Source organism: Oncorhynchus gorbuscha, linkage group LG25 (assembly GCF_021184085.1).
Source record: "Oncorhynchus gorbuscha isolate QuinsamMale2020 ecotype Even-year linkage group LG25, OgorEven_v1.0, whole genome shotgun sequence".
NCBI classification, from domain to species: Eukaryota; Metazoa; Chordata; class Actinopteri; order Salmoniformes; family Salmonidae; genus Oncorhynchus; species Oncorhynchus gorbuscha.
This window is the reverse complement of record NC_060197.1, coordinates 8,514,189-8,658,367: the sequence shown is the minus strand read 5'-3', so window position 1 is coordinate 8,658,367 and position 144,179 is coordinate 8,514,189. Positions and strand designations below refer to the sequence as shown.

General features: G+C 44.4%; 4 protein-coding genes across 9 annotated transcripts in view; 3 read left to right on the top strand and 1 right to left on the bottom strand.

Annotated features, from left to right (window-relative positions):
- Nucleotides 1–11,362, top strand: part of LOC124013738 (CUGBP Elav-like family member 2) — a 210,717-nt gene extending 199,355 nt beyond the window's left edge. Inside the window, exons 10-14 of the mRNA XM_046328201.1 lie at nucleotides 3,540–3,659; nucleotides 6,180–6,359; nucleotides 6,717–6,859; nucleotides 7,910–8,082; nucleotides 11,140–11,362. Of these exons, the coding sequence (XP_046184157.1) occupies nucleotides 3,540–3,659; nucleotides 6,180–6,359; nucleotides 6,717–6,859; nucleotides 7,910–8,038 (572 nt within the window). The 3' untranslated portion in view covers nucleotides 8,039–8,082; nucleotides 11,140–11,362. The remainder of the gene's footprint in view (nucleotides 1–3,539; nucleotides 3,660–6,179; nucleotides 6,360–6,716; nucleotides 6,860–7,909; nucleotides 8,083–11,139) is intronic.
- A 21,731-nt stretch (nucleotides 11,363–33,093) lies between these two features.
- Nucleotides 33,094–92,129, top strand: LOC124014549 (USP6 N-terminal-like protein). Of its 3 annotated transcripts, XM_046329679.1 has the most exons (15): nucleotides 33,094–33,358; nucleotides 40,896–40,996; nucleotides 71,717–71,790; nucleotides 74,168–74,250; nucleotides 75,842–75,881; nucleotides 76,306–76,386; nucleotides 82,474–82,581; nucleotides 82,970–83,079; nucleotides 83,805–83,853; nucleotides 84,232–84,352; nucleotides 84,891–84,985; nucleotides 85,404–85,469; nucleotides 86,228–86,327; nucleotides 86,502–86,654; nucleotides 89,117–92,129. In XM_046329679.1, the coding sequence occupies exons 2-15, from the start codon at nucleotides 40,993–40,995 to the stop codon at nucleotides 90,745–90,747; spliced, it is 2,715 nt and encodes a 904-aa protein (XP_046185635.1). In that variant the 5' UTR covers nucleotides 33,094–33,358; nucleotides 40,896–40,992; the 3' UTR covers nucleotides 90,748–92,129. The 3 variants fall into 3 exon arrangements, with proteins under 3 accessions (XP_046185635.1, XP_046185633.1, XP_046185634.1); XM_046329677.1 differs by lacking the exons at nucleotides 33,094–33,358; nucleotides 40,896–40,996 and adding an exon at nucleotides 56,229–57,802; XM_046329678.1 differs by lacking the exons at nucleotides 33,094–33,358; nucleotides 40,896–40,996 and adding an exon at nucleotides 66,412–66,808.
- Nucleotides 92,130–93,782: 1,653 nt separating this feature from the next.
- LOC124014038 (enoyl-CoA hydratase domain-containing protein 3, mitochondrial-like) lies at nucleotides 93,783–98,524 on the bottom strand. 3 transcript variants are annotated; one of them, XM_046328700.1, is made up of 6 exons: nucleotides 98,334–98,524; nucleotides 97,850–97,971; nucleotides 97,657–97,754; nucleotides 97,282–97,482; nucleotides 97,042–97,220; nucleotides 93,783–94,672 (listed from the first exon to the last, which is right to left on the bottom strand). In XM_046328700.1, the coding sequence occupies exons 1-6, from the start codon at nucleotides 98,468–98,470 to the stop codon at nucleotides 94,639–94,641; spliced, it is 771 nt and encodes a 256-aa protein (XP_046184656.1). In that variant the 5' UTR covers nucleotides 98,471–98,524; the 3' UTR covers nucleotides 93,783–94,638. The 3 variants fall into 3 exon arrangements, with proteins under 3 accessions (XP_046184656.1, XP_046184655.1, XP_046184657.1); XM_046328699.1 differs by having other exon boundaries at nucleotides 93,783–94,676; nucleotides 98,334–98,523; XM_046328701.1 differs by lacking the exon at nucleotides 98,334–98,524 and adding an exon at nucleotides 98,103–98,250 and having other exon boundaries at nucleotides 93,783–94,676.
- Nucleotides 98,525–98,864: 340 nt separating this feature from the next.
- On the top strand, nucleotides 98,865–135,656 carry LOC124014381 (solute carrier family 41 member 2-like). Of its 2 annotated transcripts, none has more exons than XM_046329288.1 (11): nucleotides 98,865–99,074; nucleotides 100,023–100,668; nucleotides 101,195–101,302; nucleotides 102,900–102,971; nucleotides 104,605–104,749; nucleotides 104,951–105,097; nucleotides 106,945–107,092; nucleotides 107,203–107,282; nucleotides 109,269–109,400; nucleotides 109,673–109,821; nucleotides 134,482–135,656. In XM_046329288.1, the coding sequence occupies exons 2-11, from the start codon at nucleotides 100,150–100,152 to the stop codon at nucleotides 134,665–134,667; spliced, it is 1,686 nt and encodes a 561-aa protein (XP_046185244.1). In that variant the 5' UTR covers nucleotides 98,865–99,074; nucleotides 100,023–100,149; the 3' UTR covers nucleotides 134,668–135,656. The 2 variants fall into 2 exon arrangements, with proteins under 2 accessions (XP_046185244.1, XP_046185245.1); XM_046329289.1 differs by lacking the exon at nucleotides 134,482–135,656 and adding an exon at nucleotides 112,467–113,575.
- The last annotated feature ends 8,523 nt before the right edge of the window (nucleotides 135,657–144,179 follow it).

Below are 144,179 nucleotides of genomic sequence, written 5' to 3'. Positions count from 1 at the left end.
TTATTCTGCTTTCCTCTTATTCTGCTCTCTCTCTCTCTCTCTCTCTTATTCTGCTTTCCTCTTATTCTGCTCTCTCTCTCTGCTTTCCTCTTATTCTGCTCTCTCTCTCTCTCTCTCTCTGCTCTCTTATTCTCTTCTGCTTTCTTATTCTGCTCTCTCTCTCTCTCTGCTTTCTCCTCTTATTCTGCTCTCTCTCTGCTTTCCTCTTATTCTGCTCTCTCTCTCTCTGCTTTCCTCTTATTCTGCTCTCTCTCTCTCTCTGCTTTTCTCTTATTCTGCTCTCTCTCTCTCTGCTTTTCTCTTATTCTGCTCTCTCTCTCTCTCTGCTTTTCTCTTATTCTGCTCTCTCTCTCTCTATTCTGCTCTCTCTCTTTCTCTTATTCTGCTCTCTCTCTCTCTTATTCTGCTTCTGCTTTCCTCTTATTCTGCTCTCTCTCTCTCTGCTTTCCTCTTATTCTGCTCTCTCTCTCTCTGCTTTCCTCTTATTCTGCTCTCTCTCTCTCTGCTTTCCTCTTATTCTGCTCTCTCTCTCTGCTTTCCTCTTATTCTGCTCTCTCTCTCTCTCTGCTTTTCTCTTATTCTGCTCTCTCTCTCTCTCTGCTTTTCTCTTATTCTGCTCTCTCTGCTCTCTTATTCTGCTTTGCTTTCTCTTATTCTGCTCTCTCTCTTTCTCTTATTCTGCTTTCCTCTTATTCTGCTTATTCTCTCTCTCTCTCTGCTTTCCTCTTATTCTGCTCTCTCTCTCTCTTTCTCTTATTCTGCTTTTCTCTTATTCTGCTCTCTCTCTCTCTCTCTCTCTCTTATTCTGCTTTTCTCTTATTCTGCTCTCTCTCTCTCTCTGCTTTCCTCTTATTCTGCTCTCTCTCTCTGCTTTCCTCTTATTCTGCTCTCTCTCTCTCTCTCTCTCTCTCTCTCTGCTTTTCTCTTATTCTGCTCTCTCTCTCTCTCTCTCTCTCTCTGCTTTTCTCTTATTCTGCTCTCTCTCTCTCTCTCTCTCTGCTTTTCTCTTATTCTGCTCTCTCTCTCTCTGCTTTTCTCTTATTCTGCTTTTCTCTTATTCTCTCTCTCTCTCTCTCTCTCTGCTTTTCTCTTATTCTGCTCTCTCTCTCTCTCTCTGCTTTTCTCTTATTCTGCTCTCTCTCTCTCTCTGCTTTTCTCTTATTCTGCTCTCTCTCTCTGCTTTCCTCTTATTCTGCTCTCTCTCTGCTTTCCTCTTATTCTGCTCTCTCTCTCTGCTTTTCTCTTATTCTGCTCTCTCTGCTTTTCTCTTATTCTGCTCTCTCTCTCTCTCTCTCTTTCTTTGCCCTCCTGTCTCTCTCTACTCATTTTACTCCATTCTCCATTTGTCCTCTCTCTCTCCCTCTTCACCATCTCTCTTGTCCTATCTGCCTTGCTCCTCCAGTTCCCTGGTTGCTGTCTTTACTGGAGTAGCCAAGTAACAGAGCGTGAATAAGAGCTTTGTTTAGTGTCTCTCTCTCATGAACCCATCACCCTTTGCCTGTCCTGCTCCCTCCTTTCACCCATCTGCTTAGCATAGGTTCAAATGTGAATTCTGCTCTCTCTCTCTCTCTCTCTCTCTCTCTCTCTCTCTCTCTCTCTCTCTCTCTCTCTCTCTCTCTCTCTCTCTCTCTCTCTCTCTCTCTCTCTCTCTCTCTCTCTCTCTCTCTCTCTCTCTCTCTCTCTCTCTCTCTCTCTCTCTCTCTCTCTCTCTCTCTCTCTCTCTCTCTCTCTCTCTCGATACTAGAGCTACATTATTAGTGCATGCTCAGACTCTGCTCAGTGCCAATGAAAGGCGACACTCTCCGTCAATGACATTTTGACTGAATATTAGTTTCAATTTGATAAAGACAGACAATTTACCATTGAGAGACTGTCTTGCTTTTCATTTGTACTAAGTCTATTTTAAGATATCCAATCTTTCTGATGCAGTGTAAGCGTGACTTAGAGGGGTGTGTGGACATTATGTCCACTGGAATTTGGAAACTTTCTGGACAATCAAATTAACGACTGTCTGTGAAGGACAATTGTTATTCACCCACATTGTACTTAGGGACGATTCAGCACTTAGGCATGATCTTGTCCCTCATGATCTCTTCTTTTATATGTGTGTGTCACAATCGTGTCTGTGTGTGTGTCACAATCATGTCTGTGTGTGTGTCACAATCATGTCTGTGTGTGTGTCACGATCGTGTCTGTGTGTATGTCACAATCATGTCTGTGTGTGTGTCACAATCATGTCTGTGTGTGTGTCACAATCGTGTCTGTGTGTGTGTCACAATCATGTCTGTGTGTGTGTCACAATCATGTCTGTGTGTGTGTCACAATCATGTCTGTGTGTGTGTCACGATCATGTCTGTGTGTGTGTCACAATCATGTCTGTGTGTGTGTCACAATCATGTCTGTGTGTGTGTCACAATCATGTCTGTGTGTGTGTCACAATCATGTCTGTGTGTGTGTCACGATCATGTCTGTGTGTGTGTCACAATCGTGTCTGTGTGTGTGTCACAATCATGTCTGTGTGTGTGTCACGATCGTGTCTGTGTGTATGTCACAATCATGTCTGTGTGTGTGTCACAATCATGTCTGTGTGTGTGTCACAATCATGTCTGTGTGTGTGTCACGATCGTGTCTGTATGTATGTCACAATCATGTCTGTGTGTGTGTCACGATCGTGTCTGTGTGTGTGTCACGATCGTGTCTGTGTGTATGTCACAATCATGTCTGTGTGTGTGTCACAATCATGTCTGTGTGTGTGTCACGATCGTGTCTGTGTGTATGTCACAATCATGTCTGTGTGTCACAATCATGTCTGTGTGTGTGTCACGATCGTGTCTGTGTGTATGTCACGATCGTGTCTGTGTGTATGTCACAATCATGTCTGTGTGTGTGTCACGATCGTGTCTGTGTGTGTGTCACGATCGCGTCTGTGTGTGTGTCACGATCGCGTCTGTGTGTGTGCCTGTGTCTCCGTTCTAGGGCTAAATTAATTTTAAAAAATATGTCAAATGTTTGCTGAGATATATCTCTGCCATACCGTGGGATCCTGAACAGGAGTCTAGTGGAGGGTCTAGTTTGAAGGGTCTAGTTGGTTGTCTGGCACTCTTGCTTGCGCTCTTGCCTGCCTGTCTGCCTGCTTTAGGTTTGGTCATTACACGACTGCCTCACGAAGAAACGACCGAGTCCCTCACCTTTTCATCGCTAAACACGCATCCACAACTACTGTGTCCATCGTGCTCTGCATTCACATGTGTGAGGGATCTTTATATGTACACTGTTACCTGGGAGATACTCTCATTTCTCTAGGACACTCAGTGTTGAATGAGGGCAGAGAGATTTACTTCCTGCCTGTCACTCTCTCAGCTCCAGTTTGTCTGAGCAGGGAGGATGTTGTTGCTTCTGTCACTAAAACGTCCAATTGGATGCCTCCGCTTCTCTAACGCGCGTGCTTGTCTTGCTCTTCCTTCCTCTTTCTCTCCCTCCCTCTCTTGCCCACTCCTTCCTCTCCTCCTCCTCCCCCTGGTATCCTCTCTTCCCGACAGCGGGCACCACAGCCAACTCCTCGGGCATGAACTCTCTGACCTCTCTGGGCACTCTGCAGGGCCTGGCTGGCGCCACCATGGGTCTGAACAACATTAATGCACTAGCAGGTAGCGTCAACAGTGAGTATTCACCGACCATCGGCCGCTCACCACTCATCTCACCACCACCGCCACCGCCATCACTCAGACACAGGGATACGCTGCTGTTGCAGAGGAACGTCATATCTAGAAACCACCTCCAGTCTGTGTTACAAACATGAATAATAATACTGGTAATGATCTAAAGACGTTACTCTAAACACTATCGAATTCCACCCAAGTCCCGGATCCAAACATCTGTCACTGTGACCCTCAAACTATGCCTGTGGTTGCCATGTGGCGTCCCTCTGTGTCCACTCCCTGAGAAATCACCTGTTCAGCCTGGCTTTATGCTCCAGGCTGCACACCCCCCTAACCCACCACATCCTCACAAAGACCACGGCTACCAATACATCCATCCATTTATTCATGAACCCATCCGCTTCCTGGTTGTGTCACACGGGGTGGTGCCTGTTGTAAGAGTGCTGCTGTTTATGCTGTCGCTTCACGTCTGCGCGGGGGTCGTGTACATGTCACTAGTGAATCTGCACACTCGTGTGTAAGTAGAGGTTCATTTGTATTCTGAAAATAACAAAGAATACGGAAGTGGCCTTAATCAGGTATATAAGTCTACATTTATGAGATGCAGGCCGTAGCAGTGAGTTTCTCTGGCCACACTGAGTGTCTGTCCTGTCATGTCCTGCTACACCTCTGGGGGAAAGTCAAAGTGTGTCGCCTTAATCAGGGTTGTTATGACAGCAGAGATCCTGTAAAACCAGCCCATTCTCCACATATTCTCCCCTGACCTTTTCCTGCTTCTTCTACAGTTGCCATATCCGCTTTATAAATCCCCCCCTCCGCTCAAACACGATGAGAATGCCAGTTTCACATTGATCTTCCCCTCCTTCTTTCATTGAAGCACATCTAGGCTTTAATTGAATCGTAAAGGTCAACGGTGCAATTATTCCTGAATAAATGAGTGACCTATAATTTCCAGCGCCGTGGTCATCGTTTACCTCTCTGTCAGATGGTGGCGGGCGGCGGGTCATTTGGGAATATCGATCCCCTCAGACTGTTGCCCTGCTAGGCAGTGAAGCCACACTAACAAGTGTAGCTGTTCTTCTTTACTTTGCTGCTCGTCGTTACCTTCTAAATGGCCAAATAAGGACGGGGGCATGCCAGGGACGTGCTGTTTGATTGGTGTTTGGCACTGTTGGTCTGGGGTCTGATTGGCCTAACAGTAGTGAGGTGACTTCTCCTCCGTGTGGGTGGCGAAAACGTCAGAGAGCGATAGATTGAGCGACACCATTGAGGAGATTGAGATATTGGATCTTGAGTACACTAGCGGGTTCTGAAGTGTGGATGTTAAACTCGTACATTAGGCCTTGAGTGTCTTGTGTGTGTGTGTGTGTGTGTGTGGGGGGGGGGGCTAGGAATGTTGTCATGGTGATATTTCAGTGACTGGCTGCTTGTTTCTGCTGTGGTGTTCCAGTTTGCATGGGTCAGGCCAGGCTCTCCATTCACCTCTGTGTTATGTGTTTTAATGTATATTACGTGTAGGACAAGTGTATTATGCATGTGTGTGAGTGTGTGTGAGGGTGTGTGAAATAAATATTTTGTGCATATAGCTACATATCCTGTACAAAATGTTTTGAAATGTGTTTTATGTATGTTGAGTGAATGAGTGTGTATGTATGTTGAGTGAATGAGTGTGTATGTATGTTGAGTGAATGAGTGTGTATGTATGTTGAGTGAATGAGTGTGTATGTATGTTGAGTGAATGAGTGTGTATGTATGTTGAGTGAATGAGTGTGTATGTATGTTGAGTGAATGACAACTGAGCAAGAGGACAAGTACATTAGAGTGTCTAGTTTGAGAACCAGACGCCTCAAATCCTCAACTGGCAGCTTCATTAAATAACACTTGCAATACTTATGTCATGCAGTAAAATGCAAATGAATTACTTAGAAATCATACAATGTGATTTTCTGGATTTTTGTTTTAGATTCAGTCTCTCACAGTTGAAGTGTACCTATGATAAAAATTACAGACCTCTACATGCTTTGTAAATAGGAAAACCTGCAAAATCGGCAGTGTATCAAATACTTGTTCTCCCCACTGTATGTGGATATTCCATAAAAAAACCAGCCGTTTCGAGCTACGATAGTCATTTACAACATTAATGTTATTTTAATGGACGAAAAATGTGCTTTTCTTTCAAAAACAAGGACATTTCTAAGTGATCCCAAATGTTTGAACGGTAGTGTGTGTGTGTGTGTGTGTGTGTGTGTGTGTGTGTGTGTGTGTGTGTGTGTGTGTGTGTGTGTGTGTGTGTGTGTGTGTGTGTGTGTGTGTGTGTGTGTGTGTGTGTGTGTGTGTGTGTGTGTGTGTGTGTGTGTGTGTGTGTTGAGTGATTCTGTGTCTGTGTCTGTGTCTGTGTGTGCTGTATGTATAATGAGTGTGTGTGTGATTAAACACAACCTGCAGTGGAGCTCTAATGAGTAAGTGCACTCTTCTTTTTGTACTGTTGGGTTTTATGTAAAGTTGCACAAATGCTCTCAGGTATGGCGGCCCTGAACGGAGGCCTGGGCGGCGCGGGGCTGACCAACGGCACGGCGGGCACCATGGACGCGCTCACACAGGCCTACTCAGGGATCCAGCAGTATGCAGCCGCAGCCCTGCCCACCCTCTACAGCCAGTCCCTGCTGCAGCAGCAAGGTGCCGCCGGCAGCCAGAAAGAGGGTCAGTGGGCGTGGGGTGGAGCCAGGGGGCGGAGGGAAGGGACAGGGGGAGGGAAGAGACAGGAGGGTGGAGGGGGAAGTGAAGGAATCAAGAGGTGGAGTGTTGGGAGAGAGGTATGCACTCCCAATACAGCCAGAACCGACTGCAATAGTCGAACTGGCACAAGAAGCTTTCTAGTGAGATTACTAATGCAACAACAATACTAACCACGGGTAGCCAGAAACAGGTTGGGCACTGAGGGTAGAGGGGAGAGCATAGTGGGATAAAGACGTATGCATTAACTCTCTATAATCTCTTCACTCTGTATGTCTCTGGGTTTAACCCTTACCCGCTACTGTCCCATGTCTCTCCTGTTAGGGCCTGAAGGTGCCAACCTGTTCATCTACCACCTGCCCCAGGAGTTTGGGGACCAGGACATCCTGCAGATGTTCATGCCTTTTGGAAACGTGGTCTCTGCCAAAGTCTTCATTGACAAACAGACCAACCTGAGCAAGTGCTTCGCACAAACACACCAACACACACAACCTGTGTATGAATGACATGTATTCCTGTTACATCAGCACAAACACACCAACACACACAACACCTGTGTATGAATGACATGTTGTATTCCTGTTAGTCCGCCAGCACAAACACACTGAAAACACACAACACCTGTGTATGAATGACATGTATTCCTGTTAGTCCGCCAGCACAAACACACCAACACACACAACACCTGTGTATGAATGACATGTTGTATTCCTGTTAGTCCGCCAGCACAAACACACTGAAAACACACAACACCTGTGTATGAATGACATGTTGTATTCCTGTTAGTCCGCCAGCACAAACACACTGAAAACACACACCTGTGTATGAATGACATGTTGTATTCCTGTTAGTCCGCCAGCACAAACACACTGAAAACACCTGTGTATGAATGACATGTATTCCTGTTAGTCCGCCAGCACAAACACACCAACACACACATATCTCAAACTCCGCAGCACAAACACACTGAAAACACACAACACCTCATGTATTCCTCTATACCTGTGTATGAATGACATGTTGTATTCCTGTTAGTCCGCCAGCACAAACACACTGAAAACACACAACACCTGTGTATGAATGACATGTATTCCTGTTAGTCCGCCAGCACAAACACACCAACACACACATATACCTGTGTATGAATGACATGTTGTATTCCTGTTAGTCCGCCAGCACAAACACACTGAAAACACACAACACCTGTGTATGAATGACATGTTGTATTCCTGTTAGTACACCCTCTCTCTCTCTCTCTCCCTCTCTCTAACTCGCTCTCCCTCTCTCTCTCTCTCTCTCTCTCTCTCTCTCTCTCTCTCTCTAACTCGCTCTCCCTCTCTCTCTCTCTAACTCGCTCTCCCTCTCTCTCTCTCTAACTCGCTCTCCCTCTCTCTCTCTCTAACTCGCTCTCCCTCTCTCTCTCTCTAACTCGCTCTCTCTCTCTAACTCGCTCTCCCTCTAACTCGCTCTCCCTCTCTCTTCTCTTGTACCCGGTCCATTTCCGTCTCTGCCTCCCAGGCTTCGTCAGTTATGACAATCCCGTGTCGGCGCAGGCAGCCATCCAGGCCATGAATGGCTTCCAGATCGGCATGAAGAGGCTGAAGGTGCAGCTCAAGCGCTCCAAGAACGACAGCAAACCATACTGATCTTAGCACTAGGGCCTATCTGCTCCCATGTTACCACTGCTAGGGTAAGTCCCCATACGAGCCACGACCTCTACACAGGGACTGGGGGAGGGAAGAGGAGGGAGGGGGGAGACAACATTTGACCACCAGAGGGAGACACTACTTTCTCCTTGAGTTTTATTTGTTTGTTTTTTTAGCTTTTGTGTTCAGCAGTATTATTTATTATTACTATTATGATTTTTTTTGTATTATCTTTCACATGAATGCTTCCATTACCACCTTTATTTTGTACCACTTAAAAAAAAAGTAGCTATCATCGGTAGCTTTTTCAGTTGTAAAACATATTTAATTTTCTATGTGATTATTTATATACTGTTATGAGAAGAATTTCGTTACTCGAAAAACAGAGTAAGAAAAAAAACCAGAACCTATATGATTTTGTTTTTTCTCTTTGTGAACCTGAGGCCTGATAAAATGCTGAGATAAAGGGTTAATTTCTGACACACCAAGCACCGATATGCACATGACCCTTGACCTCCTGGTGTTGGTTTCCGGGCCAACCACCGCTGCTTCTCTGACCCCTGATGCCTGCTGACAGACACCATGGAACAAAGGGTTCAAATAACAAAACTTAGTGGCCTCTCACCTGTTAGTCAGTCAACGACAGCATCCCATATACTCCTCTATTTCATTATTATCAGGACTCCAGTCATTTTCATTTCTTAATGTGGAGAATGTTTATTTCACACTAAAACAATGTTAGCAAACTATGATTTTCTGGGTCAGATCACATTGGTCTTTGTTGAAAGGGATATTGTGTAGAACATTTTCAAAGTAACATCCAGAATCTGATGAAGGCTATAAGATTAAAAAAAAATGTATGGGTGGGAAGTTAACTGAAAATACTTGATGTTTCTTGAGTGATAAAGAAAGAAATTCAAAGTAGCGAAAGCCACAGGCCTGTACATTTTATTTGTAAAAAAAGCAGTTCTATTTTTATACAAAATTTTTACTGCCTCAGAAAAAAAATGATTTTATTTATTGCCTATCGTTAAGTTATTGGACTCCTACAAAGAACAGAATCCGTTAGAATAGAACCTTGTTGAGTAGTCTTCTGAAATTCGGAACTGTAGAATTCTCTAGAACAGAGCCAGGTTCACACCTCTCTCTGTCTGTGCTCCCTTCACTGTCACACACCTCCCTTCACTCCCTTCACTGTCACACACCTCTCTCTGTCTGTGCTCCCTTCACTGTCACACACCTCCCTTCACTGTCACACACCTCTCTCTGTCTGTGCTCCCTTCACTGTCACACACCTCCCTTCACTGTCACACACCTCTCTCTGTCTGTGCTCCCTTCACTGTCACACACCTCCCTTCACTGTCACACACCTCTCTCTGTCTGTGCTCCCTTCACTGTCACACACCTCCCTTCACTGTCACACACCTCTCTCTGTCTGTGCTCCCTTCACTGTCACACACCTCCTTCACTGTCACACACCTCTCTCTGTCTGTGCTGTCACACACCTCTCTCTGTCTGTGCTCCCTTCACTGTCACACACCTCCCTTCACTGTCACACACCTCTCTCTGTCTGTGCTCCCTTCACTGTCACACACCTCCCTTCACTGTCACACACCTCTCTCTGTCTGTGCTCCCTTCACTGTCACACACCTCCCTTCACTGTCACACACCTCTCTCTGTCTGTGCTCCCTTCACTGTCACACATCTCTCTCTGTCTGTGCTCCCTTCACTGTCAGACACATCTCTCTGTCTGTGCTCCCTTCACTGTCACACACCTCCCTTCACTGTCACACACCTCTCTCTGTCTGTGCTTCCTTCACTGTCACACATCTCTCTCTGTCTGTGCTCCCTTCACTGTCACTCACCTCCCTTCACTGTCACACACCTCTCCCTGTCTGTGCTCCATTCACTGTCACTCACCTCTCTCTGTCTGTGCTCCCTTCACTGTCACTCACCTCCCTTCACTGTCACACACCTCTCTCTGTCTGTGCTCCCTTCACTGTCACTCACCCCTCTCTGTCTGTGCTCCCTTCACTGTCACACACCTCTCTCTGGCTGTGCTCCCTTCACTGTCACACACCTCTCTCTGTCTGTGCTCCCTTCACTGTCACACACCTCTCTCTGTCTGTGCTCCCTTCACTGTCACACACCTCTCTCTGTCTGTGCTCCCTTCACTGTCACACACCTCCCTTCACTGTCACACACCTCTGTCTGTGCTCCCTTCACTGTCACACATCTCTCTCTGTCTGTGCTCCCTTCACTGTCAGACACATCTCTCTGTCTGTGCTCCCTTCACTGTCTCTCTGTCTGTGCTCCCTTCACTGTCACACATCTCTCTCTGTCTGTGCTCCCTTCACTGTCACTCACCTCCCTTCACTGTCTCTCTGTCTGTGCTCCCTTCACTGTCACTCACCTCTCTGTCTGTGCTCCCTTCACTGTCACACACCCCTCTCTCTCTGTCTGTGCTCCCTTCACTGTCACACATCTCTCTCTGTCTGTGCTCCCTCACTGTCTCTCTGTCTGTGCTCCCTTCATCTCTCTGTCTGTGCTCCCTCCACTGTCTGTGCTCCCTTCACTGTCACACATCTCTCTCTGTCTGTGCTCCCTTCACTGTCACACACCCTCTCTCTCTCTCTCTCTCTCTCTCTTTCACACCTGTCAAATTTCAACCTTTCCTTGCGTTTCGTTTTTTTGTTCATGTGTATGTTTCGTTCGTTTGTACTGTACAAAAACTTTTAAACAGTTTCTCCCAAATGACAATCCATCCTCCCTGCTCTCTAGAAGCATGTGGTACCGATGGATATAACTTTGGGTGCTCTGTGTATGAGTGTGTGATAGTGTGTTTGTACTGTAAATGTGTGTCTGTTAGTATTAATCCAAATTGTAAATCATTTTTGTACAAAAAAAATGAAATAATGATAGATAAAAATAAAATGGCCAATTGTGTAGTGAGTGGTGATGCCATTATGACCTGGTGGTTTGCATTGTTGTTTTGTTGTGTGTTGTGTGTTGTTCCCCTGATTTTAATGCTGTAGTAATGTGGTGCCCTGGCTCTCTGTCCTGTGTGTAACTCTCTCCTCTCCCCTGTTTTCTTCCTATAGAACCCATCTCCATGCCTGTTAGCTCATCGTTTGCCTAGCATGTCTCTGTGGCGTGGCGTCCAAAAACCAAAAAAAATACAAAAAAGTCTCATCGTCCCGTCATTGTTTTCTGATGTCTTTTCTGAGCTGATCATAACCTGGTCTCCGCCTACTGACCTTTTGAACTTAGCTTGACCTTTTTTGGACTTTTTTTTGCATGTGACCTCATGTTCTATTTTGGGGAGGTGGGGTGGATGGGGTACATTGTGGATGAAGGAGGGCGGGAGGGAGGAGGGGGGGGGCGAATCAATGTGAAGAAGTATAGCATTATTCATACAAACAGATTGAACTCTTACAGACAAAAACAAAAGGTTTCTTTTTAAAAACAGAACAACCCGTGGCAAAATGATTTCTATTAGGTTTATTTGGTTGTTTAGTTTCCTTCTTTTATGTTGGGTTTCATTTTTTGCTCCTTTTTTCAGTTAAAAGTAAACTTGAAAGTTCAGCACAGGGATTGGCACGCTGTCTTGTTTCTGGCTCCACTAGCAATATGAGGCCAGAAGCAGACACTGTCGGTGTCCATGAAAAATAGACTACTTCCAAAACCGTTCTGAATAAAAACTGTCTGATCAATATTAGACTCTCAGAGCTCTGTAATTGTTTTTACATTTTTCAGGCAGTGTAAAGTTTTTTGATAAGGCCATTTTAAGTGGCTCTGTTTCTCATTAAAGTATATATAGAACCACTTTTTTCTAGAGTAGTTTAAGGTATTACAAAAATGTCAACAAAAAAAGACTTGCCCTGTTTGGGGGGACAAATGCTACCTACGTGTCACCTTTTGCTGAACTGACTCACAGATAGACAATCCGTGGTTTAAATGCACATGATAAAGAAATGACCTATATTTTCTACTGTTTAAATTATAGAGCGAGATAAAAAAAGAAGAACATGCCTGTAACCCGCGTTAACGTTGGTGCTTCTTGTGAGTTTAGTTTTGGTTTCATTACAAGTCTAACGGTCTTAAGTGTCTCATGTTTTAAAAGAGAAGACAAAAAACAAATCTGTTTACTTGAACAATAGACAAAGCCTTTCATATGAATACTATTATAATTGTTTTGTCTTTTTTTTTAAGCAGTCCCGGTTTGCTAAATTTCTTGTTGGGTAATTAGCTATATAAAATTCCTAAAAAATATATATATGAATATATAAATATATATATATATAACATGTCGGCTTGTGAAGCATCAATGTTAATATAATTTTATTTCTATCGTGGGAAACAATATTTAGATGTGTTTTGTTGTTCATTATAATGTGATTTTCTTTTCTTATAAAGAAAAAAAGACAAGATCGGTGGAGTTTAGTGCCAAAACCTGAAGGTACATCCTGTCTATAGCGCGTCAGTGTATTTCTTGTGAAATGATTTGATAACATGGGTATTTTATTAAGTGTTTTGTATGGATCCCTCATACGTAAAAATATAGATTTAAAAAAGAGTTTGTTAACTTGCTATTCTGTGGTCTTGTTGCCTGAAACTGTTCATGTTTTGCTTTTCTTTGTAAAGATGTAAAAAGTGCCCATGTGTCACACATATACATACACACACACACACACACACACACACACACACACACACACACACACACACACACACACACACACACACACACACACACACACACACACACACACACACACACACACACACACACACACACACACACACACGCAGACCTCACAGTTGACTTTACTTTGTTGTTGTGTATGAGAGCCCCTGAGTGTGCACGCCTCTACAGTCCAGTTTCCATGTTCCTGCCCACCAGTCTTTACATTACTGTTCACACGCTCTCTCTCACTTACGTCACTCACACACACAGTTCTCACAATGAGCCATTATACAGAGAATTCTGCAAAGCCTTATCACAAGCCCTTACATGAACACTCACACACACATACTCGCCAAACACTCTCGCTTCATCCTTTGGCTTTGACAAATGTCAAGCCTTATTTTAAGCTTCGTCTCTCTCATTATAACCGAAATCAAGGACAAGTGTTTAGTTGAAGTTGCTACAGACCGGGAAGGGGCACCGTTATTGGCTGGTCATGTATGTGTCACCTCAAACAACATGAATGTGTTGCTTACATGAGGTAAGTGAAGGGCAAGACTTTCCCACACAAGCCTCAAACCCTCCCCAGACCCAGACAAAACAGCGTTGGTTTAGTACAGAATGATTTATCTGTTTGGTTTTGTTGTTTCTTCAGTTGACAGTTTCTTATGGACATGTACCAGTATTGGTAATCACACCATTACTACAGACATATGTTTGCCCTGTTGTAAATGTGGTGTAATGTAGTGTAACTGGCCAAAACAGTGTTGAGATGCCAACGTATTACGTCACGATTCTCATAGTCAATCCGCTTACATGACACAGTGCTGTCTGTCTGTCCGTCTCAGTATTCTGTAAAACTGCCCCGATTCCCTTCCCTGGAAACCTAGTTTACGGTCTGCAAAACGCAGCACTATTTTATACAAAAACTCACCAGTCGCCTTAACCAGGGAGTGTTGTATCGAAAGACGTGTCTAATCGGATCTAAAATCTGTATGTAAGTAGGTGGTGTTTGCCAAGTCTAAGTGTACTGTATTGTACTGTACCTCCAGCTTCTCCAACTCTGGGTAAGCGTGTCACCATTTTGTCCCACAACGCAGAGTAGAGGCAAAATGGCCACCTTCTTCTTTAGTGTGGCTCTCAAATTGACAACCAAGGGAAAATAAATGTGTTTATTGTTATCCGTTTCATCGTCTTTTTACAGAATAACAAGGTTTATTTGAAATACTGAGCCAAATGGAGGAGGGTTCGTAAAGTGCAGACAGGGGAAATAAAACGAGACAGCAAAACACCAGTCTCAGCCAAGAGGCAGAGCCCTTACCAATGCCAAACTACAGTTGAGTCCATAGCATATCAAATTGACATTTCCTAAAGCAGTAATGAGTCATTTTTTATTTATTTGACCTTTATTTAACAAGGGAAGTCAATTAAGAACTAATTCTTATTTTCAATGACGGCCTAGGAACAGTGGGTTAACTGCCTTGTTCAGGGGCAGAACGACAGATTTGTACCTTGTCAGCTTGGGGATTCAAACTTGCAACCTTTTGGTTACTAGTCCAACGCTCTAACCACTACCCTGCCGCCCAATGCCATAAAAACAACTCTAACTACCTGCACAAAAGTAATCAGGATTGCCAATATGTCATACGACACATATATCAGTGTTAATAGATCATTTTGTCATTAACGTGAGCTGATCGTAGTCTCCTTATAAGACAGCTGCCCTATTAGGCCTCAGACCCTTCAGGAATCCTCTCTGTGAGGAACATCTTTGCACTCTAAATACATTAGGTAACATTAACAGACAACAGAGTTACATCAACTCACGGTGCAGCATAATGGGTTGCAGGCGTAGAGGCTTGGCTTTTTCTGCTTGTTTTCAGGTTCATCCCTTAGCCAACTACTTATACTTTGGGAGATGGTAATGTATGGACATGTGTGTGTTTTTACAAAACTTAAGCATCCCCCATTCCCAAATCTCTCACTCACACACACACACACAGCGCGGGTTGGCACAGTGTAGTCTGATTGAAGCTGCAGTCTGAAAAAGCACAAGTGTCCTCCGCAGACAGACCGTTAGACAGGAATGTCTGTTGAGTGCCTCACATCTCGGGGGCTGTCATCACCGATGCTTGTTGTAATCTTTCAATCTTGTCACTGTTCCGTTCTCTGTTCTCTTTCTTTCTTAATTATCTAAAGTGCTATTTATCAAACAATTACATTTTAAAGGAAAAAAAAACAACTTGTAGTTTCTTTGCATTTTGGCTTATTCTGTCTAGTTTTGGGGGAAAATGTTTGTTTTCTCTCTCTTTCTGTGCCGTAAAGAGCTTGTTGTCTGTAGATTAATATCATTTTGTTTGATTCTAAAGGATTTCAATAGTTTTAAGTATTGTCTTGAGAGAAGCCAAAGTCAGTGCATTTCAGTGGATTCTGTAAGCGTATTGTATGTTTGTTTGACAACACTTCGAAATCTGTCATTGGATGGGATTGGAAAAAGTACAAAAAATGCAGGCTTTCCTATTTCTACAAATGATTGTACTTATGCATTTTGTACCAGTGAAACTTTTTATACTGGAGATTAAAGGAAACAAAAAAAAACTATTAGAAAAACAAACCTGTCTGGCCTCATGATGTGGCCTGACCTTTGTTGACTGGTTCCCGAGTATGATTTATAGCTGGCATCAAGAACGTTGTCTTTTAATATACGATTTTCTAGAAGAACTTTGGCTTGGTTTCTTTAATGAATTAACTTCTTCATTTTCCTTAGTTCAGTGTTGTTATTTTTGCAAAGAGGGGTTAGGTGAGTGTTGGTTTCTTTTTGGCTTATAAATAGTTATAGCCGTTTGTCTATACTAAAAAAAAAACGGTAAGTTTCATTTAACTTCTGTATTGTGACGTCTACCTGATAAAACAATTAGGAATATAAATATTTAGTCACCTTCAGTGGATTAATGTATTAGTTTAATAAAAAGATCAACTAATTAGAGGTTTTTGCTTTGAACTGTTTAGATTTTTCTGGTTTCTCTGTCCCCTGTGAACTAACTGTGTAGCTGAAGCAGTCAGAATTATTTTTGTAAACGTATGTTCTTGTGTGATGCAGTTATTTGCTTCTGTCTCCGATATTAAACCATTTTTCCTAACACTCGTCTCTGTGTGTGTTGTTGTTGTTGTCGTTGTCGTGTTCCCGTGGCTGTCTGATGTCGTAATGTTTCACACAACCCCACGTTTCACGTCTCTATCTCTCCTTTTCTCTCTCGATCTCTCTTTTCCTCTCTGGTGTTTGGTACTTGTTTTACACATAGTACAGTTGATTTCATCCCCAAGTGACAACTCACTATGGTGTCCTCAGTAAACATGGTAAATATACATCAAGGTGTGTCTATGTATATTACTTTGTAGCCCAAGATGATGTGACAGTTCATCACCTTTCGGGAAAAAATTCATTTGTCAATCAAATTTGTACAACAAAATTCTATGGTGCTCGGGGGCCATGATAATGAAAAACATTTCAACAAGAAATAGCATGACAGGATTTTGTGAGTTGTATGAGTTGTAGGAACACAAAACTGTTATCTGACCTCATCTCTCTCACAACAATTGAATTATCATAAATCGAGCTCTGTGCTTACCGGCCTTGCGTTATCCTCCAATGTGTCTCTGCCTGACTACCTAATTGGCCGGAAGGTTTCAAAAGAGGGCAGGTCTTTCTGCTGTCCCTGATTAGGAAACGGCTGCTATTGGCCAATGTGAGGGTTCCCTCATCAGGGATTGGCCTGTGCTGTACACTGTTCTGGGCATGGTCTGTCTACTATGTCTGTGCCCAACTCCACTTCTGTACCGTGTCACTACTGCATCCCCTAATATGTAGAGAAATAGGAAAGGAAAGAGTCAAAGCTACACCCTTTCAAATTGATAGGGAATCTATGTTTACCAATGACAATGTATCCAATTACAGAATGGTGTGTGTACTTTTATAGAAGGATCTCACACCATGTGTGTCCTGCTACATTTACAGGACCCTTCATTTCTACGCCTCACAACAATTTTGATCTACAAAAATGAGGTCTGGCTGGTGCTGGAGGCAAACAACTGCAACGATTCAGTTTTTTTGTTCTTTTTTGCGTCAAGGGATATATTTTTTTCTTTCATCAGTGCAATACTCAACCAAGCCTATTATGAAATATTGTTTAGTTTTTAGGGAGGACCTACAATACAACTCATATAGCGTGAGGATCATAACCGTATGTAGATGACTATATTCATCATCTCACCTAGAATTTCAGGAAGAGGATCTGTTTTTTCTCTCTCTCTCATGTGGTTTTGTCCATTTTCCGTTCAACAATCCAAAGCCAAAGGAGGTGGGGAAAAGGTATTTTAAAAGAAAAACACGTTTAATGTTTTATCTGTCTGACAGAAAAAGGGCACGCAAGGAAAATTCCTCCAATTCTGCCATGTCAGGTTGACGACATTATGAAAGGGCGTAATTGTGGGGTTGTTATTTCCCAATGTACACACGCTCAACCTGGTAAATATCCAATCCTTCACTGAGTAGACAAAACATTAAGAACACTTGCTCTTTCCATGACACTGACCAGGTGAATCCAGTGTTTCCACGCTCAACCGTTTCATGTGTGTATCATGAAGCATTGGAGTCAACATTGGCAAGCATCCTTGTGGAACACTTTTGACACTTTGCAGAGTCCATTTCCTGACAAATAGGGGGAGACGGGTGAAACTCAATAGAACTGTGTTTTCACCGGATTTGAGTTCCACAACCAGGACTGTTGAAGCAACTCTACCATCGCATCACCTGCTTATCAAAAAAGGCCAGTCAGGTAGGTGCACACTCACTATGACCTCTGACCTCACCTGGAGAATACAGCCACATGTCAGGTAAGATCCTCCAACACATGACATCTAAGTAACATGGAAAAGTACTACGTCTAACCAGGTAATCCGCATCACCAAAACTCAAATCAGTCAATCAAACATCAGACTATGCTAATTTCTTCATGACACATGCCGTCAGGGTCCCTTGTTTAAAAAAACCGTGTATTCAGGCAAGGTACTGTCAAGATAGCAGTAGACACTAGCAAGACGGTCTGAAGGGGTTTTCATAGACTAATAGTAGTGAAATAGAAGGGCATTGGGAGTTACAAATGATATGCAAGTAATAAACTGCACTATGTTTATACAATAGAATAGTCTGAGAGAGAACTGTCAGACACAGCAGTGTTTACATCGCCGCTACACAGAACCTCTCCATAATTCAAATGTTCAGACACCCTACAGGGATACCGGCACAGCACAAAAGAGACCAAACAGGAGAAGGGAAAGGGAGAGGGAGAGAGAACATGAGATTGGGAAAGGGAGAGGGAGAGAGAACATGAGATTGGGAAAGGGAGAGGGAGAGAGAACATGAGATTGGGAAAGGGAGAGGGAGAGAGAACATGAGATTGGGAAAGGGAGAGGGAGAGAGAACATGAGATTGGGAAAGGGAGAGGGAGAGAGAACATGAGATTGGGAAAGGGAGAGGGAGAGAGAACATGAGATTGGGAAAGTGAGGGAGAGAGAGAACATGAGATTGGGAAAGTGAGAGGGAGAGAGAGAACATGAGATTGGGAAAGGGAGAGGGAGAGAGAACATGAGATTGGGAAAGGGAGAGGGAGAGAGAGAACATGAGATTGGGAAAGGGAGAGGGAGAGAGAACATGAGATTGGGAAAGTGAGAGGGAGAGAGAGAACATGAGATTGGGAAAGTGAGAGGGAGAGACAGAACATGAGATTGGGAAAGGGAGAGGGAGAGAGAACATGAGATTGGGAAAGGGAGAGGGAACATGAGATTGGGAAAGGGAGAGGGAACATGAGATTGGGAAAGGGAGAGGGAACATGAGATTGGGAAAGGGAGAGGGAGAGAGAACATGAGATTGGGAGAGGGAGAGAGAACATGAGATTGGGAAAGGGAGAGGGAACATGAGATTGGGAAAGTGAGAGGGAGAGAGAACATGAGATTGGGAAAGGGAGAGGGAGAGAGAACATGAGATTGGGAAAGGGAGAGGGAACATGAGATTGGGAAAGGGAGAGGGAACATCATTTTATATACACTGAACAAAAATATAAACGCAACATGTAACAATTTCAAAGATTTTACTGAGTTACAGTTCATAGGAAATCAGCCAGATGGAATAATTCATTATGCCCTAATATATGGATTTCACATGACTGGCAGTTAACCCACTGTTCCTAGGCCATCATTGAAAATAAGAATTTGTTCTAAACTGACTTGCCTTTTAAATAAAGGTAAAATTAAAATAAAAAAATGTTAGAGAAATTAACATTCAATTATCTGTCAACAGCTCTGGTGGACATTATTGCAGTCAGCATGACAATTGCATGCTACCTCAAAACTTGAGACATCTGTGGCATCGTGTTGTTTGACAAAACTGCATATTTTAGAGTGGCCTTTTATTGTCGCCAGCACAAGGTGCACCTGTGTAATGATCATTATGTTTAATCAGCTTCTGAAAATGCCACACCTGTCAGGTGGATGGATTATCTTGGCAAAAGAGAAATTCCCATTAAAAGGGATGTAAACAAATTTGTGCACAAATTGAAAGAAATAAGCTTTTTGTGCTAATGGCAACTATCAGGAATCGTTTATTTTAGCTCATAAAACATGGGACCAACACTTTACATGGTGCGTTTATATTTTTGTTCAGTGTAGCTATGTCAAATCGAATCAAATCAAATTGTATTTGACACGTGCAGAATACAACAGGTGTAAACCTTACCTTTTAACCAACAATGCAGTTCAAGAAATAGAGTTGAGAAAAGTTCAATAAGTAACATAAGAATATTACATAATAATAACAAGGGTATATACTGGCATGCATAGATATACATACTATGCATGCCAGTCTTTCTTGGCTAAGAGTTCAGGAGAGGCTGACTGCATCACTTCTTCGTTGTATAAGAAACATTAATGTGTTGAAAATCCCAAATTGTTTGCATAGTCAACTTCCACACAGCTCTGACACACACACTTATCCCACCAGACATGCCACCAGGGGTCTTTTCATAGTCCCCAAATCCAGAACAAATTCAAGAAAGCGTACAGTATTATATAGAGCCCTTATTGCATGGAACTTCCTTCCATCTCATATTGCTCCAATAGACAGCAAACCTGGTTTCAAAAAACAGATAAAGCAACACCTCGCGGCACAACGCCTCTCCCCTATTTGACCCAGATAGTTTGTGTGTATGCATTGATATGTAGGCTACGTGTGCCTTTAAAAAATGTACTGTATGTAGTTCTGTCCTTGAGCTGTTCTTGTCTAATGATGTTCTGTATTATGTTTCATGTTTTGTGTGGACCTCAGGAAGAGTAGCTGCTGCTTTTGCAACAGCTAATGGGGATCCTAATAAAATACCAAAAATACCTAAATATACAGGGGATTGGTTAGATTGTAGCCATCCAAAATGGCAGCCCATTTCAAGCTTATCTTTCTAAAAACAAACTATGTATTTCAGAGAATTCAGGCAAGTTAGCTGGCTAACTCCTTGATCTTGCGTTGTAGCAGGTTCGCAACATTCACTGGGGACACACATTCTGAAAATGCATTTTTGTACCCCCCAGTTTTATCATTGGAATGTGATACAAAACAACATAACGGTGTGGTTTAGGACCATGCGGATGCCTCTGGGCGGTCGGGTAGGCTGTTAGGAGTGTGGACATGTTTTGTAGCCTTTGTTTTGTCACGTTTCAGGAATAAATTAACTTGGCAAGCTTTCCCCAGTTGATGTCCCGTTAGAGAAAGAGCTGGCCAACAGTTGGTTTACATTACAGTGGCGACCCGTCATTCAGGGCAGGTGGGGCACCATTCTAGAAAAATAATAATATATATATAATGACGGGTCGCCACTGTAATGTAAACCAACTGTATATATATATATATATATATACATACAGTGCCAGTCAAAAGTTTGGACACACCTACTCATTCAAGGGTTTTTCTTTATTTTTACTATTTTACAAGGCAAAGGGTGGCTACTTTGAAGAATCTCAAATATAAAATATATTTTGATTTGTTTAACACTTTTTTGATTATTACATGATTCCATATGTGTTATTTCATAGTTGTGATGTCTTCACTATTATTCTACAATGTAGAAGATAGTAAAAATAAAGACAATGTCTCGTTCGTCGTAAAGGGGAGACCAAAGTGCAGCGTTATTCTAATAAATTCTGCTTTTATTGAAGGAAGAACACGAAGGACAGTTAAACAAAAACAACTTGACTCTATAACCAACGAGTGCAGACACAGGCAACTTCACATAGAAAATAACCCACGAAATACCCAAAGAATATGGCTGCCTAAATATGGTTCCTAATCAGAGACAAAGATAAACACCTGCCTCTAATTGAGAACCAATCTAGGCAACCATAGACATACATAAATACCTAGATGGAAACAACCCCATAAATCTACAAAACCCCTAGACAGTACAAAACCCCTAGATGAGACAGAAACACACATACCACCCTCGTCACACCCTGACCTAACCAAAATATATTTAAAAAAAACAAAGAATACTCCGGTCAGGGCGTGACAGATAACCCTTTGAATGAGTAGGTGTGTCCAAACATTTGACTGGTACTGTATATTTACCCAAAAATATATGGGAGATTGGAAATTATGCAGACAATTACATTGGAAGCCATAATCTATCTGCAATATTAAATCTGATCTACCCATAACATTTTTTAAATAATATGATATTATTATTTATTTATTAATATCTCCCCCCCACTTCTAAAACCAAAGTTTCGCCCCTACGTTGTAGTGTACCCCTTAGGAGATGGGAAAGTGAGAGAACAGGCAATAGGAAAGTGAGGGAGAGTGAGTACAGGAGATATGAAAGTGAGGGAGAGTGAGTACAGGAGATATGAAAGTGAGGGAGAGTGAGTACAGGAGATGAGAGAGTGAGTACAGGAGATATGAAAGTGAGGGAGAGTGAGTACAGGAGATGAGAGAGTGAGTACAGGAGATATGAAAGTGAGGGAGAGTGAGTACAGGAGATGAGAGAGTGAGTACAGGAGATATGAAAGTGAGGGAGAGTGAGTACAGGAGATGAGAGAGTGAATACAGGAGATAGGAAAGCAGTGGTGTAAAGTACTTAAGTAAAAAATACTTTAAAGTACTACTTAAGCAGTTTTGGGGGGTATTTATATGTTTGACTACTTTTACTTTACTACATTCCTTAAGAAAATATTGTGCTTTTTACTCCATACATTTTCCATGTCACCCATAAGTACTCGTTACATTTTGAATGCTTAGCAGGACATGAAAATAATCAAATTCACGCACTTATCAACTTAACATCTATGGTCATCCCTACTGCCTCTGATCTGGCGGACTCACTAAACACATGCTTCGTTTGTAAATGGTGTCTGAATGTTGGAGTGTGCCCATTGCTTTCCTCAAATAAAATAAAAACAAGAAAATGGTGCCGTCTGGTTTGCTTAATATAAGGAATTTTAAATTATTTATACTTTTACTTTTGATACTGTATATTTTAAACAAAATAATTTTATACTTTTATTCAAGTAGAATTTTACTGGGTGACTTTTACTTGAGTCAATTTCTATTAAGGTATCTTTACATTTACTCAAGTATGATAGTTGGGTACTTTTTCAACCACTGTGGGGAAGTGGGGGAGAGTAACTACAGGAGATGGGAAAGTGTGGGAGATTGAGAACAGGAGATGGGCAAGTGGGAGAGAGCGGGTGAGAACAGGAGATGGGCAAGTGGGAGAGAGCGGGTGAGAACAGGAGATGGGAAAGTGGGAGAGAGTGAGAGAGCGGGTGAGAACAGGAGATGGGCAAGTGGGAGAGAGCGGGTGAGAACAGGAGATGGGAAAGTGGGAGAGAGTGAGAGAGCGGGTGAGAACAGGAGATGGGCAAGTGGGAGAGAGCGGGTGAGAACAGGAGATGGGCAAGTGGGAGAGAGCGGGTGAGAACAGGAGATGGGCAAGTGGGAGAGAGTGAGAGAGTGGGTGAGAACAGGAGATGGGCAAGTGGGAGAGAGTGAGAGAGTGGGTGAGAACAGGAGATGGGAAAGTGGGAGAGAGTGAGAGAGCGGGTGAGAACAGGAGATGGGAAAGTGTGAGAGAGTTTTATTTTTTATTTTTTTTATTTCACCTTTATTTAACCAGGTAGGCAAGTTGAGAACAAGTTCTCATTTACAATTGCGACCTGGCCAAGATAAAGCAAAGCAGTTTGACAGATACAACGACACAGAGTTACACATGGAGTAAAAAGTACAGAGTACAGGAGATGGGAAAGTGTGAGAGAGAACAAGAGATGGGAAAGTGTGTGAGAGAACAAGAGATGGGAAAGTGTGAGAGAGAGTACAGGAGATGGGAAAGTGTGAGAGAGAACAAGAGATGGGAAAGTGTGTGAGAGAACAAGAGATGGGAAAGTGTGAGAGAGTACAGGAGATGGGAAAGTGTGAGAGAGAACAGGAGATGGGAAAGTGTGAGAGAGAACAAGAGATGGGAAAGTGTGAGAGAGAACAAGAGATGGGAAAGTGTGTGAGAGAGTACAGGAGATATGAAAGTGTGAGAGAGAACAAGAGATGGGAAAGTGTGAGAGAGAACAGGAGATGTGATTGTGAGAGAGAACAGGAGATGGGAAAGTGTGAGAGAGAACAGGAGATGGGAAAGTGTGAGAGAGAACAAGAGATGGGAAAGTGTAAGAGAGGGTACAGGAGATAGGAAAGTGTGCGAGAGAACAAGAGATGGGAAAGTGTGAGAGAGAACAAGAGATGGGAAAGTGTGAGAGAGAACAAGAGATGGGAAAGTGTGTGAGAGAACAAGAGATGAGAAAGTGTGAGAGAGAACAAGAGATGGGAAAGTGTGAGAGAGAACAAGAGATGGGAAAGTGTGAGAGAGAACAAGAGATGGGAAAGTGTGAGAGAGAACAAGAGATGGGAAAGTGTGAGAGAGAACAGGAGATGGGAAAGTGTGAGAGAGAACAAGAGATGGGAAAGTGTGAGAGAGAACAAGAGATGGGAAAGTGTGAGAGAGAACAGGAGATGGGAAAGTGTGAGAGAGAACAAGAGATGGGAAAGTGTGTGAGAGAACAAGAGATGGGAAAGTGTGAGAGAGAACAGGAGATGGGAAAGTGTGAGAGAGAACAGGAGATGGGAACGTGTGAGAGATGGGAAAGTGTGAGAGAGAACAAGAGATGGGAAAGTGTGAGAGAGAACAAGAGATGGGAAAGTGTGTGAGAGAGTACAGGAGATATGAAAGTGTGAGAGAGAACAAGAGATGGGAAAGTGTGAGAGAGAACAAGAGATGGGAAAGTGTGAGAGAGAGTACAGGAGATGGGAAAGTGTGTGAGAGAGTACAGGAGATGGGAAAGTGTGAGAGAGAACAAAAGATGGGAAAGTGTGTGAGAGAGTACATGAGATAGGAAAGTGTGAGAGAGAACAAGAGATGGGAAAGTGTGTGAGAGAGTACAGGAGATGGGAAAGTGTGAGAGAGTACATGAGATGGGAAGTGTGTGAGAGAGTACAGGAGATAGGAAAGTGTGAGAGAGTACATGAGATGGGAAAGTGTGTGAGAGAGTACATGAGATGGGAAAGTGTGTGAGAGTACATGAGATGGGAAAGTGTGTGAGAGAGTACAGGAGATAGGAAAGTGTGAGAGAGTACAGGAGATGGGAAAGTGTGAGAGAGAACAGGAGATGGGAAGAGGATTGTTTGATGAGTCTAATGAAGATTAATCACCCAGAGAGGCAGCTGTTGCCCCCCACCTCCTAGCAGAGATACAGGAAACTCATCTAATCTATCAAAGTGCTCATATTACAGCTGAGGTTTGTCGACAGGCGGTACGCAGACACTCCAAACAGATTGAGGTTGGTGCTGCAAACAGACAGAGACATCCCAGTCCCACTGGCTGTAAAGGGAGGTGACACTTTAAAAGTGGCCAATATGCTGCTCTAATTATCCTTATATAAATGATTGACACTAATGTCTAAGGCCATTGCAACAGACACGGGTGCATCTACATCATGGGAGCCAAAGGCAGAGCCCAGAAGACCACAGTAAGATCTACAAGGGATCTAATACTGGTAGGTTAATCTCCCCAACTCACAATGTCAGTGGCTCTGGGGTTGAGACCTTGTCTTGCAACCTAGAGGTCATAGGTTCAAATCTTATATCTGGCACTTCTGTTGAAAATTCTCCATGTCAAATATACAAAGAGAAGAGGCAAAAGTGTGATGAGTCAGTGGCTCTGGGGATAAATATCTACTTCGAAGCTAAGGGTTTGGGGTTCAAGTCTCATCACCTGTGCTTTTGATTAAGTTTATGCACCTATCAATGCCACAGAGTAAGGATCTTGCCACCTAAGCACGGGGTTGTAGGTTTGAAACCTAGGTGCCAGCTCCTGAGCATGGTTGCCTACTGAGGACTCTGCTGGTCAGTGAGTCAGAGCCACTTTGGGAGCTGCTGCCACACAAAGTGGCGTTGGCTGTAAAGGCAGAGGGGGGGGATTCCTGGGGTTCCCCCCTGCGTTTCCAGACAATAGGTTACTTTTTCTCCATAACGACTGCACTTTGAGGGGACCACAGGTATTCATCCTCATGAATTCTGATAGCCTTCCAACTATCCCAGAGCGTCAACACAACCAGGTGATGAGCCAGGGATCAAACCTGCAACCCTGCGCTTCAGAGGCGAGAACCTTTAACACAGAGCCACCGGCTCTTTCACACTCTGAATGTGAAGAGATACACACAAGCTAAGGACTGAACCCACAGCCACAGATTCCTCCACATATCTGTATATTTCAGATGGAAAGGCACCGCTGCAGAATTACATAACAGAAACCATATTCCAGGTCTGCATAGTAGATACAACTTCAATATAAGACAGTTACACACTAGCTGCCACTGCCATTACAGGAGACAAGTTGAGAAAGTAGTGTACTCATGACCTCTGGTGGACACGGTGGGAGTCATTCCAGAGAGCTCCACTAGTTCTGACTGAACTCTCCCCCTCTTCACCTTCCACAACACCTAAAGCCACGGAACAATAACGTAGGCCTCTATTCAATCAGGTGGGGCATTAACCCGCACTGGCTGACGTCCACATGGAGGATGTTTGGAGGTGTAACTGTGGTAGGAGATGACAGATCTTGTGCGTCACCAACCATTCCCTTCCTTATTATCCCAACTGCATTAGCAGTTCAAAACGGCGCTAGAAATTGTAGGCTCTATCGATGCTAGAAATAATTACAGGAAGTCAAGTGTTTCCCCTATACGTGTCTATGGGAACAGCTATACCAGACTAATCGAGGTGTAGACAATAGAACATCGCGCATTGACATGTTTGAACTTGTAACGCGGCTGCATGAACTTCTAACGCGGCTGCATGGGATTTGTCCGATATAAAGTTGGGTGTGGTTTCATTGCATCCAATGGCAGTGTCCGCGATAAAGTAACACAAGGAGCCACTTGTGGATCTCTAATGCGGTTCCACCTCCGGCACCGTCAAAATGACCGCTATGTGGATGTCGGCTAGCGCGGATCTTTTAGAATCTAGCCCAAGGTTTGAATCGAGCCAGGGCAGCAGTTTCAAATAAAAATAGTTCCCTGATCATTGACTTAACCATGGTATGGTTGATTGAAATCCTATGTCCAACTCTAAAGTCAAACCTCAGAAACTCCCCATCATTATAAGGAAGAGGGCAGGATGACCACACAGAGAGGGTTTGAAGGAGGGGTGTCCTCTGCATCACCAGATTTAGGTTGCAGGTTCAAGAGCATCCAATGAAAGTATGAGTAAAAACAGAATTCCTTATCTAGAATACAATCTCCACTTTGGTTTAGCAAACAAAAGCTTGAGGTTTAATTCTATATGTGGGCATCACCGCCGCTGCTCTAGTCTGGTGGAAGTGTCGCCGCCGTGTCGACTCTCCACAGTCGACTGGGCGGTGATCTGCAGGGTTCAGTCCCCGAAGTCTCCCCCTTTCCTTCAGAGCTGAGCTGTTCTCGACCCAACCAAACAGCCATGGCGATACGTCACTCGCTGTGGAATTGGAAGAAAGCATACTATGGCAACGGGAGATGTTGAGCCTGAACCTGACACAGACCAGAAACAACTTTGCCACACCTGGATCCAGAGGTTCCGGTGCCTTCTTCCTTGGGGGCTTCCCATTCAAGATCGGATCTGGAGGTACCCGTGTCTTCGTCCTCTGTTCTGTCTCGCTCTCCAGTGGCTTCTACCTCGGGTTCAGATCCTCGGAGCTCCCACCTTCATCAGGCCGTGAAGCTGCCTGAGAGACCGGCCCATTCAACATCACCAGCTGTCATCATAGGCAGCTCTATGGTGAGAAACATCTCGGGACCCAAGGCAAAAACCCTGTGCTACCCAGGAGCACGAGTACAGGACATAACAAGGCTGTTTCAGACTGTTCTACCCAGGAGCACGAGTACAGGACATAACAAGGCTGTTTCAGACTGTTCTACCCAGGAGCACGAGTACAGGACATAACAAGGCTGCTTCTGACTGTTCTACCACAGATGCCGGGAGCTGACACTGTCGTTGTCCATGTTGGGGTCAAACAACATCAGGAGGGCTAGCTCGGAACATCTGAAAATGGATTGTAAAAGAACTGATTTTAGCATTAAAACACTCCAAAAAACGGCCAATCATTTCAAGTCCAATACCATCATTTGGCCGCGGGTGTGAAAGATTCAGCAGACTGCTGGCATTACATGTCTAGCTAAAAGTTCACTGTAGCTCTGCTGGAGTCATTTTTATAGAAAACTTTGACAACTTCTGGAAACAGAAGATACTCTACAGGAGTAACGGGAGTCCACCCAAATCATCTTGGCTTCTGGACTCTTCTGTCCACGCATTTGAAGGCTGCGTTGAAACAATGATGTATCAATGACCCGAGACCAGCTCAGTTAATCCCTACCATTGTGACAATGAGTCATCATAATGCTGCATCAAATGTACATTATCCCAGGGGCGTTGGCAGACACAAAGTAAGTCACTTCATGTATGTCCCCCTAACTGCCCTGAATACCTCTGTTGATCCTACAACTATTGTATGCAGTAATCATGAGCCTATGAACCATATTTACACTGTTAGCACTGAAGCAGTGTGCCCTAGTAGGAAGACCACTTTGTGCAGCTCACCCTGCACTATCAGCTTCAATATTTATAGTATTGTTTATAAATAACATGAGCAAGTCTACTTCTGATAAGCTTTGCAGTAAAGCAATAAAAACAATCACGCAACCCAGCAAAGAGCTAAAATAAATAGTCCATATTAACATATGGAGCCTGAGAAACAAGGTCCGTGAAGTTAATAACTTGCTTGTAACAGATGACATTCATATTCTGACTCTCTCTGAAAGGCACTTAGATAACACCTTTGATGATACAGTGGTAGCAATGCATGGTTATAACATCTACCGAAAAGACAGAAATGCCAACGGAGGCGGTGTCTATATTCAGAACCACATTCCTGTAAAGCTTAGAGACGATCTAATGTTAAATACTGTTGAAGTAATATGGCTACAGGTTCATCTGCCTCACCTAAAGACCATTCTTGTGGGAAGCTGCTATACACCACCAACTGCTAACAGACTGTATCTGGATAATATGTGTGAAATGCTTGATAATGTATGTGATATCAACAGAGAAGACTATTTTCTGGGTGATTTAAATATTGACTGGCTCTCATCAAGCTGCCCACTCAAGAAAAAGCTTCAAACTGTAACCAGTGCCTGCCACCTGGTTCAGGTTATCAGTCAACCTACCAGGGTCGTTACAAACAGCACAGGAATGAAATCATCAACATGTATTGATCACATCTTTAGTAATGCTGTAGAAATGTGCTTGAAAGCAGTATCCAAATCCATAGGATGTAGTGATCACAATATAATAGCCATATCTAGGAAAACCAAAGTTCCAAAGGCTGGTCCTAATATAGTGTATAAGAGGTCAAACAATAGGTTTTGTAGTGGTTCATATGTTGAGGATGTAAAGAATATTTGCTGGCCTGTGGTGTGTAATGAGGAGCAACCAGACGCTGCACTTGACACATTTATGAAATTGCTTATTCCAGTCACTAATAAACACACACCCATTAAGAAAATTACTGTAAAAACTTCAATCCCTGTGGATTGATGAGGAATTGAAAAATTGGTTGAGATGAACGAGGCAAAAGGTATGGCAAATAAATCCGGCAGCACAACTGATTGGCAAACGTAGGACAAATTAAGAAATCATGTGACTAAACTAAATAAAAATAAAAACAAACTATAATATGAAACAAAGATAAATGATATAAAGAATGATAGTAAAAAGCTTTGGAGCACTTAAATTATATTTTGGGGAAAAAAGCCAACTCGGCTCCATCATTCATTAAATCAGATGGCTCATTCATCACAAAACCCACTGATATTGCCAACTACTTTAATGACTTTTTCATTGGCAAGATAAGCAAACTTAGGGATGACCTGCCAGCAACAAACTCTGAAACTACACATCCAAGTATATCTGGCCAAATTATGAAAGACAAGAATTGTACTTTTGAATTCCGTTAAGTCCGTGTGGAAGAGGTGAAACGTTTTGTTGTTGTCTATCAACAATGACAAGCCACCGGGGTCTGACAATCTGGATGGAAAATTACTGAGGATAATAGCGGACAATATTGCCACTCTTATTTGCCACATCTTCAATTTAAGCCTACTAGTGAGCGTGTGCCCTCAGTCCTGGAGGGAAGCAAAAGTCATTATGCTATCTAAGAATAGTAAAGCCTCCTTTACTTGCTCAAAGAGCCGACCAATCAGCCTGTTACCAACCCTTAGTAAACTTCTGGAAAAAATGGTGTTTGATACAATGCTATTTGACAGTAAACAAATTGACAACAGACTTTCAGCACGCTTATAGGGAAGGACACTCAACAAGCACAGCACTTACACAAATGACTGATTATTGGCTGAGAGAAATTGATGATAAAATGATTGTGGGTGTCACGTCCTGATCTGTTTCACCTGTTCCTGTGATTGTCTCCAAAAGTGTAAAAATACACCTTATGGAACAATGGGGACTGTGAAGAGACACACACAAAGGTACAGACATGCATACGGACACATTGTGATGTTGTTGTATGGTGGTATTGAACATTTTGTGTTGTGGATATGTGGTGGCGTAGGGATGTTATATGTTTTATCTTTAGCTCATTCAGTACAATCATAGTTCACTGTTTCATCTGTTTTATGTGTTATGTGGGTGCTTTGGTGTGTTTGGACCCCATGAAGAGAAGCTCCTGCTTTGGCAGCAGCTAATGTGGATCCCTAATAAATGCAAATACAAAATACAAAGGAAGGCCTTACTTTTGTTTTCTCATAGTACTTTAAACAAACTTTGTAATAACCAAATAGACACTGGATGTTTTGGGGCAAAATATTTATTCAATATATGTAGAGTTAATATACAAAACTTACATTTTCAGAAATGCTCCCAAAATGACTTACTGTTGGATTTATACAGTACTCTGCTGCCATCTGGTGACTATGAAGAAACATGCAGCTGGAACATGTTTTTATTCCCATTAGTCTGATCTGAACAGTCTCATAAAAACATTGAATGCTGTTAAACTTTATGCACCACTAAATAAGTATTTTCCTTCAAATAACAAAAGGCCACACTAAGTGCTACCTATCGCTTGTGCATGAATTGTAAAAGGTAAACCATTAAGGTTATGAGGTGGCTAGAGCCCATAAATGTGATCCACCATTACATGATTTCTATTGAAGCTTGGGTGTGTTGTTTGTTTACCTCTCCTGCTTGTTCCTATGCAGGCTCTCCAGTATGGGAAGCATCCTGGGCTCCTGGTGGGTGTTTGATTCCTGGTCCACACCCAGAGAACCCCTGTGTATCTGTGGGTCCACAGTCACCAACATGAAGGAGGATCATTAGGATGGAGACATCTGCCTCCACTTCTCCCCTGCTGGGATAGACAATACTATTCTTATTTTCTGAGGGCTGTACTTAAATGTCCCCCAGGAGTGTAATAAAATGATTAAATAATTTCTGCAAATAAAAACTGTACACAAAGTGAAAACAATCTACTAGTATCCCTCTGTGCATCAGTCAGGCAGCATACTGTGCTGTTTATTTGAGTAGTTACTCTTGTTGGGGCAGACTTGGTTTGCAGACACCGCTGCCACAATCACAGGCCTAATAGGCCATTAAATTAACACACACAGCGGGTGAACTGTGGGAGTGTCACACTCTCCCCAATGCCTTAACCTCGTTAGGCGTGACATTAATATAAGTGATGGGACATAAAGTGTGACACTAACACGGTGAGCGAGACAAGAGTTTCTAACTGGGAGAGATAGATAACGAGAGATTGCACTGATTACCACCTGTGACTCAGACTCCTAGACTAGCTAACTGTTCCCAAAAGAACACGGTGGTCTCGATCTCTTCTGTAAAGGGTTATTGACCCCTGACGCTGGTGAAATCGTTTCATTTGTTTGTTTGTGACTTCTCTACAGCACTCCTAGTTTGCTTTGTAATTGAACGAGGCTGCGGTTCATTGTCTGCCATAATGTGTGTTCAACAACATGTGACAAACACATAAATGCATACATTGCTTGACTAAATTGTTGTGACTGTTTCGGTATAGAATCTAGATGTTTGAAACCCATTAAAAGGTAATAAACATCAAAACCCTGCTACAGTATACCCTGTGTATTGTGTCTAGTCGCTTTATATAGTAACCTCAAAACAAACACGTCAAGGTGTAGACATTGCTAGTGACGTGTAGTGAAATCTCAGAACGATTTATTCTCATTTGAAGTCAGCCAAGGAGGCCACAGGCCCCCAGTTAGCATAACCTTTCAGCAGTCTCTATGTTCTTCCAATAACACTCTCAAAGGTAAACACTCTACCGCACTGCGCTGCACACATTATACACCATCTTTGTTTCTCAACGCCTCTGTTAGAAGAGGGCCACATCACTAGGAATCACAAGTAACAGAGTTAAGAACGTACCGTAAACTCCCTCCACAGCTAGCTAGAAATGTCGCCGATGGAGAATTCGAATGAGATATTTTTGGATAGCAGAAAGGGTTGGTACGTTGTCAAAGAGGGCAGTCGTGTGTTTGCGAGCATAGAATCACTGGTTCAAGCCTGGTATGGGGACAGGGACAGTGGAGGAAAGCAAAAATGTTAGCAGCGCACTGATGTCCGTTTCATACACACACAACAGAGCCAAACAGATTTGTATACTAAGACTACGACCCACACCGGGGCTGGTATAATATTAGACATCCAGTCCAGTATCTAGATGTGTCATAGAAAGAGAGTATCTGATATCATGCCTGTTTTAAAAAGTGGGTACTGTAGATAATGTACCTGGAAACTGGCAGGCATAAAATGATTAACGGGTTCTGTACAATACAATATGTGCCCATCCCCACTATCTGTGTATAAAAGCTTATCACTGTTCTGCAAACACAACTGCTCTGTTTGTTCTCAAGGGCCTTAGTCATGGGCTATTGGTACTGTGCAGTTTTGCAAAAACTTCAGATCATATGGATAGGTTCAGGCCATGTTATAACATTGTTTTAACATTCTATTTGTACCTTGTTATAAATTGATAATGTATCGATCAGATAATAAGTGCCTATTCAGGCTGACTTGGTTGTGCATTACAAGCAGTTTCCTCTCCCTCAGTGGGATCACTGGTATGTAAACACTATACAGTATAGATAGAGAACATCCTATCTCAGTGGACTGACTGAGTTTTGTGTGAAACAGTCCAGCCAAGCATAGTACAGTGGATACTTCACACTAAGAATAAATAGAGGTTGGTTTGTCTTGTTGATGGCCCGCTAAGATAAGAAGAGCGGTATTACTTTGCAGAATATACACTTTAGTAGTAATAACAGTGATCTTCAGCATTCAATAACAAATACAAGGGTTACGGCTATGAGTTGCTGGTTACAAATAATAACATAATAGCAGAATACATTTTGTGTAATATTTATATATATTTTTTTTAAAGTAGCCTATTCTAAATAACCTATAAAATATATAATACTTTCAGGCCACCTGATGCTTTCACTTGAAATGTATGATATGAGAACGCTGAGAAATAGTTATTTTAATATTTAATATCAATATCATGAATTTATACTATGCCAGGTTTATTAACAGGCTATTAGCAGGGCTCGTGCGCAGTACTTTTCATTATGCCTATGAAGACTACTTTTCCTTTGTTGGTAAGTGTTTGTCTGTCAATTAAAAAGGTGCAAGTGACAACTAGTGGTATTTTACTATTCGCCACCTATGTGCCGCAACCTCGTTTCGGATCCAACATGGCGGGTGAGATAAGCCTGTCGTGCGGCGCATTGCTACCTGGAGTGGGATCGATTGCACAGCGCCCTGCAGGGGTTCCATAGTGAGTTTGAGAAGTGTTCTGTTCTGGAAGAGCGCTGACTTCCTGGTACGGGACAATGGACATGTTTTACTCTAGTTTGGCTGGGAAAACACACGCAGCGATGTGATCAAGACGGACACGTCGAGTTAGAACAAGGTAAACCTGTCCTTCCGATTTTCGAAATGTTCTGGGAAATATAATTGATCAACTTCCCCGATATGGATACCAGTGTACTACTGTTGGCTAAACGCTAGCAAGCGGACTGCGGCTTTGATAGTGGCATACGTGATGGGAACCAGGGGCACGCGTTTGTGCAGTGTTCGCATTGAACGACTCGGTTTGCGGGATTATTCCAGTGTTTTGTTTACAATCGGGAATATGGTTTAATAGCTCCAAACTTTGTTCTTGTGTATATTCATCGAGGCCTACCTAGCCAAACCCCCGGACGGCCTCCTGCAGCAGAGTCGATGTTGGTAGACTGCAGAAACACTAATCAAGCTCTCCCATTGGTCACAGACTTGCATTCCGCGGCTCTGGTTGGCTTGGCTTTCCTTTCACTCATTTGACGTTTGTGGAGATTTCAACGATTCTCTTGTAGCCTAATTGATTTAAGGGGATCAATTGTAGAATTAAACGATTTGAATAAGAGTTATTGAATTGTATTTTGCACGTGTGGCTGTGTTGAGTAAATAAGGCGACCCATGTTTCTTTACCACGTCTGGGACTATTGGGTACTGTAGTAGCGATGAGCTGCATGGGAGAATGGGTATAGTAACGTATAGTACCTTTTGTAGCAGTGCCTCAATCCTATCCCGTTTCGGGATAATGCGGCTTAACACATTCTTGGCTTTACTGCTCGCCCGAAAAAAACTGCGTTGGGGATAGTTTGTAGCTATGTGCCACAAAGAGCGAACATGGAACTCGCAAACCGATATATTGTATTACAAATGCCACCCACGAATGAAAGTTTCCTGCCTGGCTTCCACCCAGAAGCACGAGAGCAGATCACACAAACAAATCATGTTTACAGTATCATACAGCAAGGCAATCAGCTATAGCCTACTGGCCTGTTTATGACAGGTAGTGGACGTTATGATATCTGGGAGAGAATATATTCGCGTTATCAGCTATTGTGCTCCATTGTACCACTGTGCGGAACTGGCAGCGTTGTTGCTGAGTATCGCATTTCTCGTGCAGTGGCTCACGAGCCCTCCCCATCGTGTCTCTTGCCGCCGAATGGCCTGGACGATGAGGAATGGATTTGTTTACCTGTCACAGCCTCCTGCATCAAAGAAAGATACGCCATTTGCTGACAGATGCATCGTTTAAAGCCTTTTTTATATATTTTTATTAGCAATGAGTTATGTCGTGCTGCGGTTTCACATGCCACCCATAGGTAGGCTATGCCAATTACCATAGTGAGTATACAAATTCTACGCGTTGGAATTAGCCTGGAATTATCTGCATTAACAAACGCAACCTGGACTCAGGGGTAGACGTAACATAGTTCATGTGAATCTCCCTCCATTTAGTATATGTTATGTTTCGTTTGGTATTAGATGTGACGAATGGGGAAACCATTCACGTTTAAACAGCTGTTTTCTTTCTCGGTTTTCCATTCAAATTATACTAAATTCATTAAAATCCACGTGAATTCACATTGCAGATGGTCTACATCGGGCTTACTGCGGTGAGAGAAAATTGTATAATTTATGCTGCTGGTGCCCTTACTTTTTTCATGAGTGCCGCATGTATCTTGTCGTCATCCAATCACAAGTCATCAAACTGGTACTAGGCTACAGTCACAGAGCTAGACCCTCCCTATGGCAAGTTATTAGGATATACACTGCATGGCCAAAAGTATGTGGACACCTGCTTGCTGAACATCTCATTCCAAAATCATGGGCATTAATATGGAGTTCCAATTCATATTCAGGGCTCTGTTCAGGCCAGTCAAGTTCTTCCACACCGATCTAGATTAACCACTTCTGTATGGACATTGCTTTATGTACGGGGACATCGTTATGCTGAAACAGGAAAGGGCCTTCCCCAAACTGTTACCACAAAGTTAATATAATAAATAATAATATATGCCATTTAGCAGACGCTTTTATCCAAAGCGACTTACAGTCATGTGTGCATACATTCTACGTATGGGTGGTCCCGGGGATCGAACCCACTACCCTGGCGTTACAAGCGCCATGCTCTACCAACTGAGCTACAGAAGGACCAGAAGTTGGAAGCACAGAATTGTCTAGAATGTCATAGTATGCTTTAGCGTTAAGATTTACCTTCACTGGAACTAAGGGGCTTAGCCCGAACCATTAAAAACATCCCCAGACCATTATTCCTCCTCCACCAAACTTGACAGTTTGCACTATGCATTCGGGCAGGTAGCGTTCTCCTGGCATCCCCCAAAACCAGATTAGTCTGTCTGTCTGCTAGAATGTGAAGTGTCATTCATCACTCTAGAGAATGGGTTTCCACTGCTCCGGAGTCCTATGGCGGCAAGCTTTACACCACTCCAGCCAATGCTTGGCATTGTGCATGGTGATCTTAGGCTTGTGTGCGGCTGCTCAGCCATGGAAACCCTTTTCATGAAGCTCCCGACGAACAGTTCTTGTGCTGACGTTGCTTCGAGAGGCAGTTTGGAACTTGGTAGTGAGTGTTGCATCCAAGGACAGACCATTTATACGTGCTTCAGCACTCGGCTGTCCTGTTCTGAACTTGTGTGGCCTACCACTTACAGGTGACTGTATTGTTGGAAAGGTGCCAATGCTTGTCTATGGAGAGTGCATGGATTTGTGCTCAATCTTATACACCTGTCGACAATGGGTGTGACTGAAATAGCCGAATCCACTAAGTTGAACTGGTGTCCACATACTTTTGCCCATGCTGTTGAAATATAGGCTAATCGATGTAAGATGGAATTAAAATGACACAACTAAAATTTAAATGATAAGGACCATCTACACCAAGAGCCAACAGGTAAGCTATAATGAATCATCTGAATGGAGCTGTTATTTACTGTCGGTTTCGGAAGGTGAGTTATGTAGTCTCAATTAGCCTAGCTAACGTTAGCTAGCTTAACCAACGTCTCTGTTTGATGCAGTCAAAACAGGTACTATGTAATCAAATGAGATTATAAATAACTAGCAATAAGTGAGTCTACCAGCGCGAGTCAATCTGGTTGCTATCTTTCTTCTCTCTTCCTGCTCCCCTAGTCACAAACATTTGAGCTGCTGCTCTGCTTCGAGCCTCTCGCTCTTCCTCATGTGCTACAGCTCCTGTTAATAAAGTAGCAAACATTTATTTTTCTCCCAACATTACAGTGTTGTTGCATTATGTATTTGTTAAATTAAATTATTTTCCCTTTATGATGATGATCGGGACCTGTTAGTGGTAATTGTGATAACTGCACTGTGATTTTAATTTTGTGAAGAAAAACATGTTTTTCAGTAAGGGATTTTTTTCTGAAAGTTAGGATCCCAATTTGGTTTACATTTTTAATGTTTAAATGTTCACACCCCTAAATGGTATGTATTAATTTGTGGATGTCCATCATCCATTTCGTACGCTATGTTATGAATTGCAATTTGTACGCTATGTTACGAATTTGCCATATGTTATTATGTTACAAATCTCAATTTGTTGTGGCTAACGTTGGCTAGATGGGCTAACGCTATCTCTAGCTAGGTTACTGCTTACCTTTTACTGCCCTTCATAAAATGAATACCCAAGTGTCCACACAGATAGCTGTGAATAGGCATGCTGATGAAGGGCATTCAATGTTAAGCAGTGGGAGTTGGAGCTATGGTAAGTATTGTTTGTTGGTGCAGACAATTCCAAGCATTGATGAAGTTGTGGCTCATGGTGAGTTGTTTATTATCGATGCAACTCTGTGCTGGAGTCCATTAATATTGATGGGCAAAGCATCCAGATGTAGCCATTTAGCGAGCTTAATTATCCTAGCTACCTGTAAAGCAAATGCAAATTGGACTCTAAAAGTGTATTTCCCCCTATTTATACCTACATTTCTCACCTCCCAAATGAATCTAGGTAGTAGCCACTTCACACACAGTTAGACCTATAGACAGAATATTGAGTAGTTACACAAGAAAGAAAGAGCTCATACCTGCCCTGCACCACCTGTAGAGCTCGGTTTATTTGTTGCAACAGGTGATTTGGACCGGATAGGAAAGTAGGCCTATACGGATATAACTTTTCTATCTCAACCGTCACCCCCCCTTTCCAATATTAGAATCGTCCTGATAAAAAAAAAAGTAAGTGAATGAATGAATCATCACCAGTGTTGCATCCTATTTATGTCCATTCATTAATGTGGTACTACTGAGCCTATTATCTACTACTGCATAGAATACCATAGTTTACGGAATCAAAAAACAACAACTTTTTGTTGATCAAGTTCTATTTAAAATAACCCTAGTGCCATTTCAAACATGTTTTCTTATTTCACAGTTCTTGGACAATGCTAAGGATCTCTGTCTTTCTGCCCTGATACCAGGACAGTGAGGAAACAAAGCAGCGTGCAGTAGTCAGGCAAGAGTTAGCAGCCACAAATAATCTCATCTGCCCCTCTCTGTTTTATACACACACACACACACACTTTTCCACGTGGGCTCTGTACACAGTTGGCACAAAGAGCAGTCGTGCCTCTTGTAATGCCTCTCCACAGAGTGTAGAGAACTAGTGTGTAGATGTCTGTTTGTAATGAAAGAGCAGTCTGTTTGTCCGTCTGGGCAGTGTCTTGTGTGAGTTGGAGGGGTTTCTTTGACTGCCTGAAAAGCTGGTCCCGGCTGAGCTTCCGTAGCATAGCAACCAGGCCTTTGCTATGGCTTCTCTGTAATAAAAAACACAGTCTGAAAAATGGTGCTGTGGGCACTGAGTGGGTGGAGGATTCGGTTTCTCCACTTCCCCACACAGAAAACATTGCCAGAGAAAAAATGCCCTTTATATGTGACCTTAACTGTGCGTGTGTGTGATCAAACGGGTCAGCCCACACTGATAATAGTTAAATAGATTACAATAATTTACACACACACACACACACACACATCCTGCCTCTCAAACACACACACCACATGTTTGAGAGGGTATGGTGTTATTACATTCCCCTTCTCCTCTCCAGGCGCTGGCAGAGCTCCACGTGCCAGTCTCTGGTGGGTGCTTATGCCCGCTGGCACATTGGTCTGCTTTATATCTGCCTGGCCTTGGAGTGGCCGGCCCACACACAGCACACCAGATGTTGGTGCAACCTCAAGCCAAGCTCTGTGCGAGTGTGTGTGTGTGTGTGTGTGCGTGTGCAAGTGTTTGGCAGCCTCCATTGCTTGTACGCATGGATGCTCATTTGGCAGTACCTGACGCTCTCCTTTCTGCCAGGGTACCCCTCAGTCCTTGGAGAAGGAAGAGAGGTCCATCCACTGATCACTACACCCCACCCCTGCCCCTAGCCCATATCTCTCACTCTGCCTTGGGCCAATGTTCCTTTATGCCTGACCTTCTCAGCTTTGGAGAGTGATACTACTAACTCCATAATAATACAGAGTTGTGCCTATTTTAACAGGGCTTTGAGGTCCCTCTGCCCCCTCAATCTTCCTGTAACATTACTGTTGATTGGCTGTTCAGTAATGCTGCGGTTGATTGGCTGGCTGTAGACCTGGGTCAGGGCAGAGGTGAACATATTGTCTGGTTTCCCTTATCCCAGTTCACTGCCTTAAAGCTAAGACTCTCAGCCCACACACTCAGGCCTGAGTCCAACCTATTAACCCGTTGTTTTCCTTAGCTAGGTCTTTGCTGACTGAATCACAGCAGGTGTACGCAACATGTCTGGCTGACTAGATTAGAGTTCGACCGATTATGATTTTTCAACACCGACATCGATACCGATCTATTGGAGGACCAAAATAAAAAACCGCAAACTTGGACTCGTCAAACCAAAAGACAGATTTCCACTTGTCTAATGTCCATTAAGACATTAAGAAGTCTCTTCTTCTTATTGGTGTCCTTTAGTGTGGTTTCTTTGCAGCAATTTGACCATGAAGGCCTGAAGAACTTTGAAGAAACGTTCAAAGTTCTTGAAATTTTCCGCATTGACTGACCTTCATGTCTTAAAGTAATGATGGACTGTCATTTCTCTTTGTTTATTAGAGCTGTTCTTGCCATAATATGGACTTGGTCTTCTACCAAATAGGGATATCTTCTGTATACCACCCCTACCTTGTCACAACACAACTGATTGCCTCAAACGCATTAAGAAGGAAAGAAATTCCACAAATTAACTGTTTAACAAGGCACACTGTTAATTGAAATGCATTCCAGGTGACTACCTCATGAAACTGGTTTAGAGAATGCAAAGCTGTCATCAAGGAATTATCAGTACATTATCACTTATCACAATTATATGCACAAAGCAAAATGTCATTGTATAGTTAGATGCGCAAAGCAAATCTCATTCATATACATTGTGTACAAAACATTATGAACACCTGCTCTTTCCATGACATAGACCAGGGATGGGCAACTTTTGATGAGACCAGTTCTACTCAATTTGACAGCTTTCGAGCCCATATTAGGAAGGTGTTCTTATTTTTTTGTACACTGTGTATACCCCTAATATTTACAACTTGGATTCATGAACACAGTTGTAATTATTGGCATTTTTGGATTGACACATGAAACTATGTCAGCGCTTGTTTGTCTTCTGTTAATTAAAGCTGGAATCCTTAATTGGTGAAACTGCCACGTCTGTTTGGGGAAATTGCAACAATGGGGAAATTACTGCAAACAACAAACATTTTTTTTCTCCCTTCCTCAGACAGCATTGCACACACATTAGGACAGCACAATATGCACTGCAATTTATTTCATCACGCTACTGAATTCCCCTCTACTCCATTTTCATCAACAAAGAGATAACAAAGGCGCTGGGGGCGAACAGTGGAGTTGTTTCCCCCGATGGCGATTCCATCTTAAGAGTTTTTTTGACCTGTGCTCGACCAACAACGGAGGTCTCTAGGAAGAATCGGATCCTCTGTGGCTTCTGCCCTGTTGTGTCATGGCAAAATGAGCCAGATAATTGACCCCTCCCTCCCCCTGCTTGGCTTGCATCTGCAGCACTATCCAATCACCTGTTATTACCCCACCACAGAGGAACACCACTGTCACCAGATTATGGTTATTTAGTTTGGTGGGCCGGTGGCTGGGGCTTATGGGTACACACACACACACACACGCACGCACGCACGCACGCACGCACGCACGCACGCACGCACACACACACACACACAGGCCTGGTCACTCTCACCGCACCCTGTCTTACTAGTTTAACTATGACACTAATGACCATGCCAACTGTCATCTCTGATCCTCTTCATCGGGGTGTGTGTGTGCCCTGCACGTACTGTGTTTGTGTCATGGAGCACGTCACTCCAGGCGTGTATGGCAGTGAGGTGGACAGGACATAGGATAGATTGTACCCATCATGGAGTCAGTGACGCAGGCCTAATGTGATTCCTCATATTAAAGACCTAATGATATTTCTGAACGTTATAATGATTTGTCTTCTTGACAGTGTGTCGCCACTTAAAAAAATGTGACCCATTTGTCTCTGAAATATCAAATGTGTTTGAGCACCTATTTAGTTTCGCTCATTTGAATGACTCCTTCTCTGCAGGTCATGAGTGCCTCTAGGAGGGCACCTGTGGAGAACGACCGCACCTGTCCAAAACCCCACCTGGGCCCTGCCCTGTTCCCCAACCCCGGCCTCCACTATGAGTAAGTACCTATAACCCCTCACCATGCCCCTCAACAACACAGCCAGGGCTATCATAGGTCACTACCCTTCTCACACCATCTAGCCGGCCTGAACTGTACTGTGCCGGCCTGCACAGTTTCGCACTGTTCGGTTCAGCTCACTAGTGGGAAAAGTCCTTTTTATCGTTGGTAGCTATTTGATGTACTCGTCTGGGTAGAAGCTGGAGAAAAGAGAAGTAGCTCGTTGCTATGCTTCTGTGATCCACAGCGCTCCACTACATGTGGCCTATGGATGCTTCATGTGGAGAGGTGTTAAATGGGCTCAGTCTGTCTGCACCTCCTGCTCCCTGTGGCTGAACCATATGGCAGAGAGGAGAGAGTGCTGCGTCCTTGACTCGCCACGGCAATCACCCATCAATCAGCCCCGCAATGCATGATGGGTAGGGGCATGGGGTGTAGCAGGTGTGTGTGTGTGTGTGTGTGTGTGTGTGTGTGTGTGTGTGTGTGTGTGTGTGTGTGTGTGTGTGTGTGTGTGTGTGTGTGTGTGTGTGTGTGTGTGTGTGTGTGTGTGTGTGTGTGTGTGAGTGAGTACAGCTGTGCCTGGGCCATCTTTGTCCATGGTGTTGAAACTGACAGTGTCTAATGGGACATGCTGCATTCTATGGAAAAGTGAGCTGTGAATCACACCATGTCTGAGCTTCTGCTCAGTTCTATGTTAAGATATTGCACTTGGAATGTGTCTTGGCTCAGAATACATGGGCAATAATTAAGAGCTTTGTGTGTGTGTGTGTGTGTGTGTGTGTGTGTGTGTGTGTGTGTGTGTGTGTGTGTGTGTGTGTGTGTGTGTGTGTGTGTGTGTGTGTGTGTGTGTGTGTGTGTGTGGTGTGTTTTGCTGAGTGTGAATTAAGTTAGCGGTATCAAGGGAATGAAAAGGTGTGTCCACACTCATAACTAAAACATTGGACAAACAAAGTTATCTGGCTGTTTTCTGGATATCTTCTTTCAAAGGGGACTTTTCCCACGGCTCTTTATCAACTCGAATTCCAGATTCAACAAAGCAAAAAATATTTAAGAGCATTTCAGATAGAATGTATTGCATAGAGCTGGCCTGATTGTCCTGTATGTCCACATCTATTATAGTAGAACATGTCCGTTCCATACAGTTGCATTTCTATCTGCAGTGCTCTGAGTAGGCTAGGTCTCTGGCTGGTGCCGAAGGGTTGCTAGTAGGTTACCGGGGCAACCGTGTGCATGTGAGGTGTCCACTGTAAGGTGATTGGATTAGCCAGATGCTGTGGAGGGGAGTGCTGAGAGAGTAAACTCGACTACTGCCTTTTCCTCTGCGCGCTCCAACGCTCATAAACATGCAGGGCAAGCATGGGACCGTGCGCGCATGTTTGTGATCTGTGCTTATGGTCCACAAGGTGTCTGATTTTGAGTGATGGATGAACATGTAATTGATAGTAACAGACGAGAGATACCTGCCAGGAACTTGGTGCTAAGCAGGTATTTATAGCTTACGTCCGCTGCTCTGTGCTCTCACACTGCAAACTGGGCTATTAGGGTTAGGAGAGAATTGGGCGGGAAACCACTCACGGAACACACTTGGTGATTTCTCACTAAAGTAGTCCCCCCAAAAAGACCATGATTTTTATGAAATTTCAACCATTGAAGCTTTTTTTTGAGGGAGGATTGTAGACATATATTTGACATTAGTATATTAAAGCATAATATATGAATAATGAATATAAATTGGACATTTTGCCCTATACACTGCCTCCTTTTAAGACTCCATCGTGTTTAATCTGTGGGTGCTACAAAGTAAAAGTTGGTGTCATATGAAGCTTTACCACTTGCTCTGTGATATGAGTAGTATTTTGAATTCAATAACAAATGTTTCTTTATATTGTTTTACAAAATATACTCTACAGGCATTTCAAAGTTCCAGAGTGTGTATCAGAAAAGTGTAGTGTGTGTGTCTGTTTTGTGCTCAGGCCCTGCGTCGCCTATTACCAAGGCCCCACTTTTCCTGCTCTGATAAATGCTGAAAGGCCTTTCCAGCTTTGATCCCTTACTTCAGTGAGAACACAAATAGCACAGCTACAGAGTCAGTCAGGCTGCACCAAAACAACAACCACTAACAACCCAAACCACTAACATAACACCCTGTTGTAACCCCATGGGAGAAGCTGATAGTACGGTCACGTATTGTACCCCAATGTGCTTTCCCGGCACACAATGTGCTTTGGGATAAAATGGCTTTGGTAAATTCACTCGCTGATTGTGCCCTCTCGGCGTTGTTGATATCCCTAGTTAATTACCCTAATTAGCCTCCACCCGCCCGTTAGCCTGTAGGATGGGGAGATGAGGGGGGTTTGCTCTCCCTAACGAGTCTGTTAATGAGCGACGGTCGATGGGTGATGACTGACTCATTCTGGATGGAGTCATTTCCTGTGCATTTGGAAAGGAGGAGAGGACAGGAGTTGTCTTTGCATCACACAAAGTTTTGACAGATACAAGATGTTGGCTTTTGTGAAGCACTTGGAGCAATAGGTTAAAAAAACACTACATAAATGAATTGAATTATTACTATTTTAATATCAGAACCAGTATCCAATTGTTTTCTGAGGTAAATGAAAAAAGCACAGAGTTCCCATTGTGTTTTCACCAACAACAAAAAACCTGTTTACTGTTTTAATGTGAAACATGCGTTCTCACAGTGAAGAGAAGTTCTGTCTTCGCCTTGAAATGGCTGGACTGTGAATGCTTATACACAGGCCCCTAGGTTAGTGCAGAGGTCTTTCAGTAGTGTAGATATCAGTCACCAGAGTGCTCTCTCCATCCCCCCTCTCCCTACTGACCAGCCATGTTTGATAAACAATCCAGACTTCACATGTCTGTGTTATGGAGGTGGAGATGAAAGGGGGAGTGATGTATGTTACCAGATGTCTAGCTATCACCTGTCTCCCCTGCCCCTCTCTCTGTCTCTGCCCCCACTCTCTCTGTTTCTGCCCCCACTCTCTCTGTCTCTGCTCCCACTCTCTCTGTCTCTGCCCCCACTCTCTCTGTCTCTGCCCCCACTCTCTCTGTCTCTGCCCCCACTCTCTCTGTCTCTGCCCCCACTCTCTCTGTCTCTGCCCCCACTCTCTCTGTCTCTGCCCCCACTCTCTCTGTCTCTGCCCCCACTCTCTCTGTCTCTGCCCCCACTCTCTCTGTCTCTGCCCCCTCTCTCTCTGTCTCTGCCCCCACTCTCTCTGTCTCTGCCCCCACTCTCTCTGTCTCTGCCCCCACTCTGTCTTTCATGCGGCCGCTTCCTCTTTTTCTCCTTGTCAGAGGAGAACTGATCTGATGTCATTCGGTAGCTAGCGTGCTGTTGGGTCCACAGTGGCTAGGCGTGGTGCAGACTAGGGTAATTATCTCCTCTAAAGCCTCATCTGGTCTCCATCTGCTGGGCACTGAGACAGCACCGCTAGCCTAGTATGCTGGCTACCACTGCTCACTGACAGCCTGATAACACTAGCCCTGTTGTCATGGGGAACATGCTAACAGACTACTGGAACACACCAATATAGGATTTCACTTTGACAGAACAATAATGTTCCGAATGCAAATCCAGGCCCCCAAAACACTAACCGGCTAATCCTGGGACCTGTTCATGCTGAGCAGGGCAGAGTGGCTATCTGCTAAAATGCTAACACTTGGCCCTGGTTAAAAGCAGTTGGCCTCCAATCCATTAACATGCTAACTTGGCACAGTCTAGGGCTATACAATCTCTAAACCGCTAACATGGGAAGTCTCAGCACTGATTAAGCAGAAGTCTCCAACCGCCTGGTCCTCTGTCTCTTGGTGTAGGGCCAGGCCTGCTAACATCCCTCTGTCTCCGGACAGCTCTGCTTAGCACAGCAAGACTCCAGCATTCCCTCAGACTGACACTGTCACAGGGATAATTACTAGAGAGAGGTATTTGTTTGAGGGACAAAGCCCAATTTGTGTTGTACAGGTTAGACTAGTTCATCTATCCCACTTGGGCTGTGTGCTGAAGAAGTAGAGAAGTTTGTGTATGGGAGAGTGCACGTAGGTGTTAGGTAGGTCGATATTTTTTGTACAAAATGTAAATGATTTATCTTCCATTGAAGGTGTCACCTCTAACAGGCAGTTTGTTGTTGTAGCTATAGATGGGTTAGCTGACAACGTCATGACAACGATGTGCACACTTCAATGGGGCAGAAGTCAGTGTGTTGTTGTGGTTCTGGATGGCCAGATGACTAGCAACAATACGAAGCTGCCATGTGGCGAATCGTAGGTGGTGCGTTTCAGTGAGTTTTATCTTGTTCTTGATACATAGTTTCGTTTTTGAGGTGTTTTGACTGATGTCCGTGCTAAATATGTCAAAATTCCGCATTCTAGCTAACCAACAACTGTAGCGATGTATTCGAGAGACAAGTAATCATCGTGCAAATGTATTTTTTCCAATAAACATTGGAGACAAAATATAGTTTGCATGTTGTCGACATTCTAAGCCAATCCCGTCTGTTTTGACTTGGTTTTGTTGCGAAACATTCAACCCGTCTATAACTGGAGCAACTGGCTGCAATGGGTTGTAGCTGCTGCTGTATAGAGGTAGTAGCATTGCTGCATTGCAGTGTTCAACTAGTGTTATGTTTTGGGCTTTAGTACGGTAGTGTTTATGTCCTCTCCCATATCCTCTGATCTCAGTTCCTCCTGTGGAGCCGTAGTCTCAGTTCTGTGTTCACAATGGAACCAAGTCTCCCACTCCACTGACCTGGCTTCCTGTTGCTCTCTCTCTTTCTCTGTCTCTCTGCTTTTCTCTGTGGACCACAGCATGTAGCTGATGACATGTTGTGATGGGGGGGGGGGGGTGTGTCTCGCAGGTATGTTACGGTTGGAAACCTTCCGGTAAATTTTCCATGGGAAGTTAAGCCTGGGAATTTTTCTTAAATTCATCAAAATATAACAGTGAACCTTTTTTTGTGGGATACACATAAGGCAATTCTAGGTATTGTGGCATATGTTGGTTAAACTGTTCCCAATTCAATGGAATTGCAACCCCCATTCTTCCATCACATGTACAGCTGATTCTCAAGATCTTGCACACTAATGAGATGCTATTGAGCCCACACTACTACACCGTCTGAGCCAAGGACTACATACTTTCTGGTAGGTTTTGATTACCATACTGCGTGGGGTGAATATATTTTATGACATGCATGATTTTTTGTTAACTAGTAAATAGTAGCCTACAGCAAAGTGTGTTTAAATCATTTCTAACTTGCTAACAATTTCTGCTAGTTAGTTTTTTGCTACCATGTGTGTTTTAGCTTGATTGAGTGTTAATTCACCTGTTTCCATACATTTTACATTTTAAAACATTTATCTTACAAAGGAGTTGTTTAATCTTACTGCTTAACTATTTATCTGTACATGGAATTGCATTTGCATATTTTTTACACATTTCTTTCCTAAGCTTTACAGGAAAATGCCACAGGCACTATCTGATGTGTGGATACATTTCACTGCAGCTAATATAGAAGGGAAAGCTGTACATTTGCTAATACTGGGCCAAATCATATGTGAAGAATGCAACAAAGATGCAGAATCATCTGGCCAAGTGCATGAAGTTCATTCACAACAATCAACCTCTGACAAAAGTCCCTCTACTTCTATTCGAGGTGAAAATTATGAATCAGACACCTTATCGATATCAACAGCTCATGGTCCTCCTCGAATCAGAGTTTTTTTTTTGACTCAATGGAGGAACGTTGTAGAGAAATGCGGATGAATGTCTTGCTCGAGCTGTGTATGCAAGTGGTTCACCTCTGATGCTCACAGGCAATGTGTATTGGAAGAGATTTCTGAATGCTCTTTGCCCAGCATACACCCCTCCAACCAGACCTGCTTTTTTTACTCATTTGCTGGATGCAGAGTTTCAACAGAGTTCAAGTGAAGGTCAAGCAAATCATAGAGAAAGCAGACTGTATTGCAATCAACTCTGATAAGTGGTCAAATGTCCGTGGGCAAAGAATAATTAACTACATCTCCACCCTTCAACCAGTATTCTACAAGAGCACAGACACAAGGGACAATAGACACACCGATCGTTACATTGCAGATGAGCTTGAAGGCAGTCATCAAGTTATAGCAGCAATCTACCTCACCAAATAAAGTGAGAAGAATAAGAGCACCACATTGCAGCTGCCTAGCAACACTCGTTGGGATGGTGATATCATCATGTTTGACAGTCTCCTGGAGGGGAAGGAGTCTCCAAGAAATGGCCGAATCAGTCTGCCAATATGGACTGCCCCATCAAGAGAAGCCTCCTGGATGATTTGTTTTGGGAGAGAGTGGTAAGCAGTCAAACCTATAGTAGTAGCCATTGCACAGATTGAGGGAGACAATGCCATCATGTCTGACGTTCAGACTCTGCTTGCAGATGTAAGAGAAGAAATCAGTACTGCCCACGTCACTGTTGCTCCAAGCAGAGGGAAAAAATAAAATGTCAAAGAGCGTGAAGACTTCTGCCTGAAGCCCATCCACGCTGCAGCAAGAGCATCCTGTCTGGTGCAGAGATCAACAAGGCATATGGTGTCATCACTACCGTGTCTCGCCACCTTGGCCTGGATGAGGGCAAGGCTCTTGGCAGTCTGGCAAAGTTCACTTCTAAGCAAGGGCTTTGGGATGGAGATGCAGTATGGGAGCCGTGCCAACATATCTCATCAGCCACCTGGTGGAAGGGACTTTGTGGATCTGAGGCTCTTTCCCCTGTTGCCTCCATCATCCTCCAAATCGCACAAACATCAGCCGCCTCAGAGCGCAACTGGTCCTTGTTTGGGAACGCACACACCAAAGCACGCAACATGCTGACCAATACAAGGGTTGATGAATTGGTGGCCATCAGGGCAAATTTGAGGCTTTTTGAGCCTGACAACGAGCAGTCCTGAACAAGGTTGGAAAGTGACAGTGAAGATGAGGCCTCAGTCTGATGTTCAAGAGGTGGCCATTTGAGGAGGTCCAGGGAGAAGACATGGAAGCCTGAGAGGAAGATAACCAAAGTTTTAGAAAATGTTTTTGGGAGATGCGATGGATCATTGGGGTTCATACATTTTTCCCTTTTCTTTTGTTGTTCAGTGAAATCATCCCAAAGGAAGAGTCATCTCATTTAATTAAAAGTTCAATTCGTAACTAAATATTTTTTTGTTTCTATTGGAAGGATTTAATCATTTGCAATTATGTCTACTTATGATAAGGTCAAATGTTTTTGTTTCTGTCTCCAAATGATATGGTAAATATATCCAATGCAAAAACCATTTATATTTAAATGGTATTAATATTAATTTGCATATATTTCTGTTAATTGCCATATATTCCCATTAATTCCCACGGAAAGTTTCCACCTCTGAATATTCCCCAAAATGTGCAACCCTAGTCGGGATGTGTGTCGTTCGGGGGAACAGGAAGGAAGCCTCACAGGAATATGATTACATCTAGCAGTAAACACAGCAGGAGGAGGAAATGGATCCACTGAGCTATCCTTAGGGCATCTCACCAGTGGAGGAGGGACAGGGGAAACATACTGGGCCACACACACACACACACACACACACACACACACACACACACACACCCTCACTCGTTCACATGCATACAGTACACACTTACTGACCGACACACATACATATAGTACACAGTTACTGACTGACACACGGAATCCCAATCTCTCACGCTAAACTACTTGCACGTGCAGACACTCAGCTATACGTGTGAGGACTTTTTGTGGACCAACAATTCATTCCCATTCAAAGTCCTATTTTCCCTAAACCTGACCCCTAAGCCTAAAATAGCCTTTTTACAAGTGAGAATCGGCAAAATGTCCTTCTCTGAATTTTTGTTGGTTTAAGTTTCTTGTGAGAACTTCTGGTACACACAAGTATAGTAAAACATTTACACACACACACACACACACACACACACACACACACACACACACACACACACACACACACACACACACACACACACACACACACACACACACACACACACACACACACACACACACACACACACACACACACACACACACACACACACACACACACACACACACACACTCATTCACTTGCTGACACACACAAAAAATAAATAAATATATATATATATATATATATATACAGTAATTGTGGTGACTTTTCTACTGCCATAAGGCTTGTTGTTGGCCTGTCATGGGCTGTCTAGTCTGCATGTTGCCATGGTGACGTCTACTCCCAGCTCTACCCTGGCACCCCGCTGCTCCTCACAAAGTTGAACCTATCAATACTTAATGTGTGGCGTTGAGTTCAGACGGATTGGGTCATGCACTATGTATAGAACCCTGATTAAGGATTTAAGGAGCTGTGCTTGTCTTTGGGGACAGGCTGAGCCTTTATTTCACATCATGTTTACTCACTCCGTTACTCCACTCTCTCAGGACGCATCCCAAAAGGCACCGTATTCCCTATATAGCCCACTACAAATGTATCTAGTTCAAACTGACGGCTTACTTGCCTCGTGTTTGCTTTCTGTTTCGCTGTGAAAGCCTCGTATAAACGACATGGCTGTTCGACTGAAAGCGGTGTGGTGGTATATCTTGACTGAATTGCTCCTGTATACCCGCTGTTTATGAACAGGACTCGTAGCTCTGTACTGCAGGACATGCAGCCACACACTCACACACATTTGTGGTGTACATTTGTGTAATTGTGATGAGGCGAATGCATGAGACAGGCAAGCTGTAAAACCCACATTGCCGACACTGCAGAATACACAGGCACGCTCAGAAATAGCTGGTGCTGAGACAATCGTTCCCGTTTCTAGTGGCGAGGACACGACACACCTTAACCAATGACAAACCATAAACTCTACTACACTCTATGACAAATGGCCAAACCATTCACACCTTATGAGCAATACCAGCCCCCACCTCCACTGACTAATAGCAACCTGATCTCACCCCTATGACCAATAACAAACAACACACCCACCCCACTGAGCATCGAGTAACCGCACACACCCTCTGACAACTGAGAAATGGCGCGCAACCCGTCAAACGGATCGTATCGACCAATGTCAAACGGGATAGACCCTGTCGACCAGAAGACGCATGAACGTCTGGCTGACCGCGAGCGTGCCTGAGCAGAGTATCTTGGGTATCGTTTATAAACTCCCACGCTCGTGGTACTGCAGTTTGGGGGGGGGGGGGTTGTCATTCATCCTCTTGCCCCTACAGCACAACTACACATCATTGTCACCTCCACCTCGAGTGCTCCACTGTTTTAGCAGCTGCTGATTTTACTGTTGGCTTGTAAACAACTCCACCCCTCCTCCTAACACACACACACACACACATCTGTTTGCTCAGCTCTCCCCATAGAGAGCCTTTATGGCTCTCTGAATATCTCACCATCCTGTAAAAGGCCACAGCAGAAGATCTGTGCATGCTGTGGGTAGGGTGAAGGACAGACTGGGCTTGCAGGAGGCCGGACGGAAAGTATGAGGATGGGGGGAGGGACACATATAGGCAGGAGGGTTGAGGCCAGGTTTTGGATGATGAGTAGACTTTGGTGAGGCAGAGGCCTGATTTGGGTGAGGGGAGGTCTGGCTTGGATGTGGGAGTGGTCTTTGAGAGTGTAAAAGTGAGGTGTGAGACGTTCAAAGTGTCCAGAACTGGTTTGGGTGAAGACTGAGACTGAAAAGTGTTGGACCGAGTTCATAGATAAGGAAGGGTCAGATGTCATTGTAGAGTTTGGAGACTCGACGTGAAGTGGGCATGCAGAAGGACAGTACAGTCAGTGCAAGTACTAGCAGTACTTTGATTGGTTTGTTAAACCCAGAGAGCAGGAAGTGACACGGGGCAAACAGGAAGTGTGAGGGAGCCCGGTGATGTTTTTCCAGTCTGCGCCCCCACTGTGTTCCATTCCCTCGCTCCCTGTGGCACCGAGCCAGAACAGAGGAAGGAAAGGGAGAGAGGAGGAATGGGAAAGGGACAGACGACTGGGACAGACCCAAGAGGAGTCAGAAAAGTCCAACTGTTTTGAAAAACATTTCAACTCTGATTTACGCTGACTCAACAACTCCCTGCACAACATCCATGAAAACAGTAGTGGAACAGCTGCATGCTGACACCCATAGTTTGTGTCTCTATACTCTAACGTTGGTTCCTTTCCTTGTGGCCTTTCCATCATAGCCACTGATATGTGAATGGGGTGGATATGATTTATCATGTTGCTTTGACCTGTCATACCCTGCCAGATCAGTGTTCGTGGAAGAAAGGAGAAGAGTAATGGAAGTTGGTTCAGATCAGAATACAACAAACTGTTAGTGTAACATTCCTGTACTTCTTATTGGCCTTCTACAGTGTGTTCCTACCAGTCCAAGCTAACAGCAAGTGGGTGTTTTCAGTGATGTGTTTGTGCATTAGCCCCTTTGTCAGCTAGCTTGACCTGGAGAGAGAGATGCATGTAGGGAGCGAGGGGCAGAGAGGGAGTGTTTGGGGAAATTGGAGTTACTGCTGTAGCAGCATAGGCAGCAATCAAAGCGCTCTATTCATGTCAAATTAGACTGCTCTTGACTGACTTCAGTGAGTGGAAATGTGGCTGTGTAAACCTCTACCTTTGACTCTCTCTTTGACTCTCCTTTTCTCTCTCTCTCTGTCTATTGCCATCTTTCTCCCCATTTTCTCATCCTTAATTTTCTCCCTCTCATCCCTCCCTCGTCTCTGGAGACACTTTCTGGTACTTTGACCTCTGGAGTGTGTTCCATCTCGAGGGTCCTCAATCTAATACCCAACATTGACAGTTCCTTCTAGCCTTTGCAGATGCACAGATTGAAGACTGTTGACAGGCTTAGATTGGAGAGGTGATGTTCCCTGAGCTAAGAAGGACTTATCTGTCATTTTCCAATCAGGCAGGCGTTAATAGAGCTACGTGGAGGGGCCATTGATTTGATGTGTGTATGACTGGCCCTCTCATGACCAGGGTTGAGGGGCTGTCGGAGAGAGGGGAGACTGTCGATATACGCCTTTGTATGTCTCCTCCATCGACAGGAGATCAATCCATACTCCGCCGGGTCTTCCTCTCTTCACCTCTCTTGCTTTGCACGCCTTTGGTCAGTACAAATGTGTACACACACACACACACACACACACCACACACACACACACACACACACACACACACACACACACACACACACACACACACACACACACACACACACACACACACACACACACACACACACACACACAGCTTTATCTCCCTTGATTTTCTTCCTTTCTTCATGTCAGAAAGGTTCATGTTGATCATATTAAGACCGCAGTATGGCACAGGAACTGTAGAAGATGGGGACCAGCAAGACTAGTTAATAAACGCTGAAGTCCACTACACTGTGCTGTGTGTGTGTTTGTCCAGGGGACTCAGAGCTGGTGCTCCATCTCTATAATGGCCCCCACACTCCTAGTATGTCAGGGTCATAGCCAGCTAGCAGTGGCAGCATAGTGTTGGGGCGTAGCAACAGGGCAGCATAGTGTTGGGGCGTAGCAACAGGGCAGCATAGTGTTGGGGCGTAGCAACAGGGCAGCATAGTGTTGGGGCGTAGCAACAGGGCAGCATAGTGTTGGGGCGTAGCAACAGGGCAGCATAGTGTTGGGGCGTAGCAACAAGGCAGCATAGTGTTGGGGCGTAGCAACAGGGCAGCATAGTGTTGGGGCGTAGCAACAGTGTAGCCAGTGTATCATGGCATTCTGTAATTGGGCCCAATAACTCAATGCCTTAGGAGGGCTGCACACACTTTCATTGTCTCAAGCGGTGCAGACACACACTGTGTGTGTGTGTGTGTGTGTGTGTGTGTGTGTGTGTGTGTGTGTGTGTGTGTGTGTGTGTGTGTGTGTGTGTGTGTGTGTGTGTGTGTGTGTGTGTGTGTGTGTGTGTGTGTGTGTGTGTGTGTGTGTGTGTGTGCGCAGAGCAGGTGCAGAGTGTGTCTTTTCCTCTCTGGGGAAATGTCATTAGGATAAAGAATGAAACTGTGGCTGCCCCATTACAGCTTGCAATGCAGACTGCACCCTGTCCTTGTGTTGAAACACAGGGGGGGGCTGCAGGGTGTGTGTGCCTGCGTGCCTCCCACCCTGTATGTCTGTGTACATGTGTGTTTGCGTGCAGGTTCCCACCTTTGTGTGTGTATGAGTCATCTCTTCGCAAGGTCAATGAAATGAAAAAGTGTATGATCTTCTGTAAATGAATGGCATCACGTTATATTGCCATGGTTTTCTCATGCAGAGGGTGAAAAGCATTCATACTTCTGACAATACCATATGGACAATACATAACAGGAAGTAAAAGAGGGAGGAAAGATTCATTAAACAACATTGATTAATGAAGTAAGCCTTATGCGACATCATTATATGTTTGTTTGTCTGAATTGGCAGGTTTTACACACCAGCCAAGCTTCTGGGAGAGCACCATGGTTCTGTTTTGATGAACAATTTAGTGGAGGTAGAAGGAGGGGAAGATATGGAGAGAGGGAGCCAAAGGAAAGGCAGAGGCAGAGAGGGAGCCAAAGGAAAGGCAGAGGGGGAGAGGGAGCCAAAGGAAAGGCAGAGGGAGAGAGGGAGCCAAAGGAAAGGCAGAGGCAGAGAGGGAGCCAAAGGAAAGGCAGAGGCAGAGAGGGAGCCAAAGGAAAGGCAGAGGGGGAGAGGGAGCCAAAGGAAAGGCAGAGGGGGAGAGGGAGCCAAAGGAAAGGCAGAGGCAGAGAGGGAGCCAAAGGAAAGGCAGAGGCGGAGAGGGAGCCAAAGGAAAGGCAGAGGGGGAGAGGGAGCCAAAGGAAAGGCAGAGGCAGAGAGGGAGCCAAAGGAAAGGCAGAGGCAGAGAGGGAGCCAAAGGAAAGGCAGAGGCAGAGAGGGAGCCAAAGGAAAGGCAGAGGGAGAGAGGGAGCCAAAGGAAGGGCAGAGGGAGAGAGGGAGCCAAAGGAAAGGCAGAGGGAGAGAGGGAGCCAAAGGAAGGGCAGAGGCAGAGAGGGAGCCAAAGGAAAGGCAGAGGCAGAGAGGGAGCCAAAGGAAAGGCGGAGGCAGAGAGGGAGCCAAAGGAAAGGCGGAGGGAGAGAGGGAGCCAAAGGAAAGGCGGAGGGAGAGAGGGAGCCAAAGGAAAGGCAGAGGGAGAGAGGGAGCCAAAGGAAAGGCAGAGGGAGAGAGGGAGCCAAAGGAAAGGCAGAGGCAGAGAGGGAGCCAAAGGAAAGGCAGAGGCAGAGAGGGAGCCAAAGGAAAGGCAGAGGGAGAGAGGGAGACTGATTGAACATGTAAAAGGGCATAAGATGCTAGTGGGCACAAATTATCACTGTCTACGACACGAACATACAGTTGAAGTCAGAGTCATTAATGTTAGTTTTGGCAAGTCGGTTAGGACATCTACTTTGTGCATGACACAAGTAATTTTTACAACATTTGTTTACAGACAGATTATTTCACTTATAATTCACTGTATCACAATTCCAGGGGGGTCAGAAGTTTACATACACTAAGTTGACTGTGCCTTTAAACAGATTGGAAAATTCCAGAAAATGTAAAAGTTTTAGAAGCTTCTGATAGGCTAATTGACATAATTGGAGTCAATTAGAGGTGTACCTGTGGATGTATTTCAAGGCCTATCTTCAAACTCAGTGCTTCTTTGCTTGACATCATGGGAAAATCTAAAGAAATCAGCCAAGACCTCAGGAAAAATTGGAGACCTTCGCAAGTCTGGTTCATCATTGGGAGCAATTTCCAAATGCCTGAAGGTACCACGTTCATCTGTACAAACAATAGTATGCAAGTATAAACACCATGGGACCACGCAGCCGTCATACCACTCAGGAAGGAGACGCTTTCTGTCTCCTAGAGATGAACGTACTTTGGTACGAAAAGTGCAAATCAATCCCAGAACAGCAAAGGACCTTGTGAAGATGCTGGAGGAAACAGGTACAAAAGTTTCCTTATCCACAGTAAAACGAGTCCTATGTCGACATAACCTGAAAGGCCTCTCAGCAAGGAAGAAGCCCCTGCTCCAAAACTGCCATAAAAAAGCCAGACTACGGTTTGCAACTCTACATGATGACAAAGATTGTACTTTTTTGGAGAAATGTCTTCTGGTCTGATTAAACAAAAATAGAACTGTTTGGCCATAATGACCATCGTTATGTTTGGAGGAAAAAGGGGGAGGCTTGCAAGCCAAAGAACACCATCCCAACCATGAAGCACGGGGTGGCAGTATCATGTTGTGGGGGTGCTTTGTTGCAGGAGGGACTGGTGCACTTCACAAAATAGATGGCGTCATGAGGGAGGAAAAGGATGTGGATATATTGAAGCAACATCTCAAGACATCAGGCAGAAAGTTAAAGCTTGCTCGCAAATGGGTCTTCCAAATGGACAATGACCCCAAGCATACCTCCAAAGTTGTGGCAAAATGGCTTAAGGACGACAAAGTCAAGGTATTGGAGTGGCCATCACAAAGCCCTGACCTCAATCCCATAGAAAATTTGTGGGCAGAACTGAAAATGTGTGTCTGAGCAAGGAGGCCTACAAACCTGACTCAGTTACACCTGCTCTGTCAGGAGGAATGGGCCAAAATTCACCCAAATTATTGTGGGAAGCTTGTGGAAGACTACCAGAAACGTTTGACCCAAGTTAAAAAAGTTTAAAGGCAATGCTACCAAATACTAATTGATTATATGTAAACTTCTGATCCACTGGGAATGTGATTAAAGAAATAAAAGCTGAAATAAATAATTCTCTACTATTATTCTGACATTTGACATTCTTAAAATAAAGTGGTGATCCTAACTGACCTAAGACAGGGCATTTTCACTAGGATTAAATGTCAGGAATTGTGAAAAACTGAGTTTAAATGTATTTGGCTAAAGTGTATGTAAACTTCCAACTTCAACTGTATATACACACACACACACACACACACACACACACACACACACACACACACACACACACACACACACACACACATAGAGACAAATAATGATTATCACACACAGCTGTTTTTTTTACTCCCCCTATATTTGATGTACATGTACTAACCAGGCTTCAGAGTGATGGTGGAGCAGGGGGTTGTCACTAAGCGGGGGTGACAAAGAGAGGGGGAGAGAGAAACTGAAAGAGCGGGAGGGATGTGAATTTGGAAGGGGGGAACGAGAGAGGAGCAGAGCACGGGGAGAGAGGGAGAAGTGAGAGAGGATTCAACGGGGCGAGAGACCAATGAGTTGGCTGGACTGACTGCCGTACCCCAGTGAGCTAGCTAGCTGTGGATGTGAGCAGAGTGGCGTGTCTTTGGAGCAGGGATACTGCTGCTATTGATCCAAACCACCTTCATCTGTTCTGCCTGCCAGGTGTACTGCTACAGCACAGCTCTCTGAACAGAGAGGGAGAGCAACAGAGAGAGATCTTACCAGTCTCCTCCCTGTGTTCCTGGGTGCGTGTGTTCACCTCTACTGCCTCTGCCGAACAAGATAAGTGTGTGTGTGTGGGAGCTCCGACGGAAAACAACCACACACTCTCTCCGCTGAGCCTGAGAGTCTCAGAAGAGCAGCTAACAAACCAACGACCTCCAGCTCCCAGCCGTCGGTTTGAGATGACATTGTGTGTGATTTGAGCTTCACTTGAGCGTGATCTGCTTTACCTGGACTTGTGAGAGCGGTGGTCTGGTATTTCTGGACATGTGAGAGCGGTGGTCTGGTATTTCTGGACATGTGAGAGCGGTGGTCTGGGTATTAATGGACATGTGAGGGCGGTGGTCTGGGTATTAATGGACATGTGAGGGCGGTGGTCTGGGTATTAATGGACATGTGAGGGCGGTGGTCTGGGTATTAATGGATATGTGAGAGCGGTGGTCTGGGTATTAATGGACATGTGAGAGCGGTGGTCTGGTATTTATGGACATGTGAGAGCGGTGGTCTGGGTATTAATGGATATGTGAGAGCGGTGGTCTGGGTATTAATGGACATGTGAGAGCGGTGGTCTGGTATTTCTGGACCTGTGAGAGCGGTGGTCTGGGTATTTCTGGACCTGTGAGAGCAGTGGTCTGGTATTCCTGGACCTGTGAGAGCAGTGGTCTGGTATTCCTGGACCTGTGAGAGCCGTAGGAGGATGGGAGGAAATCAGCTACCTGGACAGAACAACTGCTGACCCCTGGAGAGAGAGGAGAGGAAGAGCAGTGATGCAGACAGCCTTCAGTGTCTTAGAACAGACTGCCTCTCTAGGTCGACCTAAATGTGACTGCCTTAGATATTCACATGTAGCAGGGTAGGAGAGAAAGTGTGTGTGAGTGCATGTGTGATCGCGTAAGGGAGTGTTGAGGGCTTGCTGCTGGTGCTGAGAGCGACTGAGGAGAGAGGGAGGTTGGATCGGAGCAGAGAGGAAAAAGGCTTAGGGATGACTGTGTGGAACTGGAGGCTATAGCTAACCTTGGAATCATCCTTGGAAGCTTGAGGGGCTTCCGCCACTACTCCACCCCAAAAAGAGGAACTAGGACTGGTGAAAGATCCGGGCTCTGTGGACCCTAAACCTGGTGCCTAGGGATAAGATGGGATCCAAGATTTGAGATCTGAACTTTTTAAGACATTGGGATGATTTCAGAGGACCCTGTGAGGGATGAGGTTGTCGGGGGTGCGAGAGTGGGCTCCCCACGCCCGGTGAACATGGTTGGCCCCTCCCCACTATGAGCATGCAGGTCCTTCATATGGTCAGGGAGCTGGTGTCTCCCTCCCGACGCAGAGCAGCCACCAGATACGGAGGTGTGTGTTTTTCAAGTTTTATTGTTTCGTGGACAAGTAGAGTGAAATGCCTTTCTTTCTTTTGTGTGTGTGTGGGTCTGTCACTGTGTGGGTCTGTCACTGTGTGGGTCTGTCACTGTGTGGGTCTGTCATTGTGCGTGTCTGTCACTGTGCGTGTCTGTCACTGTGCGTGTCTGTCACTGTGCGTGTCTGTCACTGTGCGTGTCTGTCTGTCTGTCACTGTGTGCGTGTCTGTCTGTCTGTCACTGTGTGTGTCTGTCACTGTGTCTGTCTGTCTGTCACTGTGTCTGTCTGTCTGTCACTGTGTCTGTCACTGTGTCTGTCTGTCTGTCACTGTGTCTGTCTGTCTGTCACTGTGTCTGTCTGTCTGTCTGTCACTGTGTCTGTCTGTCTGTCACTGTGTCTGTCTGTCTGTCACTGTGTGTGTGTGTTTGTCTGTCACTGTGTGTGTGTGTCTGTCACTGTGCGTGTCTGTCACTGTGCGTGTCTGTCACTGTGCGTGTCTGTCACTGTGCGTGTCTGTCTGTCTGTCACTGTGCGTGCGTGTCTGTCTGTCTGTCACTGTGTGTGTCTGTCACTGTGTCTGTCTGTCTGTCTGTCACTGTGTGTGTCTGTCACTGTGTGTGTCTGTCACTGTGTCTGTCTGTCTGTCACTGTGTGTGTCTGTCACTGTGTGTGTCTGTCACTGTGTGTGTCTGTCACTGTGTCTGTCTGTCACTGTGTGTGTGTGTTTGTCTGTCACTGTGTGTGTGTGTGTGTCTGTCTGTCACTGTGCGTGTCTGTCACTGTGCGTGTCTGTCACTGTGCGTGTCTGTCACTGTGCGTGTCTGTCACTGTGCGTGTCTGTCACTGTGTGTGTCTGTCACTGTGTGTGTCTGTCTGTCTGTCTGTCACTGTGTGTGTCTGTCTGTCTGTCTGTCACTGTGTGTCTGTCTGTCTGTCTGTGCGTGTCTGTCACTGTGTGTGTCTGTCTGTCACTGTGTGTGTCTGTCACTGCGTGTGTCTGTCTGTCACTGTGTGTGTGTGTGTGTGTGTGTGTGTGTGTGTGTGTGTGTGTGTGTGTGTGTGTGTGTGTGTGTGTGTGTGTGTGTGTGTGTGTGTGTGTGTGTGTGTGTGTGTGTGTGTGTGTGTGTGTGTGTGTGTGTGTGTGTGTGTGTGTGTGTGTGTGTGTGTCCGGTGAGTGCTAAAGAATGAAGGAAGGTGCCCTGGGGTAATGGGACACTTGGTGAACCCCGACCTCTAGTCCTGTCTGCTGATTGGACCAGCTCTGTGGGGTCAGTGATGGGCTGTGGGCACTAATGATTGGCTTTTCACTGCCAAAGGCTCAGTCTCCACTCTGAGGAGAATCACCTGGGCTCTGGGTGGGGCCGTAACACTCTTCATCCCCATTCAGGCTACTGGCTAGTGATTACTTGGGTTGTGAGTGGTTTATTTTTAAACATCAACAGCCTATTTAAAGACATCGAGGCCTCAAGCATCTCCTTAACAAAGGCTCCCTGTATTATCTTAGCCCTGTGTATCTAAGCTCTATTCTCTTAGCCCTGTGTATCTAAGCTCTATTCTCTTAGCCCTGTGTATCTAAGCTCTGTTCTCTTAGCCCTGTGTATCTAAGCTCTGTTCTCTTAGCCCTGTGTATCTAAGCTCTATTCTCTTAGCCCTGTGTATCTAAGCTCTATTTTCTTAGCCCTGTGTATCTAAGCTCTATTTTCTTAGGCCTGTGTATCTAAGCTCTATTCTCTTAGCCCTATGTATCTAAGCTCTATTCTCTTGCCCTGTGCATCTAAGCTCTGTTCTCTTAGCCCTGTGTATCTAAGCTCTATTCTCATTGCCCTGTGTATCTAAGCTCTATTCTCTTAGCCCTGTGTATCTAAGCTCTATTCACTTAGCCCTGTGTATCTAAGCTCTATTCTCATTGCCCTGTGCATCTAAGCTCTATTCTCTTAGCCCTGTGTATCGAAGTTCTATTCTCTGTGCCCTGTGTATCTAAGCTCTATTCTCTTAGCCCTGTGTATCTAAGTTCTGTTCTCTTAGCCCTGTGTATCTAAGTTCTATTCTCTTAGCCCTGTGTATCTAAGCTCTGTTCTCTTAGCCCTGTGTATCTAAGCTCTATTCTCTTAGCCCTGTGTATCTAAGCTCTGTTCTCTTAGCCCTGTGTATCTAAGCTCTGTTCTCTTAGCCCTGTGTATCTAAGCTCTGTTCTCTTAGCCCTGTGTATCTAAGCTCTGTTCTCTTAGCCCTGTGTATCTAAGCTCTGTTCTCTTAGCCCTGTGTATCTAAGCTCTGTTCTCTTAGCCCTGTGTATCTAAGCTCTGTTCTCTTAGCCCTATGTATCTAAGCTCTGTTCTCTTAGCCCTGTGTATCTAAGCTCTGTTCTCTTAGCCTGTGTATCTAAGCTTTTTTACATGCCAGGGGGATGGGAAACCGATTACACACTTCTCACCTCACTGCTTGTTAATGATGAAATCTGTGTGTGTGTGCACATGCATGTACGTTTGTGACGTGTATGAAAAAATAAATAAAATGTTAACCTTTATTTGACTAGGCAACTCCGTGAAGAACAAAGACTGCCTACCCCTATGGGTCTCCCAATCACGGCCGGTTGTGATACAGCCTGGAATCGAACCAGGGTCTGTAGTGACTCTTCTAGCACTGAGATGCAGTGGCTTAGACTGCTGCGCCACTCAGGATTCCACAGAGATTTTCTTTGTGATATTTGCAGGCAAAAATGCTTGATTTTGCTGTGGCAATTCTGACATTTTGGATGGCGGCGATTTTGTCCAATTTGTCACGAAATTGCCCTGACTAGCGATAAAGTTGAAGTGTGGCTCGATTTAACCATATTTGTGCGCTGATTTGTTGAAATTGTGAGCCCTCTTTTTCTACTGCGGTGATGGGTCAGTGTTCCGCGATTTAATATTGCGAGGATTTGACTGTTTTTATGCGAAAATAGCAACAAAACAAAAAAATGCAACCAGGTTCAAGGAATCCTGAAAGAAACTCTGGTTTGTGTGTTTCTCAACATATTGAGCCTGATATTAACAAGCAACAAATCCAATTCCCTGTGTAGAAGCATGTAATCACTGTGCTGGAGGCAGGAGCAGTGGAACAGAGCTGGTGTTGTGGAGAGTTGAGCTTCTCATGGATCTGTGATGCCCACTACAAAGGAAACATTGAGTTTAGGGCCCTCCGCCTTCCAGCTCTCTGCCATTTTAGTCTCTGGCCATCGACCCTGCGGAGAATTTCTCAACACACACAAACCTACACAGGTGCACACAAATACTGATATGTGCACACTTTGCTTTAGACACACACACACACACCACAGAGCTGCTGAGACAGTCAGGTGCTGTCTGTCAGTGGGTTATCTCCTCCCCCAGACAGTAGCAGAAGCCTTGGTTGCTACTATAGGTAGTGTTATGTGGTACAGGTTCTGTCTGTCACTGGGTTATCTGCTGAGGTGTGGGGTTAGTGAGCGAGGGATGGAGAGCGAGGGGGCGCGGTGAGATGATGCCATTTTCAGTCTGTCACTTCAGACTGCTGGAACACAGTATGTGTAATGTGTAATGTGTAATGTGTCCTTTGACGTATCAGCAGGGTCTTAATCAGTGGTGTAAAAATACTTTGAAGTACACTTAAGTAGGTTATCTTTACTATTTTATATTTTTGACAACTTTTACTTCACTACATTCCGAAAGAAAATGCTGTACTTTTTACTCCATACATTTTCCCTGACACCCAAAAGTACTCGTTACATTTTGACAGGAAAATGGTCCAGTTCACACACGTATCAAGAGAACATCCCTGGTCATCTCTACTGCATCTGATCTGGCAGACTCACTAAACATGTGCTTCGTTTGTAAATTAATATCAGAGTAGTTGTAGTGTACCCCTGGCTATCTGTAAATTAATTGTGCTGTCTGGTTTGCATAATATAAGGAATTTGAAATTATTCATACTTTTACTTTTGACACTGAAGTATATTTAAAACCAAATACTTTGACTTTTACTCCAGTAGTATTTTACTGGTTGACTTTCACTTTTGCTTGAGTCATTTTCTATTAACGTATCTAGTTTTACTCAAGTATGGCTTTTGAGTACCACCACTGGTCTTTATCTCTCAGGGTGTAGAATGTATATTATCTCTCAGGGTGTAGAATGTACATGTCTGTATATGTAAAGTATCAGCAGGGTCTTTATCCCTCAGGATGTAGAATGTATATTATCTCTCAGGATGTAGAATGTACATGTCTGAATATGTAAAGCATCAGCAGGGTCTTTATCTCTCAGGGTGTAGAATGTATATTATCTCTCAGGGTGTAGAATGTACATGTCTGTATATGTAAAGCATCAGCAGGGTCTTTATCCCTCAGGATGTAGAATGTATATTATCTCTCAGGATGTAGAATGTATATTATCCCTCAGGATGTAGAATGTATATTATCTCTCAGGATGTAGAATGTACATGTCTGAATATGTAAAGCATCAGCAGGGTCTTTAACTCTCTCTGGATGTAGAATGTATATTATCTCTCAGGGTGTAGAATGTATATTATCTCTCAGGGTGTAGAATGTATATTATCTCTCAGGATGTAGAATGTATATTATCTCTCTGGATGTAGAATGTATATTATCTCTCAGGGTGTAGAATGTATATTATCTCTCAGGATGTAGAATGTATATTATCTCTCAGGATGTAGAATGTATATTATCTCTCAGGGTGTAGAATGTATATTATCTCTCAGGATGTAGAATGTATATTATCTCTCTGGATGTAGAATGTACATGTCTGTATATGTATGTGCAGAATCAGTAAGGACTTCTGAGCGTTTGTGAACGAAAATGTCCCTATATTTGAACCGACATCTTGGGATAGTACTAAACTCTCTCCTTTTGTTGGGTCTGGCATTCTGCTGGCCAGGCAGGTGGCAGGAGGAGCTAGGAGCTGTACTACAGTCCAGCATGCCAGCCCATGCTCACTAGGGTCGTGTTCAGTAGCGAGCAAGTTACGTTCTGATCTTGTCGAATAAGAACACCGATATTTGGTTGTCCTTTGCAAAACGTTTTGCTACACGGTGTCCCTCCGAACACCACCCAGCCTGCCTCGGCAGGTAGCCTGGCAGGTAGGAGCATTGGGCCAGTAACCGAAAGGTTGCTGGATCGAATCCCTGAGCTGACAAGGTACAAACCTGTCATTCTGCCCCTGAGCAAGGCGGTTAACCCACTGTTACCCTGAGCAAGGCAGTTAACTCACTGTTCCCCTGAGCAAGGCAGTTAACCCACTGTTCCCCTGAGCAAGGCAGTTAACCCACTGTTCCCCGGGCACCGACGACGTGGATGTCGATTGAGGCAGCCCCTCACACCTCTCTGATCCACAGGGGTTGGGTTAAATGCAGAAGACACATTTCATTTGTACAACTGACTAGGTTTCCCCCTTTCCCATACTGCTGTACTGTGCTGGAACTGAGATGGGTCCATAGAGATTTATAACCAGTCTAAAGCAGCCTGCTGCTCCAGTGCCAAGCTGCAGTCTTCTTCCCTCTCAGCCACTCTGCTCTGGTCAGCAGCGCTGGCATCTTACTATCTCTGTAATGAATTCTGCATGAAGGACATTTCTCTCCTCCCTCTCGATCTCTCTTTCTCCCTCCCATCTTAAAACGCTCATATTTCTAACTGCTAGGAGAGAGAGGCTCTCTCAATTATTCAAATGACGTGCCAGCAGCTTGAAGAAAAGTGTGATTTGTTTTTTCTGTAGTGGAACACATCAAGTTGGCAACTATTGGCGCTGTGTGTGTGTGTGTGTGTGTGTGTGTGTGTGTGTGTGTGTGTGTGTGTGTGTGTGTGTGTGTGTGTGTGTGTGTGTGTGTGTGTGTGTGTGTGTGTGTGTGTGTGTGTGTGTGTGTGTGTGTGTGTGTGTGTGTGTGTGTGTGTGTGTGTGTGTGTGTGTGTGTGTGAGAGCGCGGCTTCAAACATTGCATGCTGGGTTGTCAGAGGGATAGAGGTAGAGTTCAGACCCCCCTCTTGTTAAACCGCAGGTAGCCGGTTAGCATCTACCCACCGATATCAAAGCCATTTTAGCATCTAGTCTAACTGTTTGCCGTATAAGCACCCAGAGGGGAAAAGCTAGGCTACATATTGTTCTTGGCCTCACAGGAGAATGTGGTGGACGGAGCTGTATCTGTTAGAGCAACATATTAGATAAGATGGCAAATGGCACTCAACACTGCTTCTGTTTGTCTCTTCTGTCTCAGGGCTCCTTTAAAAAACAATATAAACCAGTATTCAATTATTTTCTGGGGTAAATGAAAACGGCACAGAGATCCCATCTAGTTTCTTTTTACACCCCAAAAAACCTGTTTACTGTTTTAATGTGAAACATGCGTTCTCACAGTGAAGAGAAGTTCTGTCTTCGCCTTGAAATGGCTGGACTGTGAATGCTTATACACAGGCCCCTAGGTTAGTGCAGAGGTCTTTCAGTAGTGTAGATATCAGTCACCAGAGTGCTCTCTCCATCCCCCCTCTCCCTCTCCCTACTGACCAGCCGTGTTTGATAAACAATCCAGACTTCACATGTCTGTGTTATGGAGGTGGAGATGAAAGGGGGAGTGATGTATGTTACCAGATGTCTATCCCTCTCTCTCTCTCTCTCTCTCTCTCTCTCTCTCTCTCTCTCTCTCTCTCTCTCTCTCTCTCTCTCTCTCTCTCTCTCTCTCTCGATAGATGTGTTGTGACAGTCCTATCCTATATACAGTGGGGCAAAAAAGTATTTAGTCAGCCACCAATTGTGCAAGTTCTCCCACTTAAAAAGATGAGAGAGGCCTGTAATTTTCATCATAGGTACACTTCAACTATGACAGACAAAATGAGGGGGGGGGGGAATCCAGAAAATGACATTGTAGGATTTTTTATGAATTTATTTGCAAATTATGGTGGAAAATAAGTATTTGGTCACCTACAAACAAGCAAGATTTCTGGCTCTCAGACCTGTTAAATTTCTTCTTTAAGAGGCTTCTCTGTCCTCCACTCGTTACCTGTATTAATGGCACCTGTTTGAACTTGTTATCAGTGTAAAAGACACTGAGTGATAATCAGAATAGGTGGGTGGATAAAGACTGTACAGGCTCTTTAATTGCTCATAAAGTTGTTCTGCTTGAATCAATATAAAGCCCTTCTTACATCAGCTGATATCTCAAAAGTGCTATACAGAAACCCAGCCTAAGGTGTAGAAGCACGGTCCCTAGGAAAAACACCCTAGAAATGACAGCCTAGCTGTGAAGTGATGCTTTAGTCCCTCTATGCCTGGTGTCAGATTTCACGTGCAAAGCTTAGACTACAGTTTTACAGTAGCATATGGAAAGCAACAGTAGTTCAGGGAAAGTGATTTTGTTTTCCTAAACATGTTTAATTCAACACTCCAGCAAAGATGTGTATGGTGTGCATAGGGCACTTCTGTTATTTGACACCTTCAACTGTGAACCTCACGCACTGTACGCAACACACACACACATACACACACCTAACAGAACAAAAACAGCTTGGATCCCCTTGTCACTGGAGTACAGAACAGATTTAAATCACTTGTTTTATATTCACATTACAGTTCAGTACGGGGGAGTTTGACACTCTGTTTTCATCTTGCTATGTGGTGCCAGAGATCGCCCACACAAACAGTTTCTAAAGTGCTTGGTAGATTTCTTTTTTTGAGAGAGAGAGAGAGAGAGAGAGAGAGAGAGAGAGAGAGAGAGAGAGAGAGAGAGAGAGAGAGAGAGAGAGAGAGAGAGAGAGAGAGAGAGAGAGAGAGAGAGAGAGAGAGAGAGAGAGAGAGAGAGAGAGAGAGAGAGAGAGAGAGAGAGAGAGAGAGAGAGAGAGAGAGAGAGAGAGAGAGAGAGAGAGAGAGAGAGAGAGAGAGAGAGAGAGAGAGAGAGAGAGAGAGAGAGAGAGAGAGATTTACAATGTCCCTTTTTTTTTTTGAGGATTCACTGGTATGTGAATATGTGCTCTAGCTCTCGAGTCCATGTTACTGACAGTGTGGTGGCAGTGTATGTGTCCATTCTCAGAAAGTATCCAGTGTGTGAGAACATTCCCAGAAAGGACACCAGAACCCTCCAAGCCTGCCAGGATGACCTCGACGCTTTAGCAGTGATAACGGCATTTCAGCCATCCCCTTACTGGCCCTGGGCGTAGGTCGCTTTGTGTGCGCCAGAGTAGATATGTACTGTAGCGATGGCGGGAGATAGAAACCATTATCTTTCTTCCCCTCTTTTTCTCCCTCCCTTCCTTTTCTCTCCCGGCTGTCCTGCGATATGCCTGCTCTACATGATCGTTCTGGGTATACGACTCACCACAGGAGTTGAACATGAGTCTCCTTAATGAAAGCTGTTTTATCAAAACGCTGTCTAAACTCTTCTCTGCCTCTCTTGGCTCTCCCTTGATTTCTGATCTCCCTCTCCCTGGGCTTCACCCACTGTCTTCCTCATCTCTCTCTCTGTCCCTCTTTCCCTCCCTCCCTTCTTATTTGCTCCTTCTCTCTCCCTCCCTCTCGTCTCTGATGTGTTGAATAGGGGCTGTTGTGTGTTTGTGTTTGGGTGTGGAATGTCGTGAGTGGGGATAGCAGTGACTTGATGCTGAAGTCAGTGTCCCTCTTTCTCTCCCTCTTGCTCGCTTTCTCATTCTCTCTCTTATTCTCTCTCGTTCTCTCTCTTGTTCCCTAATCTCTTTGTAAAGTAAACAAACGGCTGCATTGTGACAGTGGCCCTCAAACTCAACCACTCTGATCTCCCGTCTGCTGCTCAGAGGAGTGTTATCAACACAAGCCACCATTTGTCTGTCTCTCTGGTTCCTCTCATTGGTACGGGGACTGTTGCCGTGCGACGTAGTTGCCGTGGCAATGTCGGTGGTTCTGGGATGGGTTAGGGCTTTCTGTGAGTAGTGTTTGTCTAGCCCGGGCTGTCACTAATGCGGACTGAATCTCTCAGTAGACTGGAGGATCCAACAGAGAGTGTGAAGAGAGGTAAGACACCATGTCACTGAGGCTTTGGTTTTTTGCCACCTTACTAGGGCAAACTGCTGGTGTTCAAGAACAGCTATTGCTTCTGTCGGATCGAATTGTGTTCAAATGTAGAAACATGTTTGTTTTTACATCTAGTTTGTGTAAATGAGTATAGTTTTGAAGCAATGCTAATGGCATGCCCAGTGTTATGCCGCGTGTGGTTACCCTACAGTTTTAATGTTTTTGGGGGGGTTTCTTGCTGACAACTGGGTGACATCAGTCTAGTGTGTTTGTATATGTGGATACAAGATGGCGCGTCTATGACAGCACACACACAGGCTCCATTTAGAACTCGCCAATGTTTTATTTCACTTTCTGCCTTTATTCAGTAGGTATTTATTTTTGTTCACTTTTTACATTCTATTCATTTCAAGGCATGAATTGACATGGCCTTGGTGCCCTTTGCGATTGCCTTCTAGATCCCTTTTTCCCCCCAATCATAACTATGTATGTAATGCAGTAAGGTGATAAGAGGCCGCACTCTCAGCCTGGTCGCCACCAGGTTTGGACTTGGGACGTGTTGATTGGCTGTACACAGGCAGGCTGAGAGGCGGATGAATTAAGTGGTGTGAAGCTCTGTGAGTTCAAAACAAAGGACAGGAAATGACTTCTCCTCCAACCAGGCTTTCCATTAGAACCGTGCAGCTTCAGTACCTTTGCAGATACTGTGCCTTGCAAAAGTATTCGTTCCTCCTTGCCGTTTTTCCTATTGTGTTGCATTAAAACCTGTCATTTAAATTAATATTTATATGGATTTCATGTAATGGACATGCACAAAATAATCCAAATTGGTGAAGTGAAATGAAAAAAAGAATTTGTAAAACAAAATGGTAAAGTGATGCATGCATATGTATTCACCCCCTTTGCTATGAAGCCCCTGAATCAGATCTGGTGCAACCAATTACCTTCAGAATTCCCATAATTAGTTAGATTGCACACTGGTCACATGATCTGTCACATGATCTCAGTGTGTCTATATACACCTGTTCTGAAAGGCCCCAGAGTCTGCAACACCTCTAAGCAAGGGGCACCACCAAGCAAGCGGCACCATGAAGACCAAGGAGCTCGCCAAACAGGTCAGGGACAAAGTTGTGGAGAAGTACAGATCAGGGTTGGGTTATATAAAAAATAAAAAAACTTTGAACATCCCACAGAGCACCATTTTAAATCCATTATTTTAAAAAATTGAAAGAATTTGGCACCACAAGAAACCTGCCAAGAGAGGGCCACCCACCAAAACTCTGACCAGGCAAGGAGGGCAACAATCAGAGAGGCAACAAAGAGACAAAGATAACCCTGAAGGATCTGCAACACTCCACAGCGGAGATTGGAGTATCTGTCCATAGGACCACTTTAAACCGTACACTCCACAGAGCTGGGCTTTACGGAAGAGTGGCCAGAAAAAAGCCATTGCTTAAATAAATGAAAAAAATCAAACACATTTGGTGTTTGCCAAAAGGAATGTGGGAGACTCCCCAAACGTATGGAAGAAGGTACTCTGGTCAGGTGAGACTAAAATGTAGCTTTTTGATAGAGGTCGACCGACTAATTAGGGCCGATTTATCAAGTGTTCATAACAATTGGTAATTAGCATTTTTGGATGCCAATTTACATTTCATTCCACGAGGATTGCGTGGCAGGCTGACCACCTGTTACGCGAGTGCAGCAAGGAACCAAGGTAAGTTGCTAGCATTAAACTTATCTGATTTTAAAAAAACAATCTTCACATAATCACTAGTTAACTACACATGGTTGGTGATATTACTAGGTTAACTAGCTTGTCCTGCATTGCATATAATCAATGCGGTACCTGTTAGTTTATCATTGAATCACAGCCAGATACTTTACAGATAGACGACACAGGAAGACACCGTTCTGTTAACTGCCTGGGCGGCAGGTAGCCTCGTGGTTTAGAGCGTTGGACTTGTAACCGAAAGGTTGCGAGATCGAATCACAGAGCTGACAAGGTAAAACTGTGTCGTTCTGCCCCTGAACAAGGCTGTTATTGTAAATAAGAATTTGTTCTTAACAGACTTGCCAAGTTAAATAAAGATAACATAAAAACAACTAGAGGGATGTGATCATAAAGTTTGTTGTTTTTGACGATGCTGTTGTCCAGAAGACAGGCTCTGAGTCTGATTGGATGAAAGCATGATCCTTGGTTCATTCTTTTATAGACTTGATCAACACTTGAATCGTCGTGGACAGATGGGTTATATACAGATTGACAGCATGTCAATGTGAGACCGGTTCCCTCCTTGGTTCTTTCAGTGACATTTTCCAGTGTTTTTCAGAAGCCTACTGTGTGATTAATACGTTTTCAGCAGGGAAAATTACATCTTTCTATTCTGACACTGTTATGACCTCTGTGAGGGATGGATGGAGAGAAAGAGAGGGACACAGCAGTTTGACGGGTATTAGAGAGCAGGAGTGAAAGGGAAAGCGGAGAACTGGGTAATTTCCACTCGGGCAAAGCGCTAGACCGGTGAGGACATTTTAATCGCAACGGGAGAGCGAAATTACCTGCCGTTCTGCGCAGCCGTCGCCACAGGGCACTGCCATGTGAAGAGGAAGCGGTTGAGACTGGCAGAGTAGGATGAGGGAGGGGTGAAAGTTCAAGGAGGTATGGTGTCTAACCGGGAAAAAAGAGGAGTAGGAGTGGACAGGGGGAGGAGGATGGGGGACTCGCTGGAAGTGCAAAGGTTCAGGGATGTATGTTTTCCTCAAGCAGCCCTGTAGCCTTAAGGAAGGGGCTTGTCCAGGAGTGTTCTGTAGGCACGAGGAGTCACAGCAGTCCAAGCAACACAACAAACACAATCATTCTGAACGAGCCTCCAACCCCTTACAAACACGGAGTCACGGATGTCTGTGCCATTCCCCGAGCATGAAAGAGTCTAATTGTGTTTAGCTTAAGCGCTGCCCCTGTTGAATACTAATATGGCCGCTGGGGGGTTCAGTGTGTGTTACTGCTGCCAACACTGTGTTTTACTATGGGAAGACTCAATCCCATTTACCCAGAATTCCATTCCACTGAACCCTGGAATTTTTTTTTTTTTTTTTCCCAGACAAGTGTTCCCTGCTGTCCCTTCTCCCACTCTGTTTGCCATTGCCAGCCCATGGCGACATGCCTTTCACTGTGACAGACCGTTAAACACCACCCTGTCATAAGAATTCCGGCAGGCTCGATAAGAGCGGTGTTTGTTCGGGACATATTGTAATTCCGGACGAGCCCAGGGAGGAAGTGGGGAAGAATCAAAGTGGAATACTTCCTGTCGGAATGCTGACTGAAAAAGTGAAAGAAAAGAGAAAGGAAAAATAAAATGATTAAAACTAAAACCACCCTTCTCTTGGGACCTTGTACTTCTTGAGTGGAGGCAAAGTAGCACATCTCATTGGTGGAGAGGGTTGAAAAGCTGTATGGTGGTGAATGGAGAGAATTACGTCATGTCTCACACCAGCTCAGTAAACATAGTAGCACACAGAGTGTATCGACAATAGCCTCTCAGTAAGAACACCGTATTGTGTTCTTTCTTTGTGCTCTGTGTGGAGCAATGTATTTATTCTCACAATAACTTGGTCGGCAAGCTGCCTCAATCTGTGTACAAATAGGTTTACAGAACACTATCTCAGTGTGTTGTTTATTCTCAATCTCAGCGTGAGTCCAATGTGTCTGACACACACACACACACACACACACACACACACACACACACACACACACACACACACACACACACACACACACACACACACACACACACACACACACACACACACACACACACACACACACACACACACAAAACTTGTTTTTCTTATGTGTATTTGGCTGTTGGCTCAGTGCAGGTACATCAAAGCAGATGAAATGCCAATTTGTCCGTCGCCTGAAAGATTCATTCTCTTTCCATCAGGACTTGACCAGATCCAAGTGTGCCAGAATATTTTCACATCAGGAGGGATGCTTTAGTACCAGCCTTTTGCTATTAGAAAACCTCAGATACACAGTCTCTATCCTGGCTGACCACATTCCATCGCCAGAACTACCCGTTGTTGGTGAACTCCTAGAACCAATGGGGCTCTTCCAATGAATCTGACCTCGACCTTTTAGTTTTCCACTATTACCACAGTGCTTCAAACCAAGAACACACAAACACACGTATATTCTGTGTCAGCTTTGTTAATGTGTTTTCCTGTATTTTGAGCTTCCCATTGGCTGCTGAATCAGGAAGTGGCAGTGTGTGTGTGTGGAGTGACTGTTTGTCGGACCTTAACATTCGACCGGTCAGATCATACAATCATAATCTGATGAGGAAACAAATGGTTGTAAATGGAGGAAACTCACTTGGTTGAGTGGTACAACTGAGGTAAAGGAGGTGTGTGTTCGGCGCGCTCAGCATCCTGGTCACGCGTGACAGTTTGGCATTAATCGTCCGTCTGGGGCATAATAGCTGACGTGCGCACGCACCGCTTCTGTCACCGTGACGACCCTCTGACACTGGTCTCCATTTTGACATTTTGAGCTCAGTGGCTCAACTCAACGGCTCACACACACACACACACACACACACAGCTTCTTAGTTGTGTATGATACACCCCACCCCTGGTGAGTCCTGCTAGTTCCACCAGTGTGGGCTACAGTAGGCCAGGCTTTAACCTTTGAACCCTGGCTCATTGTGGGGCCAGATAACTGAACCACTTAGTGTTTGATAGTAGTGAAAAGGTACAGCACGACCATTTCCAGTCTGTATTGGTCTTCACTGAGCCTACTGGGACCACGATACAAAGGTTGACATGTTGACATTTTGAACTCTTGTCCTTTTTCTTCCTTCGACCTTTTCTCTCTCCTCCCCCCTCTGTTTTCTCTGGCAGCGTCTGGTACAGAGCAGGATGCTGTGCTGAGGCTTGAGCAGGAGAGGGCTGAGATCGTCTCCAAATATGACAAGGTAAGAACCCCTCCGCTAATGAAGGACAGTATGTCCCCTGCAGCATTGAATGTTTGTCTGTCACTACCAGACAGAAGCTGGGATAACAATATTTACAGCAGGTTTCCAGAGATGTGTGCTTTGCTTTCTTGTCCTTTGTCAGTCTGACGGTGAAAAGTGTCCGTCCATCCACACCATTGTGCGTGTTTGTGGCACCTCTTTCCATTGCCTGTGGCATCATCACTATAGCCAGCCGCTGGGACTGGTTTCTAAATGAGCCTTTTTAATTTAGTCCAGCGAGCAGGATAATCAAGCCCACTCATTAAGAGCGGAGCAATGAGGGAGGGATGGAGTGGAGGAGAGAGGTGGGCACTCTGACACAGAGTTTAATTATGTTTTGATGTTTGACCCTGATCACAAGAGGAGTCCATTTTCTCTCGTTGGCGAGGCGGAACGAGTCCAATCAAACCCAATTCAGTTTCATAATGACAGTATCGGGGGGGGGGGGGGGGGGGGGGGGTTTATCAAGACAAAGATGGAGTTCATGCTCTCACTACAGACCTCAACGTTTTCTATCAATGGAGTTTCATTCAAGGGTGATGGAGTGTGATGGATGGAGTACGGCCTATCCCTCCGGTTTCCTTTGACAGGAGGATACTGGAAGAAACCTTCTATACTCCAACTGGGACAGAGTCAATCATAGACACCAGCAACATGGAAAGCTTGACAAAGTCAAACACGGAGCAGAATCATGGTCCAATTCTGCCATGACATTGATTTTACACAGCTGTCTTGTGCGTGCGCCCCTGTGTCTATACGCAGATACCACATGACACGGGCTTTAGACACAGTCTGTGTCTCCACTGACATCTCATCCAGGCTCTGTGTTCGGCCTGATGTCGGATGTAAGAACAATTTATCCGTCCCAGATGTCTTTTTGGTGTATTTATATTCATTTCTCCCCTGTTTCTGCTGTGCGAGGGAGCTGGGTTAAGTTAGGACAGGACTTCCAGTAAATAGAGGGAAGGAGAACGGGAGGGAGAGGTGTATTTATATTCATTTCTCCCCTGTTTCTGCTGTGCGAGGGAGCTGGGTTAAGTTAGGACAGGACTTCCAGTAAATAGAGGGAAGGAGAACGGGAGGGAGAGATGTATTGAGACATCCAGCTTGTCTTCAGGCCTTGCAGACCTCAGCCAATGCTGGACATTGTTTATCTTTTGCCCTCTTTTAAAAAAACGAGGCAAGTCCGTTAAGAACACGTTCTTATTTACAATGACGGCCTACCGGGGAACAGTGGGTTAACTGGGTTAACTGCCTTGTTATTTTTACCTTGTCAACTCAGGGGTTCGATCCAGCAACCTTTCGGTTACTGGCCCAACTCTCTAACCACTAGGCTACCTGCCGCCCCTCTATTTCACCTGCCGCCCCTCTCTAGTCTTTCCCTTGTATTTGTTTCTCTATACAATCCTTCCATCTCCCCCTCCGTCTTCACAATTTATTTTCATTTTCTCATGATTTTCCCCTTTGCTGTCATGCATTCTCCACTCCCATTGTCTCATGATTTTCCCCTGTTAGAAAGAAAGCTATTGTCTGAATTCAACAGCCTCTCCTCTGCCTTGAGTCAGGCTGTGACTCAGGGTGCGTCTGCCTAGCTCTTCATTTCACACCTGTTAGCTGCAGGGCTAGGCACTCTAGCACAGCCAAGCCTAGCATGTACACACACACACACACACACACACACACACACACACACACACACACACACACACACACACACACACACACACACACACACACACACACACACACACACACACACACACACACACACACACACACACACACACACACACACACACACACACACACACACACACACACACACTGTAGGGGAGTGGGGAGGACTGGAGTTGCCCATCCCTGCTCCAGACTGTGTGTAATGTTAATGCTGTTTAGTCAACTTCTTGATATGCCACACCTGTCAGGTGGATGGATTATCTTTTGCAAAGGAGAAATGCTCACTAACAGGGATGTAGATACATTTGTGCACAACATTTGAGAGAAATAAGCTTTCTGTACATATGGAAAATGTATGGGATCATTTATTTCAGCTCATGAAACATGGGACCAACACTTTACATGTTGCGTTTTATATTTCTGTTTGGTATAGAATAACACGGATGTTTCTATCTCTATTGTAATAGTGTCGATGTTTACAACATGTGTAGCCATTCAGTTCTATATAGGCATCTATATAGGCAAGTAATGAATCTCAATTGTGCTGCAAGTTTTTAAAAAAATTAAAAGATGTTCCCAAGGATGTTCTTTTTTAATAGCACAAATACATTTCAAACTACTTGTTATTCATTGCTTTACCCATAAGGCTCTTTGGTTGCAGGGAAAAGAGGGCGCCACTGTGGAACCCTGGGAGGATGCAAGCTTCCACCTGTACAAAGTTATTGACCGCTTCGGCTTCGTACAGTAAGCGCGCACACACACACACACACACACACACACACACACACACACACACACACACACACACAGACCCTTAAGTGATCAATTCATTACACAAGGCATATCAACTTTTTTGAAATGTGAATCAGTCACATGCACACCACAATCTTCCCCCTTATTTGTGTTCTGATATTTCACTTCAGCTTCAAAGAACACTAGTTTAAAACAGTACCATTGTCTTGAAGTTGGAGAAAGTGACTCTCTATAGCCTGGTGTGTTGTGGCGTTGGCATGGCCAGCAGTGGGGTTGCATGGCTCTTAAACAACACTGTTCTTAGGCAGTTATATCAGTTATATATAGGCTGGCACATGTGGGCTGGTCTAGGCAGGAAGCTGCAGGGTTAGCCACAATCACAGGGCATCTGTGTGGGAGCTCAGGCCGAGAGTATAGGGGAGAGAGGGATGACGTGCTGGGGCCCAGGGCCAGTCACAGTCTGGAGAGAGGGAAGGATGGAGAGGTTGAGTGCCTGAGTGAAGGCTATGGTCTGGGAGAGAGGGATGGAAAGAGAGCAGATGGGGGCTCGGCTGAAGGTTATGGTTCTGGCCTAATGCCAGGACTTTGGACTGGTTAGGACACAGAGCTGGGGCCCATGGTTAAGACAGTAGAGATGAGGCCTCATGCTCCATGAAATAGCCTATGAAGGAGAGCCCTGTCTAGGTCATACTAACTAGGTGTGATGACAACAATGAGTGAGAAAAGAAGGGAATGCCCCATTTACAGGCAGACACTGACAAACTGACTGCAAACTCTCTGTGCTTCCTGTATGAGTTAAAGGTCAGGTTCAGGGGTCAGGGCAGTCCCGGGAAAGAGACACAGGAAGTGGGGGATGGGACACGGGCTCTGTTCCCTTCCTTCCATGAAGTCATTACAGATCTGACCTGATCATAGGTCTGACCAATGTTGGATTGGTTAAAGCAATGGAGAGGAAACCTTACTTTCACTTGCCCAGTCATGGACAGATTAGTTAATATCACTAAAAGAAGGAAGGATGCATTTTGAGAGTATTGGAACAGGCCCCCACCATGGGGAAATCCCGTTCTTTAATGATCTAAGCCAGTGGGCTGAGTGGCACAGAGAGCTGTGCTGCTCTGAAGTGTTAGTTTCATAGTGTAACTGCTGGATAGCCATAGAGGCATTGAAACTGGGACAGGACAGTAGCCAGAATGGAGGAATGTTTTAATGTGTTATTTCCTGTTTGCTTGGCTGCTGACGTGTAATGTTCCCTCCCTTTGATGAGTGTTGGGGAAGGTGAAACGAGCTCTGGCAGTAACAGCGTTCATTTCTTTAATGACTCCACTTCCTCTGGAAAGAATCTTTGAGTGGTCCGTATTCACGTTGAGACATATCAACTTGGGGCTCCATCTTGTCCCTCTTCACCGCGTATGAGTGAGTCGAGTCGGACAGAGAGACAGCCTACTAACATTCCACCCCACCACCAAACGTGTAATGTTCTTAGAGGCCCAGACCAGCGAAACCTTAGATACCAACAATGTGTCTGAAACAAATCAACCAAAGCTGTGTGATACGAACGCTTGTTTTGTTTTCTCCTCTCCAGTGAGAACGAACTTCCGTCCCACGACTCGGTGGAAGAGAAGGTGAGACGACCATGTCTCAGGCCCTCGGAGCTAACTACAGCTCTCCCGTCCCACGTGTCTATGCCGCTGTAAAATGACCTTCACCGATGAGAAGGAACACGGCGTCTTTCCCACACATAACGCTTACCGTCACTGCTATGAATAGAACTCTGGTTGCTGAGAATTGATTAGTTCTTTCCTTTATCAGAATCCTACCATTTTGTATTCTTCTACTGTCGCTTTCAACGAGTTACATAATGTTCTGAGCTGGATGTTTAGATTGCATTCTAATGTCACTGTAACCTTTGCCTCATCCTGGCATCATAAAATGTTCTTTGTTTTATGAAGCAAAATGTATGACACTGCATATTTGTCTGCATAAACAGTTCCTCCAGAGATTTGGTAATGAGGAAGTGTTAACATGCCACTTCCTGTGTCCCCTCAGCAAAAGCACTTAGAGGTAGAAAGGACCTCAAAATGGCTGAAGATGATGAAGAGCTGGGACAAGTATAAGAACAGTGAGAAGGTACGATCTCTCTCTTCCTCCCTCACCATCTCTCCCCCTTCTTGCAGTCTCTTAAAATATCTCATTCCCACATTCCTGTTGTCAAATATTACATTCCACATGCTTCTCCTCGTGCCTCGCTCACATCTCTCCCTTCTCTTTGGTGAACAAATATTAGTGAGTCTCCCTGAAGAGCATTTATAGAGGTCTGGTCTCTGTAATAGCTGTCTTTGTTAGTGCCTGAGTTTGGGGTCTTCTTTATGCTAGGTGTTGGGCCCTCGGGCATTCAGTTCTGACGTCCTTCAGTTGTACTCTGTGGTCCCAGCGGGAATTGGAGATTGTCTTTAAATTAACCTTGGCTAGGGGAATGTTTTAGCCTTGTTCTCTCTTTCTCCGGTTTCAAGGATTGCGTGACAAGCAACAACCAAGGACTTGTTGTTTCCTCCCTCTGTCAGTCAGTGCGCTGCTCGTTTCCCCCCTCTGTCCGTCAGTGCTCTGCTCGTTCCCCCCCTCTGTCAGTCAGTGCTCCGCTCGTTTCCCCCCGTCAGTCAGTGCTCCGCTCGTTTCCCCCCGTCAGTCAGTGCTCCGCTCGTTCCCCCCTGTCAGTCAGTGCTCCGCTCGTTTCCCCCTGTCAGTCAGTGCTCCGCTCGTTTCCCCCTCTGTCAGTCAGTGCCCGTTTCCCCCTCTGTCAGTCAGTGCTCCGCTCGTTTCTCCCCTCTGTCAGTCAGTGCTCCGCTCGTTTCCCCCTCTGTCAGTCAGTGCTCGTTTCTCCCCTCTGTCAGTCAGTGCTTTCGTTTCCCCCTCTGTCAGTCAGTGCTCCGCTCGTTTCCCCCCTCCGTCAGTGTCAGTTCCCCCTCTGTCAGTCCGTTGCTCGTTTCCCCCCGTCAGTCAGTCTCGTTTCCGCCCCCTCTGTCAGTCAGTGCTCCGCTCGTTTCCCCCCTGTCAGTCAGTGCTCCGCTCGTTTCCCCCCTGTCAGTCAGTGCTCCGCTCGTTTCCCCCTCTCAGTCAGTCAGTGCTCCGCTCGTTTCCCCCCCCCTGTCAGTCAGTGCTCCGCTCGTTTCCCCCCTCTGTCAGTCAGTGCTGCCGCTCGTTTCCCCCTCTGTCAGTCAGTGCTCCGCTCGTTTCTCCCCTCTGTCAGTCAGTGCTCCTCCGTTTCCCCCTCTGTCAGTCAGTGCTCCGCTCGTTTCCCCCTCTGTCAGTCAGTGCTCCGCTCGTTTCCCCCTCTGTCAGTCAGTGCTCCGCTCGTTTCCCCCTCTGTCAGTCAGTGCTCCGTTTCCCCCTCTGTCAGTCAGTTCCCGTTTCCCCCTCTGTCAGTCAGTGCTCCGCTCGTTTCTCCCCTCTGTCAGTCAGTGCTCCGTTTCCCCCTCTGTCAGTCAGTGCTCCTCCCCTCTGTCAGTCAGTGCTCCGCTCGTTTCTCCCCTCTGTCAGTCAGTGCTCCTCTCGTTTCTCCCCTCTGTCAGTCAGTGCTCCGCTCGTTTACCCCCTGTCAGTCAGTGCTCCGCCGTTTCCCCCTCTGTCAGTCAGTGCTCCGCCCGTTTCCGTTTCCCCCTCTGTCAGTCAGTGCTCCGCTCGTTTCCCCCTCTGTCAGTCAGTGCTCCGCTCGTTTCCCCCCTGTCAGTCAGTGCTCCGCTCGTTTCCCCCTCTGTCAGTCAGTGCGTTTCCCCCTCTGTCAGTCAGTGCTCCGCTCGTTTCCCCCCTGTCAGTCAGTGCTCCGCTGTCAGTTTCCCCCCTCTGTCAGTCAGTGCTCCGCTCGTTTCCCCCTGTCAGTCTGTCAGTCAGTGCTCCGCTCGTTTCCCCCTCTGTCAGTCAGTGCTCCGCTCGTTTCCCCCTCTGTCAGTCAGTGCTCCGCTCGTTTCCCCCCCTCTGTCAGTCAGTGCTCCGCTCGTTTCTCCCCTCTGTCAGTCAGTGCTCCGCTCGTTTCCCCCCTGTCAGTCAGTGCTCCGCTCGTTTCTCCCCTCTGTCAGTCAGTGCTCCGCTCGTTTCCCCCTCTGTCAGTCAGTGCTCCGCTCGTTTCCCCCTCTGTCAGTCAGTGCTCCGCTCGTTTCCCCCTCTGTCAGTCAGTGCTCCGCTCGTTTCCCCCTCTGTCAGTCAGTGCTCCGCTCGTTTCCCCCTCTGTCAGTCAGTTCCGCTCGTTTCCCCCTCTGTCAGTCAGTGCTCCGCTCGTTTCCCCCTCTGTCAGTCAGTGCTCCGCTCGTTTCCCCCTCTGTCAGTCAGTGCTCCGGTTGATGGCTCAGTCAGTCAGTTTGTTTCCTGTGCTGCTGTTTCTCCCGGCTGGCATACTAATTGAGTGGCTCTTTTTGTTTCCTGTGCTGCTGAAAACAATGGCATACTAATGCAGTCATAAGGTTCCTAGCATCTGTAAGGCAGGTTCCTAGCATCTGTAAGGCAGGTTCCTAGCATCTGTAAGGCAGGTTCCTAGCATCTGTAAGGCAGGTTCCTAGCATCTGTAAGGCAAGTGTAATCTTTAGATCTACTAAAAATCTGCTGTAGGGCAGAGCCTGGGTCCTGGCATAGGTGTTGATGTGACAATGAATTTATGGTACAAATAGAGGACTGAGGAGTGCAGCGAGTAGGAGAGACTTCTACACTGAAGAGCCATTTAGATCTCGCACACACACACACCAACCAAAAGGAAACCACATGCACAATTGCGCACACACACCAATGGTGATTAGTGGAACATGTGCACTCATTGACTTCATCAGAGCCCTAATTACTGGGCTGTCGCTGTCGCTGTCAAGCCCCAAGTGGGTCTATCTGGCACACACATACACTGTACACACACACACACAGTACACACAGTACAAACACACACCTCCACACATACTCACTCACACACACACACATAGAGCATACAACCTAAACTGATTCGTTAACCTTTAATTATCACCCATCACTGGCCATCCGATGCCTCCTTTCAAATCAATGTTTCTCTCTCTTCTCCCACCTCTCTGTGTTCTGCCTGCTGAATAATGAAGATTGTGTTTGTGTGTGTGTATATAATATATGTGTGTATATAATATATGTGTGTGTATATAATATATGTGTGTGTATATAATATATGTGTGTGTATAAAATGTATATGTGTGTGTGTGTGTGTGTATATGACACGCTACAAAAGTATGTGGTAACCTCTTAAAATTAGGCTATTTCAGCCACCGTTGCTTGACAGCTGTATAAAATCGAGCGCACAGCCATGCAATCTCTATAGACAAACATTGGCAGTAAAATGGCCTGACCGAAGAGGTCAGTGACTTTCAACGTGGCACCACCATAGAATACCACCTTTCCAACAAGTCAGTCAGTTAAATTTCTGCCCTGCTAGAGCTGCCCCGGTCCATTGTAAGTGCTGTTATTGTGAAGTGGAAACGTCTAGGAGCAACAACGGCTGAGCCGCGAAGTGGTAGGTCACACAAGCTCACAGAACGGGACCGCAGAGTGAAAATCGTCTGGCCTCGGTTGCAGCCAATGTTTCCTCTAAGATGTGCACAGCTCCCCGGGACTACCGTGCAGAATTATCAGCCCACCGAGAGAAGCATGAGATTGATCTCCACTCTACTTTGTAGAGCAGTGTTCACCGACTGGTTGATCTCCAAGGCATTCCTAGTCGATCGACAAACATTTCTATTTAAAAAAAAAACAACGATAAAGCCTTGTGATCCTATTTTGTTTTGTTGGTCTCGGGCTGTTTGGCGGTAGGTGCACCTGATTCAGCTGCCTTGCGCGTCGGGTAGGTGAACTGTTGCCATTTTGAACCAATTCATGTGTCTGGCAGGCCCAGAGAACAAATCAAGTGCACTATATGCCTACTGCTGGCCAATCGGTTTGCTCAAATTAAAGGTGTCTGCAGTAACATAGCAGGCATAAAAGAAAGCTACAGCAAAGTTGATACTATGATATTTCAAAATGTTTAAAATCATAACTAGAGCGAGACTGTCAACGAATACAGCAAAGAGCTGCTGTTTTTATGAGTGAGTTCATGTTTAAGTTCTTTCTCAGCTCTGTCAACACTTTTATTAGCCATAAAATGTGCTTTCTTCCCATTTCCACTCAGCGCTACAACAAGCACTGCAGCAGTAATGAATGAGTAGGAAAGTGTATCTATAGGTTTGCATTGTTATTATTGTTAGCGGTTTGGGTCTTTTTTAATATCCAGGAATATTTCACTTTCTCTGTTCATAGGAGTAACAACATGAATGTGTCATGTGGCAGAAATAATGCGGTGCGACTGGAGTTTCCCCAGCCTTTTTGGTCAGAGTCAGTGTCGGAAAGGGAGAGCAGAGGGTTGTTGAGGCGGGACCCCTGGACCGTGTTTACAGCATGAGCGGTCATGAGTAAATGTGCTTGTTTTGAGATCAAAGCGAGAGCTCCATGTAGCCACGTGTGTACATTTTGTTCATGTCCTTTGCTAGTTAGTGAGTTATTAGCCCAGTTATAGATCATTTGTAGTCAGCAATGTGGGAGTGATTGCTTCTTGCAAGAGCACAAACTGTGTACATTTCCAGGCATCTTTGAAAAGCTGTTACTGTAGGCTGAATGATAGAACAGCTATTTCCATGTTAAAATGTTTCTTCATAGTTTTTTATGGTAGGCCACTCTATTAGGCCTACATTATGATCAAGTAGCCTACTTGGCCACTGTTATAACTAACTTAAAGCGGGTACAGCCTCAGTGTTCACTGTAAACGTGCTGGATATTGCACAGAATTTTACCAATGTTAAAGTTTACACACACACACACACACACACACACACACACACACACACACACACACACACACACACACACACACACACACACACACACACACACATACACACACTGAGCATGACCAGATTCCTTGGCCAGATGGGTAGGTCTCCCCACACACATCACCTATAGCCTCTTTTCCAATCACCCAGAATCAGCTGATATAAGAAGGGCTTTATAAATACATTTGATTTAGATTTGAATAATAGTTGTATATAGTTTGTCCTTCACGCGCATACTAGTCCTTCACACGCATACTAGTCCTTCACGCGCATACGTGTTCTTCACGCGCACACGTGTTCTTCACGCGCACACGTGTTCTTCACGCGCACACGTGTTCTTCACGCGCATACGTGTTCTTCACGCGCATACGTGTTCTTCACGCGCATACTAGTCCTTCACGCGCATACTAGTCCTTCACGCGCATACTAGTCCTTCACGCGCATACTAGTCCTTCACGCGCATACTAGTCCTTCACGCGCATACTAGTCCTTCACGCGCATACTAGTCCTTCACGCGCATACGTGTTCTTCACGCGCATACTAGTCCTTCACGCGCATACTAGTCCTTCACGCGCATACTAGTCCTTCACGCGCATACTAGTCCTTCACGCGCATACTAGTCCTTCACGCGCATACTAGTCCTTCACGTGCATACGTGTTCTTCACGCGCATACGTGTTCTTCACGCGCATACTAGTCCTTCACGCGCATACTAGTCCTTCACGCGCATACGTGTTCTTCACGCGCATACTAGTCCTTCACGCGCATACTAGTCCTTCACGCGCATACTAGTCCTTCACGCGCATACGTGTTCTTCACGCGCATACGTGTTCTTCACGCGCATACTAGTCCTTCACGCGCATACTAGTCCTTCACGCGCATACTAGTCCTTCACGCGCATACGTGTTCTTCACGCGCATACGTGTCCTTCACGCGCATACGTGTCCTTCGCGCGCATAAGTGTCCTTCGCGCGCATAAGTGTCCTTCGCGCCCATGTGTCCTTCGCGCGCATAAGTGTCCTTCGCGCGCATAAGTGTCCTTCGCGCGCATACTTGTCCTTCACGCGCATACCTGTCCTTCACGCATACCTGTCCTCTCATACTATCCACTTAATTAACATTTGATTGATGTTTTCTTGATGATTGATTGTACCCCCTTAATGTTGAATGTGAGTCAGATTATTCATACTATCAATTCATCATGAAAACTGTTCGGTTGTGTAGCTCGAATTTGATTGGGCACAAAGGCATTTTGAACTTGAGCGTTAGGGCTAGGGGGTGTGGTTGGAAGGTGAAGCATGGTCTCTTTGATGTTACACTAAGAATGTCCTTTTCCCCGTATCCATGTCTCCCTCCAGCTGGTGAGGCGGATCTATAAGGGAATTCCTCTACAGCTCCGAGGAGAGGTGTGGTGTCTGCTCCTCGACGTTCCCAAAATAAAGGAGGAGAAGAAAGACTTCTACGAGGTACGTTATGGAGACACGAGCCAGAAGCTCACAGCAGAGTTATAGTGCTCTCTAGGACTAACATCCTTCCTCCCTGGGAAAAGTCATGGAGGAACTATACACATTCACACTGTAGTTGACTCTCCTATTGTCTCTCTCCACTCAGCCAGCTTCATTATAGCCCAGGCCTCATTAACATTCATAACCAGGCCGGTTATTAGATTTCAGAGCCATTATTATGGGGGGAGGTGTGTGTGTGTGTGTCTGTCTGTCAGCACTGGAATACTGAGTTTCTAGTCACAACTGAGCTTTATTATAACTCAATAAATATTTGCGGGATGGATGAGTAGTTTTATTCCTCACACACACTCCCTCAGTGACTCTGTGTTGTTGTGTTTCCTGTGTGTAGAAGCTGAAGCTCAGGGCTCGAGGTCTGTCTCCTGACGTCCGTCAGATTGACCTGGATGTGAACAGAACCTACAGGGACCACGTCATGTTCATGACCCGCTACGACGTCAAGTCAGTTTCTCATACTCCAGTACAACATCTACACTTAGTCACTACAGAATAGTACCCTTAATTAGGGCCGGGAGTTTTTCTTGACCATGTGTCCTGACTAGGAAAAAAACCCTGGTCGTAGCCTGGGCCATGATGCACATCTATCTGGCCATACCTCTTTCTGTCATAATGGTGGCTGACATGGACATTTCCCTATAAGGAAGGGAGAGGACACACGTCCCTTTTCTGTGTTTTTACTTCTGCTTGATGACGTCATGGAGAGAGCCAGAACCAGGGGCCCCTGGGAAATAAACACTGGCTTGCAAGAGTCCGAGAGCACCACGGACCTGGCAGGCACAGCCTCACAGGAACTAAACACATTACCTCGATACTGACCATGACACAATACAACTACCTCAAACACAGCTATACCATGAAAGCATAAAATGTACAACTACCTCAAACACAAAGGTTGCCATTACTGGCCAAATATAGGAAGTAAAAATGTGTTCATCTCATTTAGAAGACAATACGACTATTAGAGCATTTGAATGATGAGAGAAGACCAGATCTCTCTTGAAAAATGTATCTCAATGAGACTAACCTGGTTAAATAAAAACAAAGCAACCTGAACTCCCCTTTTGTGATCAATTGGGAAGCTCCTGAGGTGTTCCTGTTAGTTAACCTGCACGTCCGTCAGATGATGTCTAGTCATTAGTAGGTTGACTGTTTGTTGTTGTTTTCAGGCAGCAGGCTCTGTTCCACGTCCTAACAGCCTACTCCGTGTACAACACGGTGAGTCACACTACACACATTCCAGAATGAATCCCCCGTCACCTCAACGCCTCTCTTTACCCTACCTCTCCTTTCCCCAATCAACTGTTTTCTACAGCCTCGTCCTTCTCTCCCTCGTCCTTCTTTTATCCCCTCATCCAGCTCCTCCTGATCATCCTCCCCTGTTCTCTCCATCCACCGACCTCCTCTGTTCCTGTGTAGATATAAAGAAGTGAGTTGGTGTGCAGTTTTGCATGCGTGTTTGTCTATACATTACAAACCTGTGTGTGTGTGTGTGTGTGTGTGTGTGTGTGTGTGTGTGTGTGTGTGTGTGTGTGTGTGTGTGTGTGTGTGTGTGTGTGTGTGTGTGTGTGTGTGTGTGTGTGTGTGTGTGTGTAGGAGGTGGGTTACTGCCAGGGCATGAGTCAGATCACTGCTCTGTTGCTCATCTATATGAATGAAGAGGATGCCTTCTGGGCTCTGGTCAAACTGCTGTCTGGACAGAAACACGCCATGCATGGTAAACACACCAGAACACACACACACTACACACTGTGTAACATCCCATAGAAGTGTTAGGCCGTCATTCAATAGCCCACGCAAAACCCACGCCTAAGCCATGCCATACATATGCACCATATAGGACACAAGTCAATTCAGGGGTAGCATACTAGACCAGACACACTAAGTAGGCATGAACAGCCATGCCCTAGACCACATAGGATAGTAGGCTCTGGTCTTTTACTCCAAACATTCCTTAAGTCCAACATGACCCCACTGACACAGGAACCTGCCCTACGGAGAGAATATAAACACGCACTCACACACTGAATACACACACACTCTCACATACCTTTCAAGGACTTAGGCTGTCTCTTCTGGGCCCCATAAAATGTGAGGAAACACATTTCTAGAGAACCCTCCCTGACCACTTCTTACCAGATATCTATAGAGCTCACCCAATCTCCCGTCCCTTCCATTCAGACCCACACACAGCGAGAACCACCAGAGTCATTTCCTACATTTGATCAAATGCTCTGTGATCTCCGCCCCTCTAGGGTTTTTTATCCCCGGCTTCCCCAAGCTGATGCGCTTCCAGGAGCACCATGACCGCATCCTCAAGAAGATGATGCCCAAACTGAAGTCACACCTGGTGAGGCCCGCAGAGCACACACACACACAGTCTGGGGGAAGGGGTAGTGGTATATAAACGACAGCCCTAAGCCTGCTGGTATGGGGGACTGAGTTGAGTGCCACAGCAGCAGCCTTTGATGTGTTGAGATTAAAGGGTGGTGGAGTGAGAGAGAAATGCCATGTCTACAAACACAACCATACACACACAGATATGGCTTTTATTCTGCCTTTAATATGGGGCCTTGGGCACGTTGGCGGATTCACCACTGCTGTTAAACCAAGGCCACTGTTTAAATACACACACACACACACACACACACACACACACACACACACACACACACACACACACACACACACACACACACACACACACACACACACACACACACACACACACACACGGAGTGGTAATGGCTCATTGACCTCTGTTTCAGGACACACAGGAGGTGTTCACCAGCCTGTACACTATGAAGTGGTTCTTCCAGTGTTTCCTGGACAGGGTGAGTGTCTGAATCACATCCCCTTCCCTCTGTATCAGAATGTTAGTCAGGGTGAGTGTCTGAATCACATCCCCTTCCCTCTGTATCAGAATGTTAGACAGGGTGAGTGTCTGAATCACATCTCTTCCCTCTGTATCAGAATGTTAGACAGGGTGAGTGTCTGAATCACATCCCCTTCCCTCTGTATCAGAATGTTAGTCAGGGTGAGTGTCTGAATCACATCCCCTTCCCTCTGTATCAGAATGTTAGTCAGGGTGAGTGTCTGAATCACATCCTCTTCCCTCTGTATCAGAATGTTAGACAGGGTGAGTGTCTGAATCACATCCCCTTTCCTCTGTATCAGAATGTTAGACAGGGTGAGTGTCTGAATCACATCCCCTTCCCTCTGTATCAGAATGTTAGACAGGGTGAGTGTCTGAATCACATCCCCTTCCCTCTGTATCAGAATGTTAGACAGGGTGAGTGTCTGAATCACATCCCCTTCCCTCTGTATCAGAATGTTAGACAGGGTGAGTGTCTGAATCACATCCCCTTCCCTCTGTATCAGAATGCTAGACAGGGTGAGTGTCTGAATCACATCCCCTTCCCTCTGTATCCTTTAGGCCTGCAGCTTTTCTAAATGTGTCTTTGTAAAGCATCAGTCATTATAACACCATGCCTACTGCAGGTGTCTTCTCTTTTCTGGCTGTATCATTCACTCTCCCTATCTCTTTCTCTCTCCTTCATTATCTTTCTTCCTCTCTGTCTCTCTCCCTCAGACCCCCTTCACCCTGACCCTGCGGATCTGGGACATCTATATCCTGGAGGGAGAGAGAGTTCTGACTGCCATGTCCTACACGGTCCTCAAACTGCACAAGAGTAAGACCAGAACAGTAGGATTGTGCTATTGTGACCACGTGGTTGTCTGTGCGCCACCAGGCGAAGTTGCTTCACTGAACCACCTCCGCTAACCTCTAAGATCTGTGACTGTCCTCAAACTGCACAGGAGAAAGTGTTCTCACAGTGTGTGTGTGTGTGTGTGTGTGTTTGCAGAGCACCTGTTGAAGCTGTCTATGGAGGATCTGGTTGAGTTTCTGCAGGTGACTCTGGCCAAGGACTTCTTCTTTGAGGATGACTTTGTGATTGAGCAGCTGCAGAACAACATGGTGGAGCTAAGGAGGTCCAAACTGGAGCTGGCCGCACCAGGTAGCCTTCTGCCCCCAACACATCTCATACACACTGATTACAGTAGGCTATACATTTGTCACACACACGCAGATTAGACAACTGCCACACACAACCTCAAAATATCAACACACACACACACACACACACACACGGATGTATCACCCTGCATATGTTACTTCACTTACATTCACCCTCAACCACACAGTTCCAGTTCTCACACATACACGCACACACACACAGCTCTCCTGCTGGCTGCTGTGTAATAGTATTACCAGTGGTAGTAGTAATTAGTGATAGCAGTCTGTGTCTCATCTTGCTTTCTGTCTCTTGCTTAATCTGCCTCTTCTCCCTCTTCTCCCAATGGTTCGGCCCAGCCTACAAAAGTGTGGGTGGGAGTGGGGGCCACATCCCCTCCTACGACAGTAACCGGTGGGCTATCCTGACTGGTGTTCCCCTGTTTCATCATCTGTCCATCCCTCCCTCCCTCTGTCAGTTCCTCCGTTTTCCGTCTGTCTGTCTTTCGCCTGTCTGTCCAGCGGCCCTGGGCTCCTCTTACAGAACATTCTCCCAATGGTACCGCAATCTTGTGCAGTAGCTACTGCAACTCAGGCCAGGCTACTATTGGTAAAGCTACCTTGGAGTCTTGTAGTGGAGGGATTATCCTCCTCTATTACTACCACGCTCGTTGTCTCCGACTGCTTTTAGCGAGGCACTGCAGATGGTCATTATCAGTAGAGTAGTAACCATTTAAGCTCCCACTTTAGATAATACGATACGTTGTGTCACTACTTTCAGTTAGTAAGATGCATCTGGCCTAAAGCTTTGACTGGTCACCGCTCAACATTGTAGGCTACATAATGGCTTAACCTCCGAATGTCCTAATGTACTGTGGCATCCTACCACCCTGGTTGTGTGGGTACACACACACACACACACACACACACACACACACACACACACACACACACACACACACACACACACACACACACACACACACACAACACAACACACACACACACACACACAGTGAGAGAGCCATTTTCTCTTCCTGGTGACATGATAATAAGTATCATCCAACAGCAGAGGCTTTATGCTCGACTGCGGCACTCGGAGCTCGTCTTCAACCCATCTGCTACTAGTGAACCAGCCACATGTCATGTTGAGAAATGGAGATTCAGAAGCCAAAACTCTTCCAACTTTGACGGTTAAATTGTTGGATGAGGTTTTTAATGAGAGGCTAAAGAAAGGTTTGAATAGGTTGTTGTCTGTGTTTTACGTTTGATTGTGGGGTGGAGACTGCATCCTACACTTAACTTGGAAGCCCTAAAGCACCTGTGTCGGTGAACACATTTCCTGGGTGAATCCTCAATACTCTCAAGTGGCTTCCTCTCCCGAGTCCAAACTGAGAAGACTGGATGGGTGAGAGCAATAAAGCACTGATCTCGGCTGTGTCCCAATACATTTGAATGGCTTCCGCTTCTCGTCTCCTTTCCTTTATCCCGAACCAAAGCGCCATTATTTCCCTTGTCCAGGCTTTTCAGATCAGTGGTTCTAAGGGATGGTAGAGAAGGACAGGAAGCTGTGTAGGAGTGATGGATGCTGTGACTTACAGGCAGAGTGTCTCCATATTGTTTTCACCCATTCAGTCTAAGGACAGGGAAATGGGACACTTTCTTACACAACGGAGAGCCACTTTAGTTTGTGGATTCAATACCGGTCAGTGATAGCACTTCCTGGTTCAAACTCACCACACTTCCCGGTCCTGTCACATCACTTCCTCTTCTCTAGCTCGTGTCTCCTGGTTTCTATGGTGATTGTGGACACACTGTTCCTACCAGAGTCCAACACATCCAGTGTCCCACCTTCACTGTCTGTTTCTCTGTATATCTGTGTCACCTGTACTGCACTTTATTTTCCTGGCACTGGTAGATACGATTATGTAGTAGTAGTAGTTGTAATAATATACTCCAGTAATAGAGTTTAAAACTGCATGGAGTTGATATATTTATGGTTTTAGTCCTTAAGTGCTAACTCGGCCATGTTTCCTACTTTACTTCTTACAAGTCTTTAAGGACCGTCTGTTAGCTCATTTCAGTCTGACCTATTGAGGTCGGCCTGCTGCTGCAGCTAAGTACATTTTAATGAAACTGAGTGAAAACGTATATTATTTCAGTCTACACTTTTGAATGGCACTTCCTAATTGGACGCCTCTGGCTCGCACTCTGGGTATTGAATATCAGATATATATTTCAGATGTTGTGTTTTGTTATGTCCTTGGTTGGTTTCTCGCCTGTGGAGACGTGATTATTCAGTGTTGTGGTGAATGTAATTCTCTCTTTATTTTCTCCCCTCGTCGGCAGTGATGTTGCATGAATCCATATTGCCCTTTTTTTAATATTCATCGTTTGAAAACATGCCTTTTCCATTTTGTGTTCCCCTCCAGGTGCTCTAACCTTCTGTCTGTTGTATCTGTGCAGGTAAAGAGGACGAGTATCCCAAGAAGCTTCTTGGGCAGCTTCCCCCAGAGCCAGCTGTGAACCAGAACCACGTGGCGAATGGTCAGAGCCACGCCCAGCCGGCCGAGCCCCCAAAAGCGCCTAGCCCCTCCCCCGAGCGCCAGCGGGACAGCCGACCCCCCAGCCGGGCGCGCAGGGACTCCTTGGAGAAGCTGGTCCGGCAGCACAAGGCTGAGAAGAGGGAGGCCAGATCACGGGGGTCTGGAGAGAACTCCGTCCACCTAGACCCCCACTGCAAACAGCCCTCCGCCCCCACCTTTGCTACCCCAGAGAGAGGGTTCACACCTACACCGTCCCCGGCGCCCTCTCCCTCGCCACACCCCAACCCTCCTACAAAAGTGGTGGACAGAGGGAAGCCTCAGAACCACGCCACGGCCAACCACAACTCCAATGCCGCCTCCAGCAGCTCCCGTAAAGACATCGCCCCGCGCTGGGTCAAGCCCTCCGAGACCAAGCTGGAGGCAGCCAAGGCAGCGGCGGCCAGGGAGATCCAGCCCTCCTCCAGCCCTGATGACACCCTGCTGCTCAACCCCCGGCCCCGCTCCAGGGGCTTGATCGCAGGCTCCAACCGTGGCTCCAACGCCTCTCAGTACGACAACGTTCCCGGGGGGGCAGAGCAGGACTTTGTGGAGGTCCTGGAGCTAGACAGGCCACCGTCGCAGATGAGGCGCAGCGAGACACCGTCCTTACCCCCCACCCACACCCCCAGCCTGCAAGGGAGCATGGTCTCCATAGGACCAGTGGGTAGGCAGGCCAAACACCCCATCCCCACTGCCCTGTCCCTCAACAGCCCTGCGGGGGGTAAACCCTATGTCCACCCCAACGGCCAGAGCCAGTACCACACACCCCCCCAGCAGTACTCCCCCGGCCGGCCTGCTATGGTGCCACTCCACTACCCTCCGTACAGTGTGAGCCTTGAGCAGAGGGGACTGGGAGAGGACAGGCACTACGGCCCCCCGCCCTCCCGAGGCACCCCACCTATGGGTCTGATGTATGGGGAGAGGGCGTACGTCACCACCCAGCGGCCCAGCCACTCTCCGGAGAAGGCCCTCATGAACAACTCCTATGGCACCACCCACAGGCAGCCTCCCAGCTCAGCCCAGCCGCCCCGGACCCTTGTAGCCCCGCAGGTCCCCCGCACCATACAGCAGCTGGACAGCCCTGGTAGTAACGCCTCAACATACCTGCACCAGCCCACACGGCTCACCTCCACTGCAGCCGCCTATCCGGTGTACCCTCCTGTTGACTATAACAGGTACGAGGGGCGCAGGAGAGGGGAGCAGACCTCTCCCTACCTGCCCGAGGGGCCAGGCCGGGGAGGGGCAGCGGAGGTGCAGCCGTGGAGGCAGCAGGAAGGTGGTGACATGTCACGTGCCCCTGGAGGTGTACCCCGCTCCCCCAGCTTCCAGAGGGCCCAGATGTCCCCCGTGCAGGAGTTCACCTTCCCTGACGGCCTGGCTCACTACAGGACACAGTTCCACGAGCAGCAGCAACAGCCCACCATGAGGCAGCAGCTCCCCCCGCTGTTCGGAGGACCACACTACAGGCACGCACCAGAGGCGTTCACCATGCAGGAGTCTATGTTACTGTGAGAGGAGGAGAGTGGGATGGAAAGACACTGAGGTGTAGTCACTGACACTGTGGCAGCAGAGACCAGCGGTAGTCCTACTAGAGTTAAGGAGTTTTAGTTTGGTCTGTTTGTGCTTTATATGTGACGTTCTGGCCCATAAAGTCATACTGCATCGTGAATGCTGCAGTATACCAGCTTCTAATGTTTTTATGGATCCCTTTTAAAAACCCACTGAAGATTGATTATTTTATTTTTTCGGATGTTAAATGACATTAATTAATTAATTAATGACAGGAGTTTTAAAGTATATATGTATATCTATCTTTTAGAGTTGAAAAATGTACAGTAAATGATGTTTTGTTTATATGCTGAGTTATTGAAAAGTTATGAGTAGCAGGGGACACTTCTCCTGGCGAGACAAACTCAGTGATTTGATTTTTTCTTTTTTATGAGTTACTTCCAAAATATCTACTTTAGAGGTCAATTTACTCGATATGCTTGTGAATATCTTATTTTTCAGAGAGAAGAAACAAAGCTACGTCAAATAATAGAATTACGGAACAGTGACAATTAAAATCCTTGTCGAAAATATATAATTTCAATTTTGAAGCACCTCCACTGTATAACGACGGTTTTTAAAACTTTATTTTTTCATTGAGATTATTCTGTCGTCGCTCAGTTTAGCGACCACTGTCATTTCTAGTCATTGCAAAGCATTTCTGTAACCCAAATAGTGTGTACAGTATGTTTGTGTATCGAGGCCAGTGTCTGCTTTATACCCAATATTGAGACTGTAAAATCTATCAACAGTGAACTGTTTTGTCGTCCGTAGAAAAAGCACCCCCTTTCTCCCCTGAAGTAATGTACGATTTACTTCCCTCTGAATAGTTGACATGAACATTAATTGCATATTAACAGTACAGTATTTTCATCACCACACGGTAGGTGTCAGCTAGCTGCAATAGGTTTCTATAGAGGGGGAATGTGTACTGGTATTGAAGTACTTATTACTAAGCCGCAATATGCTTTCATTGCCAACTCATGTCTTGTATTTTCAGCAGTCACATTCACTGCTGTTCAGTTACCAGCACTTACATATTAAATCATTCCATATACACACATCAACACTTACTGACTATATACATACTACTTTGTGGTGTGACGTCACACATTTGAATACATATTCAACCACCTCCCCTTTTATTGCTGATTCTCAACTCTGTACTTTTTGATACAATGCTTATCGTTCTCAAAACGGTTATAATTATACTGTTATTATTTGAACGTGCAAATAAGTCATTCCTTTTTTTGCTGTTGTAAATAATTAATTGCAAAACAGTTTCAGGTCATTCTTCAGAGACTTTTCTTTACTTAATAAAAACAAATTGGGGTGTGCATTTCTGATCATGTGTCTGTAGATTTATTTCTGTAAGAATTGTTATTGCTATTCCCTTCATACATCAGTGAAGTGTTTTCGTACATATTCTACATGCATGGACCACGAAGCTCACTCCGGATACTGGCTAGTGATTTATATCCCTGGAAAAGGGGATAACATGTGCCAACATTATTCATCTGCTGATATTTAAGGAAATACTACCCTCTAGTGGAGAAACTAATTGCACCCTCTTCTAAAACAAAAAAACAAAAAGCCATGAGGTTCGAAGGAATTGTCTGTAGAGACAGGATTGTGTCGAGGCACAGTTCTGGGGAAGGGTACCAAAAGATGTCTGCAGCGTTGAAGGTCCCCGAGAACACAGTGGGCTCCCGAATGATGAACTACCAAGAAGCCTAGGAAGCTAAACAGCAATCGGGGGAGAAGGGCCTTGGTCAGGGAGGTGGCCAAGAACTCGATGGTCATTCTGACAGAGCTCCAGAGTTCTTCTGTGGAGATGGGACAACCATCTCTGCACCACTCCACCAATCAGGCCTTTATGGTAGAGTGGCCAGACGGAAGCCACTCCTCAGTAAAAGGCACATGACAGTCCACTTGGAGTTTGCCAATAGGCACCTAAAGAACTTTGACCATGAGAAACAGGTTTCTCTGGTCTGATGAAACCAAGATTTAACTCTTTGGCTTGAAGTCCAAGCATCACGTCTGGAGGAATACTGGCACCATCCCTACGGTGCAGCATCAATGTGTGGGGATGTTTTTCAGTGGCAGGGACTGGGAGACTAGTCAGGATTGAGGGAGAGCTGAACAGAGCAAAGTAGTGAGATCCTTGATGAAAACCTGCTCCAGAGAAACACCCCAAATACAAGTGTGCTAATGTAACAGGGTTGGTTATGTTTCCACTAATCTCTAAAGAAATGTGTGTTTAATGTTCCAGCATTCTTATTGGTTAGTTCAACTCTGATGACAATAAGGTGGGTTGTGATTGGCCCCGCTTGCAGATAGGGGGAGATCGCGAATGTCAGGTCTTCCCAGTATGAAAATGGTCACGATCTGAATACTGTTTTCTATTTTACAATGTGTACACGTTTGCTGTACGTTACTGATTTATACATGTGTGGGTATATGGTACCTGTTAGGGATTGAGGGGCTTTCTGGGATGTGCTTTGGCATATGATTGCTGTATATAAGTGTGTTAGCGAGCATACACCGATGTAATGGTCACATAAGCCCACTGCTAACACATGTTGCCATCGACAGCCATCAATATCGTTAAGCCCGGAACAACTAACGTGCTGTTTCCCATTTAACAACGGCAGAAATAAATGATGCTCAAGCGGGACCACTGGTGGAAGTGATTTACTTTGAGAAAACACAACGCAAGGAGAGTACGATATACATCTGTTACACTAAGCTTGTAGCGTCATGCCCAAGAAGACTTGAGACTGTAATCGCTGCTAATGGTGCTTCAATAAAGTTCTGAGTAAAAGGTCTAAATACTTATGTAAATGTCATAATTATTTTTTTTATTATACATTTACAAAAAATGCTAACATGTTGTTCTTTGTCATGTGTTATTGTGTGTAGATTGAGGGGGAAGACTTTTTAAATCCATTTTAGAATAAGGCTGTAACGTAACAAAATTTGGAAAAAGTCAAGGAGTCTATACTTTCCGAATGCACTTTATATACCCATTGATTTTTGAAGAATACAACTTAATACATTGCTCATGAGCTTAAGTTCATGACTTATTACCCCATCAGAAATACAAATATAAGCTTGTTTTACACCATTGTAAACAATGTATAGCCTCAAAACATATCATTTGTATCTCATGGATGGCCAGTCCTCTGTCTATGAATTTTAGAGTAGTTACATTTCTCCAGTCCCATCCCATCAGCTTTTTACCAAATCAGTAGCAGCTTTGTAATTGTTTCAACTGCAGAATGCCCCTTTAAACATTTACATTCTGTCACAAGAAGTGCCCAATCGATGTCCTCTGTGAGTCCCTTGACCATTGGTGCATCTCAAGTATCTACCTTTCCAAGACCCTTCACCTCACCCCCTCCTAAGGGCATACATTACATTACATTTAAGTCATTTAGCAGACGCTCTTATCCAGAGCGACTTAAGACAGCCCTGCAGTATCCCTTCATCTGATCACGACAACAATTACATTTACATTTAAGTCATTTAGCAGACGCTCTTATCCAGAGCGACTTACAAATTGGTGAACAATCAACAGGGATTTCGTTTCAAAATGTCCTCCTCGAGCATGTGTTCTGTGATGGGTTCAGGTCCAACTGGGGGCAAGTTTAACACCTCAACCATCCACAGGCTCCCTCTCCAGCCCAGAGGCTGCTGACCCTTCACATGCCATGGTGGGCCAGCCCAGCAGATATCACTAATCATGGGCCTTCTCTGCTTTGTTTGTCCACACAGGCTTCCGTTTCTCTATGAAGGCCCGTATCCCCTCCTGTCCGTCTCTGAGAGCCAGGTTATCCACCATGACACGAGAGGCTATAGCGTAGGCCGCATCCCGACCCTGGGCCATCTGTCTGGGAGAGGAATTCAATTATGTATAAAACTACACATGTACACTACCGTTCAAAAGTTTGGGGTCACTTAGGAATGTCCTTGTTTTGAAAGAAAAGGGGAAAGAATTGCCCATTAAAATAACATCAAATTGATCAGAAATACAGTGTTGACAGTGTTAATGTTGTAAATGACTATTGTATCACCAAATGGCTGATTTTTAATGGAATATCTATATAGGCGTACAGAGGGCCATTATCATCAACCATCACTCCTGTGTTTCAATGGCACATTGTGTTAGCTAATCCAAGTTTAGCATTTTAAAAGGCTAATTGATCATTAGAAAACCCTTTTGCAATTATGTTAGCACAGCTGAAAACTGTTGTTCTAATTAAAGAGGCAATAAAACCGGCCTTTAGACTAGTTGAGTATCTGGAGCATCAGCATTTCTGGGTTTGATTACAGGCTCAAAATGGCCAGAAACAAATAACTTTCTTTTGAAACTCGTCAGTCTATTCGTGTTCTGAGAAATTAAGGCAATTCCATCTGAGAAATTGGCAAGAAACTGAAGATCTCGTACAACGCTGTGTACTACTCCCTTCAGAGAACAGCACAAACTGGCTCTAACCAAAATAGAAAGACAAGTGGAAGGCAACGGTGCACAACTGAGAAAGAGGACAAGTACATTAGAGTGTCTAGTTTGAGAAACAAACGCCTCAACTGGCAGCTTCATTAAATAGTACCCGCAAAACACCAGTCTCAACGTCAACAGTGAAGAGGCAACTCCGGGATGCTGGCCTTCTAGGCAGAGTTGCAAAGAAAAAGCCATATTTCAGACTGGCCAATAAAAATAAAAGTTTAAGATGGGCATAAGAACACAGACACTGGACAGAGGAACTGCCTAGAAGGCCAGCCTCTTCACTGTTGACGTTGAAACTGGTGTTTTGCGGGTACTATTTAATGAAGCTGCCAATTGAGGACTTGTGAGACATGCGTTTCACAAACTAGACATTCTAATGTACTTGTCCTCTTGCTCAGTTGTGCACAGGGGCCTCCCACTCCTCTTTCTATTCTGTTTAGAGCCTGTTTGCACTGTTCTCTGAAGTGAAGGAAGTAGTACACAGAGTTGTATGAGATCTTCAGTTTATTGGCAATTTCTCACATGGAATAGCCTTCATTTCTCAGAACAAGAATAGACTGACAAGTTTCGGAAGAATGTTCTTTGTTTCTGGCCATTTTGAGCCTTTAAATCGAACCAACAAACGCTGATGCTCCAGATATTCAACTCGTCTAAAGAAGGACAGTTTTATTGCTTCTTTAATGTTTCAGCTGTGCTAACATAATTGCAAATGATCAATTAGCTTTTTAAAATGCTAAACTTAGATTAGCTAACACAACGTGCCATTGGAACACAGGAGTGATGGTTGCTGATAATTGGCCTCTGTACGCCTATGTAGATATTCCATTAAAAATCAGCTGTTTCCAGCTACAAAAGTAATTTACAACATTAATGATGTCTCCACTGTATTTCTAATCAGTTGATGTTATTTTAAAATGGACAAGTTTTTTTTTTTTTTTCTTCCAAAAACAAGGACATTTCTAAGTGACCCCAAACTATTGAACGGTAGTGTTAAGGGAATTTTTATCAATAATGACTAATTATGTATACATTTCAATCAGGACTGACCAATCAGAATACTATTATGTTTCTGTATATGTACTAATCAGAATACTATTATGTTTCTGTATATGTACTAATCAGAATACTATTATGTTACTGTATATGTATGAATTTTCTTTTAATCCTAGTACTGAATATAATGTGTGTAAATATAATCAAGAATTAGAACAATGACTGTCTGTTCCTTGGTAGAAATGAATTAACTATATCGCCAGACTGGCTAGAATGCTTATCTACACAGGCTGGCCTTGGCTCTAGACTGATGTGGGAAGGCTTGAGAACTATACAGCCTTTCTACCAGTGTCAAGAAGAGACGGAACATTTAGAAAATGCTGACGTCATTTTCAGTTTATAATCTGTGGTAAAAATATATCATGAGCAGTACTCACGAGAATAAACGCAGCTGGTTGATTTCAAAGGCTGGTCTCTGTCCATTTTATACCAATAAGGGTCTTACAAACTCTTATGAATTGACAGAGTGATTCATTTTAATTGGTTATTAAAACAGAGGAAATTAATTCCTGTAACAAGTGTATATAGTGTTTACCTTTCAAGAGGAAAATGAATGACTCTTTCGCTGTGTATCAGTGGATATCCACTCAAACCAACAAAAACATGAAAATGTAGCAAACAGGGAATGAATACATGGTAGGCAGAAGGGTTGAGTGCTACAGTTTGGTAAAACATCTGTGGAGTAAGACACACACCTGTGGAAGGTGGCCTTGCCAAGGGCTACAACGGGCCGACTGGCCTGACAGACCCGCCGTGCGATGGCTAACGTCTCGTGCTCTAGACGCTCCTCAGGAACCACCTTGCTGACCAGCCCGTGCAGCAAAGCATCCTGAGCCGAGATCGGGCTTCCTGTGAACAGCATCTCCATGGCAACCTGTAAAATATCAGAATATATCAGTGTTCCACAGAGTGTGTTTGTGTATGTGTGTGTTTACCTTCTTGGGGACAGCTCTTCCTATTGCCACGGCTGGGGTTGAGCAGAACAGACCCACGTTGACCCCTGGCGTGGCGAAGGTGGACTTCTCCGTCACCACAGCAATATCACAACTGGCAACAAGCTGGCATCCTGCTGCTGTGGCAACCCCATTCACCATGGCAATCACAGGCACAGGAATGTCTTGTATCAGGGTCATAACCTTCAATAACAACAAGAGGAATGAGTGTGTACGTGGATGAGAATGTGTGTGTGTACTGTATGTACACAGCCAGAGTCTACGGAGGACAATCACACTTGACTCATTGCCAGTAATGATGATGATGATGATGTGTGTGTACAGTATATTTGTATACAGTACGACAGTGAACCACACCTCTGAGCAGGCCTGAAACACCTTGAAGTGGTAATCTCTGCCCTGTGCTGACGTCAGCTCCTTCAGGTCATGCCCAGAGGAGAACACTGGACCCTTAGCTGAAACACACATAACACAATACAACAGTCTTTATGAAGAGGGGACCAAAGGGGGCCACATCTGATCATGGATCAGCACTCTGGTGGTATCTTGCCTGATATGACGATGACTCTGAGGTCGTCGCTGTCGATGTCAGCCAGGATGTTGCCTCTTAGTGATTCCAGCATGGACAGAGACAGGGCATTCCTCTTCTTCGGGTTGTTCAAGGTTATACTCCTGCACATGTAATTACACTGTTACAGTAGCAAGAATCATTTGAAGGGGAACAAAAATCTATGCACTGTACCGATCAATGCACTGTGTACCTGAAGCATAATAGTGAGATTTTTATAGGACTAACTACTTACTAACGTTAGTTAGCTAGATACACCAATTAACGTTTCAGGTGATCCGTTTTGCATTGAAGAGATGGAAGCGCGTGTCCAAAATTGACAGCTTCTATACAATTCGCGCGACATGGGCACATTTTGAGAAGAGGCGCTCGACAAATGCAGTTCTTTGACCCCACAGGAATCAAACACCGAAAGAGTGGTCAAGCTAGCGAACTAGCTTTGTTAGTTTGCTGACAACTTGCATACCTTATTCCATTGTTTTGCTGTCTGACAGTCAATGGCTCCGCCGGAATTTGCGTACAAAGTGACTTTGACCCAACTAGAAGTGTAAACCTGCTGAGTTGGACAATATTAGCAGCACGGTAAAACAAATTTCGAGCCATGTTTTGACTGCGCTTGCATCAACATTTGGGTCATAGGATGAACACCAACATTGGTGTATAGCGCCTTCTACTGTTTCGGGGTGAGAACTCAAAACGGAAACATTGTCATTCTTCCCTAAGGGGTAATGGATAATGACTTAATTAACTGTATATTGACTGCAACTACTGCGTTTATTATGTCATAACACAATACAATTTCAGAATAGCTGTTTTATAAAAAGCGCATCAATGCAAAATCACAAACTATCCAAATTTGTGAATTCATATTTCACATTTCTTCGTCCTAACCATAGGATTCAGTGCCTATTTGATGTCCTAGACGTAAATGTTCTACATGTATTATATAAGGACACAACTAACCGCCACTGCTCAAGAAATTCCTGGTTTACGCAACTGTAGCCTACCAGGTGTGCTCTGCGCCTGCGTACTAGTCTGTGTGGCACTTTTGCTCTGACGCGACGGGCTGGCTGTCAAGAAGGAAACGGGCATCCTTCTGAAAAATCCGAAACACGGACACGAACAAAAAAAGGAGGATAAAACAGACTAAATTAGTATCAACTACTTGATACATGTAATTCATTATTAGCGCATTTCGCCTGTATAGGTAATGTTTTTTGTTCTATTACCCTGTTTGTTTAGCTAGCTTGGAGGTACTAGCCAGCTATGTTAGCTCGCGCTAGCATCCAATATGCTTATGTAGCTAGATTGCCTTGCCAGAAGAACATTTTGACAAATGTAATGACTGTTAAAAAATAATAATATATATATATGTATACAATATTTACAAGCGGGATAACGCAGTTATTCTTCACTTCCTTATCAATTTCGCTTTCCAGTTTGTTACCCATTCAATTGTGGTTCAAAGTTAGAAAATATCTATCCACCAAGAAGCAAGACTTAAGGTAACTTAGTGAGATCTTTTAGCCTGGTTCTGACAAGACTGACAGATATACGGCGATCCAACACCTCAGCCGTCTGTTGCCGTTGCTGATGCCATATGGCCCTAGCCAATGTAAAAAACAATGCTAAATTATGGAACTATTCAAATGGCATAGCTTGCTACATTTTCCAAAATGTCCATTTATCTGAGGAGAACGGCTGTGCTGAATTACATTGGCCAGAGAAGCAACCAGCAGCCTACTATTCACCGATGCTTATGTATTTCACTGTTTCAAGACTTGGTCATAAGCAGAGTTTATGCTATATAATTTAAAATAAAATAAATCATAGACAGGACATATGCACTTTGATATCATATATGTGCAGGGTTTTAGAGACATTCAAACAGACATACAATAGGCCTACCTGAAAGCAACCAGATAGTGGGTTATTACTCAGCATGCATTGTGTAGACAGCTCCTCCCCTCCTTAGCCTCAGGGTCGTTCTGAACATAACAGCACCAAAACAAGCAATGTAGGCTAATGTTTGAAATGAAATGTGGTTTGCCTTTGCCCCGGGGAGAATAGCAAGCCTATCATTTGTGTTTGTGTTGCTTGCATGAGCCGGAGAGAACAGTGTTTTCAAGTCTTTCTCCTTGGCTGGTCTCCACAGGGCTGATCGTAGTGGACATGGATGCCCCTCTTCCTATTTAACCAGCCCAGCCTGCCCTCTTTCACAGTGCCCCAGCCTGGATGAATGGATATGAGACATTGTTGACCCATCAGCAGCAGTGCTTAGCATGAACATCCACACACTGGGTGATTCTCTGGGCCCTAGCCTTGCGGTGCGTATGAGCGGAGCTGCCGGTGGCTGGAGCAGTCTCTCTCTGAAGCCAGTGCCTACCGGGTGGATCCCCTCTCTGTTCCAAACCATGGTCCCTACGGGATACACCAAGCTCCAGGAAGAGCGTGGTCTGGCCATGGCCGACCTGGGTCCCAAACCTGATGGGAACGGCTACCGGCCTGACCCCCCTCACCTGGAGGTACGCCGGCACTCGGACCGGGTAGCGCGGACATCCGTTAGCCTGTCAGACGGTGGGGATGTGCGGTACTCTGAGACTGAGCCCATGCTCCCTGAGGGGACGCTCTCGGGGGAGGAGGGCGATGCAGAGGAGAAGGAGGAAGAGGAGAGTCAGAGACCCCCCACACGGAACATGCCCAAGGAGTCACCCTTGGCCATGGCGCTGCAGATCGTGGTGCCTTTCCTGCTGGCTGGGTTCGGCACCGTGTCGGCAGGGATGGTGCTGGACATAGTACAGGTGAGACTGGAATGGTAGAGCATAGGTCCTGTTGAGACTGGGGTGTGGACTAGTGCATGTGAAGTTCAATTAGGTAGAGGAGATGGATTTGGCACAGTTTAATTCAATTAGTTTGTATTGTTTATTTATGATTCCATTTCTTGTGTAGTCCAGAGTAAATGGCTGTAAGAGCTTTCAAGGGAGGTGATAAAGCGATATCTGTCTATTGATATTAAATTGTTAAAGGGATTCTCATAGCCACTCAGCAAATACTATTAGGAATAGGGTACTAGGAAGAAACCTACGACTGGAAGCTATGGCAGTTTGCCTTATCTACTTCTTGATAGAACGTTTGAATTTGAATGTGAATATTTGAATGCGGACAACTTTCCAATTCAGACAAGCTGACAATGAACAAATGTAAGCTCCCATCTGCTCTATACTAGCCGGTAGCCAACAATAAACTATTAACAATAATGACATGTCTATTGCTTTTTTCTCTCTCCCTCTCCCCCTCATCCTCTCTCTCTCTTGCCCCCCTCCCCAGCACTGGGATGCCTTTAAGTACATTACAGAGATCTTCATCCTGGTTCCGGCTCTGCTGGGCCTGAAGGGCAACCTGGAGATGACCCTCGCATCCAGACTATCCACCGCGGTAAGACACACACACACACGCTGTCTTTTAAATACTTTCAAACACACTTCTGCACACAGACACCATCAATACATCAATAAGTATTTGCACATTCTAGATACAACACACTCACACATGCTCTTCTGCTTGCTCTACAAAACCTGTTTGAGATGTATATCAAGATGGCTTCCTGGTTTAGGAGTTATGACGTCATTACTTTGAGGATTAAAGACCATCAGACATAGTAGATATGTAGCATGTAGTTATGGTTATGTGGATGACGTTGGTTATACATAGTGGTAATGTCTAGTTTTACCTGATGCCCTGCAGACTAAAGTGATGTATCATGCTTGTTGTTGTCATGCCTGGACTGGCTTTTGTTGTGATCCTCCATAGGCCATGTCTGGTAGGCCATATATCAGGTGAAATGAGACGGTAGGGAACAGGGAGGAAAATGCTAATCTTTACTATCTTGTATAATCTATTTTGCCTGGTGCCCCTTTGAAACGTCCATGCTTCTTTACCATGTTAAGACATGGTTATAAATTAAACTATTAGTCTGTGGAGTCGTGTCCACTGCTGTAGAATAGCCTCTCACCCCAGGATCTAAGGGATTTATGAGAGAAATCTGCTGAGGTAGCGATCTGTCTAGTTCCCCATGTCATGATTTCCCAGACCCTTCCTCCTTTCCCTTCAGAGTGAAGGAAGAAGGGAGGTGGTGTTTCCACTAAAGGGGTGGGCTGCAGACAGAACAGTGAACAGGCAGTTTGTATGGAAAGTTGACACTCCACCTCGATCTTAGAGCGCAAACAAGCTCAGAGCGCGAGAGATTTGAAGGAAGAGGGCAAAAGACTGAGAGGGGGGGGGGCGGGGAGAGGGTTTAGAGGGATTTATAGAAAATAACTATTGTCTTGATGGCAATAGTAGATTGGTACACTGTTATGTCTAGCAATAGGTTTTTAGATTCTGGCCTTTGGTTCACTCTGCCTAGTGTAAGAACTTGTCATATAATTGCAAAGAAAACAACCTCACTTCACCATATTTAATCTCTAACATATCTCACTTTCTCTTTCTATTTCTCTCTCTCTCTCCTGTCTCGACACTCTCTCGCACACCATTACACTCTGGTTCTCCCATCTTGCTTTCTCCCTTTTTTCCTCCCTCCCTTCCTCTCTCCCCCTATTGAAATGATGTGGGGTCGGAGAAGTTGATGAGGTGATGGGACAGAATTCTCTCTTTGTTCAGTTTGGCCCGTTCCTCCCCTGCCTCTTTCCTCACAGATACACATTCACATCATTCTGTTCGGTCTCACACAGAGAAACTCAGTGCTGTGTTTCACTTGTTCCCTCAGCTCACTCCCTGTTCACTAAACTCAAAACTGCTAAGCTCTGCATACTTTTGCTAAGAAAACAAGAACGGTCACAAACCTTCTCATCTGAAACAATGCACTCAATTGAACATTGTGTTTAGTTTAATCATATTAGTTAGTAATCTGATTAGCGGTTCTTGCAAACTGTTCAAAGTAGTTATTAATCTGTTTCTTGGGCAGGCTATTTGAGTGTGAGATTAAAGTGAATATTGAATGAGTTGACTAGCTGGTTGTGGTCTCACTGTGCAGGTGAATGTGGGGAAGATGGACTCTCCCATAGAGAAGTGGAATCTGATCATAGGAAACCTGGCGCTAAAACAGGTAAACACACACACGGTCAGCCTCATAGCGAGCAGCAATATTCCCCAAATTCTCCCGAGCCAAATTTCAGCTCAAACTTGAACGTTGTGAAAATGTAGTGCAACTTCCAGCGCGTGTTTACTGTAAACACCTGAGGCTATACCCGCTTTAGAGTGGCTTACCATAAAAAACTATGGAGAAAATGCATCCCATAAAATGTATCATGGAAATAGCTGTTCTATCATTCAGCCTGCAGTAGCAGGAAATGTGTGGTGTTCAGCATAGGCCTACATTCCATGAGACTTTTGAAAAAACATGCAGGGCTTGACATTAAGCTGTTTATCCACTTGTCCTTCAGACAAGGAGGTGACTGAAAATGTTGTGGTGTTTGACGCAAGAAACCACTTTACAAATTAAAATGTATTATTATTCCCATACCATTTATTACAGAGAATCAGACAAATGATGCTACCCTCTGCCTGTTGGCTACTTAGCTAATTCAAGCCTGTCTCAAAATACAACACTGCCCCTTTAAGACAAAACAATTCCAAATGCAAACTGAGAGCTTCTTCTCAACATGACGTAAAAAAATGGTAAGCCTATGCAACATGAACCAATTAAAAACAGTACTGTAGCAAGGAGGTTTGTGCAGTAAGCTATAGGCTCAATACATTATCACCACATATTGGCTTTACTTGAATTGCCCTGCTAATGCATTGTTGTTTGGGCCAAACATCCCTCCGCTTTCCCTTTCCTCCACTGATACTGACCAAAAAGGAGAACGTCTTCCAGCTGACAGCAAAACTCCAGTTGTACCGCATTATTTCTGCCACATGACACATTCATGTTGTTACTCCTATGAACAGAGAAAGTGAAATATTCCTGGATATTCCTGGTATTCGTTGAGTCTCCCTGTCGTCATGGTTTTGAAATATCACAGTATCAACTTTGCTGTAGCTTTTTTTTATGCCTGCTATGTTACTGCAGACACGGTAATTTGAGCAATCCGATTGGCCAGCAGTAGGCATATAGTGCACTTGATTTGCTCTCTGGGCCTGCCAGACACATGAATGGGTTCAAAATGGCAACAGTTCACCTACCCGGCGCGCAAGGCAGCTGAATCAGGTGCACCTACCGCCAAACAGCCCAAGACGAAACATTTATAAAATTAGGAACACAAGGCTTTATCATTGTTATTTTTTTACAGAAATCTTTGGCGATCGACTAGGAATGCCTTGATGAACACTGAACTTCACTCAACTTTCTAGAGCTATCTCATGCTTCCCTATAAGCTAATATTCGTGCCGGGGGAGCTGCGCGCCAGTGTTCATCTTAGAGGGAACATTGGCGAGCAGTGTTGGATTTGTGCCCTTATCTCCCTATCTGCGTAGTATGTGTACTTTTGGTTAGTACTTGTGGTAATTATTGACTGAGGGACTGATAGTGTTCAAGCACAATGTTTAATGGCCCCTTGAGGACTTGTCTTCAACGTTGATAGTGTATCATATAACAGGAGAACATTGTTAGAAAAACAGGTTTATGTTATTCCTGTTAACACTGTCCTCACACCTCTCCCTTTCTCTCATTCCCTATATTCCTTCTCCCTTTTTCATCCTCTCTTGCTCTGCCCCCCCCCCACGCTTTCCCTTTCTAGGTACAGGCTACAGTAGTTGGCTTCCTGGCAGCAGTGGCGGCAGTGGTTCTGGGTTGGATCCCAGAAGGGAAGTTCCAGATGAGTCATGCCGTGCTGCTCTGCTCTGCCAGCGTGGCCACTGCCTTCATAGCCTCTATGCTGCAGGGTACAGACACACACACACAGACAAGGACACACACATGTACTCTGATATGGAATAGGTGCAGATAGACAGTCAGTCAAAGCCCCACACATTATCACCTACTGCTGATGGGTCTCGTGCTATATTTTAGTAGCAAACACACACATGGAAGGTTGAGGTATGTGCAGGCATGTCGCCCTGACCTCTGTACCGTCTGAACCCCAGGCTTCATCATGGTGGGGGTGATCGTGGGCTCCAAGAAGACGGGCATCAACCCCGACAACGTGGCTACGCCCATCGCCGCCAGCTTCGGTGACCTCATCACCCTGGCCATCCTGGCCTGGATCAGCCAGGGACTCTACAACTGCCTGGGTGAGAGGAGGAGGGTTTGGACTAGATACATCCAGATGGAAATAAGATACAAAACCAGTCAACAAATTGTTTTACCCTCTATATTGAGTTCATAATCCTTCACTTCATCCTTCCTCTGTTTGTGTTTTATTTCCCCTTGAAAAAAGGTGAAAATGCTCAGTAAATCTGTCCAACAGTGTAAAGAAATGGTCCGTTTGGAATCAGACTGCATCTTTCAACCACTAGATGGAACTCTTATGCTGTAATTTTTTGTCTTTACTGGTAATTCATCAGAACAGACTATCTTTCTTTCTCCTCCCTCTCTCCTTCTCACACTTCATAGTCCATATTTAATATGTGCCATGCCCAGCCTCACACACGCTTCCTCACGTTACATTACTCAACACAGAGTGGACCAGCAAGCGTTTCCTTTGGAAACTGTATTTTACTAACCTTGACGTGTCTGAGCCCTATGAAACAAGCATTCATCACCAGACCAGAGACTCAAAATCTATGAAAGGCTACAGTAAAACCTCTGAGATAATTTAATAGAAGAGTTCATACCAGCTCAGTAAATCTGTCTGGCCTTGCCTGGTGGTGTAGGACAGGTTGTGTTCCAAACTCTATTCCCTATGGGCCCTGGTCAAAAGTAGTGCACTACGTAGAGAATAGGGTGCCATTTGGGATGTTGCCGCAGAGGACAGTGTCTCTGTTGTAAGGGCCAGCCGTGTCCGTCCCGTCCGCAGTGTTCTGCCTAATTGGACTAATGTGCAGTTTACTCACAGTTAAAGTTAGTCATTTTAGCCTGATGGTGCACAGAGATATCCAGGAGACTGTATATTTTCCCAAGGCCACGTGCCACAGTTGACTACTGCAAACATTTATTTTAAGACTTAAAGCTGAAACGTGGCAAGGGAATAGTGAACCACAGTGACACCCAGAGTCAAGCCTAAACCCAGGGACTGGTCGTTATACCTGTGTCATCATGACTGGGACTATTACCCAATTCTACCCACTGTGACTACATAGAGCTCCCTTCTCTGGGTTTTATATCTATGTCTTCAGGGGGTTGATGATGAGGGCCAGTAAGTGTGTAATGGGATCATGGTGAGACGAACATCTGGTAAGGAGAAGGGGATGATGGAGTTACATATCTCACTACTAGGCACTAAGCAGGTGTTTTCGCCTTCTCTATTCTCCAACATCACTCTGATTTAGTGCTGTAATAATCATTAGAGTTTGGCTAAAGAGGAAGTGTGTGTGCGCATGCAAATTTCTGTATAAAGTAGACCCCTCCAAGGAGAGTGTCTTGATAGTGAGTGATGTGTTAGATATGTCCTGTTCTGTAGCTACTGTACTGAGTCACAAATACAGCACTTCTTTGGTTTGTTATGAATCTCTGTTGTTTTCTTGCTCCCTGCTCTGTGTCACGCTGTCTTTCCTGGGGAGAGGAGGGACAGTATGTTCCCCAATGTTCTGTCAATCCTCATGCAGCTGAAGCTGATAAACGGTGTTTGTTGTTTTGTTGTTGTAACTCTCACCAGAAGGTTCACTCTGGGGATTACATCTGTTTTGAATTCTCAATTTTCCTGTTTCTCTCTCTTTCTCTGTTTCTCTGTCTCCTTTAATGTACATATCTACCTTTGCACATGTATCTGGTACTGCTACTCCCTGTATATATGCTTGTGTGTTATATATTTTTAAAATTTTTGATCTTATCCCAGGTATTTTATTCCTTTTGTGTTTAACATTCTGCGTCATTGGGAAAGGTTCTTAAGCAAGCTGTAAAGTTTGAACCAGTTGTTTTCGGCACGTGATAAATACAATTTGACTTGTCGTTCTCTCGCTCTGTTTGTCTCTGTGTGTAGACTCTCACCCGTACGTGTCGTCCCTGGTGTGTGCCTTCTTCCTGTCTCTGACTCCAGTGTGGATGGTGATCTCATCCAAACACCCGGCCAGCCGCACCCTGCTCTACTCTGGCTGGGAGCCTGTCATCACTGCCATGGTTATCAGCAGGTGTGTGGATGCACTCGCTCACTGTCATAGAGAAATAGCAACAGACGATTGTACATTCACATGATGAAAATAATGCCACATTGTTAGTGTGAATGTTCTGTGCTCTGCAGTATCGGAGGACTCATCTTGGACAAAACCGTGTCTGACCCGAACCTGGCTGGCATCGTGGTGTACACCCCTGTCATTAACGGTGAGACGCAACATCACTGACTGATTAGACACTCTGTGTGGGTTTACAATGTGGCTTACAATGTGCACCAATTTTAATGAATTTACATTCAACCCTCGTAGTTAGAAATATAGTGCGTAATGGACTAAACACAAACGTCTGTCACTGCTACTGTCAACCTCCTCCCATCCTTACCGGGGGACCGTTGCCAAGGCTGTTGCTGGCATTTTGACAACCGGAGATCAGCTTTTAATTAAACATTGTTAATGAGAGACATTTAACGCAATGGAAGGAGACTGTGTGCCTCTAATCTATGTTATTGCTGAGATGTCTACAAATCAGGAAATGGCTGGGTGATCTGGGAAGTGTGTGTGGACCACACAGACAAATGACTGGGGCTGGAAAAGGGAGGTTTCCTCACCAACCCTGTAACTATCTGTGATTTACAACACAGAGGTGGTTACTATCGTATAGGGAGGAGATGACTAGGCTGAGCTTTTCACTCTGAACGTGCACAGTTCCTCTCTTCAAAACTAGACACAGAATATAAGAGGAGATGAGTGAAGCTGGTAAAGGAGAGGAATTGGGGGAATGGGAGAGAAAAAGGAGACTGAAATGGGAGAAATGAAAATAGGGAGATGAGACGAGGAGAGGCATGCAGACAGTCTGTTGTCCCAGAGCTACTCCGATGAGGCGGGATATAGTGGGAGATGGGACCCCCCTGTGGTCTACCCTCACCCCACCCCCCTCTCCCTCTGTCAGACCCAGTGACCCAAATTACAGCAGCTAGCCCCCCTGCTGAGGTGAAACCATTATACTCTCCAGACCTCTGGATGAGAGGGATTGAGTGGTGGACTGGAGATGGTAGAGAAGTGCAGTGAAAGTGAGGGATGTTGCGGAATGAGAAGGCGTGGGGTTAGGCAGGGAGGAGTATGAGGGGGGCCAGGGCATTCTATTTAGCCGCACCATGGAGTAGGTAAATGTCAGTGGAGAGGCAAAAAAGATTGGATTAAGTGGCCATAATCTCTGGGCAGCAGGGGTGTCTGTTCTCATTTAGGCCTGCCTGATTAGGATAACAAGCACAGGAAGGGAGATGAGCCCAGCTACCACAAAATATACCCCTCTCCAAAACACAACCCTTTTGGTACTGTGCCTCTTTGGGTACTCTTTGGAATGCCCAAACTCCCTTTCTGTCTCACTGACCACATCCTCTCTCCTCTACTTTCTGTCAGTGTTGTCTGTCTCACTGACCACATCCTCTCTCCTCTACTTTCTGTCAGTGTTGTCTGTCTCACTGACCACCGCCTCTCATCTCCTCCTCTACTTTCTGTCAGTGTTGTCTCTCATACACTATTTTGGGTTGGAGTGTTTGTCTGGTCTGCCCACCTGGAAGCTGTGAGTGTTTCTACATGAGCCGTGCTGCTGGCTAGACTACTCTGAGTCACCTGTGTGTGTGTGGATATAAATTGCCTTGTCCTGCTGTTCTCATGAGCAATGTTCATCTGCTTGATACAAATTACAATCTATATGACGAAGCTGAGCAGTATTAGATGGGGCACGCTGTCAGACTTGTTATTTTTTTCCTCTTTCTCCCTACTTTCCCTGTCTGTCTATCCCCACCTCTTGTTTCTCGCTCTCTCTCGCTCTCTCTCGCTCTCATATTTATATATGCATTTTTCCCACACAGTAGTATGTATTAATTGTGGCGATGCATCACTGCTGTCTCATGCTCCTACTGGTTGAGAAGGCTGCATTCCAAATCAAAACTCACACCCTTCCCTCTGTCCTAATGGATCTAGAAGGACGTAATATGACAAACTACAGTACATCCCTGCTCTTTGGAGGGAGAGGTTGCGTTACCTCAGATCTGTGACTGGAAGGCATCAACTGTTTAGGGAAGGATACAAATCTGGGTCCTCGCATTTCTCTCACCCTCACTTCTGCTCTATACTCAGCTGCCTCCAGTCAGCTCCAGCCCTAAGCCTGCCTGTTCTGTCTGTTCTACAGGTATTGGGGGGAACCTGGTAGCCATCCAGTCTAGCCGTATCTCCACTCACCTCCATTTCCACAGTGCTCCTGGGGAGGTACCAGAGGAAGCAAAAGGCTGCTACTACCCCTGCCGCACCTTCTATGGCACAGGTAAAGCGCCTAACCAATACTCAAACTGTGGAAATATGATCTGTTTTAAACGGGGCATCCTACAGGACAGGTTGCTTAGCATAGAGAGATTTCCCATCCCTCTCGCTGTGATTTTAATACATAAATTGTACAGTAGGTGCTGCAGAAGGTACTATGTTAAGTCACTACCCCATAATTTAGGCTGACAGATACACAGGTTAGGAACCGTCTTAGCATCTGTTTATTGTTAGACTCAGTTGCACAGTTCCAACTCCTCTCGTTTCCTCTCTCAGGAGCCAATCACCGTTCGGCCCAGGTGCTGCTCCTATTGGTGCTCCCGGGTCACCTGATCTTCTTGTACACCATCCACCTGATGAAAAGCGGCCACACCACCCTGACGCCTATCTTCATGACCGTCTATCTGGCTGCCGCCCTCTTACAGGTTAGTGGTGTGTGTGTGTGATGGGGATAGTTCCTTTGCAAACTATCCATAGTCTGCGAATTCCTTTTCCAAATGTGACCTTCATCTGAGCTTGAAATTTCCCTGGCTGACATTACTTTTTATTAAAAGCAGATATTTTGCGAGACACCGCTATTATTGTGACGCTATCACAAGCGAGCTGCGTTCAGAGACCCTCTTTCACTCGGCTTTCATAACACTTCAACATAAATGAACCACACACATAATGCACGTCAGCTTAGATGAGTGCTCCTTCCTAAGTGACATTTGAAGAAAAATTAGGAGTTGCAGGAAGCCTAGTGGTTAAGAACGTTGGGCCAGTAACTAGAAAGGTGGCTGGTTTGAATCCCCAAGCCCGCCTAGGTGAAAAATCTGTCGACGTGCCCTTGCGCAAGGTACTTAACCGTAATTGCTCCTGTAGATCGCTCTGGATAAGAGTGTTTGCTAAATGACTAAAATGTAAATGTAGAAATGTGTGTATCCTAAGCATTCCTAGAGCTCTGTGTTTTTTTTCCTGAAGACTGACTTTTGTGTTTTACCGCTTTGATTGCATTAGGATCGATTTATGGAAGCAAAGGCTCATAATGTGAATTGGTGCTTTTACTATAGGTGTGCCATGGCATGTCACGACTGTCTGGAGTGAACATATTTTCTAGGTGTGCATTTTCTCTCCAACTATCTTCTTTTAAAGTTGTTTGTTGTACACAGCAAGGCCTAACTGCCACCCTGGAAGTCTTGATTCCTTGGAACTTAGCTTTGATAGTCTGGGGTCAATGTTTACTCACTACAACTGGTCTTTATAGGAAATGAAGACATACGTTAGTTGCCATTTCTCTTCAACTTCACTAGTGAGCCTTTAAACTAAAGAGGGGGAAAAAATAATATATCATAAGGTACTTTGAGCAGGAGGGTATCTGATTATTATTTTTTTTAACTAGGCAAGTTAGTTAACCTGTTTGGGATAGTGGGCAGTATTTTCACGTCCGGATGAAAACCGTGCCCAAAGTAAACTGCCTGCTACTCAGGCCCAGAAGCTAGGATATGCATGTTATTAGTAGATTTGGATAGAAAACACTCTGAAGAAGAGGTCGACCGATTTATGATTTTTCAATGCTAATACCGATTATTGGAGGACCAAAAAATCCGGTGCCGATTAAACGTCCGATTTCTTCTTTTTGTTGTTGTAATAATGACAATTACAACAATACTGAATTAACACTTATTTTAACTTAATATAATACATCAATAAAATCAATTTAGCCTCAAATAAGTAATGAAACATGTTTAAATAATTCAAAAACAAAGTGTTGGAAAAGAAAGTAAAAGTGCAATATGTGCTAACGTTTAAGTTCCTTGCTCAGAACATGAGAACATATGAAAGCTGGTGGTTTCTTTTTAACATTCAATATTCTCAGGTAAGACATTTTAGGTTGTAGTTATTATAGGAATTATAGGACTATTTCCCTCTATACCATTTGTATTTCAGTAACCTTTGACTATTGGATGTTCTTATAGGCACTTTAGTATTGCCAGTGTCGAGGCAGGTCGTTATCGCGTTGGACTAGTTAACTGTAAGGTTGCAAGACTGGATCCCCCGAGCTGACAAGGTAAAAATCTATCTTTCTGGCCCTGAACAAGGCAGTTAACCCACCGTTCATTCCTAGGCCGTCATTGAAAATAAGAATGTGTTCTTAACTGACTTGCCTCGTTAAATAAAGATTAAATAAAGGTGTGAAAAAAGAAAAGAAAATCGTCAAAATCGGTGTCCAAAAATACCGATTTCTGAATGTTATGAAAACTTGAAATCGGCCCTAATTTATCGGCCATTCCGATTAATCGGTCGACCTCTACTCTGAAGTTTCTAAAACTGTTTGAATGATGTCTGTGAGTATAACAGAACTTATTTGGCAGGCGGAACCCCGAGGACAAACCATCCAGGATTTTTTTTTTATTTGAGGTCACTCTCTTTTCAATGGGTTTTCATTGGGAATCTAGAATTCGAAGGCAGTTGCTTGCAATTCCTATCGCTTCCACTGGATGTCAAGTCTTTAGAAATGGGTTGATGTTTTTCCTTTGTGTAATGAAGAAGTAGCCCTGTTCAGAACAAGGGTCGAGTGAAGTGTACTGTTTGATAGAGGTTTGTGACCTGAAAAGCACGCTCCACTTTGTTTTCCTCCTGTATTGAACGTAGTTTATTCTGTCTTAAATTTGATCGATTATTTACATTGAATACCTAAAGTTCAATTAGGAAAGTTGTTTGGACAAAGAATACAGGTAACTTATGAGATATTTTGTAGTCGTGTTGCGCGAGTTGGAACCTGTGTTTTTCTGGAGCAAACCTGCCAAATAAATTGACATTTTGGATATATAACAACGGAAATAATCGAACAAAATGACCAGTTGTGATGTTTATGGGACACATTGGAGTGCCAACAAAAGAAGATCTTCAAAGGTAAGGCATTAATTATATCTTTATTTCTGAGTTTCGTGTCGCGCCTGGCGTGTTGAATTATGATTGTCTGTCTTTGTTTGATGGGGTGCTATCCTCAGATAATAGTATGGTTTGCTTTCACCGTGTCAATTCTGCACTGAGACGGACCACAAGACTCATGACACTGTCTCTCTAGAGGAAGAGCGTGGAGAGAGGAAGGATTAGCTGAAGACGACTGAGGCAGAAGTGCAGCAGATGATCCAGGAGAGACTGAAGGTTCAAGAGATCAAACACTCAGTAGATCTCAGCAAGAGAGAAGCAGAGTGAGAAAGATCAGACAGTGTACAGGTCTTCACTGCTCTGGTTCGCTCCATTGAGAGAAGTCAGGCTGAGCTCATTGAGGTGATTGAGAAGAAGCTGAAAGCAACAGAGAGGCAGGCTGAAGGGCTCGTTAAAGAGCTGGAGCAGGAAATCACTGAGCTACAGAGGAGAAGCACTGAGCTGGAGCAGCTCTCACACACTGAGGACCACCTCCTCCAGAGCTTCCCACCCTGTGCACCCCTCCACCCATCAATAACTGGTCTGAGATCAGTGTTAATAGTCATCTGTGCGTGGGGACTGTGAAGAGAGCTTTATCTCAACTGGAGGAGACACTGAATAAACAGATGGAGGAGAAGCTGCCTGAAGTCCTAACTGAAGAGGATTCAGCAGTATGCAGTGGATGTGACTTTGGATCCTGATACAAGATTGACACATCCCTACCTCATCATGGCTGAGGATAGAAAACAAGTGAAACATGGAGATACAAAACAGGATCTCCCCGACAACCCAGAGGTTCAATCTTGATATCTATGTATTGGGAAAGGAGGGCTTCTCCTCAGCTAGATTTGACAATGAGGTGATGGTTAAGGGGAAGACTGACTGGGATTTAGGAGTGGCCAGAGAGTCCATCAACAGGAAGGGAGATATCACACTGAGTGCTGAGAATGGATACTGGGCTCTGTGGCTGAAGAATGGAGAATACGAGGCTCTTGCTAAACCCAGTGTCCTGCTCTCCCTGAGAGAGAGGCCCCAGAAGGTGGTGTTTGTTGATTATGTGGAGGGTCAGGTATCCTTTTATGATGATGAGGAGGCCAGGTCTCTACTCTTTCACTGCCTGCACCACTGATAAACTCTATCCATTTTTCTGCCCGTCTTAATGATGATGGTAGAAACTCTACCCCTCTGATCATCTCTCCTGTCAATGACACCAACTGAGTTTAACCTTAAAGTATAGTTGATGGGCATTCTTTGGAGGAGACTGCAGTGTCATATGAATGTCACAAATGGTTGTTTATGTCCTTCTACTCAATGATATCTAGTCTCTCTCTCTCATTGTTGTTATGAAAAATCAAAGCAGTAAATGTATCCCCACTCCCTAAAACGTTGTAATAAATAATTCCTTAATAAAATGCTTATAGAAAAGGGTTTCTAGGGCATTTATTTTCCGTATTTACATGTAATGCCATAGCCATTCTATTTCACAGGGGACAATGAGGAATTCTCTCTTTCTCTCAATACTATTTATAGAAATGATATACTTCTCCTTTTAAAGTAACTTGAATCAGGGGAACTTGATACTTAGTCTGGGGTTGTGGTCTCCCATTGTGCTAGTGGTAAGTCCTCGCATTGCTTTCCATGTCTTTACTACTTCATCCAGTAACTTGTGTCCGAGATGGGATAGTGCCTTTGTTTCAAAAGGGAGAGGTTTGCCGTGGTTGTCCTGGGAGAGGACTTGAAACAAGGTACATAGGCATGCTTCCCAAAGGAGGGGGTTGCAACTATCCACCTCATTTTCAAACATTGCTATGGGCACAGCTAAACAACGGAAGTGATAAATTCGACTTCTGCTTTACTGCAGTGCAGCAGTGGCAACCTCTGTGGGTGACTATTGCCAGATTAAATTATTTTAAGGAGTCAATTTAGAGCATAAAAGTCAAGTAAGCCTAAACTAGTGTATGTGTAATGTCATATTTATTTAATTCACATTAGCTAGGCCTACTAGTTCTGTTGCGATAACGTTAGTTGTGTCAGAGTTAAGGGCCATGCACACCTGTATTTGGGTAGTTTCTCCCAGTCTTCTCTGCAGATACTCTCAAGCTCTGTCAGGTTGGATGGGGAGCGTCACTGCATAGCTATTTTCAGTTGTCTCCGGAGATGTTTGATCTGATTCAAGTCTGGGATCTGGATGGGCCACTCCAGGACATTCAGAGACTTGTCCCGAAGCCACTCCTGCTTTGTCTTGGCTGTGTGCTTAGGGTCGTTGTCCTGTTGGAAGGTGAATCTTCACCCCAGTCTGAGGTCCTGAATGCTCTTGAGCAGGTTTTCATCAACGATCTCTCTGTACTTTGCTTCGTTCATCTTTCCCTCGATTCTGACTAGTCTCCCAGTCCCTGCCAATGTTGAATATCTACACAACATGATGCTGCCACCACCATGCTTCACCGTAGGGATGGCGCCAGGTTTCTTCAAGATGTGATGCTTGGCATTCAGGCGAAGGAGTTCAATCTTGGTTTCATCAGACCAGAGAATCTTGTTTCTCATGGTGTGAGGGTCTTTAGGTGTCTTTTGGCAAACTCCAAGCAGGCTGTCACGTGCCTTTGGCCAGACGGATGCCACTCAGTAAATCTACCATAAAGGCCTGCTTGGTAGAGTGCTGCAGAGATGGTTGTCTTCTGGAAGATTCTCCCATCTCCATAGAGGAACTCAAGAGCTCTGTCAGTGACTCTCTGGTTCTTGGTCACCTCCCTGACCAAGGCCCTTCTCTACTGATAGCTCAGTTTGGCCAGGAGGCCAGCTCTAGGAAGAGTCTTGGTGGTTCCAAACTTCTTCCATTGAAAAATGACAGAGTGTTCTTGTGGACCTCCAATTCAGCAGACATTTTTTGGCACCCTTACCCAGATCTGTGGACTGTTCCCTCAACTCTGGGAGCTTATATAGACAGGTGTGTGCCTTTCCAAACTATATCCAATCAATTTAATTTAGCATAGGTGGACTCCAATCAAGTTGTAGAAACATCTCAGGAATGATTAATGGAAAGAGGATTCACCTGAGCTCATAGCAAGTGGTCTGAATACTTTTGTAAAGGTATTTCAGTTTTTTTATTTGTAATAGATTTGCTAAACATGTCTGGACTTGCTTTGTCATTATTGGGTGTTATGTGTAGATTGCTGAGGAAAAAAATGTATTTAGTCTATTTTAGAAAAAGCCTGTAATGTAACAAAATGTGGAAAAATTCAAGGAGTCTGAATACTTTCCTAAGGCACTGTATAAAACGTTGGTGACCATCCACACTAGAGGAAAGATTATTGTCCTACACCTGTCAATCAACTGATCAATGCATCCTACTGCATGCTGCATATTAATAAGGTGGTAACTCAAGCCCATTCGGTGCTTTCAGGGTGTGTTCATTGTCATAGTGACGACTGAAAATAATGTCAATGTACATGTAGGCCTAATAACAAAAATTGTATGTACAGTTCCTTCAGAAAGTGTGATTTTTTTTCCCCCTTGACTTTTTCAATAATAATAGTGGTTAACGTTATATATTTTTTTATGCGACTACCCCGTCTACCACACATACAATTATCTGTATGGTCCCTCAATCGAGTACAAAGACCTGGGACGTTTTCCAATGCTTCGAAAAGAAGGACCATACAGGAAGTGGGGGGAAAAGAAGCAGATGCTGATTTCCTTTCAGCATAGTGAAGTTATTAATTAGGCTTTTGATGGAGTATCACTACACCAGGTGGCGTGTATTCATGGACACCAAGGGAAGCCAGGCTTGACCAAAAAATGTACCAATAAATTATGCACAGGGACACAATTTTATTTCTTCAATTCGTAAGAGGCTGAGTGTATCTCACCAGAGAAGGCTTCTGAGCGGAGCAAAACGGTGCCCCTCTGTCTGTATGTGTAGGCCATCTATCTGATACTGTCGGGTCCAAAAGAGTATGACATTGTTGCCGCATTGAATAAAAGGGAAGCCAGTGAGCATTTGGCCTCCCTTGATGATATAAATCAATAACAATAATAGCCAATCGGAGTTGAGCTAAACTGAGTAAGCTCAACTGTGAATGGTCCTGGTGCACCAAAAAAAGGGAAGCCAGTTTGGATTTGGCTTCACTCCAATCACATCGAGAGCATACGTCATTGACCAAAACTCATTGTGCAGCTAGTTGTCTTGTCCTCCAGTGGCTAGCTTGCTAAAATGGTCCCTTTCCTAAATTAGCCATGGATGGGGATAGGCATTTGGACTTGTGGTTTTAGTTTATTCTCCGTACGAGCCAATAATTATAAAGGCGACTCAGATCCAACCATCAATTCATACATTGTGCCCCTGGCCTGCGAGGATAGAAGATTAATATGTTCATTTTTTTATCTTTACTTAACTAAGCAAGTTGATTCTTATTTACAATGCCTACATGTACAGTTGAAGTCAGAAGTTTACATACACCTTAGCCAAATACATTTAATCCTAGCAAAAATTCCCTGTCTTAGGTCAGTTAGGATCACCACTTTATTTTAAGAATGTGAAATGTCAGAATAATAAGTGATTTATTTCAGCTTTTATTTCTTTCATCACATTCCCAGTGGGTCAGAATTTTACATACACTCAATTAGTGTTTGGTAGCATTACCTTTAAATTGTTTAACTTGGTTCAAACATTTTGGGTAGCCTTCTACAAGCTTCCCACAATAAGTTGGGTGAATTTTGGCCCAATCCTCCTGACAGCTGGTGTAACAGTTGGGTTTGTAGGCCTCCTTGCTCGCACACGCTTTTTCAGTTCTGCCCACAGATATTCTATAGGATTGAGGTCAGGGATTTGTGATGGCCACTCCAATACCTTGACTTTGTTGTCCTTAAGCCATTTTGTCACAATTCTGGGAGTATGCTTGGGGTCATTGTCCATTTGGAAGACTCATTTGCGACCAAGCTTTAACTTCCTGACTGATGTCTTGTGATGTTGCTTCAATATATCCACCAAATTGTCCTACCTCATGATGCCATCTATTTTGTGAAGTGCACCAGTCCCTCCTGCAGCAAAGCACCCCCACAACATGATGCTGCCATTTGTCCCCATGTGCAGTTGCAAGCCGTAGTTTGGCTTTTTTATGGTGGTTTTGGAGCAGAGGCTTCTTCCTTGCTGAGCGACCTTTCAGGTTATGTTGATATAGGACTTGTTTTACTGTGGATATAGATACGTTTCCTCCAGCATCTTCACAAGGTCGTTTGCTGTTGTTCTGGGATTGATTTGCTCTTTTCACACCAAAATAAGTTAATCTCTGAGACAGAATGTGTCTCCTTCCTGAGCTGTTGCCGGCTGTGTGGTCCCATGGTGTTTATACTTGCGTACTATTTTTTTTTTATGCACATGAACGTGGTACCTTCTGGCATTTGGAAATTGCTCCTAAGGATGAACCAGACTTTTTCTGAAGTCTTGGCGGATTTCTTTAGATTTTCCCATGATGTCAAGCAAAGAGGCACTGAGTTTGAAGGTAGGCCTTGAAATACATCCACAGGTACACCTCCCAATAGGCGAATTGACATAATTTGAGTCAATCAGAAGATTCTAAAGCCATGACATAAATTTCTGGAATTTTCCCATTTGTTTAAAGGCACAGTCAATTTAGTGTATGTAAACTTCTGACTGGAATTGTGATACAGTGAAATAATCTGTCTGTAAACAATTGTTGTGAAAATTACTTGTCATGCACAAAGTAGATGTCCTAACCGACTTGCCAAAACTATAGTTTGTTAACAAGAAATTTGTGAAGTGGTTGAAAAACTCATTTTTTAATGACTTCCAACTTCAACTGTACATGCATGCATGTACTAAATTATCACAACACATGTTGTAATATGGCTTTTTTTTCTGGCTTGGCTTCCCCATTGATTTTTACCCACTCACCGCTACTGGTCATTAGAAAGATACAGGCATCCTGTCTAACTCAGTTGCCAAAGAGGAAGGAAACTGCACTGGGATTTCACCGTGGGACTAATGGTGGTTTTAAAACAGAGTTTAATGGCTGTGGTATGAGGGAACTGCGGATGGATCAACATTGTAGTTACTCAAAAATACTAACCTAAATGACAGAGTGAAACAAAGGAAGCCTGTACATGCATCCTGTTTGTAATAAGGCACTAAAGTGAAGTGGCAAACAATTTAACTTTTTGTACTGAATACAAAGTGTTATGTTTTGGGCCAATCCAACACAGCATATCAGAGTACTACTCTTCATATTGTCAAACATGGTAGTGGCTGCATCATGTTATGGGTATACTTGTCATCGGCAAGAACTATGCAGTGTTTTAGGTTAAAAATAAACAGAATATAGCTATAAGCGCAGGCAAAAACCTTTCCATAAGACACTTCACCTTTTCATCAGAACAATAACCTAAAACACAATGCCAAATCTACATGGGTTGCTTACCAAGATGACATTGAATGTTCCTGAGAGGCTTAGTTACAGTTTTGGCTTAAATAGGCTTGAAAATCTATGGCAAGACTTGAAAGTGGCTGTCTAGAAATGATTAACAATCAACTTGACAGAGCTTGAAGATTTTACGAAGAATAATGGGCAGATATTGTACATTCCAGTTGGCAAAGCTCTTAGAAACTTACCCGAAAGACTGACAGCTGTAACCGCAGCCGAAGGTGCTTCTACAAAGTATTTACTCAGGGGTGTGAATACTTATATAAGTTATATTTCTGTGTTTAATTTTCAATAAATTAGCTACATTTTTCTAAACATGTTTTCACTTTGTCGTTATGGGGTATTGTGTGTAGATGGGTGAGAGATTTAATCCATTTTGAATTCAGGCTGTAACACAACAAAATGTGGAATAAGTCAAGGGGTTTGAATACTTTCTCAAGGCACTGTAATCTGTGAAAGAAGTTGACTAGCTTCCTTGCCAGTCTAGGTTACTTCCAGACACAAGACCTTGTTAGACTGTTTCAAGCTATCTAAAACAGTGAGTGACTATAGCTTTGTACTGTTTCGACAGTGTGAAAGTACAAACACTTCCCACGTTCCAACACACACAAACATATATACAAGGCAGTCACCCAAAGCATGCCTCTAAAACGCATCTCGTTCAGTCGTTATTCATAATGAGGAGAATTGAAAGCGAGGCTAAATGGTTCCGTATGGCTCAGCTGGTAGAGCATGGTGCTTGCAACACCAGGGTAGTGGGTTCCATGTTCAGCCCCCTTTAACCTCAGACTCAGATTGTCATACATTACAGGAAGCTAAATGAAATGACACAAATTTATATTTTTTTATATTTAATGGCCTTTTTCTGTCAGTCTTATTAGGAAAATAAAGCAAGTATTAATGTAATGTCAATTAAATAAGAACAGTTTGATTAAATCGTTCCTAAATAAAATTTTATTTTTTATTTTATTTACTTAGACTACAAGGGTCTAGTGTCCTATTGTGCTAAGACAGGATGAAACATCTCTTGCGTTGTCTTCCATGTCTTTACTACTTCACCCTGTAGCTCTGGCGTCAGATGGGATGGTGCCTTCGTGCAATAGTCTGAGTTGTGCCCTGGTAGCCCTTGGAGGGGATTTGACAGAAAGTGCACAGGCATGCTTCCCAAAAGAGGGTGTTACAACTATACCAATGAAAGGTGTACTATGACCACTGCTGATAGGTTTAACCTTACTAGCACTGAGATGTATGAACAGGAGGCTATGTAATATCAATTGTCCAGTAGATAGATTAGAGCAAAATAAATGGCGATTGAGAGTTTAACTGTGTAAAGATTAATTTCAGGTACCTGGCAAAATAAAGGAAACTCCAACATAGTGTCTTAATAGGGCGTTGACCCGCCAGAACAGCTTCAGTGCACCTTGGCAGGGATTCTACAAGCGTCTGGAACAAATTCCATAATTTGGTGGTGGTGGAAAACACTGCCTCAGGTGCCACTCCAGAATCTCCTGTAAGTGTTAAATTGGGTTGAGATCTGATGACTGAGAGGGCCTTGGCATATCGTGAAACATCAGCAAGTTGAGCAGTCTTCGTCAGTGAAGCTCCTGCCAAACGTGCCCCAACAATCACCCCTCTTTCAAAGTCACTGAGATCTCCTCTTCTAGCCATGGTAGAAAAAAATGATATGCAACTGGGCCTGACCAGCATTTTTATTAGAGGTCGACCGATTAATCGGAATGGCCGATTAACTACGGCCGATTTCAAGTTTCCAGAATAATCGGACATCTGTATTTTTGGACAGCGATTTTTGCGCATTCGCAAAAAAGACTCGTTGCTCCAACGTGTACCTAACCATAAACATCAATGCCTTTCTTAAAATCAATACACAAGTATATGTTTTTAAACCTGCATATTTAGTTAATATTGCCTGCTAACATTAATTTATTTTAGCTAGGTAAATTGTGTCACTTCTCTTGCAACAGAGTTAGGCTATATGCAGCAGTTTGGGCTGCCTGGCTCGTTGCGAACTGTGAAGACTATTCGACCATATTAATGACCAAAGGCTCATATTTCTGTGTGTTATGTTACAAATAAGTCTATGATTTGATAGAGCAGTTTGACTGAGCGATGGTAGGCAGCAGCAGGCTCGTAAGCATTCATTCAAACAGCACTTTTGTGCGTTTTGCCAGCAGCTCTTTGCAATGCTTCAAGCATTGAGCTGTTTATGACTTCAAGCCTATCAACTCCCGAGATTAGGCTTGTGTAACCGATGGACGGAAGCTATACTGTTACACTGGCAATCCTGAAGTGCCTATAAGAACATCCAATAGTCAAAGTTTTATATGAAATACAAATGGTATAGAGAGAAATAGTCCTATAAATACTATATACTATATTAACTACAACCTAAAACCTCTTACCTTGGAATATTGAAGTATCATGTTAAAAGGAACCACCAGCTTTCATATGTTCTGAGCAAGGAACATAAACATTAGCTTTTTTTTTACATGGCACATATTGCACTTTTACTTTCTTCTCCAACACTTTGTTTTTGCATTATTTAAACCAAATTGAACATGTTTCATTATTTATTTGAGGCTAAATTGATTTGCATTGATGTATTATATTAGGTTAAACTAAGTGTTCATTCAGTATTGTTGTAATTGTCATTATTAAATACATTTTTAAAAATCGTCCGATTTAATTGTTATCTGCTTTTTTTGGTCCTCCAATAATCAGTATCGTTATCGGCGTTGAAAAATCATAATCGGTCGACCTCTAATTTTTATACGCCCCTATGCAGATGTGATGTTAATTCCACACCTGTGTGAATGCACCTGCATTCTATATACTGTGTATCCCTCATTTACTTAAGTGTTTCCTTTTATTTTGGCAGTTACCTGTATGTTCCTTTTGAGAGCAGCCATAAGCAGACAGACTAGCAAAGAGGGGGCTTTTGACATCACTATGCTGAAGTAAAAGTAAAGTGGAGATACTTCTATGTCAGACACAAGTAAACTTTCCAGTTCTTCAGAAATCTCTCTACAACTACGCAGGGTCTTTTATTCCTGTGGTTCTCTAAGGGCAGTAAGAACAGCATCAACACCAACAGATACTCAATGTTTTACAAGATCAATTGAACTTTGCTATGAACATGGCTTCTCCTGTTTTCTTATATTTGGTTGTTTAAAGCCTTTTTATAACTGTAATGGTCAACCTTTAGAGAATTAGTTTATATTTTTCCCTGTCTGTCTGGATATGTTCACTGAGCCAGTCTATTCCATGTGGACACAACTTCTGCAAGGCCTGTATTAGAGGATGCTGGGATACCAATGGCCTGAACCAGTGTCATTTATGTAAGGATAAGTTCTACAGAGAACCTGAGCTTCATGTCAACACAATATTCAGAGAGATTGTAGATGCATGTTAAGAAGATGAGAGTCCGAGGTAAAGATGAGTCCCCTGCCAAGCCCGGAGAAGTGTCCTATGACTTATGCACGTGGAAGAAGCTCAAGGCTCTGAAGTCCTGTCTGGTGTATCAGACCTCTGATCAACCCTGTGGAGAACCTGGAATACAGGCTGTGTAAGAAGCACAACAAACTCCTGGAGCTGTTCTGTAGAATTGACCAGACGTGTGTTTGTGTCATGTGCTTGAAAGCAGGCCTCATGACACTGTCCCTCTAGAGGAAGAGTATGGAGAGAGGAAGGCTAAACTGGGGAAGACTGAGGCAGAGGTTCAGTAGATGTTCCAGGAGAGACTGAGGAATGTTCAGGAGATCAAAGACTCAGTAGATATGGGTAAGAGGGAGAGAGATTTCACAGTGTACAGGTCTTCACTGCTCTGGTGCGCTCCATTGAGAGAAGCCAGGCTGAGCTCATTGAGGTGATTGAGGGGGAGCAGAGCAGAGGAGAGAGGCAGGCTGAAGGGCTCATTAAAGAGCAAGAAATACTGAGCTACAGAGGAGAAGCACTGAGGTGGAGCAGCTGTCACACACTGAGGACTACCTCCTCCAGAGCTTTCCATCCCTCTACACCCCTCCACCCACTGCGCCGAGATCAGTGATCTGTGTGTGGGAACTGTAAGGAGAGCTGAGGAACTCTATCCATACTTCTGCCCGAGTAATAATATAAGTGGGGAAAACTCTGCCCCTCTGATCATCACCCCTTTCAATCACCTAATATGACTTTTAATGTCATAACTAAGTGTCAGTTGTGAAGAGAATGCAGTGTGAAAAATTACTATTTTAAAGGCCCTTTAGTAAGGAGATCTGGTAATCTCTCTGACATTCAATTCATCTTAAATAAAGTAGGATTTATTCTATATGTGATGCAGTTCTCCCCCCCCCCCCCCTCCGCCATGCCTGCTATAAAGTGAAAGTGAAAAAGACCCTGATTGTCTGAGAACATGTACAGTGGGGCAAAAAAATATTTAGTCAGCCACCAATTGTGCAAGTTCTCCCACTCAAAAAGATGAGGCCTGTAATTTTCATCATAGGTACACTTCAACTATGACAGACAATGAGAAAAAAAATCCAGAAAATCACATTGTAGGATTTTTTTTTTTGCATTTTCCAATTAAGAACATTCAAAACAAAAGTGAAAATATATTAGACAACGATAGGACAAAGTGACAGTAACAGACAAACGTAAACAAAAATAAATTATAATTATAGTTATATAAACAAACATACAATAATAAAACATTTAAAAATAACGAGACATTGGATCACCTGCCGTAGGCTACATATTATACATTACGTGTGAAACATTATGTGAGGATTATATATACATTCAATCAATGAGATGTGGGGGGAGATTCTCCATATAGTCAATAAAAGTTTGCCAAATTCTGTAAAATGTCTAACTTATTCCTCAAGCAGTAAGTGATTTTCTCCAAAGGGATACAACTATTAACTTCCGAAAGCCACATTGCAACTGGCAGGGAGGAATCCAATTTCCATTTCAAGGCAATACATTTCTTGGCAATCTCTAGCAAAATTTCTGTTAGCTTTATAGTATGGCTTTGACTAAGATTGGTGTTAGTAAAGTTACCCAGTAGACAGACCTCCGGGTCTAAAGGGAATGCAACCCCGTGAATTGAGGATATGGTATCGCATACCCCCCTGCCAGAAACCGTGTAGTTTTGAACACTGCCAAGTGGAATGGAGGAATGTTCCTTCATCTGGTCCTTCTGTAGCTCAGTTGGTAGAGCATGGCGCTTGTAACGCCAGGGTAGTGGGTTCGATCCCCGGGACCACCCATACGTAGAATGTATGCACACATGACTGTAAGTCGCTTTGTATAAAAGCGTCTGCTAAATGGCATATATTATTATTTATTATATTATCTGAGCCACATCTAAAACATAGGGAGGAGATATCTGGGTTGAACCTGTGCAGTCTAGATGGGGTGATATAGAGCTGATGGAGGAAATTAAACTGGATCAGTCTGTATCTGGAGTTCAATGTGGATGTAACCCCATCCCTGCATAGGTCACTCCATAGATCCTCATCAAGAACAATACCCAGATCTCTCTCCCATCTAAGTTGGGGTTTATCTAGCCCAGGCAGTGTTAGTCCTGACATATGAGCATTGTAAACACGGGAAATGGTCTTGAACAGTGGTTGGTCTGCGTGGCAGAGTTGTTCAATAGGTGACATCTTAGGTAGGTTCCATTGTCCCTTGAGAGTCACCCTAATAAAGTTTCGTAGTTGTAGGTAGCTAAAGAAGTCCCTTTTAGGCAAGTGGTATTTCTGTTTCAGCTGATCAAAAGACATAAGAACTCCCTCCTCGTAACAATGTTCCAGAAGAGTGATCCCCTTATCAGACCATGGTCTAAAGTTACTATTCTGGAAAAACATAGGAATCAATTTATTGTTCCATAAAGGGGGTTTAGGGGAAAGGAATCCCCCTCGTCCGAACAGCTCATGCAGTTTGCACCATGCCAGGACAGAATGTATTAAAGGGTTGTCTGTGATGGTTTTTATAGATTTTCTGTCCCATTTGTAAAACAAATCTGCCCCAGTGTCATCATTTACCTCAAGCTTTTCAATGTTCAACCATGAGGGAGAGGGACCATTGTCAAACCTCTGAGCCAGAAACCTAGACTGTGCAGCCCAGTAGTACATTCTAAAATTGGGGAGGTTTAAGCCCCCTTGACTGTAATCAAGGGTCAGTTTATCCAGGCCAACCCTAGGGGTTTTGCCGTGCCAGATAAACCGTCTGGTCAGCTTGTCGAGAGAGGAAAAAAATGCTGCGGGAACAGGGATAGGGAGAGATTGAAACAGATATAGAAACCTGGGCAGGACATTCATTTTAATTACATTGAGAGGTAAGTCCATCCATTTACAAAGGTCAACCTCCACCTTTTGCAACAAACTGGCCAGATTGAGTTTATAGAGGTTGTTCAGATTACCATCCACCATTATGCCCAAATATGTAAAGCCCATAGGCGACCATCTAAAAGGAAACTTGTGCTTGATGGTATGATGGTCAAAGACAGACGACGGTAAGATTTCGCTTTTATCAAGATTGACCTTTATATCCAGAGAAAGAACTATAACACTGTAGTAGGATCTGCAAGTGAGAGAGGGAGTGTTCTGGGTTTGTTAGGAATAAGATAAGGTCGTCCGCAAAGAGTGATAATTTATGGGTATGGGGGCCCACCTCAAAGCCATGTATGTCAGGGCACGTTCTAATAACCTCAGCCAACGGTTCGATGGCGAGGGCAAAGAGGTGGGGGCTAATTGGGCAACCTTGTCTGTTCCCCCTATAAAGAGGGAAAGAGGAGGAAGTAATCCCATTGGTAGCAATCCTAGCTTTAGGAGATTTGTAGAGTGATTTTTATCAAATTTACAAATATGGTACCTAAACCGAACTTTTCCAACACGCGAAAGAGGTATGGCCATTCAACCCTATCAAAGGCCTTTTCAGCGTCGAGGGAGACTGCGACACCAGGTATTTTGTTTATGTTAGCAAGGTGAATTATATCAAAGAACCTTCTGAGATTATTGGAGGACAATCTATTAATTATGAAGCCAGTCTGATCTGGGTTGACCAACAGGGGAAGACATGACTCCAGTCTCTTAGATAGCATCTTGGTGACCAGTTTACAATCTGTGTTAAGGAGAGAGATTGGTCTATAGGAGGTGCACTTTAGCGGGTTTTTCCCTTTCTTGTGGATTACAGTAATCACAGCTTGAGAGAAGGACTCTGGAAAGCAGTTGTCTTCTCTGGCTTTTTTAAGTACCTCCATAAGATAGGGGACCAACAGCTCCCTAAATTCTTTATAGAACTCTCTCCCCAGGAGATTTATTAGAAGGTAAGGATTTAATGGCCTCCAACATTTCAGGGACTGAGAAGTGTTCACTCAGGCGCTCGCTGTCTTCCCCTGACAGGCATGGGAGGTTGAGAGAGGAGAGAAAGGAGTCTATCTCTGATAGATCATCGCTTGTTTGGGAAGTGTAGAGGTCTTCATAGTATTTCTTAAAAGTATTATTAATTTCAGTAGGGTCGAAAGATATCTCTTTAGTGAGAGTTTCTATGGCATTAATTGTCCTCTTACTTTCCTCTGCTTTCAGTTGCCATGCCAATACTTTGAGCTTTCTCTCCAAGCTCATAATAACGCTGTTTTGATTTAGTGATGGCCCTCTCAGCTTGATATGTTTTCAGAATATTATATTTAAGTTTTTTATTTACCAAAAGCCTGTATAGATCTTTAGTCGGGCCTCTTTGGTAGGTTTTCTCTAGCTCGAAGATTTCAGATTCAAGGGCACTCAGTTCCGCACCGTGTTTTTTCTTCAGCCCTTTAGTATAGGAAATAATCTGTCCCCTCAGGTAGGCCTTCAATGTGTCCCAAAGAATGAAGCTGTCAGGAGCAGAGGGTTTGTTTGTGAAAGTAAAAATATTGATCTGCTCTTTGATGAATGCACAAAATTCAGGTTGCTTTAGAATTGTAGAATTTAGTCTCCATCTATATGCTCCATTTACCTTGGTAGGAATGGAGATTGATAATACCAGAGGAGAGTGGTCACTAAGCAATCTGGGGAGATAGTCGACATCTAACACTCTATGAAACAGTTGTATCGAAAGTAAAAAGTTATCTATGCGTGTGTGTCTTGTGTGGGTGTGAATAAAAAGAGTAGTCCCTATCCTGTGGGTGCAACTGTTTCCAGATGTCTAGTAAATTGAGATCTTTCATGAATGACATGGTGAGCTTGCCGGCTTTGGTAAGAAGTGAGGGTTTATCAGAAGACCTATCAAGAACTGTATCTAAGCAAAAATTTTAATCTCCTCCAACCAGTAGCCATCCTGGTGGTGCTTGAGCAACCTGAAGGAAGACATTCTGAACAAACATATGGTCATCGAAGTTAGGAGCATAAATATTCAATAGGGTCCAAGACTCTGAAAACATATGCCCCTGCACCAAAACAAACCTGCCAGAGGGATCAGAGATGGTGTTGTTGACGCAGAAGGGGATGTGTCTACTTATCAAAATTGCAGTTCCTCTTGCTTTGGAGTTAAAAGAGGATGCAAAAACTTGTCCTACCCATTCCCTCTTCAATTTCTTGTGTTCACTGGCTGTAAGATGTGTTTCTTGTAAAAACACAATGTCAGCCTTTAATTTCTTAAGGTATGTATAGACTCTTTTCCTTTTAATCGGGCTGTTAAGACCTTTTACGTTGAATGTGACATATTTTAGTGGATTAAGCATAGGTTGGGTTTCAAATATGTAACTGAATAGAAATCTCATATGCAGATAATTAGGAAATGTTTCAACTTTGGTTTGAGCACAAAAGTGACCTGTGTGTCTCTTTAGGAAGGAAAAAATCCCACCCACCCCGATTGTCAGACTAGAACAACAGTCTCAACAATCAAACATGAATACACTTGTAGAGATGCGTTGCTGCTCGCTTTCCATCTTGCTCTTACTAACTAAACCTTGGCGTAAACTAAAACCTGCGAGCTCTCTAAATTGAAAACAAACGTTGTGAATAGATATTTATGGCTGAATATTTACTGCCCACGGTAAGGGCTGCTTGAGTCTCTTTACGAAACATTAACATAAATGAGGGGGAAAGCAGTGGGCCTAAACTCACTTATTGCTTCGCCCAGTAGATATGGACTAAACCAAAATATACTCTCCTGTAAATGTAATAGAACTCACCCCGGGAAGATACGGTTAGTTGAAAATGTACAAATCCATTAAAGTGACCGGAAGATACCAGCAGTTCAATCCGGATAAGAGAAAAAAAACGGACTGCATTTTATCCCCCAGAGAGACCGTCCTGGCTCAGACTCAGACATTGCTCAGTTCTTTGAGAAAAGTGTGCACTTCTCCCGGTGTGTTGAAGAGATGGCTTCGGCCTTTGTACTGAACTTTCATCCGCGCAGGGTGGATGAGGTAGCCGGTGATGTTCTTCTCCTTCAGTGCTTTGGCGGCAGGTCTGAACTGCTTGCGGCGTCTGGCGAGGTCCGCGCTCATATCCGGGAAAAGGCTGACCCTCTTCCCATCGATGAGGATGTCTCCTTTGGCTCTTGCGAGTTGCAGTATCTTCTCTCTGTCCTGGAAACGGAGGAACCTGATCAGGACGGCTCGTGGGGGCTCATCTGGCCGGGGTTTCGGTGCTGATGTTCTGTGGGCGCGTTCCATTTCCAGCGGCTTGGTGAAGTTGGTTATGCCTAGGACCTCCGGGATCCATTGAGTGAAGAAACGGACCGGGTCACGGCCCTCGCTGTCCTCTTTCAATCCCACCACACGGATCTTACTACGTCTACTCTGGTTCTCCATCTGATCTACTTTGTTTTTGAGGTAGGCCTTGTCCTTTTGTAGTTGTGTCAAGACCTGGTCATGTCTAGCGATGGTATCTTCAACTGTGCTAATGCGCAGCTCTGCCTCAGTCGTTCTCAAAAGGAGATCATTCATGGAGGATTTCAGATCGTCAATGGAAGAATGGAGTTCAGCCGATTTTCTTATCGATTTTCAGAGAAAGACCTCTGTTACCATCCTGGATTTCCCGGAGGAGAGTAGCCAGCATGTCAGCAGGCTCGCAAGAGGCAGCAACACTCTGGATCTGTCGTCTGAGTTATGAGGGCTAATGCTAATCTTGCTAGCTGTAGCATTATCTTGGGAATCAACGACGTTTTGGTCGTCCTTCTTGCCTCTCGGTCGGAGGTCCATGGCTCTTTGGGAAGGTAAGTACTTGACAATTTATCAGCCGATGTTAGAATATTGTTTCAACGTTGTTATTTAGGTAAAAATAGAATAACTTTGAAGAGCTCGGTTTGTCAACGTCTGCTCAGCTCCGCGGCATCACGTGTCTACATTGTAGGATTTTTTTATGAATTTATTTGCAATAAACTTATGTTATCTCAATACTTTGTTATATACCCTTTGTTGGCAATGACAGAGGTCAAACGTTTTCTGTAAGTCTTCACAAGGTTTTCACACACTGTTACTGGTATTTTGGCCCATTCCTCCATGCAGATCTCCTCTAGAGCAGTGATGTTTTGGGGCGGTTGCTGGGCAACATGAACTTTCAACTCCCTCCAAAGATTTTCTATGCGGTTGAGATCTGGAGACTGGCTAGGCCACTCCAGGACATTGAAATGCTTCTTACGAAGCCACTCCTTCATTGCCCGGGCGGTGTGTTTGGGATCATTGTCATGCTGAAAGACCCACCCACATTTCATCTTCAAGGTCCTTGCTGATGGAAGGAGGTTTTCACTCAAAATCTCACGATACATGGCCCCATTCATTCTTTCCTTTACACGGATCAGACGTCCTGGTCCCTTTGCAGAAAAACAGCCCCAAAGTATGATGTTTCCACCCCCATACTTCACAGTAGGTATGGTGTTCTTTGGATGCAACTCAGCATTCTTTGTCCTCCAAACACGACGAGTTGAGTTTTTACCAAAAAGTTATATTTTGGTTTCATCTGACCATATGACATTCTCCCAATCTTCTTCTGGATCATCCAAATGCTCTCTAGCAAACTTCAGACGGGCCTGGACATGTACTGGCTTAAGCAGGGGGACACGTCTGGCACTGCAGGATTTGAGTCCCTGGCGGCATAGTGTGTTACTGATGGTAGGCTTTGTTACTTTGGTCCCAGCTCTCTGCAGGTCATTCACTAGGTCCCCCCGTGTGGTTCTGGAGTTTGGAGTGTGACTGTTTGAGGTTGTGGACAGGTGTCTTTTATACTGATAACAAGTTCAAACAGGTGCCATTAATACAGGTAACGGTTGGAGGACAGAGAGGAGCCTCTTAAAGAAGAAGTTACAGGTCTGTGAGAGCCAGAAATCTTGCTCGTTTGTAGGTGACCAAATCCTTATTTTCCACCATAATTTGCAAATAAATTCATAAAAAAATCCTACAATGTGATTTTCTGGATTGTTTTCTTCTCATTTTTCTGTCATAGTTGAAGTGTACCTATGATGAAAATTACAGGCCTCATCTTTTTAAGTGGGAGAACTTGCACAATTGGTGGCTGACTAAATCCTTTTTTTGCCCCACTGTGTCTCTGCACTCCCGCTAACAGAGTGGACAGTGGAATCTGTCGAACTAAACTGCTGATCCTAAATCACTTAAATGTTTCTGTGGCCATGTAACTAGACGTGTTGCCCTATGCTTGTGAGCAGCCACAGTGTACAGTGACTGTTCAGGCTTTTCTCTCTCTGAGGAGTGGAAAGTTCCCCCTGCTGTGTTTGCTCAGGGTGTTATCTCCCAGTCAGCAGCCTCCCTCTCTCTCTCTCTCTCTCTCACTCACCCCAGTACACACTCACACCCTCAGCTGCTGCACTCGACTCTGCCCTCTACTAAGAACTGTGTGTTCTCTCTGAGAATTCAACCTCTATCCCTGTCTCCCTCTACTTTAGAGAAATCCCCTTGCTTTCCCACACTTTCCTTGGTAGGATTCTTTAAATGGGGCTTCAGTGGTTTCAGAGATGGCTTCATGCAAATCCGTCTGTGTCTTTCCCACCTTTCAAGCCTGACACAAACAGTACAGAGAGGTCCATCCAGGATCATCAATGTCTTCCACAGTTCGTTAGATCAAAGTAGATCGTTAGAGTGAAGGAACATTTTGTTCTCTGAACATAGAGCCTTGAATTGTGCATCTTGTCTCATACAATCATTGGTTCCTGTAGGTGGTGGGTAGAGATACGAGGTATATATTAACCAAACGTTAATTATGAATAACTAATAAGCTAAATCGTGCAAATATACAGTGCATTCGGTAAGTATTCATAACCTTTGACTTTTTCCACATTTTGTTTCATCAATCTACACACTATCCCATAATGACAAAGCAAAAACTGATTTTTAGACATGTTTGCAAATGTATTAAAAATAAAAACTTAAATATTACATTTGTATAAGTATTCAGACCCTTTACTAAGTACTTTGTTGAAGTACCTTTGGCAGAGGAATGCAGCATCGAGTCATCTTGGATATGACGCTACAAGCTTGGCACACCTGTATTTGGGGAGTTTCTCCCATTCTTCTCTGCAGATCCTCTCAAGCTCTGCCAGGTTGAATGGGGAGCGTTGCTGCATAGCTATTTTCAGGTTTCTTCAGAGATGTTCGATCGGGTTCAAGTCTGGGCTCTGGCTGGGCCACTCGAGGACATTCCGAGACTTGTCTCGAAGCCACTCCTGTGTTTTCTTGGCTTAGGGCCGTTGTCCTGTTGGAAGGTGAACCTTCACCCTAGTCTGAAGTCCTGAGCACTCTGGAGCAGGTTTTCATTGAGCATCTCTCTGTACTTTGCGCCGTTCATCTTTCCCTCGAGCCTGACTAGTCTTCCAGTCCCTGCCGATGCTGACACCATCATGCTAGCTGTCATGTGCCTTTTACTGAGGAGTGGCTTCTGTCTGGCCACTAGCACAAAGGCCTGATTGGTGGTCTGGCCACTCTCCCATCTCCACAGAGGAACTGTAGAGCCATGTCAGAGTGACCATCGTGTTCTGGGTTATATAAGAAGGTCCCACAGTTGACAGTGCATGTCGTCAGAGCAAAAACCAAGCCATGAGGTCGAAGTAATTGTCCGTAGAGCTTCGAGACAGAATTGTGTCGAGGCACAGTTCTGGGGTAGGGTACCAAAATGTCTGCAGCATTGAAGGCCCCCAAGTACACAGTGCCCTCCATCATTCTTAAATCAAAGACGTTTGGAACCACCAAGAATCTTCCTAGAGTTGTCCACCCACTCAAACTGAGCTATCGGGGGGAGAAGGGGCATGGTCAGGGAGTTTGAAATTAGCTTTGTTGCTAACTCTGGCACTTTTAAATTGATGTTGACCATGAAATCTTGATTCATGCACACTGTCCCTGTCAAATAAATAAATACATTTGAGCCAGAATCTACTGTATCGGTCGACCCATCTCCTAATTGCTAATACTGCTAATTTTACCAGGCTGGTCCATTAAGAACAAATTCTTATTTACAATGACGGCCCGGCAAGAAGCCTCCTGTGGGGCAGAGGCCTGGATTTAAAAAAATGAAAAGTAAGACGAGACGGACAACACAGATGGAAGACACTTGAAGGGAGACCTATGGCAACAACACAACCTGGCACAAACCTTAAGGGCAGAAAACGGCACGAAGGACAGAAACGGCAGAGACAAAGCACATCACACAAAACAGCTACAAATGTCAGTGAGTGTCTCTAAAACTAGTGTCCAAAGAGTGTCCCAAAACTATCCACTTTAAGTGTTTTGCAGCTCGTTCCAGTCGCTAGCTGCAGCGAACTGTAAAGAAGAGCGACCCAGGGATATATTAGCTTTGGGGACCTTTAACAGAATGTGACTGGAAAACCAGGTGTTGTATGCAGAGGATAACGGGTATCTCAGATAGTGGGAGTGAGGCCTGAGAGTTTTTTATAAATGAGCATCAACCAGTGGATCTTGCGTTGAGTGTGAAGAAATGGCCAGTTAACAGTGTAGTGTAGATCACAGTAATGTCTCCTGTAAGGAGCATTTGTCGCAAATCTGATGGCCGAATGGTAAAGAACATCTAGCCACTCGAGCACCGTTACTGGCCGATCGTTACTGCTCATCTGAATCAAATTTAGTTTGGCAGATGGGGTGATGGAGGCGCGATTACGATACAGAACACCTAGATGTAACCTTAGCCTGCAACTTGGTTATGTGCTCCAGGAAGGACAAAGTACTGTCTAGCCAAAATTGGCTTGTGTGAAAAGGGATGGCAGTGAGAAAGAGGTATCGGATAGGTATGTTTCTGTTGCTCATTCATTCTTCTGGCATTTCACATCAGTTTTCAAAGCTAATGTATTCAAAGCATACACTTGAAAACAAACTCATTTAAAGACACTCACTTTAGACCAAACACATTCAAAGCGTTTCCTGTGTAAATCTTTTTAATTAGAAAGATGGAGACAAAAGGCTGATGCAGGATCCCATCCAGCCGCAGGACATCAAACAGTGTCTGGTTCTATTCTGGAGAGTCTTCTCCTCCACTCTCTTCTCTGCATTGATTAGACGGCTCTAGTTAATACTGTGGAAGGGGAGGGGAGGGGAGGTTTGACGTCGTTCTCTGGTTGTGTCTGTCTGTCTGATTTATCTTCTAAACCGTATTTAGACAAAGCAATTTGGGGAGAGTTTGTAAACTATTCTGTTTTATTGTCTGTGTCGTGTGAGTGAGTGGGTGAGTGGGTGTGTCTGTGTGAGTGAGTGAGTGAGTGTGTTGAATGGGTATTTGGTGGACAGTAACACTCAATAAAAGGACAGAGGGGAAAGAAGATTGCCCTTGATAGACTGAGACAAGCAGAGAAGGCCATAAGTGTAAGTGTTTGATTCACTGCTCTGTCACAAGGAGTAAAGTCAGTGTTATTTCAGGCTACCTACTTTGCACGCTACCCACTATGTGTGATGAGACAAATGGACTGTCGCGTGACCCTTGGGGATTTCCAAACATAACACGTTCTGCATAGAGACAGACATCTCAAAGCCATCATCCTAGATGGACCGAGGAATTCAGACACACCTATGAAACACACATTATTACAAATAATTCCCTCTTTATCCCAATAAATGTTTGGTATATGCTTCTTATGATTTTGGTGTTTGAAATGATCCATTTCCCTATAATGTATTTGCTGCCGGTAACATTAGATTTCTCCTTGTTTTCCTTTACATATGGTTATCAGTCGAATGCTTAGTTTTATTCCTTATACTATAGCTGTCATACTGCCCCTCTGTCTCTGGTCGGGCTAATTGCAGTGGGCAGCGTTTCAAGCTCTTTGTTTTTTGGACAGTGAAACAGGAATAACACGAACCACTGGCAGACAGTTTCTTTTCTCTAAATCACAATGGCCCAGCGCTTCTCTCTCTCTCATATTCCTCTCTTCAGCTCAGTTTTCTTTGTGTTTCCATGGTGTTTCTTAGAAAATATCTGTGAAGAGGTGTAAATGTGGATTTTTGCGCAATTTCTCTCCCTCGCTTCAACTTCTCGGTGGGACGCCACTGTGCTTTGTGAATCATGTGCGTATGTCTGCATCTGTTTTATATTGGGGGTGTGATGTCTTGCATAGCAAACAATTGGGTTTTTGCAATCAGGAATAGCTTACATTGATTTACATGTGTGATGGTAATTGTTTTGCTGTGTGGTCTTTAAGCGAACAGCTCTCTCACACTTGTTTCTCTTGTGCAGATTTACATTATGTACAGTAAACTCATTCTGTATATTAAACTCTCTCTCTCTGTGTGTGTCTCTCTCTCAGGTGTTCCTGTTGCTGTGTATAGCAGACTGGATGGTGTACTCTATGTGGCGTAGTGGTAAAGACCCAGACAGTTTTTCCATCCCCTACCTGACCGCCCTGGGCGACCTCCTGGGCACCGCTCTCCTGGCCCTCAGCTTCCAATTCCTGTGGTACATCGGTGACCAGGACAGCGACGTGGGTGACTGAGATGACCCCTGATCCCTGGTGGAGGGGTCACGCCCGTGCCTCTACCCCAACCCAGAACCCCTACCCCTTCTCCTCCTATTATGCCATGCGGGGTTGTTGCGGTTTGCCTCGCTCAGTTATTGGTCGCTGGAACATTCCTCTGCCTCTCCTATTGGGCAAAGTAGCACTTAACACTATGCTGATTGAGCCAATGAGGAGCTACAGATGTTCATTTGGAAGAAAAAAACTATTATTTGGAAAGACATTTCTCTGCATCTGGTTCCTTTTCTCCATTCAACCAATTGCATTGCATTCTAAAAATCATATGCTTCTTACAGTGCAATTTATTAAGAGATTTGGCTGTTGTTGTTTCGTTGCAACAAGTCACTTATATCCAGTGGACACTGCACATATAGCTGGAAGCCTTCAGTTAGTGAGATCTACAGGCTGCTGTGTTTATTCCTGACAGAAGGGAGACACATGGACAGACAGGGTGGAGAAAGGCCAGGTTACAGGAGGTACACAACTGGCCCTGGACAGCTGGGGCCAGGGTTGCAGGTTTAGTTGCTGGATCAGCTGTTTTAGAGCTGGGATGGAACAAAAGCCTGCACACTATGCTGTTGTTACAGACTAGTATTGCCTTCCCCTGGTCTAAAGCTTTATACAGTCTATACCAGAGCACTGAGTCTACTCTCAGCCCAGACAATATGCATCTCACTCTCTTTGGATGCACTTCATATAGTCTCTCATTAAGGTCAGTCACAGATTGAACCTCAGTTATTTATCTGTTTGGGCTTTCATGTGGCCATCTGTACCCTTAGTTTGGTTTTGCATGACAAATAGAATTGGGGACAGCAGCCTGATCGTGACAGTTAGCGGTACTCAAAGGAATGTATTGGATACCTGCTGTTTTTATACCTCTCGAGGGACTGATTCTCTCTCGTTCTCTCTATCGTTCTCTCTCTCTCTCGTTCTCGTTCTCTCTCTCTCGTTCTCTCTCGTTCTCTCTCTCTCTCTCTCGTTCTCTCTCTCTCGTTCTCTCGTTCTCTCTCTCTCGTTCTCTCTCTCTCTCTCTCGTTCTCTCTCTCGTTCTCTCTCTCTCTCTCTCTCGTTCTCTCTCTCTCTCGTTTTCTCTCTCTCGTTCTCTCTCTCGTTCTCTCTCTCTCGTTCGCTCTCGTTCTCGCTCTCGTTCTCGCTCTCTCGCTCTCGTTCTCTCGCTCTCGTTCTCTCGCTCTCGTTCTCTCGCTCTCGTTCTCTCGCTCTCGTTCTCTCGCTCTCGTTCTCTCTCTCTCGTTCTCTCGCTCTCGTTCTCTCGCTCTCGTTCTCTCTCTCTCGTTCTCTCTCTCTCGTTCTCTCTCTCTCGTTCTCTCTCTCTCTCTCTCTCTCGCTCTCGTTCTCTCTCTCTCTCTCGTTCTCTCTCTCTCTCGTTCTCTCTCTCTCTCGTTCTCTCTCTCTCTCGTTCTCTCGTTCTCGTTCTCTCTCTCGTTCTCTCGTTCTCTCTCTCGTTCTCTCGTTCTCTCTCTCTCGTTCTCTCGTTCTCTCTCTCTCGTTCTCTCTCTCTCGTTCTCTCTCTCGTTCTCTCTCTCTCTCGTTCTCTCTCTCTCTCGTTTTCTCTCTCTCGTTCTCTCGCTCGCGTTCTCTCTCGTTCTCTCTCTCTCGTTCTCTCTCTCTCGTTCTCTCTCTCTCGTTCTCTCTCTCTCGTTCTCTCTCTCTCGTTCTCTCTCTCTCGTTCTCTCTCTCTCGTTCTCTCTCGTTCTCTCTCTCTCGTTCTCTCTCTCTCGTTCTCTCTCTCTATATATATATATATATATATATATATATATATATATATATATATATATATATATATAATGGCGGTCCAGTCACACAGAGTAGGTACTATTCTGGCATTATACAGTCAGGTCCCGTGCGATCATGTGGTTTTGACCGTGGACGTTTACACGCCACGCACTCTGTTTACACGTATGTACGTATGTTCACTACGGTGGCTCTCTGCCGTTAATATTCCAATGAAATGTGCCTGCGGAGATTCACAGGGTGATGAGATGTTATTCTTTCTGATGCCATATTCCTTTGGTTTTCTGTTGGCTCTGTTGTTGTTTTCTAACCTTCTAATAATGTGCTGTTAAAAGGGTTCATGGTTTTCACATTCGCAATCTGTTCTCGGAAACGGACCACGAATGACCTTTTTGTGACTCATATAAATGTTTAATAAATAAATAAACATCCAGCATGAATAAGCTGCTTACAAATGTGTGATTATACTGAGTGAAGATTTGCTGGTCCCTCCGAGAGGTTAATTGGATGTTGTAGTATTGGTGGTTGTTCAGTCAAAGCTCTTGTCCAAAGAGGTTTAGGATGAAATGCCTGTAGACAGGGAAGGACAAGATCAGCTCCGATTGAGACAAATCCGTGTATACCGACACTTCTCTGCAGTAAAGCAATGTTATGATTGAAGTCTACCACACTGTGGTAGAAATATATTGTGTGCTCTTTGGATGCCCTCAGGAGATCACTAGACAATCACTGTCTCTATCTCCCCCAGTCTCCATGGTAACACCAGTGTGGTATTTCACCTTTCATGACCTCCACTCGATGAACATGCCTACACACACACACACACACACACACACACACACACACACACACACACACACACACACACACACACACACACACACACACACACACACAAACGTCTTCCCTCTTACTGTCACTGCTTCCGTCTCATTATGTCTTCTGATTCCCTCACTACTTCTGTCATTCCCTTCCGCTCACACTCTAACCATTCTTTATTTCTCAGAGCTCTCTCTTTCAGATGTGAGAGAACAGAGAGGTGGGAACAGCACCCCCAGAGACATGTTGACATTACATGCTCCTTTGGGTGGACACTAATATTAAAAATGCCATATCATATCAACTGGTGTGTGAGGATATGATAGCTTGGCTATGTCCCCTACAGGCTGATCTGCCTCTAGAGGTGTTATACATATTAGGGGATTTAGTTTGAAAGGTGTCGCGTCAGATTACGATTATAAAATTCATTGGAAGTGTGAAGAAGGGTTTACTGTAATTGCTGAAGTATTACTTGGCATAGAGTTGGAAAGAGAAAAGCATTTGAATAACAGCGTATGGACTCATTCCGACCGTGGTGAATTAGTTTTATACATTACAGTATCTCTACATTCAGACGCCTTGCAAATGGAGTTGCATGGCAAAATAAAGGTATAGTATCTGGTTCTGGACATCAAAGATGAGCTTCAGCAGTATTCCTTAACCCTCTCCTGGGAAAGATCAGAGCATGAACCTTTAGTGCTTGTTTCTGAATGCATCACAGTCCGTTGTCTGACCAATACTTAGATCTGATGGTGAGAAGCGTTCCAACCACCTCCACTTTTTAGTTCCAACTAGGCATAAATAGGGTTGCACATTTTGGGGAATATTCTGAGGTGGAAACTTTCTGTGGGAATTAACGGAAATATATGCAAACAAATATTAATACCATGTAAAAAAAAACAGCTACATTTAAATTGGATATATTTGCCATATCCTATGGAGACAGAAACCTAAATATTTCACCTTACCATAAGTAGACATGATTAAATCCTAGAAAGAAAGGAAAAAAAATTACTTACGGATTTAACTTTAATTAAATGAGTTGACTCTTCACATTGGATGATTTCACTGAACAAGAAAAAGGATATTGAATGATCCCCAATGATCCATCGCATCTCCCAAAAACGTTTTCAACATACATCTGTAAAATGATAGTTTAGAAACTAAAGCTTTGGTTGTCTTCCTCTCAGGCTTCCATGTCTTCTCCCTGGACCTCCTCAATGTCCACCTCTTGAACATCAGACTCTGAGGCCTCTTCTTCGCTGTCACTTTCCAACCTTGTTGAGGATGGCTCGTTGTCGGGCTCAAAAAGCCTAAATTGGTGGCCATCCGGGCTAATTTTATCAACCCTTGTATTGGTCAGCCTGTTGCGTGCTTTGGTGTGTGTGTGTTCCCAAACAAGGACCAGTTGCGCTCTGAGGCGGCTGATGTTGGTGGGATTTGGAGATGATGGAGGCAACAGGGGAAAGAGCCTCAGATCCACAAAGTCCCTTCCACCAGCTGGCTGATGAGATATGTTGACACGACTGCCATATTGCATCTCCATCCCTCCCAAGGGCCTTGCTTGGAAGTGTACTTCACTAGACTGCCAAGAGCCTTGCCCTCATCCAGGCCAAGGTGGCGAGGCATGGTAGTGATGACACCATATGCCTTGTTGATCTCTGCACCAGACAGGATGCTCTTGCCAGCATACTTGGGGTCCAACGTACGCTTTTTGGTATATTTCAGAACTGCAGTTTCCTCGGCTTGGAGCAACAGTGAAGTGGGCAGTACAGATTTCTTCTCTTACATCTGCAAGCAGAGTCTGAACATCAGACATGATGGCATTGTCTCCCTCAATCTGTGCAATGGCTACTACTATAGGTTTGACTGCTTACCACTCTCCCAAAACAAATCATCCAGGAGGTTTCTCTTGATGGGGCAGTCCATATTGGCAGACTGATACGGCCATTTCATGGAGACTCCTTCCCCTCCAGGAGACTGTCAAACATGATGGCATCACCACCCCAACGAGTGTTGCTAGGCAGCTGCAATGTGGTGCTCTTATTCTTCTCACTTTATTTGGTGAGGTAGATTGCTGCTATAACTTGATGACCCTTCACATACCTAACCTTGGCTCTGTATCCATTGTTTTCTGTGCCTTGATGTACTTGAGGAGCAGATTCAATGCATGAGCAGCACAGCCAATGGGTGTGATGTGAGGGTAGGACTCCTCACTTTAGACCAAGCAGCCTTCATGTTCACAGCATTGTCTGTCACCGGTGCAAATACCTTCTGTGGTCCAAGGTCATTGATGACAGCCTTCAGCTCATCTGCAATGTAGAGACCGGTGTATCCGTAGTCTCCTTGTGTCTGTGCTCTTGTAGAATACTGGTTGAGGGGTGGAGATGATGTAATTAATTATTCCTTGCCCACGAACATTTGACCACCCATCAGAGATGATTGCAATACAGTCAGCTTTCTCTATGATTTGCTTGACCTTCACTTGAACTCTGTTGAAACTCTGCATCCAGCAAATGAGTAGATAAAGCATGTCTGGTTGGAGGGCTGCATGCTGGGCAAAGAACATTAAGAAATCTCTTCCAATACACATTGCCTGTGAGCATCAGAGGTGGACCAGTTGCATACACAGCTCGAGCAAGACTGAGTCAAAAAAAAAACTGACTCCAGGAGGACCATGAGCTGTTGCTATCGATAAGCTGTCCGTTGAATCATTTTCACCTCGAATAGAAGTAGAGGGACTTTTGTCAGAGGTTGCTTGTCGTAAGCGCAGAGGGAACTTTATGCACTTGGCCAGATGATTCTCCATCTTTGTTGCATTCTTCACATATGATTTGGAACAGTATATGCAAATGTACACAGTTTTTAGCTGCAGTGAAATGTCCCCACACATCAGATAGCGCCCGTGGCATTTTCCTGTAAAGATTAGAAAAATAATTGTAAAAAGAAACAGCAAATACAATTCCATGTACAGATAAATAGTTAAGCAGTTAGATTGAACAACTCCTTTTGTAAGATATGGTTTTTTTTAATGAAACATGTATGGAAACGGGTGAATTAGCACTCCACATGGTAGCAAAAAGTAACTGGCAGAAATTGTTCACAAGTTCTAAATGATTTAAACACGCTTTGCTGTAGGCTACTATTTACTAGTTGTAATCTAGTTGTAATCTAGTTGTAATCAAAACTTAGCAGAAAGCATGTAGTGCTTGGCTCAGACAGTGTAGTCGTGTGGGCTCAATAGCATCTCATTCGTGTGCAAGATCTTGAGAATCAGCTGTACATGTGATGGAAGATTGCACTGTGCATGCAGAGGGTTGGGAATAGTTTAACCAAAATATGCCACAAGACCTTGAATTTCCTTGTGTATCCCACAAAAAAAGGTTATAAGCTGTTATATTGATGAATTTAAGCAAAATTCCCCAAATTCCAGGGTGTAACTTCCCATGGAAAATTTCCCCCAAAAATCTGGAAACTTACCAGAAAGTTTCCGACCCTTTGCTACCCTAGGACTAAGTCTATCCAATGGATTTCTATAATCTTTTCATATTTGACAGTTCTGATACCATGCTACGTTAACCCATGTACTGTAATACGCCTTCATTTTGCTGTGTTTTTGTTCTTTCTCAATGAAGTCGGAAGGGCTTGACTAAGTAGTTAAAGAGCAGATTTGCTGCTTGTGTATTTTCATGGTTGTGTTGCGTGCTTGACTTAACGACCAGAGCAGGACCTCCTGAGACCCCATAACCAGAACACTGAATTACCTATGGCTGTCTCTCCACCTCCTGTCTATCCTGTATAGGAGAGAGTAGGGAATCAGGATGTGATCTATCTGAACTACTGTAGTTTGTATTTTACTGTACTGGCCTCGGTAGATACTTACTCATTCTGCCATCACTGACTGCATGGGGGAAAAGACACTTGTGTGGTGTTAAATGATATCCTTCTTAAAGTGTGTTATGGGCTTTCTGTCTCCTTACCATTCAGTAGATACTGTAGTTGATGAGCATGGATAATGTTATTGTGACAGCATAGGGTTAAAACAAAATGTCTGCATTAGGAAAAAATGAAGAGTTGCAAAAAGTGAACATCAGATGTTTGAGAGAGGGAACTCCCACTGTGTTACTGTTGAGTTAAGATGTTAGACATTTATTATAATAGGTGGTTTTTATGAGGTGGCATGACTCCAATGTTGGCCCATGTCTCTGCCTGGCTACAGAGAGGAATCATGTACTGTATGCTGCATCACACACACACACACACACACACACACACACACACACACACACACACACACACACACACACACACACACACACACACACACACACACTCTCTTACTACAGTCTGAGAATGTAAGTGAGCAGCCTCTGTATGTTTTTTTCTGTGTTTCTTTGTATAGTATGTACAGTATTCTGTGGGCATGTAACAGTGTGCCTCTGTTGATGTCTAGACACTCTGGTGTTAACAAGGGGTGCTGAACCTTGTATTGGGCAGGGGGACAGAGAGGGGTGTGGGGGTTTGAGTTGACAGCTTTGACTATGGCTTCGGAAAAGGGGTATGGTCTGCACCAGGGGGACCATGAAATTGAAACCTAATACAGGGGTCATCTCTGGCCCCTCCAGTAGTCCCAGCGGACCTATGTGGCCCCCGGGCTTACTGCCCTAACTGAACAGAAAACAATAGCTTATTCACACTGGAAGCTAATAGGAAACAGATCATTTACCCCCCCCCTGATTATTTTCTCTAGTGATGGGGTGTTCAGAGTGTGCCTCTATGGAAACTCAATCGGCCCAGTGTTGCAGTGGGAGATAATCAAGACTGTCAGGATGAAACCTAATGAGGGTTATTAAAATGATAATCATCGTTGTTATCATATGTATTACTACTATGACGAGAGAGAGAATTTTTAAAAATATATATAACATAACTAGTAGGAAGGAGACATGGAGGAAGGGAAGTAAACTGAGAGATTCCTGCCACCCAGGGGTGAGATTCCTTGGTGACTGATGGAGTGGCGTCAGATGCCAGGGTTAGCCTTCTGAACTGTGCTGTTGACAAGAGTTCAACTAAGAAGAGCTCAAGTATTTCTTGTCTACTGCCGGCCTGGTTCATAATCTAGCTGTGTCTTTATCGCCTCTGAACCTTAGCCAGTATAAAACCTACTGTAGACCAAGGTCACCAAGGGGGACTGGGAGGAATCAATGACGCTGTGAGCAGGGCCCGATGACTCGGCGTAGTACATTCGCTCTACTGAGGAAGTGAAACACCAGTCCATTCTTCTTTACTTAGACCCCAATCAATCTCCTTTGGCAAGAAACCCAGAAAGAGGGAGAAAGTGATAGCCACCGGGTGGGTGGTGAACATTAATTTGAGGTGGGAATCACACATCTGCGTGTGTGGCAACGTATGGAAGCCTGAGGGGGACACAGCCATGAGATACACAGAGTGACAGAGAACAGCATAAATAGACAGAGAGATTGTTTTGGAGACCTGCGGTGATGCAACACTTTGTCAGGTGTTGTATTTGCCTTTAAAGCATAAATAAAGCCCCAACTGATTACATGCATTCTCCCAAACCACAGATACCCACAGTGACACCGCTCACATGGACACAGCAGCTGTTAACTTCCCTTCCCTACACATGAACACACCATCCCCTGATGTGCCACTGTCAGCAGCCTCCCTCTAATGACAGGGTTTATAGCCAATGAGAAGGCAGGGCCATGGAAATAGGCTGGATGTATTTCTGACAGGAGTGGAGAAATGCCTCTTTGTGGGGAGATGCTGGATATATTTCTGACAGGAGTGGAGAAATGCCTCTTTGTGGGGAGATGCTGGATGTATTTCTGACAGGAGTGGAGAAATGCCTCTTTGTGGGGAGATGCTGGATATATTTCTGACAGGAGTGGAGCAATGCCTCTTTATGTGGGGAGATGCTGGATGTATTTCTGACAGGAGTGGAGAAATGCCTCTTTGTGGGGAGATTGCTGGATGTATTTCTGACAGGAGTGGAGAAATGCCTCTTTATGTGGGGAGATGCTGGATGTATTTCTGACAGGAGTGGAGAAATGCCTCTTTATGTGGGGAGATGCTGGATGTATTTCTGACAGGAGTGGAGAAATGCCTCTTTATGTGGGGAGATGCTGGATGTATTTCTGACAGGAGTGGAGAAATGCCTCTTTATGTGGGGAGATGCTGGATGTATTTCTGACAGGAGTGGAGAAATGCCTCTTTGTGGGGAGATGCTGGATGTATTTCTGACAGGAGTGGAGAAATGCCTCTTTGTGGGGAGATGCTGGATGTATTTCTGACAGGAGTGGAGAAATGCCTCTTTGTGGGGAGATTGCTGGATGCATTTCTGACAGGATTGGAGAAAGTCCTCTGTATGTGGAGAGATGCTGGATGTTTTAGAATGGGAATATTAACTTATTTCATGTCTTGGAAAAGCAGGTGGTGGAATTGACAGTGGCAGTAAGTTTCATGCATGACGTATTGCGTTGTAGTTCTCTGGGTGTGTAGGTTGATATGGAGTTTAGAAAGGTGGTAGGAGACAGTACTGTGTTTTTATTAATGAAAGACTGGTCTGTGGTGAGAGAGGGATGAGAACTTTCCAACTCAAGTTTTTTTTTTTTATAGATTCCGTGGCCCTGGACATTTCTTCAAAGGTGCCCACTTGAAAGGAACCACTGTGCTGACCACAATGTCTGTATAATGAGAGAGATCAGGACCTTTCCACAGAGAGCGGGCTGTATACATGCACTGGAACAAGTGGCCATATTGGGGTGGATTCAAACCAAGCTGTTGACATTGAGAAAGTCCCCTATGTGAACTACAGGGTGCAATAAATAGCAGATGCCTCAGTGACTCAGCATTTGGTTGATTCATCAGCATAGCAGCAACTATACACCAGTTAT

What these genes read in the sequence shown, in the direction of transcription:
- LOC124014549 (XM_046329677.1), top strand. Translation starts at nt 57,727, where the DNA reads ATGAGCATGCAGGTCCTTCATATGGTCAGGGAGCTGGTGTCTCCCTCC. An exon ending in AGCAGCCACCAGATACGGAG is followed by an intron (nt 57,803 to 71,716) that starts GTGTGTGTTTTT and finishes TTTCTCTGGCAG; the next exon opens with CGTCTGGTACAGAGCAGGAT. An exon ending in AGAAGAAAGACTTCTACGAG is followed by an intron (nt 82,582 to 82,969) that starts GTACGTTATGGA and finishes TCCTGTGTGTAG; the next exon opens with AAGCTGAAGCTCAGGGCTCG.
- LOC124014381 (XM_046329288.1), top strand. Translation starts at nt 100,150, where the DNA reads ATGAACATCCACACACTGGGTGATTCTCTGGGCCCTAGCCTTGCGGTG. An exon ending in GAAACCTGGCGCTAAAACAG is followed by an intron (nt 102,972 to 104,604) that starts GTAAACACACAC and finishes TTCCCTTTCTAG; the next exon opens with GTACAGGCTACAGTAGTTGG. An exon ending in CCGCACCTTCTATGGCACAG is followed by an intron (nt 109,401 to 109,672) that starts GTAAAGCGCCTA and finishes TTCCTCTCTCAG; the next exon opens with GAGCCAATCACCGTTCGGCC.
- LOC124014038 (XM_046328699.1), bottom strand. Translation starts at nt 98,470, where the DNA reads ATGGCTCGAAATTTGTTTTACCGTGCTGCTAATATTGTCCAACTCAGC. An exon ending in CAGAGTCATCGTCATATCAG is followed by an intron (nt 97,755 to 97,849) that starts GCAAGATACCAC and finishes TGTGTGTTTCAG; the next exon opens with CTAAGGGTCCAGTGTTCTCC. An exon ending in GAAGAGCTGTCCCCAAGAAG is followed by an intron (nt 97,221 to 97,281) that starts GTAAACACACAC and finishes GATATTTTACAG; the next exon opens with GTTGCCATGGAGATGCTGTT.